Raw genomic sequence first — 144,179 nt, 5'->3', positions numbered from 1 at the left:
TCCAGTAGTTCTTCCAGTGTCTGCTTGGAATCCGGGTGTAAAGGAGAGTAGAAGGGAAAATCCCGCTGCTGCCAACCAGTTGTGACGGTATTACAATGATATCCCCGTCAACGTTCCCTTCTTCCCATAACGAAAATCACCCCAATATTCCACGAGGAGGGATATTCCTGGAATCGCCCAGAAAGCCACACATGAGACAAGCTTACTGCTGGAACAACACAGCTTTAATGGCAGCATTCAGCTAGATATATATACAGTTTACAAGCTAATCACCAATAAAAGAACAATGAAATCTCCACCCCCTTTTCACACACAGTGGGGGCTCTTCATACAGAGGACAGGCAGACATCTCGGTGCCGATTCTTGAAGACACATTTCTTTAGACAATGACATCAGTGACGCTAAATACTAGTTGTACTGAATACATTAACTAGACAGCTCGACCCCGCATATAGAGAGATAATTACCACAATGGAGCAATCAGAATAATTAACACAAGCCACTTAAACACAGATCTCCTTCACACAACACAATAGATCAATTAACCTTTAGAAATAGTGAGGGGACATTAGCACTTCAATAACCTGTTAGCCGAGGACTGAATCACACATAGCAAGCAGGGAGAATTAAACTGAGACATATAGGCAAATGCATCACAGGTGGAGAACCGCTTTAAGAGCTATTCTCATTATAACATGCAGAGCACCATGTAGTGCCTGAGGACACTGATATGTGAATTACAGTAATTCTAGAACAGTGTGTTAATAATACTTCGGAGACCAGAAGTTGGTTAAAGTGACACAATGGGGGTTATTTACAAAAGGCTAATCTACTTTGCACTACAAGTGCAAACCTACAAGTGCAAAGTGCACTTAAAAATTGCACTGAAAGTGCACTTGGAAGTGCAGTCGGTAGATCTGAAATGAGGAGAAGCTCTGATGATTTTTTTATCCAATCATGTGCAAGCTAAAGTGCTGTTTTTTATTTTCCTTGCATGTCCCCCTCGGATCTACAGCGACTGCACTTCCAAGTGCACCTTTAGTGCAATTTCAATCTCTGCACTTGTAGTTTGCACTTGTAGTGTAAAGTGGATTTGCCTTTAGTAAATAACTCCCAATATTCCTATTCTTCAAAAATAATTCATACAAATCCACTTCAATTTTTCTGCCTCCTTGTAACATCCTCCCGTGAGCTCCTGAAGCTTTACTTTTTCCCCTCACTTCCGTCTATTTCGATTAAGCAGTGCATGTTAGTTGTAGTCTTGTGCGCTGCTCTATGCACACTACACATTCCATAGTCCACAGTTCTTAGTTAGTGTTGCCACCTGTCCAGGATTCACCCAGACAGTTCAGGTTTTGAATCATTTGTCTTGGTTTCAGTCCACCTAAAACCCAGACACAATATTCAGACAGGAATGTGGCTCAGAACAGGGCCTGACAGGATTGTGAGTGGGCACTATGTGCGCCACATTACTATTCTCTTTGGAGTGCCCAAAGGTGTCCTAGGTCTGTTACAATAATATAGTGTATACTTAAAAATGAAAAGTTACTGGGTTTGGCTTGAAGAAAAAGTGGCAACTCTATTCTTAGTCCATCTCAGGACCAAGCGAGAGAGGGTTGCTATGGCCCTACATACAGTGAAACCATGAAGAACAAAAGTAGCCACCTAACAGGAAGTTAAATCACAGTGACAAAAAAAAAGATGAGATTTGAAGGAGGCTAAAAGCAGAAGAAGGTATTTTTTTGAGTTAAAGGGTCACTAAAGGAATCTTTTTTTTTAGCTAAATAGCTTCCTTTACCTTACTGCAGTACTGGTTTCATGTCCTCATTGTTCGTTTTTGCTTTGAAGTAGCTGTAATTCTGCTGTGATCTCCACACTTCCTGGTTGCCTGTTTCCTTATAACCACAGTACTGGGAGATTTTCACGGTGGTCTAAGCTGTCATTACTGTGTGTCTAAAACTCCTCAAAACCAATCAGATTCATTTTAAAAACAAAACACTGCCCTGGATTTGTTTGTTTTTGTTCTGTGAGTCTTCCCGACTCACCTCTCACCCGGAACTTCATGTATGTACCTTTAAAACTGAACGTGAAACTAGAGGCACATTATATGATAGATTAAATTCAATTTTGAATCATTTTTAAAAGGAATCGGTTAACTTTTATGTCACTATACCCAATAAACAGTCATTTCAGCAAAACATTTTTTTTCCTTTAGTGACACTTTAAGAGCATATATTTTTGTTTTTTAAACCAGAGATTAGTTTTACTTTAAAGGGTCACTAAAGGATTTTTTTTTTTAGCTAAATAGCTTCCTTTACCTTACTGCAGTCCTGGTTTCATGTCCTCATTGTTCGTTTTTGCTTTGATGTTGCTGTAATTCCTCTCTGTTCTGGACACTTTCTGGTTGTCTGTTTCCTGATCACCACAGTACTGGGAGATTTCTCACTGTGGTGACTAATGAAGGAGGTGTGTCTAAAACCCCTCAGCACCAATCCAGTTAGTTTTGTTTTGCATAACCTTCACTGCCATCTATTGGCTCTCTGGCTCTGTACATCAGAGAACCAGGAAACAACAGCAAAAACGAAACTAAACTGTAGGTACATTATATGATTGGTTTTTATCTATTTTTAATCATTTTTAAAAGGAATCAGTTAACTATTATGTCTCTATACCCTGTAAACAGTCATTTCAGCAAAAAAAAAAAAAAATTCTTTTAGTGACCCTTTAACTTGGAAATACGTCTATGACCAATTTGCATCTCTAAATAATTTTATTTCAAATTTTATTTGGAACACTGTTTTAAAACAGTTTTTTGCTGACAAATGTGCAATAAAGATAATTTTATTATTATTATTATGAATACATATTATCACTATTTTTAATAATAATAATAATAATAATATTAATAATAATAATAATATTGTTTCTGACCGCTACACCAATAAATAAATCTCATGCAGATCCCTCTGCTTGTTTTGGAAGCCTTCTCATGCATAGTGATCACAAGATCTGGAACACTCCAAGATACAAGATTAAAAGCCACCAGCCATGCAAATGGAAGAACATTTATTAATGTATCTGGAGAATAATACATCTTGCTGGGGAATGTTAGTATACAGTCTGTGAGCTGGAGGGACTTTAAACCTTAGCAATCAGGCAAGTAGAAGTAACTAGGTCCTCTGGCCCGGATTCAGAAAGGAGTTACGTCGGCGTATCTCCAGATACGCTGTCGTAACTCAGAATGCGGGCCGTCGCATCTCGGCGCCTGATTCATAGAATCAGATACGCCTTAGATACGCCTCAATGTTGCCTAGATACGAGCGGCGTAAGTCTCCTACGCCGTCGTATCTTAGGGTGCAATATTTACGTTGACCGCTAGGGGCGCTTCCCAAGACTTCCACGTAGAATATGTAAATTAGGTAGACACACCGATTCAGAAACGTACGTGCGCCCGGCGCATTTTTTTACAACGTTTACATAAGGCTTTTTCCGGCGTAAAGTTACCCCTGCTATATGAGGCGTACGCAATGTTAAGTATGGACGTCGGGCCAGCGTCAAATTTTCCGTCGATTACTTTGTTTGCATAAGTCGTTCGCGAATAGGGCTGTACGTAAGTTACGTTCACGTCGCAAGCATTGACTATTTGCGGCGTAATTTGGAGCATGCGCACTGGGATACGTTCACGGACGGCGCATGCCCTGTAAGTCAAAAACGTCATTTACGTGGGGTCAGCCTTGATTAGCATGCAACACGCCCACTGCCTGGATAATTTGTATTACGCGGGCTTACGCCGGACCACATACGCTACGTCGCCGTAACTTAGGGCGCAGGTTCTTTCTGAATACAGAACCTGCCTCACTAGGTTACGGCGGCGTAGCGTATCTGAGATAATTTTGAAAATTTTTTAAAAAAAAATTTGAAAAAAAAGCTATATTTTTTACATTTTGTTATAATAAATATCCCCCAAAAATATATTAAAAAAAAAAAAATTTCCTCAGTTTAGCGCAATATGTATTCTTCTACATATTTTTGGTAAAAAAAAACTGCAATAAACGTTTATTGATTGGTTTGCGCAAAGGTTTTAGCGTCTACAAAATAGGGGATAGATTTATGGCATTTTGTTATTATTTTTTGTATTAGTAATGGCGGCGATCTGCGACTTTTATCATGACTGCGACATTATGGCGGACACATTGGACACTTTTGACACTATTTTGGGAACATTGTAATTTATTCAGCGATCAGTGCTATAAAAATGCACTGATTACTGTGTAAATGACACTGGCAGGAAAGGGGTTAACCACTAGGGGGCGAGGAAGGGGTTAAGTGTGTCCTAGGGTGTGATTCTAACTGTTAGGGGGCTGGGCTACAAGTGACATGACAGTGATCACTGCTCCCGATGACAGGGAGCAGTAGATCACTGTCCTGTCACTAGGCAGAACAAGGAAATGCCTTGTTTACATAGGCATCTCCCCGTTCTGCTGCTCTGTGACACGATCGCAGACATTGAGTCCACGGGACCCATAGTCACACTTAGGGAGCTTGCGGCGGGCGCATGCATCCGCAGTGCTACGATTTTAACCCCCCTGGCGGTATTCCCGAGGCTGGCTCGGGGTGGAATTTCAGGACCAAAAGCGGTAACCCCGAGCCAGATTTGGGATCGCCTTGAAGAGTCCATAGGCATGGTTTACTTACCTTGTCCCTGTGATGCCGCCGTGCCCCTGCTGTGTGATCAAGCTGTGCCTCCTCGCTCGATTCACAGTGCCTGTGTGCCGTCGAGCTCCGTTCCCTGCGACGTTACGACGCACGGGGGCGGAGATCGGCGCCAAATTTAAAAAAGTAAATACACACAATACATACAGTATACTGTAATTTTATAGATTACAGTACTGTATGTACAAAATATACACCCCCCTTGTCCCTAGTGGTCTGCCCAGTGTCCAACATGCACTTTTATAAAATAAAAACTGTTCTTTCTGCCTGGAAACTGGAGATTGTCCATAGCAACCAAAAGTGTCCCTTTATGTCAAAAGTGATTTTAGAGCAGCTAGAAAACAGCGATAATAAATTGGAATCACTTGCACAATTGAGCGATAGCGATTTGTGGGGAAATTCATCATCAAAAAATTTAAAGTAATACATTTTATTATTATCATTATATTATTTGTTATAATTATTTATATTTATTTATTGTATTATAATTTATGATTTTGTGTTTCAAATTTTATTATACCCGGGATGTCTACTAGACTCTTGTTTGGACAGATTTAAGTGAGTAATTTCTAAGAATTACAGGCACGTCCCTTTGCGCAGCCATGCCATTCTGCCAATGTAAATAGTCGCGCAGCGATAGGCAAGCTGTTAAAGCAGTTCCTTTTTTCTAACTGGCAGGACTGAGTGATATTTAGAGAATTTGTTACTTGCACTTGTAGTTCGAAATGTTACTGCACATAATACTGCTGGCTTTTCAAAATATTTCACATGGGTTGAGCGGGCATCATCCCGATATAACCCCCGGAAGCCGAGGACGCATATATGCGTACGCTCAGCGGGAAAGGGGTAAAGGTAGGTACTGATTTATATTATAATTGTGCTAGGGAATATTTTTATGGTGCTGATTTTAGCAGGGTCATATCGCTGCATCACTTCTTTGAGCACACAGAGAAAGTGTAAATTAAATGTTGTTTTTTCCCTCCAGGAGGGAAGAATAACAATTCCTACGTGGCCAAATTACATTGCCATAGAATGGAGGATCCTTTCTGTAGGGCCACTTGATCTAGAAGGTGCTAATTACCAGTTTGTATTTACCTGCATCTACTCCTCAATTATCTAATAAAAAGAGAGGGGAATAAATTAGAAATAGATTAGAAATACAGATCATACCATGTAAACCAATGTCAGTACAGAAACCCAATTCTTAACATGACCACAAAAGATTATTTTCATTTATCATTTTATAAATTAGAATTTCAAACAACAATTTGCCGCAAGAGAAAGAAAGACATTGGTTCTTCAAGATATTTGATCTTACAGCTGACCTAGTAGTTTATGTGTTCTAAATAACACAAATTAACCACTTAACCCCCGGACCATATTGCTGGTCAAAGACCAGAGCACTTTTTGCGATTCGGCACTGCGTCGCTTTAACTGACAATTGCACGATCGTGCGACGTGGCTCCCAAACAAAATTGGCGTCTTTTTTTCCCCACAAATAGAGCTTTCTTTTGGGTGAAAAATATGCCTCCCCACAAAGGAGCAAATAGTGGATCGCCGAGACTAGAGGAGAGCCGGGTAGCTCTGCAAACACTGTGCAGATGGCTATGCAGATGGATATCCTCAAAGCTGATATGGAGGGGCAGAGAACACAATTGTGTGGGGGTCACAGGGGCAGAGAACACTACTGTTGGGGGTAGGGTGACCACATTTCCATACAGCCATTCAGGGACAACCCCCCCCCCCTAGCAAGCAGCGGTCGGTGACATCACAAGGAGGCAGTGCCGCCATATGACGTGGCCGAGAGGCCCTGCCCCTTACCTATTTAAGCATTTGTTTCATGTATGGAAGCCCAACATTGCAGCTGCAGGCAGCCACTTAGATTCACAGAGTGTAATTGTTCTTGCGATGTTGGGCTAACATACATGAAACAAATGCTGTTTATATCTAAGGCACTAAAGTTGTATATAAAACCCTGTACTTTATACCACAAAAGAAATACAAATGACACAAGGGATCTGGGGTAAAAACTGCACATACACTGACCTACCCGACTACTACACTGACCTACTGTACCTGATTCCTACACTGACCTACCCGACTACTACACTGACCTACTGTACCTGATTCCTACACTGACCTACCTGACCACTACACTGACCTTCCTGATCCCTACACTGACCCAATTGATTGCTGCATTGAAATACCTGACCTCTACACTAACCTGATTCCTACACTGACCTACCTGATCATTACACTGACCTACCCGATTCCTACCCCATCCATTGGGGGAGCATGTCAGATCCTCAGCTCTAAGGGACTAATGCTGGGACCTGTAGTCCTTCATTAGGAGGATGAGGCCAGTGGCAGACTGGCAGTGCTGGGGGCATGGGTTAAGTGGCAGTGCTTGGGAAGGGATGGGATCACTAACTCTCACTTGCTGTCACCTGTTAGTGTCCATTTGGGAGGGGAGAGGGGCTTGGTGAGGGTGGGAGAAGGGGTGAAAGAGAGAGAGAGAGAAGGGGTGGGAGAGAGAGAGAAGGGGTGGGAGAGAGAGAGAGAAGGGGTGGGAGAGAGAGAGAGAAGGGGTGGGAGAGAGAGAGAAGGGGTGGGAGAGAGAGAGAGAGAGAAGGGGTGGGAGAGAGAGAGAGAGAAGGGGTGGGAGAGAGAGAGAGAGAGAGAGAAGGGGTGGGAGAGAGAGAGAGAAAAGGGGTGTGAGAGAGAGAGAGAAGGGGTGGGAGAGAGAGAGAGAGAGAGAGAGAGAAGGGGTGAGGTAGAGAGAGAGAGAAGGGGTGGGAGAGAGAGAGAGAGAGAGAGAGAGAAGGGGTGGGGGAGAGATAGAGAAAAGGGGTGAGAGAGAGAAGGGGTGAGAGAGAGAGAGAGAGAGAGAAGGGGTGAGAGAGAGAGAGAGAAGGGGTGAGAGAGAGAGAGAGAGAGAAGGGGTGGGAGAGAGAGAAGGGGTGGGAGAGAGAGAGAGAGAGAGAGAGAGAGAGAGAGAAGGGGTGGGAGAGAGAGAGAAAAGTGGTGGGAGAGAGAGAGAAGGGGTGGGAGAGAGAGAGAGAGAAGGGGTGGGAGAGAGAGAGAAGGGGTGGGAGAGAGAGAGAGAAGGGGTGGGAGAGAGAAGGGGTGGGAGAGAGAGAGAAGGGGTGGGAGAGAGAGAAGGGGTGAGAGAGAAGGGGTGGGAGAGAGAGAGAAGGGGTGGGAGAGAGAGAAAGAGAGAAGGGGTGGGAGAGAGAGAGAAGGGGTGGGAGAGAGAGAGAAGGGGTGGGAGAGAGAGAGAGAGAGAAGGGGTGGGAGAGAGAGAGAGAGAGAGAAGGGGTGGGAGCGAGAGAGAGAGAAGGGGTGCGGGGGAGAGAGAGAGAAGGGGTGGGAGAGAGAGAGAGAGAAGGGGTGCGGGAGAGAGAGAAGGGGTGCGGGAGAGAGAGAGAGAAGGGGTGGGAGAGAGAGAGAATGGGTGCGAGAGAGAGAGAGAGAGAGAGAGAAGGGGTGGGAGAGAGAGAGAGAGAAGGGGTGAGGGAGAGAGAGAAGGGGTGGGAGAGAGAGAGAGAGAGAAGGGGTGAGGGAGAGAGAGAAAGAGAAGGGGTGGGAGAGAGAGAGAGAAGGGGAGAGAGAGAGAGAGAGAAGGGGTGAGGGAGAGAGAGAAGGGGTGGGAGAGGGAGAGAGAGAAGGGGTGGGAGAGAGAGAGAAGGGGTGAGGGAGAGAGAGAAGGTGAGAGAGAGAGAGAAGGGGTGAGGGAGAGAGAGAAGGGGTGCGGGAGAGAGAGAGAGAAGGGGTGCGGGAGAGAGAAGGGGTGCGGGAGAGAGAGAGAGAAGGGGTGCGCGAGAGAGAGAGAGAAGGGGTGAGGGAGAAAGAGAAGGGGTGGGAGAGAGAGAGAAGGGGTGAGGGAGAGAGAGAAGGGGAGAGAGAGAGAGAAGGGGTGGGAGAGAGAGAAGGGGAGAGAGAGAGAGAGAAGGGGTGAGGGAGAGAGAGAAGGGGTGAGGGAGAGAGAGAAGGGGTGGGGGAGAGAGAGAAGGGGTGCGGGAGAGAGAAGGGGTGCGGGAGAGAGAGAGAAGGGGTGGGAGAGAGAGAGAGAGAGAAGGGGTGGGAGAGAGAGAGAGAAGGGGTGGGAGAGAGAGAGAAGGGGTGCGGGAGAGAGAAGGGGTGGGAGAGAGAGAGAGAGAGAGAGAGAGAGAAGGGGTGAGAGAGAGAAGGGGTGGGAGAGAGAGGGGGGTAGATGAGAGAGAGAGGGGGATGGGAGAGAGAGGGGGGATGGAAGAGAGAGAGGGGGGGTGGTGAGTGAAATTGACCCCCTAAGCTGGCCTGCAGTCCTTCCTGTACCCCCTGTCCCAGTCCCTGTCTGTGGGTAGGTGTGTGTGATGTATGCACCTACCTCCAGACCATCCTTGTCCTCTCTGTCAGCCTTGATGATAGGCACATCTGGAGCCAACGTTGGGAGAAGGTGTGCAGGCTCTGGGACTGGGAGGATGTCACTGCTGCTCAGGTCTTCTGTGCTGTTCCTTCCAGTCAGCCTCCTGCTGCTCCCCGGGGCCCCCACTCTCTGTTGTTCTCAGAAGCTGCTGCTCTCCCTCTCACATCAGATACTGTGAGACTGTCCCTCTCTGGTATGTCAGGGGGCAGCCTCGGAGCTCAGCTGCTTTGGGTCCCAGGAGGCAGACAGAGCAGAAGCGCGGAGGAGGAAGTGAAATCCTCCCTCGCTTTCAGTTCTGAACAGAGGGGGTGCACTGCAGCCGTGATGTCACTGGTTGCTACTAGTGTTGAGCAGAATATGCCATATTCGATTTCGCGATATATCTCGAATATATATTCGAATATTCGAGATATATTCGCTAAATTCGAATATTCGTGATATTTTATCGAAATTAATTGATTGCGATTTTTCGCTATTGCGAATGCGAAAATAATTGCGATTTTTTTTATAACTACGGTAGGAGCGCTCTGATTGGCTCAGAATATTCGTGATATTTTATCGAAATATCGCAACATGCGAATGCGATATTTATTGCGCAATTTCGAGATATGCTGGAGGAGCGCTCTGATTGGCTCAGAATATTCGTGATATTTTATCGAAATATCGCAACATGCGAATGCGATATTTATTGCGCAATTTCGAGATATGCTGGAGGAGCGCTCTGATTGGCTCAGAATATTTGTGATATTTTATCGAAATATCGCAACATGCGAATGCGATATTTATTGCGTAATTTCGAGATATGCTGGAGGAGCGCTCTGATTGGCTCAGAATATTCGTGATATTTTATCGAAATATCGCAACATGCGAATGCGATATTTATTGCGCAATTTCGAGATATGCTGGAGGAGCGCTCTGATTGGCTCAGAATATTCCTGATATTTTATCGAAATATCGCAACATGCGAATGCGATATTTATTGCGCAATTTCGAGATATGCTGGAGGAGCGCTCTGATTGGCTCACTCTGAAATCGAATATTCGAGATATTTTAACGCAATTTCACAAAATGCGAATGCGAAATTGATTGCAGATATTTCGAAAACTGCTGTAGCAGCACTCTGAAATCGAATATTTATGATATTTTACCCAAAAAACATATTGCGATTGCGATTTTTCGATCGCGCATGCGCAATTGCGCGAAAAGCACGCGACCATTTCCTGGAGCCTTGCCAGTTTCCAACTTATGATCGCAGCGCAATCACACAGCAACATGGTTGGAAGCAATTTCACTAAGTCTGAGGAAAAGATGCTGATTTGTGTAAGTATTTTGACCACTGTTATTTCATCATCTTCAACTGCATTTTAGTCTAGTTTAAAAGTTAGTATATATGATCAGATATTAGTATTTCACAAAAAATGTGTCTCCTGCTTTTACAAAACTACAAGTCCCAGTATGCTGGCACTTCTAGTATTGTAAGTTCTGCAGGCCCCCATTTTTCAGGCCTTTATGCACGGGTCTCTAAACTGTGGCACCCTAGATGCAGCAAAAGTAAAATTCTTAGCATGCACTGACAGACCGTGGCTGATGGGAGTAGTAGTTTTGCAACAGCTGGAGGTGGACTGGTCTTGAAACCCAGAGTTAGGTAACAAACCCGTAGTGTTTTGCAACCATTCTGCCTCCAGCTGTTTTTTTTCTGTTGAAAAGCCTGTGGCGTGCAAAACACAACCCAAAAACTCCACCCGGTGGAACGAAAAATTTGCACACACCTAAAGAGTGACATCACAAAAAACTGCGACGGTTGCATACGTCAGTGGTCCTCCGAAAAGGTCCCGTCTCTGACCCCCCGGGGCGTTAGGCTCCTGACAGGGAAAAGAGTTACTGTGGTCCATACAGCCGAAGCCATATGGACCCATCTCGGTCCAAGCAGCGCAATCAACACGCGAACAACACGCGACCATTTCCTGGACCCTTGCCAGTTTCCAACTTTATGATCGCAACGCAATCGCAGAGCAAGATGGTTGGAAGTAATTTCACTGTATCTGAGGAAAATTTGCTGATTTTTGTAAGTATTTTGACCACTGTTATTTCATTATCTTCAACTGCATTTTAGTCTAGTTTAAAAGTTAGTATATATGATCAGATATTAGTATTTCACAAAAAATGTGTCTCCTGCTTTTACAAAACTACAAGTCCCAGCATGCCTGGACAGCTGCAGACACCCTGGTTGGCAAATGTGTATTTAGGCACTTTTCCTTGTTATTTAGCATAATGAATTTAACATTTTTTTGGACATAGGACGTATGCGAACGTCCTGACTTCAGTGTCCTCAAGGCCCAAGGACGTTCGAATACATATTGCCCTTTAGATGTTGCAGAACTACAACTTCCAGCATGCCTGGGAATGCTGGCACTTCTAGTATTGTAAGTTCTGCAGGCCCCCGTTTTTCAGGCCTTTATGCACGGGTCTCTAAACTGTGGCACCCTAGATGCAGCAAAAGTTAAATTCTTAACATGCACTGACAGACCGTGGCTGATGGGAGTAGTAGTTTTGCAACAGCTGGAGGTGGACTGGTCTTGAAACCCAGAGTTAGGTAACAAACCCGTAGTGTTTTGCAACCATTCTGCCTCCAGCTGTTTTTTTTCTGTTGAAAAGCCTGTAGCGTGCAAAACACAACCCAAAAACTCCACCCGGATGCAGTGAAAAATGTGCACACACCTAAAGAGTGACATCACAAAAAACTGCGACGGGTACATACGTCAGTGGTCCTCCGAAAAGGTCCCGTCTCTGACCCCCCGGGGCGTTAGGCTCCTGACAGGGAAAAGAGTTAGCAACGCATATCTCCCCTATACGTGTATCCTGTGTTGTTAATAATATATTCATAATTATGCAAATGATAATGGCTGCTATATTTATGCAAAAAAGGTGGCGACCGAAATGGCAGGATATAAAATCTGTCATGTTACCCCTGTCATTGATTAATAAGGCGAGAATGCTTCCAATTGTTGAATAGCATACATTTACGTCATATATCCATAAGGCTGTCAACAGAAGTATTACAATATACTTTGTTCTTCATCTTGCAGAAGTTCCTGGAAACAGGATACGATGAGCTGCGGAGGCAGCCAGAGAAAAGGGCTGTGGTCAGCGCCCTAATCGCTGACTTTGGCGGCCAACACGACCACAAGGCGATTGTGAAGAAGTGGTCTGACCTGAAGAGGCGCCAAATGGATCAGGTCAGACGTCTTCGGGCTAAATATCATCCTGGTAAGTTATTGTTGACAGTTATGTTTTTTTTTTCAAAAGTGTATTTTGTGCGTGAATTCGAAAGAGAGAGGAGCCGGCCTGCAGGAGTTGGGAGGCCTCCCCCAGAGGCAATCTGCCACCTTTCTCCATGCCCCGGTTGGCAATGGCGGGTGTGAGGGGGTCCTCCCAACCCAACCTCGCATAGCACACCCACCAGGGGCGGGGCTGAGACCACCAAACTCAATTCACATGTAGCCGAGAGCGGGATCCGAACCCCTAGCTGCAGAGGTGAATCACTTGTCAGCGCAGTGGCAATCGCGTGGAGCCACCACAGCTCCTTTGGTGACAGTTATGTAAGGTCATATGTAATTCATGTAAGGTCAGATGTTGTTAACCAAGATGCCATGTTGTGCTAACATATATCACCACCAGCCAAGGTATTCATAGTACTGTTGAAAAAAGACATGGGACAGCAGACAGGAACACAGAAGTTATGTGGGAACATACTTTTCCCATTGCTTTGCATGGGACTTTAACCAGTTCCCGACCACCGCATGTACATATACGTCCACAATATGGCACGTACAGGCACATGGGCGTATAGGTACGTCCCCGCCTTACCTCGGTTCGGGGGTCCGATCGGGACCCCCTCCGGTACATGCGACGGCCGGGAACGGTGTACGGGAGGTCCGGGAGGAGGGGGCGGCTATTGGTTTCCAGCCGTCCCCTCTCGATCTCCCTCGGCGAATGAGATTCCAGCAGAGCCCTCCCTGCCTGTGTAACTGTAAACACAGGCAGGGAGGAAGTGACGTTTTCTCCCCTCTGGCGGTCTTTTCGTCCGATTCCAGAGGAGAGAAGACGTCAGTACTGTGAGTTGCACCAACAGCACACTGACACAGCACACATAGGCACATAACCCCCCCCGATCACCCCCCCAGCACCCCCAGATCACCCCCTGTCACAGTGTCACTGATTGCAGTGATCATTTATTTTCTGATCACTGCTTTTAGTGTCAGTGTGACAGAAAAAAGTGTCAGGGCAGTTAGGTTTAGGCCCCTTTAGGTCCAGGGTAGCCCCCTACCCCCCCCCCAATAAAGGTTTAACCCCTGATTGCCCCTAAAGTTAACCCTTTCACCCCTATTGCCAGTGTCACTAAGCGATCGGTTTCTGATCGCTGTATTAGTGTCACTGTTGCCGCTAGGCAGTTAGTTTTTTTTGAGGTTCGCCGCCAGGTTTATATAGCGTTAGGTACCCCCATAAATAAAGGTTTTAACCCCTGATTGCCCCTAGAGTTAACCCTTTCACCCCTATTGCCAGTGTCACTAAGCGATCGGTTTCTGATCGCTGTATTAGTGTCACTGTTGCCGCTAGGCAGTTAGTTTTTTTTGAGGTTCGCCGCCAGGTTTATATAGCGTTAGGTACCCCCATAAATAAAGGTTTTAACCCCTGATTGCCCCTAGAGTTAACCCTTTCACCCCTATTGCCAGTGTCACTAAGCGATCGGTTTCTGATCGCTGTATTAGTGTCACTGTTGCCGCTAGGCAGTTAGTTTTTTTTGAGGTTCGCCGCCAGGTTTATATAGCGTTAGGTACCCCCATAAATAAAGGTTTTAACCCCTGATTGCCCCTAGAGTTAACCCTTTCACCACTGATCACTGTATAAGTGTCACTGGTGACGTGGTTAGCCAGTTAGTTATTTAGTTATTTTAGGTTCGCCACCAGGTTTTTAGAAAGCGTTAGGTACCCCCATATATTACCGAATAAAGGTTTTAACCCCCTGATTGCCCCCTAGTTAACCCTTTCACCAGTGATCACCGTATAAGTGTTACGGTTGACGCTGGTTGGTTAGTTTGCTGTTTATAGCATCAGAGCACCCGCCGTATATAACCCAATAGGTTTAACCCCCTGATCACCCGGCGGGTGATATAAATTTAATTTTAGCGCCAGTCAGGGTCTGCGTCGCCCCAGGCAGCGTTAGGTTAGAGCCAGTACCGCTTACACCCACTCGCTAAGCATACACCCCCCTTAGTGGTATAGGATCTGAACGGATCGATACCTGATCTGATCAGATCTATACTAGCGTACCCAGCAGTTTAGGGTACCCAAAAACGCATTGTTAGCGGAATCAGCCCAGATACCCGCTAGCACCTGCGTTTTCCCCCTCTGCCCAGCCCAACCCACCCAAGTGCAGTATCGATCGATCACTGTCACTTACAAAACACAAGACACATAACTGCAGCGTTCGCAGAGACAGGCCTGATCCCTGCGATCGCTTACAGTTTTTTTTTAAGCGTTTTCTACATTTGCTTTTCTATAGTCAGGTGCTTTTTTTACCTGTGAATCCTTACCATTGTACCACTAAATTTAGAGTCCAAAATGGCAAACCGAAGGTACAATGATAAGCAGGCCTTGGAGTTCATGTGCATGTCAGATAGTGAAGAGGAGGAGGTCACGCATCTGACAGATTCTGGCTCAGAATATGAACCCATTTACGACAGCGGCTCCATGTCAGATAGCTCGCACGACGAAGTTGAGGTCCCTGCTAAGGCCAGGCGTACCCGATCCCATTCTGATGTTGTTGAGCAGCAAGAACCGCAGGACCCTCGTATGGAGCAGAGATCCAGTACTAGCGCCGCTATTCCTTCTGGTGAATTGGCAAGCACCAGCGGCCTAGTACACCCTGGTCGTTTATCCAGCACTGCAGTAACACTTGGTGACGTGGCGAGTCCCATAAGTGCAGTTGAAGCTGGCGATGTGGCAAGCACAAGTAGTGTCCCGCTGCCACCAAGAAGAAGACAGAGACAGGCCCGTCGTGCCCATAGTGCCCTTCCTGTAGAATTTGCCTATCCTGATTGGGTCCCCACCACTTCTACAGCACCTGTACTTCCCCCATTCACTGGCCAACCCGGTATTCAGGTGGATACAGCGAACTTTATGTCACTTGATTTTTATTCGCTGTATTTCACGGAAGATCTCTATAGATCTATTGTGGACCAGACTAATTTATATGCTGGTACTTACATCGCCGCTAACCCCCAGTCTCGCCTTGCCAAAGAATGGAAACCTCTCGAGGTTTCCGAATTTAAGACCTTTCTGGGCCTTACCCTCAACATGGGCATACACAAATTTCCGTCATTGCGGATGTATTGGTCCACACATCCCATTGACCATATGTACATTTTCTCTGCTCACATGGCCAGGAGACGATACGAGGCGATCCTGCGGTTCCTGCATTTCAGTGACAATGCACTTTGTCGTCCACGTGGAGACCCTGAATTTGACCGGCTCTACAAAATTCGGCCCCTCGTAAACCATTTCAACGAACGTTTTGCAGCCTTGTTTAATCCCCAGCAGGTTGTATGCGTTGATGAGTCCCTGATTAAATTTGCTGGCCGCTTGTCTTTCAAACAGTTCCTTCCCAGCAAGCGTGCCAGATACGGGGTCAAGCTCTATAAGCTCTGTGACAGGGCCACAGGCTACACATGGAGCTTTAGGGTTTACGAGGGAAAAGATAGTCAGGTAGAGCCGGAAGGATGCCCAGATTACATGGGGAGCGCTGGCAAGATTGTTTGGGACTTGGTGTCACCCTTATTCGGAAAGGGGTACCATTTGTATGTGGACAATTTTTACAGCAGCGTGCCACTTTTTAGCCACTTATTTGATCAACAGATTGGAGCATGTGGCACCGTGCGACCTAATCGCCGGGGCTTCCCCCAGCGGCTTGTAGATGCCCGTGTTAGGCCGGGGGCGAGAGCCTGCTGCAGATGTAAAAATTTGCTCGCTGTGAAGTGGCGGGACAATAGGAATGTTTTCGTTCTTACCACCCTTCACGCAGACACGACAGTCCAAATTCGTACGGCGACTGGTGTTGTGGAGAAACCCCTCTGTGTCCACGAATATAACCTTAATATGGGAGGGGTGGACCTCAACGACCAGTTGATGGCGCCGTATCATATTGCCCGTAAGACGAGACGCTGGTACAAAAAAGTGTCTCTACATTTATTTCAATTGGCTCTACTGAATGCTCATGTCGTATACAGAGCTTCAGGACGGAATGAATCCTTCCTTCAATTCCAGAGGGATATCATCACAGAACTCCTGTATCCAGGCGGTATTGTACCTCACCATCTCCTACCAAATGCAGTAAGCCGACTGCATGAGAGGCATTTTTCTTATGTCCTCCCGAGTACCCCTACCCAACGAGCCCCCCAAAGAAAATGTCGTGTCTGTACCAAGCGCGGATTTAGGCGTGACACCCGTTATTTTTGTCCCAAATGTCCTGGCAATCCTGGTCTTTGTATTGGTGAATGTTTTGAACGCTTCCACACACACGTTAATTATTAGTGTAGGGTGAAACATTTCACAGGCTAGGCACACTCACACAGGGTCTCCCAAGATGCCATCGCATTTTGAGAGACCCAAACCTGGAACCGAAAAGTTGAAGTTACAGTTCACAGTTACAAAAAAAAGTGTTAAAAAAAAAAAAAAAAAAAGTAAAAAATAAAAACACACAAAAAAATATAAAATAAAAAAACCAAAAATAGTTGTCGTTTTATTGTTCTCTCCCTCTCTATTCTCTCTCTATTGTTCTGCTCTTTTTTACTGTATTCTATTCTGCAAAGTTTTATTGTTGTTATGTTTTTTCATGCTTGCTTTTCAGGTATGTAATTTATTTTACTGTTTTCAGGTACGCCATTCAGCTGTTGCGCGGACTTATTTATCTTGACAGCAACAGCGTTTGCTCCCACGATATATAAAGCCGCGACTCCAGTGCTGTAGGAGGTGATTTCACCACCACAGTTAAAAAAAAGAGCATATATGCCGAAGCATGCGGGCAGCAGGGGCGGAGGAGCGATTTTGCTCCTAATGCCGCGTACATACGGTTGACATTCCTACGGAGGCTTTCCCGTGGAAAAGTCTGACCATGTGTACACGGCATAGAAAAGTCCGACCGTGTGTACGCGGCATAGAAAAGTCCGACCGTACGCGGCATAACTTTTTTGCGGGAGGATGCCCCCATGCTTTGGCATATATATATATTTTAGGCACAGGTTGCGTTAAAAAATGTTTTATTTTTTACTATGTTTTTTTATAGGTATTTGCTTTGCAGGTATGGTATGATCTTACTGTTATACTGGAATGTTACTTTGTTTTAATGTTAACCATCATTTGCTTAGCAGGTACGCCATTCAGTTGCAGTGCGGATTTATTTAGCGTGACAGCAACAGCGTTTGCTCCCACGATATATAAAGCCGCGACTCCAATGCTGTAGGAGGTGATTTCACCACTACAGTTCAAAAAAGAGCATATATGCCGGAGCATGGGGGCATTAGGGGCGGAGGAGCGATTTTGCTCCTAATGCCGCGTACATACGGTTGACATTCCTACGGAGGCTTTCCTGTGGAAAAGTCTGACCATGTGTACACGGCATAGAAAAGTCCGACCGTGTGTACGCGGCATAGAAAAGTCCGACCGTACGCGGCATAACTTTTTTGCGGGAGGATGCCCCCATGCTTCGGCATATATAAATGGTGCATGTATGCCCATCATTAGAAGTGGGTGGATGAAGGGAGGTATTCTAATGGTGGGCATACCCACCGATCAATCTTTTTTTTGTTCAGCCAACAGACTGCATGAAAAAAAAAAAGATTACAATACATGTCCAACAAGAACCATCAACGTACTGGTATGTTGCAGGACTTTGAATGGTTATACCAGAATGATGCCTGCGGGTTTAGGCATCATCTTGGTATCATTCTTTTCAGCCAGCGGTCGGCTTTCATGTAAAAGCAGTCCTAGCGGCTAATTAGCCTCTAGACTGCTTTTACATTCAGTGGGAGGGAATGTCCCCCCCCCAGATATAAACGGCGCCATTGAGAATATGGGAAAGCATTTTATCACACCGATCTTGGTGTGGTCAGATGCTTTGAGGGCAGAGGAAAGATCTAGGGTCTAATAGACCCCATTTAAAAAAAAAAAAGAGTACCTGTCACTAACTATTGCTATCATAAGGGATATTTACATTCCCTGAGATAACAATAAAAATGGTAAAAAAATAAATAAATGGAAGGAACAGTTAACAAATAAAATAAAAAAAGCGAAATAAATATATAAAAAAATAAAAAAATAAAAAAAAGCATCCCTGTCCCCCCCTGCTCTTGCGCAAAGACGAACGCAAGCGTCGGTCTGGAGTCATATGTAAACAGCAATTGCACCATGCATGTGAGGTATCACCGCGAAGGGCAGATCGAGGGCAGTCATTTTAGCAGTAGACCTACTCTGTAAATCTAATGTGGTAACCTGTAAAGGCTTTTAAAGGCTTTTAAAAATGTATGTAGTTTGTCGCCACTGCGCGTTTGTGCGCAATTTTAAAGTATGTCGTGTTTGGTATCCATGTACTCGGCCTAAGATCATAATTTTTATTTCATCAATAATTTGGGCAATATAGTGTGTTTTAGTGCTTTAAAATAAAAAAAAGTGTATTTTTTCCCCAAAAAATGCGTTTGAAAAAACGCTGCGCAAATACTGTGTGGAAATTTTTTTTGCAACACCTACCATTTTAATCTGTAGGGCCTTTTCTTTAAAAAAATATATAATGTTTGGGGGTTCAACTTTACTTTCTTGCAAAAAAATAATATGTTTTTATGTAAACAAACAGTGTCAGAAAGGGCTTTTTCTTCAAGTGGTTAGAAGAGTGGGTGATGTGTGACATAAGCTTCTAATTGTTGTGCATAAAATGCCAGGACAATTGAAAACCCCCCAAAATGACCCCATTTTGGAAAGTAGACACCCCAAGCTATTTGCTGAGAGGCATCTTAAGTCCATGGAATATTTTAGATTTTGACCCAAGTTGCGGGAAATATAAATATATATATATATATATTTTTTTTTTTGCGCAAAGTTGTCACTAAATGATATATTGCTCAAACATGCCATGGGCATATGTGGAATTACACCCCAAAATGCATTCTGCTGCTTCTCCTGAGTACGGGGATACCACATGTGTGAGACTTTTTGGGAGCCTAGCCGCGTACGGGACCCCAAAAACCAATCACCGCCTTCAGGCTTTCTAAGGGTGTAAATTTTTGATTTCACTCCTCACTACCTATCACAGTTTCGAAGGCCATAAAATGCCAAAATAGCACAAAAAAAACCCAAATGACCCCATTTTGGAAAGAAGACACCCCAAGGAAACTGCTGAGAGGCATGTTGAGTCCATAGATTTTTTTTTTTTTTTGTCCAAAGTGATTGAATAATGAGAAAAAAAAAAAAAAAAAGAAAAATGTGTCACTAAATGATATATTGCTCACACATGCCATGGTTATATGTGGAGTTGCACCCTAAAATACATTCTGCTGCTTCTCCTGAGTACGGGGATACCACATGTTTGGGACTTTTTGGGAGCCTAGCCGCGTACGGGACCCCGAAAACCAAGCACCGCCTTCAGCATTTCTAAGGGCGCAAATTTTTGATTTCACTCCTTACTACCTATCACAGTTTCGAAGGCCATAAAATGCCAAAATAGCACAAAAAACCCCCAAATGACCCCATTTTGGAAAGTAGACACCCCAAGCTATTTGCTGAGAGGCATGTTGAGTCCATGGAATATTTAATTTTTTTGCCCCAAGTGATTGAATCATGACCAAAAAAAAATAAAATAAAAAAATGTACAAAACATTGTCACTAAATGATATATTTCTCACACATGCCATGGTTATATGTGGAATTGCACCCCAAAATACATTCTGCTACTTCTCCTAAGTACGGGGATACCACATGTGTGGGACTTTTTGGGAGCCTAGCCGCGTATGAGACCCCGAAAACCAAGCACCGCCTTCAAGATTTCTAAGGACATAAATTTTTGATTTCACTCACACAAATCTTGAAGGCAGTGCTTGGTTTTCGGGGCCCCGTACGCGGCTAGGCTCCCAAAAAGTCCCACACATGTGGTATCCCCGTACTCAGGAGAAGCAGCAGAATGTATTTTGGGGTGCAATTCCACATATAACCGTGGAATGTGTGAGAAATATATCATTTAGTGACAACGTTTTGTATTTTTTTTTTTTTGGTCATTATTCAGTGACTTGGGGCAAAAAAATTAAATATTCCATGGACTCAACATGCCTCTCAGCAAATAGCTTGGGGTGTCTACTTTCCAAAATGGGGTCATTTGGGGGGGTTTTGTGCTGTTTGGGCATTTTATTGCCTTCGAAACTGTGATAGGTAGTGAGGAGTGAAATCAAAAATTTATGCCCTTAGAAATCCTGAAGGCGGTGATTGGTTTTCGGGGTCCCGTACGCGGCTAGGCTCCCAAAAAGTCCCACACATGTGGTATCCCCGTACTCAGGAGAAGCAGCAGAATGTATTTTGGGGTGCAATTCCACATATAACCGTGGCATGTGTGAGAAATATATCATTTAGTGACAACGTTTTGTATTTTTTTTTTTTTGGTCATTATTCAGTGACTTGGGGCAAAAAAATTAAATATTCCATGGACTCAACATGCCTCTCAGCAAATAGCTTGGGGTGTCTACTTTCCAAAATGGGGTCATTTGGGGGGGTTTTGTGCTGTTTTGGCATTTTATTGCCTTCGAAACTGTGATAGGTAGTGAGGAGTGAAATCAAAAATTTATGCCCTTAGAAATCCTGAAGGCGGTGATTGGTTTTCGGGGTCCCGTACGCGGCTAGGCTCCCAAAAAGTCCCACACATGTGGTATCCCCGTACTCAGGAGAAGCAGCAGAATGTATTTTGGGGTGCAATTCCACATATGCCCATGGCATATGTGAGAAATATATCATTTAGTGACAACGTTTTGTAAAAAAATTTTTTTTTTTTTTTTTGGTCATTATTCAATCACTTGGGGCCATAAAATTAAATATTCCATGGACTCAACATGCCTCTCAGCAAATAGCTTGGGGTGTCTTCTTTCCAAAATGGGGTCATTTGGGGGGGTTGTGTGACATCTTGGCATTTTATGGCCTTCAAAACTGTGATAGGTAGTGATAGGTAGTGAGGAGTGAAATCAAAAATGTATGCCCTTAGAAATCTTGAAGGCGGTGCTTTGTTTTCGGGGCCCCGTATGCGGCTAGGCTCACAAAAAGTCCCACATATGTGGTATCCCCGTACTCGGGAGAAGCAGCAGAATGTATTTTGGGGTGCAATTCCACATATAACTATGGCATGTGTGAGCAATATATCATTTAGTGACAACTTTGTGCAAAAAAAAATCAGTTTGTCATATTCCCGCAACTTGTGTCAAAATATAAAATATTCCATGGACTCGACATGCCTCTCAGCAAATAGCTTAGGGTGTCTACTTTCCAAAATGGGGTCATTTGGTTTTTTTTTTTGCTATTTTGGCATTTTATGGCCTTCGAAACCTTGATAGGTAGTGAGGAGTGAAATCAAAAATTTGTGCCCTTAGAAATGCTGAAGGCGGTGCTTGGGTTTTGGGGCCCCGTATGCGGCTAGGCTCCCAAAAAGTCCCACACATGTGGTATCCCCGTACTCAGGAGAAGCAGCAGAATGTATTTTGGGGTGCAATTCCACATATAACCATGGCATGTGTGAGAAATATATCATTTAGTGACAACTTTTTGTAAACATTTTTTTTTTTTTTTTTTTGTCATTATTCAATCACTTGGGACAAAAAAATTAAATATTCAATGGACTCAACATGCCTCTCAGCAGTTTCCTTGGGGTGTCTACTTTCCAAAATGGGGTCATTTGGGGGGGTTTTGTACTGCCCTGCCATTTTAGCACCTCAAGAAATGAGATAGGCAGTCATAAAATAAAAGCTGTGTAAATTCCAGAAAATGTACCCTAGTTTGTAGACGCTATAACTTTTGCGAAAACCAATAAATATACGCTTATTTCGATTTTTTTTACTAAAGACATGTGGCTGAATACATTTTGGCCTAAATGTTTGACTAAAATTTAGTTTATTCGATTTTTTTTACTTTTTGTTATAAGAAAAATCATTTTTTTTCAAAATTTACGGTCTTTTTGCGTTTATATCGCAAAAAATAAAAATCGCAGAGGCGATCAAATACCATCAAAATAAAGCTCTATTTGTGGGAAGAAAAGGACGCAAGTTTCGTTTCGGTACAACATTGCATGACCGCGCAATTACCAGTTAAAGCAGCGCATTGCCAAATTGTAAAAACACCTCTGGTCTTTAGACAGCGTATTGGTCCGGGGCTTAAGTGGTTAAAGAAAAACCCCGACCATGGCAAATGGGGGTGGGTAAGGTTTAAACCACCTATCCTATGTTTGTGGCTGACATATAAGTAACCTGTGTGCCAAGTTTCATATAAATATCTTTAGCCGTTTGTACATGATGCTGGAACATACATACATACATACATACATTTATGCACACACACGTTGAGTTTTATATATATAGATTACCACTAAATTCCTGTGTTAGGAGTGGGGTTGTTATAGTAATCCCGTGTGCTCCATCAGGCCCTTTTTTTAACATGAGATCGTCTGAACAAAACAAAGGAGACAAAAACAGCTCATTTTAACATGGTGGCATCCCAGCTCACGCTCAGTCCCCTGTAGTGCCCACAAGACCCTTTAATATAACATTGTCCCATTGGTTAACTGTCTATATAAATCAATTTGTATTCATATACAATACAGCAGAGTACACAGAATTTGCATACGTCATTAGAAAACATTTTTATAATATATGAACATTGTGTTATTATAGGAGCTCCAATGCCAGTTGTGCGCACCAAGCGCAGAAGGCGCCAGGCCGATGAGGAGGAGGAGGAGGATGCGGCAGAGGAGGATGCGGCAGAGGAGGAGATGGATGAGGAGGAGCAGCCAGGGCCCTCCCACTCCCCAACCCCAGCTCCTGTTGAGGAGCAAGCTGAGGAGCTTCCCCCCCCCCACCACCCCAACTTCTCAAGCAGAAGAGCAGGAGGAAGAGAGCGGTCCTGTGAGCCTCGTTCAGGAAGGTAAATATGTGCACAATGATTAATAACATTTCAACAATAAAATGTAGATATAAAAATGGACAACATATAAAGCGCACCTGTCAGATTGTAGAACCATAATATGGTATTGATGCTAGAAGTATACAGGTAGTGCATAATTATTAGGCAAGTTGTATTTTTGAGGATTCATTTTATTATTGAACAACAACCATGTTCTCAATGAACCCCAAAAACTCATTAATATCAAAGCTGAATTTTTTTGGAAGTAGTTTTTAGTTTGTTTTTAGTGTTAGTTATTTTCGGGGGATATCTGTGTGTGCAGGTGACTACTATTACTGTGCAGAATTATTAGGCAACTTAACCAAAAAATAAATAGATACCCATTTCAATGATTTATTTTTAACAGTGAAACCAATATAACATCTCAACATTCACAAATACACATTTCTGACATTTAAAAACAAAACAAAAACAAATCAGTGACCAATATAGCCACCTTTCTTTGCAAGGACACTCAAAAGCCTGACATCCATGGATTCTGTCAGTGTTTTGATCTGTTCACCATCAACATTGCGTGCAGCAGCAACCACAGCCTCCCAGACACTGTTCAGAGAGGTGTACTGTTTTCCCTCCTTGTAAATCCCACATTTGATGATGGACCACAGGTTCTCAATGGGGTTCAGATCAGGTGAACAAGGAGGCCATGTCATTACTTTTTTTTATTTAATACCCTTTCTTGCCAGCCACGCTGTGGAGTACTTTGACACGTGTGATGGAGCATTGTCCTGCATGAAAATCATGTTTTTCTTGAAGGATGGTGACTTTTTCCTGTACCACTGCTTGAAGAAGGTCTCTTCCATAATCTGGCAGTAGGACTGGGAGTTGAGCTTGACTCCATCCTCAATCCGAAAAGGCCCCACAAGCTCATCTTTGATGATACCAGCCCAAACCAGTACTCCACCACCACCTTGCTGGCGTCTGAGTCGGACTGGAGCTCCCTGCCCTTTACCAATCCAGCCACGGGCTCTTCCATCTGGCCCATCAAGACTCACTCTCATTTCAGCAGTCCATAAAACCTTAGAAAAATCTTTCTTGAGATATTTATTGGCCCAGTCTTGACGTTGCAGCTTGTGTGTCTTGTTCAGTGGTCGTCGTCTTTCAGCCTTTCTTACCTTGGCCATGTCTCTGGGTATTGCACACCTTGTGCTTTTGGGCACCCCAGTGATGTTGCAGCTCTGAAATATGGCCAATCTGGTGGCAAGTGGCATCTTGGCAGCTGCACGCTTAACTTTTCTCAGTTCATGGGCAGTTATTTTGCACCTTTGTTTTTCCACACGCTTCTTTTGTTTGATGATCACGCTTCAGAAGCTTTGCAATTTTAAGAGTGCTGCATCCCTCTGCTAGATATCTCTCTATTTTGGACTTTTCAGAGTCTGTCAAATCCTTCTTTTGGCCCATTTTGCCAAAGAAAAGGAAATTGACTAATAATTATGCACACCTGATATAGAGTGTTGATGTCATTAGACCACACACCTTCTCATTACAGAGATGTACATTACCTAATATGCCTAATCTGTAGTAGGCTTTCGAGCCTATACAGCTTGGAGTAAGACAACATGCATAAAGAGGATGATGTGGTCCAAATACTCATTTGCCTAATAATTCTGCACTCCCGGGATGTGTTAGACACATAACAAGTGTATACACATGATAATGATTGATTAATAAGCAAAAAAATTTTTTTATTTATTTGGTAACGTTATTTGAAATCCAAATGTTTTTTTATTATATCCTAACAGTATCAAGAAAGATGATGAGGCAGAACGCGCTCATAAAGACAACCCACCAGAGGATCCTGGGAAATCAACGCCAGATCCGCTACCTGACTCAACAAAATGTGCTGCTAGAGCAGCAGCAATCAAAAAATATTGCGGAGATGGAACGGCTTCAGAAGCTCAATCAGAGTTATATCTGAATTTATTTTTTTATTAAAAAATCTTATTTTTTGGAAATGTTTCATTTCTTTTTGAGATAGATTTGTAGGTTTTTCAACACATCTAACTTCACATCAAACAAATCAACATCAACACATTTAACTTCATAATAAGCAAAAACATTTTATACTATTATTTTATTTAACAGTAACCTAGAACAAACTAAAGCACACGACACAGACACGACGAACACAAAATAAACTGTTGAAAAATGAACATAACAAAAGCAACAATATATATATATATACAAAGAGAGAGAGAGGGAGAGCAAGAAAGAGAGAGAGAATGCAGATGAGCTCTTGCAGACAGCCCAATGGTTGCAGTATAAATGCCGCAAAACAGGGTTTAACATAAGGTTCATTGTTATAGTTACACTTGTTTAGATCCGGTCTGGTAGCTTGTAGCGGAGGCTGTTGGTGGATCCGCTGTGCCAGAGAGGTCATGAAGCTTTACTCAGCATGGAGGCAGCAGCAGGAGTATTAAAATATAATATAACTAGACAATGCATTTCCTGAGGAAAATGCGAGTGGGAATGCTGAATAGCTTAATTGGTGAGCCCCTTGCCAAAGACATTCACCATAACCACTACACTATCTTTAGGACACACAGCTTCTTTCTCTGTCTGCAAAGTATAGAGTATGCTGACTTCCTGGTCGCCCCTCCCCCCTCAATAGGTTTCCCCTCCCCCCCAGGTCAGTGAGGAGGAATATTGCACTGAGGTCAGGAAAGTGATTTATGGAAAGAAATAACATTACAAACGCTTTTAATTCACAGATCTAATACATGATTTAAGCCTCCAAACAAAGCTTAATAAATCCTCAAACGTACATGCAATTGATACAACGACTACACCGTTTGAAATACACGGCCCTTGTAAACGCATCGATATGAAATTTATGTAGATAAACTTAAAAATGTGGCCATGTCTGCGATTTAGAAAAGAGCGTCTTTGTGAGTTCTGCAGCAACATTTTTTAGATAATTTCACATGAGAGTCTATGAGACATAATTTCTGGCTGTTGCTCCAATAACTAAAACTAAAATACGTATCGCAGAATTGATCACATTGCCATAAACCAGACAAGCATAGCTACGTTTTGATATAAAAATTGTGTATGAAAAGTAGATCTTGTGGGCGTGAGACCAATTTGTTTCCCCTTTTTGTAAAGATATTTTTAATTACAAAGATCTCCAATGTTAAGGTCACATGACAGACTCTAAATCCCCTCCATAGGATTACATTATAACCTATTGCATTTTTGTGAAAAATTCGCAAAACGTAAATTGCGTTTTCACCAAAAAATTGTAAACGATAACGATCTGAAAAGTCATAGCCGGATAGCTAAATATTTTGTGACCGCTTTAAAGTTTTTTCAGTGTCTGTAAGTGAAAGTATGAAGTAGCTGAAACTTTTGGCAGGGCATGTGAATTCAAAGGGGAAAAGGATGTTCTCATTGACTTCAATGTTAAAAAAAGGGTCTAAAAGCTTAAAATTTATAAAAGTGTAAAAAGTAGAAAAAAACTTGAAGAAGTCCCATCATTAGCTGAACGAGACGAACATTTTTACAGTTGAATGGTCTCAATAGCTGAAAGTATGCCGAAGTTACGCAGAACCAAAAAACGTAAGGAATAATAAGATTACTAAATTTACGTATATCAATACTGCAAATGTTTATTAAAGCATTCGCACTAATTAAGATTAATACATTTACGGGTATCCATACTGGGAATGCTTATTAAAGCATTCCCACTAAGTATCACACAGGCATGATTTACAAGCAGTAGTGGTAATAGTAATAGATAGCATAAAAACACTTGGGGAATACTTTACAGCATCAGTAGTGGTCATAGTAGTCAATAGTGTACCAAAAAATTGGGACTCAGGTGTCTTGACTAAGCTGTAATAGTAGTAGTAGACATTGACAATACAGTGTCAAATCACTCGGGCAAGAGGTGCCATGATGAACAGCAGCAGCAGCATCAGTAGTGGTAATAGTAGTATAGAGTGGCAAATAACTAGTGACATAGGTGTCTTGATTGAGCAGTAGTAGTAGTAGTAGACATTGACAATACAGAGTCATATCACTTGGGCAGGAGGTGCCATGATGAACAGCAGTGGTAATAGGAGTATATAGAGTGTGAATTAACTGCTGACATAGGTGTCTTGACTGGGCAGCAGAAACAGCAGTAGTAGTATTACCAGTAGTAGTTGATACAGAGTCATATCACATGGGCAGGAGGTGCCATGATGAACAGCAGTAGGAATAGGAGTATATAGAGTGTGAAATAACTGCTGACATAGGTGTATTGACTGGGCGGCAGCAGCAGAAGCAGCAGTAGTAGTATTAACAGTAGTAGTTGATACAGAGTCATATCACATGGGCAGGAGGTGCCATGATGAACAGCAGTAGGAATAGGAGTATATAGAGTGTCAAATAACTGCTGACGTAGGTGTATTGACTGGGCGGCAGCAGCAGCAGCAGAAGCAGCAGTAGTAGTATTAACAGTAGTAGTTGACACAGAGTCATATCACTTGGGCAGGAGGTGCCATGATGAACAGCAGTGTTAATAAGAGTATATAGGGTGTGAAATAACTGCTGACATAGGTGTCTTGACTGGGCAGCAGAAACAGCAGTAGTAGTATTACCAGTAGTAGTTGATACAGAGTCATATCACATGGGCAGGAGGTGCCATGATGAACAGCAGTAGGAATAGGAGTATATAGAGTGTGAAATAACTGCTGACATAGGTGTATTGACTGGGCTGCAGCAGCAGCAGAAGCAGCAGTAGTAGTATTAACAGTAGTAGTTGATACAGAGTCATATCACATGGGCAGGAGGTGCCATGATGAACAGCAGTAGGAATAGGAGTATATAGAGTGTGAAATAACTGCTGACATAGGTGTATTGACTGGGCGGCAGCAGCAGAAGCAGCAGTAGTAGTATTAGCAGTAGTAGTTGATACAGAGTCATATCACATGGGCAGGAGGTGCCATGATGAACAGCAGTAGGAATAGGAGTATATAGAGTGTGAAATAACTGCTGACATAGGTGTATTGACTGGGCAGCAGCAGCAGAAGCAGCAGTAGTAGTATTAGCAGTAGTAGTTGATACAGAGTCATATCACATGGGCAGGAGGTGCCATGATGAACAGCAGTAGGAATAGGAGTATATAGAGTGTGAAATAACTGCTGACATAGGTGTATTGACTGGGCAGCAGCAGCAGAAGCAGCAGTAGTAGTATTAGCAGTAGTAGTTGATACAGAGTCATATCACATGGGCAGGAGGTGCCATGATGAACAGCAGTAGGAATAGGAGTATATAGAGTGTGAAATAACTGCTGACATAGGTGTATTGACTGGGCAGCAGCAGCAGAAGCAGCAGTAGTAGTATTAACAGTAGTAGTTGATACAGAGTCATATCACATGGGCAGGAGGTGCCATGATGAACAGCAGTAGGAATAGGAGTATATAGAGTGTGAAATAACTGCTGACATAGGTGTATTGACTGGGCAGCAGCAGCAGAAGCAGCAGTAGTAGTATTAGCAGTAGTAGTTGATACAGAGTCATATCACATGGGCAGGAGGTGCCATGATGAACAGCAGTAGGAATAGGAGTATATAGAGTGTGAAATAACTGCTGACATAGGTGTATTGACTGGGCAGAAGCAGCAGAAGCAGCAGTAGTAGTATTAGCAGTAGTAGTTGATACAGAGTCATATCACATGGGCAGGAGGTGCCATGATGAACAGCAGTAGGAATAGGAGTATATAGAGTGTGAAATAACTGCTGACATAGGTGTATTGACTGGGCAGCAGCAGCAGAAGCAGCAGTAGTAGTATTAGCAGTAGTAGTTGATACAGAGTCATATCACATGGGCAGGAGGTGCCATGATGAACAGCAGTAGGAATAGGAGTATATAGAGTGTGAAATAACTGCTGACATAGGTGTATTGACTGGGCAGCAGCAGCAGAAGCAGCAGTAGTAGTAGTAGCAGTAGTAGTAGATACAGAGTCATATCACATGGGCAGGAGGTGCCATGATGAACAGCAGTAGGAATAGGAGTATATAGAGTGTGAAATAACTGCTGACATAGGTGTATTGACTGGGCAGCAGCAGCAGAAGCAGCAGTAGTAGTATTAGCAGTAGTAGTTGATACAGAGTCATATCACATGGGCAGGAGGTGCCATGATGAACAGCAGTAGGAATAGGAGTATATAGAGTGTGAAATAACTGCTGACATAGGTGTATTGACTGGGCAGCAGCAGCAGAAGCAGCAGTAGTAGTATTAGCAGTAGTAGTTGATACAGAGTCATATCACTTGGGCAGGAGGTGCCATGATGAACAGTAGTCTTAATAAGAGTATATAGGGTGTGAAATAACTGCTGACATAGGTGTCTTGACTGATCCAGAGGAGTCATGGGAGAAAATCATGTGGTCAGATGAGACCATAATATAACTTTTTGATCATAATTTCACTAACCGTGTTCGGAGGAAGAATAATGATGAGTACCATGCCAAGAACGCCATCCCTAATGTGAAGCATGGGGGTGGTAGCATCATGCTTTGGTGGTGTTTTTCTGCACATGGGACAGGGTGACTGCACTGTATTAAGGAGAGGATGACCGTGGCCATGTATTGCGAGATTTTGGGCAACAACCTCCTTCCCTGAGTTAGAGCTTTGAAGATGGGTCGAGGCTGGGTCTTCCAACATGACAATGACCCAAAGCACACAGCCAGGATAACCAAGGATTGGCTCTGTAAGGAGCATATGAAGGTTCTGGCGTGGCCTAGCCAGTCTCCAGACCTAAACCCAATAGAGAATCTTTGGAGGGAGCTCAAACTCCGTGTTTCTCAGCGAGAGCCCAGAAACATGACTGATGTAGAGAAGATCTGTGTGGAGGAGTGGGCCAAAATCCCTCCTCCAGTGTGTGCAAAGCTGGTGTAAAACTACAAGAAAGGTTTGACCGCTGTAATTGCAAAGAAAGCCTACTGTACCAAATATTAACATTGATTTTCTCTGATGTTAAAATAGTTATATTCAGCACTGTAAATACATCAGGTCCGGGGCTTCATCAGGGAATGCATGACAAGGGACCCTTCAGCGCCCTGAACCGACGACGGGTGCCAGAAAGTCACCGCCGATCCAGGACTCATTCATCTTTATGAATGTGAGTCTGTCCACGGAGTCTGTGGACAGACGGGTCCTCTTGTCCGTGACCACCCCACCTGCCGCGCTGAATGTCCGCTCAGATAGTACGCTGGAGGGGGGGCAAGACAATAACTCCAGCGCATACTGAGCGAGCTCGCGGCAGGTGTCCAATCTGGCAACCCAGTACTCCATGGGGTCGTCGGTGCTCATAGTGTCAGAAGCACCGACGGACGCCATGTAGTCTGCCACCATGTGGGCCAGCCGCTGGTGGTGACTGCTGCTGCTGCTGGTGCTGGTACTGGGTCGCTCGGTTTGGAAGAACATCCTCATCTCTTCCATTAGGTCCCCTGCTCGGCTGCTGCTGGGTGCAGCCACCTGCTGGGTGAGATGAGGGGGGACAACTGGAGGCCGGGGAGTTGCCTGCTCCAACCGTCTGACAATGCCTGCCTGCAGTTCCTCCATCCGGTGCTGCCTCCGGCTGGCTGGGATGAACTGCTCCAGTTTCCCCTTGCACCTGGGATCCAAAAGGGTGGCCATCCAGAAATCATCCCTCGCCTTGATGGTCTTAACCCGGGGGTCCCTCCTGAGGCATCTCAGCATGTGGGCAGCCATGGGGAAGAGCACAGCCCGCTGTGACTCCTCAATGCTGGCCAGGTGAATGAGGTGCGACTCTTCATCCCTGAGGCGCTGCTGGTCAAACTCAGAGATGCCCAACCCCCGGACTATCGGTGCCCCCAACACCGGCTCTCCCTTCTGACCAGGCCCTGACTCCGGGACGACACCAGCAACCACCTCCTCCTCATCATCATCCTCCTCCTCCTCCTCCTCGTCCTGGCCCTGGTCTCGGTCGAGCATTGCTGACTCCTCCTGCTCCACCAAGGCACTCTCCCCAGCTTCGAGCAGGCGATCTAGTGTCCTCTCCAGCATGAACACTATTGGCAGCACGCTATTGAGGCCGATGTGCTCACTGCTGACCATCTTGGTCGCCTGCTCGAAGGAGGACAACACTTGGCAGACCTGGTTTATCTGCCCCCACTCCGCACAGGCGATGAAAGGGAGTTGTGGTGAAGCCCTCTCAGTGCCTAGTTCCATCAGGTACTCCCTCACCGCCCTTTGCTGCTCCCACAACCTCTTCAGCATGTGGAGGGTGGAGTTCCACCGCGTCACACTGTCCACAATCAGCCTGTGAAGGGGCAGACTGTAATTCCGCTGCAACTTGGACAGGGACGCGGTAGCGGTTGGGGAGCGCCTGAAGTGGCTGGCAATCCTACGCGCCTTTGCCACAATGTCACTCAACCCTGGATAAGTGCGCAGGAACTTCTGCACCACCAGGTTGAGGACATGTGCCAGACAGGGCACGTGGGTCAGACTGCCAGCACTAAGGGCGGCGAGTAGGTTGCTGCCGTTATCGCAGACAACCATACCTGCCTGGAGCCTTCGGGGTGTCAGCCACTTCTGGACCTGAGCCTGAAGTGCTTTCAGCACTTCTTCTCCAGTGTGTCTCCGGTCCCCTAAACTAACAAGCTGGAGCACGGCCTGACAGCGCACGTGCCCCACACTTGAGTAGCTACGGGGGCGCTTGCTGGGAGGCTCAGCAGCTGCGGAGACAGTGGCTTGAGGGAGACCAGCAGTTCTCCCCTGGACACCCCGGGGCGGCACCACAAGATCGGTTGCCGCCGATCCCTCACCGACGCCTCGGAGGGAAACCCAATGGGCCGTGAAGCTGATGTAGCGTCCCTGCCCATGCCTGCTGGTCCAGCCATCCATTGTCAGATGAACCCTGTCGCTGACAGCGTGATCCAGCGACAGGGTTACATTCTGCACAATGTGCTGGTGTAGGGCAGGGACACCAGTCCTGGCAAAGAAATGGCGGCTGGGGACACGCCATTGGGGTTGGGCCTGCTCCAACATCTGCCTGAAGGGGTTGCTGTCAACTATGTTGAAGGGCAGCAGATGTTGGGCAATAACCCTTGCCAGGAGCCCATTGAGGGAACGCACACGTCGGTCTCCAGGGGGGAAGGGAGTGGTGCGGTCAAAGGCGTCTGAAATCGACGCCTGGCGCCGGACGGCAGTGCGGGACACAGACGTGGAGGGAGCTTCAGCTACTCGGCCCAGGGTCTCTAATGATACCAGCAATGCTTTTAGACGTCGATGGAGATATCTAGGATGTGATCTGTTTTAAAAAAAAAATTGTAAAAAATCGAATATTCGGAATTGCGAATATTCACCGCGAATTTCGAAATATAGCGCGATTTCTCGAATATGCTATATTCGAGTCGAATATTCGCAATGCGAATATTCGTGAGCAACACTAGTTGCTACACGCCAAGCGGCTGTAGCAACCAGTGAGCACAATGAAAGTCAGGTGGAGGTGGTTCTGCATGCCGCAGACAGCGCTACCGCGGCTCAGACTCTGCTGAATTCATCATGACTTTACCCAGTGCTTCATTCCGGGACATTGTATTGTCCCGGAATGAAGGCATCCGGGAACAGGGACACAGATGCCAATTAAGGGACAGTCCCGGGCAATCCGGGACACGTGGGCACCCTAGTTGGGGGGGCACAGGGTCAGAGAACACTACTGTGGGGGGGAGAGCAGAGTACCTTACTATGGGAGGAGTGACGTGAAGGGGGGCAGAAGACATACTATGACACACTATGCACCGATTTAAAAACATAGTTTCTGTTCTACTTTTTGTGATTTCGGCACAAACTGCACAGATGTCTCTGTAATTGCAGCCAAATTCAGAACTGACAAGCGGGAGTAAAATCGTGCGAGTTCAGCTGAACTCACACAGCTTCATTCCCGCAGACCAGTGTGAACCTGAGCTTAAAGTGGTTGTAAAGTCAGAAGTTTTTTTTATTTTAATACATTCTATGCCTTACAATAAAAATCCTTCTGTGTGCAGCAGCCCCCCTCAGCCCCCCTAATACTTACCTGAGCCCCAACTCTATCCAGCTATGTCCACGAGTGCCTCGTCAGTCAGGGACTCTCCCTCCGTATTGGCCAAGAAACAGCAGCAGCGCCATTGGTTCCCGCTGCTGTCAATCAAACTCAGTTAGATAATCAGGAGAGAGAGGTGGTGGGTCCAAACCACAACTCCGTGTCTGAATGGAAACACGGAGCGGCAGCTCGGCTTGAATGCCCCCATAGCAAGCCGCTTGCTGTGGGGGCACTCAACAGGAGGGATGGGCCAGGAGTGCCAAAGAGGGACCCAAGAAGAGGAGGATCTGGACTGCCCTGTGCAGAGCAGGTAAGTATGACATATTTGTTGTTTTAAAAGAAAAAAAACAAGAGTTTACAATCACTTTAAACTCTGCTGCTCCTATGGTAAATGCTATGTGTGCATGGACACTTGAGGCCCGGATTCACGTAGGGCGGCTTTACGTTGTGCGGGCGTAGCGTATCGTATTTACGCTACGCCGCCGCCAGTTAGAGAGGCAAGTGCTGTATTCACAAAGCACTTGCCTCCTAAGTTACGGCGGCGTAGCGTAAATGTGCCGGCGTAAGCGCGCGTAATTCAAATTGTAAAGAGGTGGGCGTGTTTTATGCTAATGAATCGTGACCCAACGTAATTGACGTTTTGAACGAACGGCGCATGCGCCATCGGTGGACGTATCCCAGTGCGCATGCGTCAGATAGAATGCCTACGACGTGAACGTAACTTATGCACAGCCCTATTCGCGTACGACTTAAGTAAACGACGTAAAAAGATACGCCTGTTCCGACATCCATACCTTGCATGGGCTGCGCCACCTAGAGACCAGCTTTATCTTTACGCCAGCATATGTCTTACGTAAACGGCGTAACTAATTGCGACGGGCGTACGTACGTTCGTGAATCGGCGTATCTTGCTCATTTACATATTCGACGCGGAAAACAACGGAAGCGCCACCTAGTGGCCAGCGTAAATATGCCCCCTAAGATACGACGGCGTAGGAGACTTACGCCGCTCGTATCTTAGCCTAATTTAAGCGTATCTGGTTTCCAGAATACGCTTAAAGATACGACGGTGCAGATTCTGATTTACGTGGGCGTATCTACTGATACGCCCATGTAAATCTTTGTGAATCTGGCCCATAGGCTTTTATTGAGTTGAGTTCAGGGGCTTTGGGGAAAAAAATGCCAAAAGCTCCTAAACATGAGATTAAGAGCAGCAGTGTACATGAGGCCTAAATCTGGCTAGCTATTATGTGCCAGCCCAGATTCAGTGTCTGAGGTGGACAAAGGTGCTGCTTCATATACAGGCTATTAGGATTGTTACTGCACCCCCACTGCACTCAACAGTTCCCAAGGGGCTGCTGAGCTTTAGGCAAAGCACACATCAGGACACATTGAACACTGTTACGTCTCAGCCCCAGTATTGTCCTTGTACTAGCACTATGTACAGAGCACTGGAAAGGAAGTGATGTCCTACTTTGTCATAAGTGTCCTTGCAGTCTAACAAATTTAGCAAGTTTGGTCCTATGAGTGAATAAGAAAATGGAAATCTTACTAGCTAGGAGGGAGGAGGAGCCAGACCCAGTGACATCACGCTGCCTGTGTGCCATGGGAGCCAGACGACGTTTGACTTGTAATATTGTGTGCTGTGAACTTGGGTTCTATGTAAGGGCAATACTGTGTGGCAATAAATCTTTTTAAAGCAGACTACACTATGTTGGTACCTTTATCTCTTATAGCCCACTAGTGGGAGCTTTATTAGAGAGGAGGAAGTAGAGGAGGTGGCCACCTGCTAGCAGACTGTGGAGGAATAAGAAACACATTTTGCCCCAAGGAATCCAGCAGTGGGGATTAGATGATAAATTCATGTCTCATATACCCTTGAGGTGAGCAGGTTTTTCACCAGGTGATTGATAAACACAGGAATCTGAAGTAATATAGAACGCACTGTGGTGTCTGAACACTGTGTGGATATCGGATACTACTTTGGACTCTATTAATTACATGGATAATTTTTGCTGTTTTGTTTTTTTCTTTACAAATCTAAAAATAATTAATGCAAAAGGTAATAACTTTGAGGGGTGAGCTGATGGAGAAAGTAAACAGGTAGTTTATTAATAAGTAGAGGTAGGATAGGCTTTCCTGCAGGAGATATTCAGGGATCATCTAACGGTAGACAGAATAGGAGATAACCAGGCAGATTAGGGTATGGAGTTCCACAGGATGTGAGAGGCTCTTTTGAGGATTTAATGCTGCCAATGTTCTGTAGCTCTTTTACAGTCCATGTCAATAAAGAAAGACTAATGTGATAACAGATTGCATGTGTTTTTTCACAGGTTATATTTCCTAATTGTTGCTGGTTGCAATTGTTTTTTTTACACAGGTTTTATTTCCTAATCAGACCTGGTCTGGCTTTCAGTACTTTCTGGTGTAACGGATGATCTCTCTGTGATGGCATACCTGGCCCGTGATACCCAGAGACTTTTGAAGGATGTGGGGTACTCCTGTGTCAGCTTCACCAATGACTCTTATGTCTAGGGTCATCCTATGTCCAATAGGGGCATAGGATGACTGAGAAATTATATCATGAATTACATGAGATGGGACAGTAATGATAATTCATGTATTGCAGGATATCTTGAAATATTACAGGTGGTTAATTCTGACCCCAACAGGTCAATAGCAGAGTGACTCATTCATGTGGGGACACAGACTGTTGAGGTGCTAATTAAATCTACCTGGCTGTAGTGATAAAAGCCTGATGTGTTTGCATTCTATTGTCTATTGTGCTAATTAAGTCTGCCTCTCAAGAACCTTTCATTGTGTAAAAGTTCTATTGATGATAGATATGTGTTGGCAGTCTGAAAGGTCAGATGTCTGACCTTTCAGGTGTAGTGGATTAGCATGTGAAGATGTCATTGTCCATATTTGACTTCTAACTGTATAAAAACCTGTGAGTTTACCATTAAAGTGGTCATTCGTTTTGGTACCAGAGACAGAGCTGTGTGTGTCTCGTTCCTGGGGGAAATCCAATGGATCGTGTCTGCTGGATTGTTGGAGTGTCGGATAAGCTGTCTTGGGTTGGTGGAATGGAATATCGTCAACGGTGTTAACCCCTGACCGTTACACTCTCCATGCCTCAACCTTGCCTCCTGGGATAGTTGGGCACTCTTGCAGGATTTTGATTACCCAGCTATACTAGGAGGCAGCAGTGAGGCAACGCAACGTCACAAAAAGTAAAAAAACAATAGATAGAAAGAAGATAAGAGTAAGGCCTCGTACACAAGACCGTTTTCCTCGACAAAATCCATCAAGAAACTTGGTGGCAGAGCTTTTTTGCAGAGGAAAACGGTCGTGTGTATGTTTTTCGTTGAGAAAACTGTCGTGGTTCTCGAAAGAGAAAAGAGAACAAGTTCTCTTTTTTCTCGTCGGAGTCTCAATTTCCTCATCGTGTTCCTCGTCGGGCTGGTTTACAACTAGAAACACGTTCGTGTGTATGCTTAGAAACCCGCGCATGCTCAGAATAAAGTATGAGACGGGAGCACACCTTCGGTAAAAGTAGTGTTCGTAATGGAGATAGCACATTTGTCACGCTGTAACAGTCTGAAAAGCGTGAATCGTCTCTTACCAAACTTTTACTTAACACGCAGTAACATGAGATTAGCAAAAGCAGCCCCAAGGGTTGTGCCAGTGGAATCAAACTTCCCCTTTATAGTGCCGTTGTACGTGTTGTACATCACCGTGTTTGAGAACGACAAGATTTTGTCTTGACAGTGTGTACGCAAAGAAAGCTTGACAAGATTCTTGACAAGCCTGACAAGGAACTCGCAGAGGAAAACGATGTTACAACGAGTTTCTCAGTCTTGTGTACGAGGCCTAAGACATTTATAAACAAATGTTTTTATATAGCTTGAAAAAGATATATATTTTTTTAGATTTCAATTAGGCATTAAGTACAATAATCTATTGCAACAAATTATTAGAGAGAATTTAAGCAGTAATTGCAGTGCTTCAATGATACGTTTTAATTTTATACCATGGTAGTACCCTCTAGTGTGCTAGACTAGATGTACATAGGTTTGTAAGAGCAAAAAAATTGGTCTGACTGAGAGCCATGCCTGGGTTGATTCTGGGTCAGGGCTGAGTGACTCAGGGAGGCTGGGTGACTCATCAAGCAGCATCTCTGGTAACTCCCCCTGCTTTCTGGAACCTTGGAGAAGCTTCCAAAGGTGGAGTCTAGGAGGAGCTGCTTGGAGTATTAATGAGGACCCCAGCTAATCCCCAGCATATGGGCTGATAGGGGGCAGGTCACCTCATAAATAAGTGCTGAAGAGGCTGTCGGGGGCCCTTGAGGGTGCCCCCTAGTCTAGGCAGGTGTGACCTCGGGCCTGGGGCTGAGGTGCTGGAGAGACTATCTACAACACACAGAGGAATCCTATCCTGGAGGCACAAGAGCAGGAAGAGGACAGCAGGAGTGAGGGAACACATCCAGGAGATCTCCTGAGAAGTCAGGCAGGTGGCTAGGTATGTGCTAGTGAAAGGGGCTGCTGCAGCCAGGCGGGTTGGCAGATCCTGAAGAGGTGGTGCTGGGATCAGTAGCTACATGGATGTAAGCTGGACACAGATTTTTGCTACACACGAAAGAGTCCTCGGGTTCCTGCCAAATGCTGTCACATTATCAGCAGCTCATAGGCATCCAGAATAAATCTGGACCTCGATTGCTGTCTCACCAGAGACAGTCATCACCACCACACATCTTCCCCAATGGGAGCAGTAGTGCTCTGTATGTATGCTCACAAACCAACACCAGACACTGCTGCTGCACACTATTAAATGGGAATGATTCCCATGCTGGTTTTATATTATACTAGCTGAATACCCGGCGTTGCCCGGTCTTCCTATCTTAACCTTTTGGGGAGGAAAATCATAGTAATATAAATATACCCATCTTTTATATAAGGGTGTAGGTAAGGGTTAATTTAACTGTCATATATTTTTATTTGGCATATAAGTAATATGTGTACCAGGTATTATTGAAATATCTCCAGGCGTACAGAAGTTATGTGGGAACATACATTTCCCATTGATTTGCATGGGACTTTAAACAAAAACCCTGACCCTCACAAATGGGGGTAGTTAAGGGATAAATTAACTATCCTATAGTTTAAGTGGACATATAATTAACATGTGACCAAGTGTTATCGAAATATGTACAGCCATTTGGAAGTTATGAAGTAACATGTATTTCCCATAGAGTTGAATGGGACATTAAAGAAAAACCCCGACCATGGCAAATGGGGGTGGGTAAGGGTTAAACCACCTATCCTATGTTTGTTGCTGACATATAAGTAACATGTGTACCAAGTTTCATGTTAATATCTTTAGCTGTTTGGACGTGATGCTGGAACATACATACACACACACACGTTGAGTTTTATATATATAGATTTGTGAAGTTTCAGAGGTAAAACTGACAAAGTGACAGCTGAGGTTGCAGGGGCAGAAAGAATAATCGACAGAAAGAAGATAAGAGTACGACATTTCTAAATCAATGTTTTTATGTAGCTTGAATGAATTAAATGTTTTTTGCTTGGACTTCAATTAGGTATTAACCACTTAATTAAGGACTGGCTCACATACATATATGTCGGCACTTTAAAGATGAATATCTCGGTAACGGCAGCAGCTGCTGCCACAACCGAGATATCCATCTTTTCAGTGGTCGGTCCTGTAAACGATAATGGTGGTCTCCGCCGCTTACCAGAGCCGTCGGTAGTGGCGGGGACGATCGGGTCCTTCACGCTGCTTGCCATGGATACGGGTGAGGGCAAGATGGCCCCCATCCGTCTCCATAGCAAAGCAGGGCGGAAGGGACGTCAAAACGTCACTTCAGCCCATGCGTCTTAAAGGCACATTTTTTTGTTGTCATTTTTTCAAATGACAATTTTTTTTTTATTGCATTTTAGTCTAAATATGAGATCTGAGGTCTTTTTGACCCCAGATTATTGCGAGAGCAATAATTCTAGCCCTAGACCTCCTCTGTAATTTAAAAGATGCAACCTATAAGATTTTTTAAGCGTCGCCTATGGAGATTTTTAAGGGTAAAAGTTTGACGCCATTCCACAAGCGGGCACAATTTTGAAGCATGACATGTTGGGTATCATTTTACTCTGTGTAACATTATCTTTCACAATATAAAAAATTGGGCTAACTTTACTGTTGTGTTATTTTTTAATTAAAAAAAGTGATTTTTGCAATAATTCGATTAGCAGACAGCTTGTCGTCTCACAGCAAAGCTCTTGACATTCCTGTCTTCTTTTGCCTATGTGGAGTGGGGGTGTGTGCCTTTCCTCCAATCAGCAGTCTTGGCTGTATGCCAATAATCCACTCCCAGTGCTGGACAGGAAGAGGGAAATCTGTAACAAAATCTGTACTTTCTAAAGGATATATACAGCTGAAGACAGCAGATACATGTAAAACTTATGTAGAGATATGTGTCCCTGGTTTCTAGTGACTGTCCCTGATTTGGAACAAAGTCCCTTTGTCCCTCTTTCCTTCTCATTTGTCCCTTATTTTGGTCTGATCTATATAGTTGTATATAAAATGCACTATTTACCTTTCAAAAGGTGTCTAAACCTTTGACCCAATTTCTAAATGGCTGCATTTGTTATTTTCAAAAGCCAGTATAAAGAAATAATAGTGGTTAAAAAAAAGCACTTATGGGTTTAACCAATCATTTTTTGTAAAATTCTCCTTTAACCTCCCTGGCGGTATAATTATTTCAGATTTTAGGTGCTGAAAGCGGTCCCATTATTTTGCATGGAAATTTGGCGTTTTAGATTGCAGGCCTGCAATTCTTAGGAATAACTCACCTAAATCTGTCCAAACCAGAGTCTGGTAGACTAAAGTTTGAAACACAAAATCATAAATTATAATATAATAAATAATAACAAATAATAATTTAATAATAACAATACTTTTTATTCAATAAATCTTAACAAATAATATATTCAGAAACTCAGATTTTTTGGGAGGTCAAACAAGGGTGCAAAATCATTATTCAGTAAACGTCTCGGGTATGAACATTTTTAATCAAGGTACAGCGCAAAGTCAAACGTCGCAGTCGGGACAATTGAAATGCGTTTCTTTACGGATTTTTCTTTCGTTGTCGTTGCATTTGGAGCAGCAAACCACACACATCCTTGTGGGTGCTGTTTTTTTTAAGTGGGTGGAATGTGGTCCAAAAAATAATGACCAGTCAGTCGTTCAGGGTTCACAACACCAGCAGCCCGACGTCCAGATCGGTTTACCGCCGTTGGCGTTTGGTGCTTCAGAAAGATTAGTTCTGCCACCTTCCACACAAAGTCCGCATGGACCATAGACCTGTCACTTTTTTTTTTTCATCAGGATGAAGGCCTTCCAGAGGCATTGTTTCAAAAGATGTCGGAAATTTTTTTTATAGTACTTTTTCTGCTGCTTCCTCTTTGCTGGGTAAAAGGTCATGGCCTGGTCAGCCCAGTCCACACCTCCCATCGTGTTGTTGTAGTCCAACACAACCTGTGGCTTCATAATATCCTTGCCACCTTTGGTATGCACCATGACGGTCGAGGTGTTATGGACTGTGCTCGTAAGGGAAACTACTTTTTTGTCCCGCCATTTCAGTGCCAACATTTTCCCTTTTTGCCATGCAGCTACTTCTCCTTTCCCAAGCTTTTTGTTGGAAAATGCTGACGGCATGTCACGCCGGTTAGGCCTCGCGGGCCCATAAGTGTCCGTCTTATTTTGGATAAGGAACTCGTACAGTTCTGGGGAGGTATAAAAATTGTCTGTGGTGACACAGTAGCCCTGGTTCAGCAAGGGCTCTATCAAGGAAAGAACCAAAGTGGTTGCCATCCCAAAACCGCTGAATCGCTGGCAGAATTTGGTCCCTTTTCCGGTGTACAGGACTGAGTTCCAGATATATCCAGAGCTGGATTCACACAGCATAAATGATTTTATGCCAAAGCGAGCGCGCTTTGATGCGATGAACTGTATCCAGCTGAGCCTACCTTTGTAGGCCATGAGACATTCATCGATGGTAATGTCTCGCTCAGGAATATAGGTCCGCTGGAAGTTCTGCAAAATAAGCTGGTAAACCTCCCAAAAAAATTTCAGCTTTGGTACTGGATGAGAACGCTCATCAAAGTCCTCATTATTTTTAAAGTGCAAATACTTCATGAATCTGTACTCCGACATGACGGTTCCAAAAAAAGATGTGGCCAATAATTTATTGGTTGTCCAATACCATTTTTGCAGGGGTTTCCCCACTACTCTCTGTAAAATTATGAGGCCCATAAACTTCCAGATGTCGTCGCTGGTTACAGGCTCCCATTTTCTGCACCTTGAAAATCGCTGATGGGTAGCAGCTTGTTGTTCCTGGTATCGATTCAACTCCAAAACTATTTTGGCGATCACTTCAGCGGTCAAAAAAAGTTGGAGGTATTCCAAGGGATTGTCATCCTCAACATCCACTTTTATCCCAGGTGCTCCTGTAAATGGAAATCTTGGGGGTGCTATGTGCTCCGCACCGCAATCAATTGCGCACCAAGTCCGCACATCGCTGGGCACAGTCGCAGTTGCTCATATCACTTTCTGCGTCTGACGAACTTTCCCACGCGTCGCTGTCACTCAGCTCCTCCGCAAGCGATTCCGTATCGCTGTCGCTGTTTTGCAGCAGGTCGCATAGCGATTTTGAGGTAGAGGCGCGCTTTGCCATGATCGCTGTGCAGTTTACAGACACAGGTACAGTAAATCTGCAGACAAGGGCACTGGAGAAAGCACTGGGGGGCAATCAAAGGTTACTGTATATTATTTTTAATTTTAATCCAATTGTATCAGTGTGTTTTTACTTTGTTTCTACTTATACAGTTTGAATTTCGCGCCGTTCCCCCCCCCCCCCCCCCCCCGTTCCACCCCCCTGCGTCGCAACGTTCACAGGGAAGGGAATCAGAGGAACACAGTGCATCGGGCGGACATCCGGCCGCCGTGCACTGGGGAAAGACATCGCTGGATCGCAGGGAAAAGGTAAGTCACCTCTTTCTGCATCCAGCGAGGCAAACTAGAGTGTGGCTCGGGGTTACCGATCGTAGCTTAAAAATCTCACCCCGAACCACACTCGGTAATATAACGACAGGAGGGTTAAGCGGGTGTGGTAGGGGGTGTGTCCTATGCCTACATACTTTTGCTAATAGGTGTCCCTCGTTCCAATCCAAAAGATTTGGGAGATATGCTGTAAAAAGCTGCATAATATCATGGCACTATATAGCAACTGGAAGTAAATACGTTGGTGACACACTTAAAGCGGAGGTTCACCCAAATTAATGACTTAATGCTATTCCCTTCCGAGCATTGCATAGATGCGCAAATGACAAAAAAAATTTTTTTAAGTGCTGTATTTACCTTCTAATTTGTCTTCATTGTGGGACTTCCTGTCTGTTACTCTCGCGGGAGTAGGCGTGTACATTCCTTTTCCCCGGCGGCGCACTGTCTCCTGGGTGTCAGCATTCCCAGGAGTCAGTGCGGATGGCCGCTGCGAAAATCTCGCAAGATCGTCTGCTCTCCGTCCCTGTACTGACCTGTGTATATTTTTGGTTGCCATCACAACTTCCGATGAAACCGGCAGTACCTTTTTTTTATAACTTTGTTTTTTATTGGGAACCTGACATCGGAGGAGATGAATCACCAGAACAGTGAGTGTAACATTGCGATGATTTTATTGTTTGCATGGTTTTAACTACTACAGACCCGGGCCATAGTAAAAAGACGGCCTCCAGGTGGCTCTATAAATCCGGGAGGCCGTCTTTTTACGGCCTCTGGTCCTCCGGCCACTGGGGGGCGATGTCCGCCAGGTACCCGCGATCAGCGGTTTTAGAGCAGGGATGTGGAGCTCTGTGTGTAAACACAGAGCTCCACGGTCCTGTCAGGGAGAGGAGACTGATGCTGTGTCCCTTGTACATAGGGACACAGCATCGGTCACCTCCCCCAGTCAGTCCCCTCCCCCCACAGTAAGAATCACTCCCAGGATCCACATTTAACCCCTTCCTCGCCCCCTAGTGTTAACCCATTCCTTGCCAGTCACATTTATACAGTAATCAGTGCGTTTTTATAGCGCTGTTCGCTGTATTAATGTGAATGGTCCCAAAAATGTGTCAAAAGTGTCCGATGTGTCCGCCATAATATCGCAGTCCTGACAAAATGCGCAGATCGCCGTATTACTAGTAAAAAAAATAATAAAAAAAGTCAGAATTCTATCCCCTATTTTGTAGCCACTATAACTTTTGCGCAAACCAATCACTATCCGCTTCTTGCGATTTTTTTTATTATTTTTTTTACCAAAAATATGTAGAATACATATTGGCCTAAACTGAGAAAAAAAATAGTTTCTTTTTTAAAAAATGGGATATTTATTATTGCAAAAAGTAAAAAATATTGTGTTTTTTTTTTTTTTTTCAAAATTGTCGCTCTTTTTTTGTTTATAGCGCAAAAAATAAACACCGCAGAGGTGATCAAATACCACCAAAAGAAAGCTCTATTTGTGGGAAAAAAAGGACGTCAATTTTGTTTGGGAGGCACGTCGCACGACCGTGCAATTTTAATTTAAAGCGACGCAGTGCTGAAAGCTGAAATTTCGCCTGGGCAGGAAGGGGGTATATGTGCCCAGTAAGCAAGTGGTTAAAAAAAAAAAGGAACGGCCGCTGAACCTCCGCTTTAAAAGAATCTTCTAAAGTACTAACAAAAAGTTTCCTTGATTTTTATTGTTTTTATTATTTATCAAATCTTCCTTAATATCTCTCATGAGACGCATTATTCCTAAATCTAATTTAAACCCCACTGTGCTCATGTGATAGAGTCTGTTATTATTTTCAGTGGAACATTAGCTTATTTTTAGAAGTTCTACCTGCATTTGGATTATAAACTTCAAGAAATAGGATCCTTTTTTTTAGCCAACGGCCTTACAAGAAACATTGTAAACAGACACAGAAGATTTAACAAAGGACAGTATTTCATACTGAAAATCTCTATTCTACCCTGCCAGTCACTGACTGCCAACACAATTTAAATGCATAGGGGTAGATTCACGTACATTTTGGCCGGCGTAGCGTATCTCAGATACACTACGCCGCCGTAAGTTTGAGCCGCAGGTCCTGTATTCACAAAGAACTTGCACTGAAACGTACGGCGGCGCAGTGTAACTGGGCCGGCGTAAGCCTGCCTAATTCAAAATAGGCTGGTTGAGGACGTGTTCTATGTAAAATACTAGTGACCCCACGTATTTTTTGTTTTTAACGAATGGCGCATGCGCCGTCCATGGACATATCCCAGTGCGCATGCTCCAAATGACGTCGGCAAATCGTCATGCTTTCGACGTGAACGTAAATTACGGTCAGCCCCATTCACGGGCGAGTTACGCAAACGACGTAAAATTTGAAAAATTTTACGCGGTTCCGACGTCCATACTTAAAGCGGATGTGCCACTAAAAAAATATATTAAAAGCCAGCAGCTACAAATACTGCAGCTGCTGACTTTTAATATAAGGACACTTACCTGTCCTGGAGTCCAGCGCCGATCGCAGCAGATGACGAGCCGATCGCTCGTCACCCTGCTGCTCCCCCCTCCATCCACGGTGAGGGAACCAGGAAGTGAAGCGCTCCGGCTTCACTGCCCGGTTCCCTACGGCGCATGCGCGAGTCGCGCTGCGCCCGCCGATTGGCTCCTGCTGTGTGCTGAGAGCCGAGTGTTCCCAGCATACAACGGGGGACGGACGGGAAGCAAGGGAAAAACCCGTCTTTTTCCCGCATCGTAGGGCCGGAAGTGGGTGCAGATACCTGTCTGTAGACAGGTATCTGCACCCCCCTCCCCCCTGAAAGGTGTCAAATGTGACACCGGAGGGGGGAGGGTGCCGATCAGCGGGACTCCACTTTAGAGTGGAGATCCGCTTTAACATTGGCTGCGCCATGTTTTTGGTGGTTTATCTTTACGTCGAAAAAAGCCTAACGTAAACGGCGTATCTGTACTGCGACGGCCGGGCATACGTTCGTGAATAGGCGTATCTAGCTGATTTACATATTCTAGGCGTAAATCAGCGTACACGCCCCTAGCGGCCAGCGTAAATAGGCAGTTAAGATACGACGGCGTAGGAGACTTACACCGGTCGTATCTTAGCAATATTTAAGCGTATCTCAGTTTGAGAATACACTTAAATATACGATGGCGGGGATTCAGACTTACGACGGCGTACCTACTGATACGCCCGTCGTAAGTCTTAGTGAATCTACCCCATAGTTTACATCTGGGGCAAAGCATATAAAACAGACGTATTATCACCAAGTATACATAAATATCACACCATACTTCTAAGTTTGTCATGCCAATTTGTTTAAAGTGGTTCTAAAGGCTCGATTTTTTTTTTTACCTTAATATATGAATGTAAATACATTCTCTGTTCAGCAGTCCCCCAAGCCTCCCTAATACTTATCTGAGCCCCATCTTGATCCAGCGATGTGTACAAGAGCCTAGGCTCTCCAGGGACTCTCACTCCTCATTGGCTGAGGCAGCAGAAGCGATTGGCTCCTGCTGCTGTCAGTCACAGCCAGTGACCCAATAAGGAAACAGAGGGTTGGCTCTGTTTGTGACTGAATGCGCAGAACAGCGGCTCTGGAGCGAGTCTGCTTGGGTGCCCCCAGAGCAAGCTTCTTGCTCTGGGGGCACTCGGCAGGAGGGAAGAGCCAGGAATGCCAGCAGGTGACCCGAGAAAAGGAGGATTCAGGCTGCTCTATGCAAAATTGCTGCACAGAGCAGGAAAGTATGACATGTTTATTATAAAAAAAAACAAAACAAAAAAACATTCCCTTAATATCACTTTAAAGGGGAGTTCCACCCACAATTTCACTTTTTAAATATAAATACCCCTATAATACACAAGCTTAATGTAGTCTAGTAAAGTTAGTCTGTAAACTAAGGTCCATTTTGTTAGGTTGTTAGAGCATTTAGTTAGTTTATAATCTAGAAATAGACCGTGGCCATCTTAAGTGTGGGCATCATGAAGCCAGACTGTATGACTTCCTGGATTTCAGCCTTGCAGATCTCGCACATGCTCAGTGCTGCACAAGCGATGTAATAGGTTTCAGTCAGGTTTCCATAGCAACGGGAGTGTCAGAGGAAGTTGCCGCCCCTTCTCTATGCAAATAGGCTATTTGCAAGGAATCCTGTGATACATGATGCCTATCCCAGAAACCCTTGCAAATAGCCTTGTGACTTAATAGCCTAGGCTAATAAGGAGGAGGAAGTAATGAAGGACTACAAAATAAAGGTATTTACAAGCAACAAAATAAATAAAAATTGTCCATTCTTAACACTATGAGATTAGGGCATGCAGCACAGACAAAAATAAAAAAATGGATGGAACTCCACTTTAAGGCCAGTTCAGTAAGAATGTATGTGGATAAAGGTTAGCATTTATAAGTGGGGAATTTCCCCAGAGCATATTATGTCTCAGATTGGATTTTTCAATAGGCCTCTTTACACTTATGTGATTGAAGAACACCAAAAAAATGCATGCTTTTTCACACTTTTAATATATAGTAATGAATGACATTCTGTGTGGTGCATTGCAGTGAAACTTATTTAGGATGGCACCCTAAAGCAACAGTATACTAGGTGCCAATGGACCAGCACTGCAGCTCACTTTTTACAAAAATGGTACAGGCCCAGTTTGTGTTGCTTTGTTGCTACCTACATAGACACACTGGGGTTGATTTACTAAAACTGCAGAGTGCAAGCTGGTGCAGCTGTGCACGGTAGCCAATCAGCTTCTAACCTCAGCTTGGCCAATTAAGCTTTGGCAATAAAACCTGGAAGCTGAATGGTTTCTGTGCAGAGCTGCACCAGATTTAGCATTATCCAGTTTTAGTAAATCCACTCCATTATATATTTTCACGAAATTTGGAGAACATTTAATCTATAACTGTTTTCAAGAAACAATAATGATTCCCATGCTGGTTGTATATATTTTGCCTCCATTAGGGCACAGATTCTGGTAGAATGATCTCATGAGCCATCTGACTTATTTCAGTTAAGCCCCTTTCTCACTGAGGAGTTTTTCAGGCGGTTTAGCGCCAAAAATAGCGCCTAAATACCAGCTGAAAAACTCCTGCCCAGCATTCTCAATGTGAAAGCCCGAGGGCTTTCACACTGAGGCGATGTGCTGGCGGAAGAGAAAAAATCTCCTGCAAGCAGCATCTTTGGAGCGGTGAGAGGAGCGGCGTGTATACCGCTCCTTCACCGCTCCTTCCCATTGAAAACAATGGGACACCGCAGTAATACCGCCCGTAATGCGCCTCTGCAATTCCGACGGTATAGTGCCGCTATTTTTAGCGGTGCTATACCGCCACCGCACCTCCCACCCCAGTGTGAAAGGGGCCTTGCTCTCCTCTTAGATAACTTCCTAAATCTTCTCAATGGTACAATTATGCTGAAACTCCTCGTGTTCTTCTTTGTGCCTTCTTTTTTGCATGTTCATTCAAAACTGGTCATGTCAGGTAGGGAGGGGTCCGCTTACGAGTAATTAGATTTATTTATGGTCACACAAACATCAGAATAATTTTTCTCAAAAACAGGGATTTTACAACTTGTAAACATATTTTAACAATTGCCCATATTTTGACCACTTGCTGTCATAATTGCTCATTGTGCACCCATGTATTGTCATGATTGGTTGCCACGAATTGCCATGGTTGTCATGGTTGCATGTTTGTGGCCTGTAATTTGTTTCCTATGAGCTTTCACAATTACATGTTTATTTCCCATACATTTTCATGATTGCCTGTTTATTGCCCATGTAATACCACAATTGCCAGTGTGATATACAAATATTTTGCCCACTTACCCCCACAAAGAGTGTATTTTGTCCACTTTTTTTTCTCAGGTGTTGTGATGGTGTTGTCATGGTTGTCAGTATGTTTTTCATATATTGCCATGACTGTCAGGTAGGGTGACCACATGTCCCAGGTTGACCCGCATTTTGCAGGTCTGTCCCGGGCACATTCATTCCAGGACAATACAGTGTACCGGAATGAAACTGACACAGCCACTCCTCGGGCCAATCTGATGCCCCCAAAAAAAGCCGCCACATCACTGCTTTACTCACTGACAGTACTTGTCCTGGCTGGGAATGTCTGGAGGAGCACAATCCTGCCCCCTGCTTGTGATTGGAGAAATCATAAATCCCGCCTCTTGTGTACAATTACTGTACGGTCTTCGGTCTGTGGTTGAGTGACAGGCCCAGGCTGGAGATCGCCAGGCACTCATGGGAGACCTGGGATGTCTCTCCTTCTTTCTCGTCTGCCATTATGTAACATGGCGGGGGGGGGCAGTCCTGGTCAGTATTCGCTCCATAAGACGCAGAGACATTGCCCCCCATTTTTGGGGGTGGAAAAAGTGTGTCTGATGGAGTGAAAAATACAGTAACTAATTGTTTACTGTCTTATGATACAGTAAATTGATCTCACAGGTCTTGTTCTTTCTTCGGTGACCAAAGACTTTCAAGTGGGGTGGATGTAGCAATGGTGGACTAGAATGGCAATATTGTGTGTTTTTCCTGTCATTCATCATCTATTCCCTTTAATACTGGGCGCCAGGGACATCATCAAAATTTGTAAGCCCAACCCAATGGATTGTGGGACTAATAGTCTTTCTGACCAGCGATTCCACTGCATAATCATACACCGGTCTACACATTCCTGGGATCCATGCTACCATACAGGGAACTTCTGGGAGAGACTATAGGAGCAAGGAGATCTGCCCCATGCTCTCTTCTTCCTGAGCCTTGCATAATGCATACCTCTCAGTGATGTGGAGAGAGAGGTTGAGGCCTACCACACAGTGTTCAAGTGATTCCAGCCCGGCCTTGGAGGGCCTAACTCTGCTTGCTGTTCGTCAGACATCTACACGGCATCAACTCAGCAGCTCGACACCAGGTTCGTCCATGCTCCGCGCCTATTGCCCACGTACACACGTGCGGGATTTCCGACGGGAAAAGTTCCCGTCGGAAATCCCGAGGGGAAAGCCGAGAACCTGCTTGGTCAGTCTTTCCCCCTACACACGAGAGGTTTTCCCAACAGGAAAACTGCGATGGAGCTTTGGTCTGGAATCCCGGCCGTGTGTATGCTCCCATAGGAAAACTGCCAAAAAACGCTGGGCAAAAATTCGCTGGTTTTCCTGGCGGGAAAAAAGAGAGCTGGTTCTCTCTTTTTGTCCCATTTAAAAAACTCTGGAAACCTGGAATTCCCAGCCAAAAGCTCTCCTCGCAGTTTTCCCGTCGGGAAAACCGGCCGTGTGTACGAGGCTTTTGAGTCATCTCTGGCGGCTTCAGTGACGGATGTCTCTTCCCGGGTCGCTGTCTGCAAGGCATCTAGTATGGTCCAGTCATTGGTGAGAGGGCAATAGCCCATCTTCTGCAATCTTTCCCTGGTTACTTTATTGGAACACTGTGTACAGACACCTTTACCTTGGGAACACTTTACTGCACTTCCATTTAAACACTGTACACAGACACCTCTACCTATAACAATTTCAAGGAGCATCATTAGCCTTTTTAAGCCAGTCAGTCTGTTAATTCAACATTGTTCCTTATTGGATATAATCTAATGAGCTCCAACTGCCGGTGAAGACTATCAGGCCTGCACATTGGACATTGCTGTTGTTACTATTTAAAGGGCCCTACACTATCCTTATACTCACAGTTTTAAAGTTTCCAGGTTAGCTGACAGGTACACATTATTTTCACACTGAAGCACAATTGTTATTGTTTGATTGCAAATGTTTATCTGCATATTGACATTTGCAAATTACAAGGATGTTACTTTTTATGTGAATAATTTCCCAAAAATAATTTTATTAATTTCAGACTGTATAAAGGAAAGCTGTGTTTAGTTCTGGAAGTGAATTGATCATAGATGTCCTAAGGATTTTACGTGGTAAAAGCAGTCTGTTATTCACAGTTACCTCTGGGCCAAAGCTGGCAGCAAAGGAGAACTTGTCACTGCTAAGGAAACAAAGCTACATTTATGTCTCTCTCTCTCTCTATGTAAGTGAAGTTAGCTCACTCCCCCCATCCCAGTACTACTCTCTAGCACTGTACCTCACTCTGTACAGTACTCATCTACCCAGAGGTCTAAAGGCCAGACAGGAATTTTACAGAAGAATCAGGTAATTTCTCCATTCTTAAATTATAGAAATCATTTTAAGTTGATACATTTGGCATTTACACCCCTTTATGCGGCACAATGTTGCATATTAAATGCAGACACTGTAGATTGTAATATGTACTGTACAATAGAAACTATTATAGCTATTAGAAGGAATACAATGCGTATATGAAAATGACAATGCACATTTTTCTCTCTATTTTTTTATAAATTAGTAAATACAGTATATTGTTTGTGTGAAAACAATATATTAAAAATTTTGCATGATCTTAAAGAGTTCTCATTTTTTATATTTTTTTCGGGTCAGCATATTTCATCCCACTAAAGAATATGTAAACTTTTTTGTAGTAATGAACTTTTTTATGTGCTCCCTTTCTTCTTTTAAATATATCATCAAAAGCGTTTTGCTATATCTGTTAAAAAAATAAAAGAAAAGTTGATCTTGCCAGAAATCTTGGCAGCTGATAAGTTCTCGTGCTTTCTGATTGTACTTTACTGTGACCAGTTATATTTTTCTGAGGACTACAGGACCCCACCCATCTGTGCTATGGACAGTAGAACAGGGGGAGGTCTCAGTAGTCCTGTCCCATTTCTGCTGTTCTGATACAGTAAGGTGAGTGAGCGTTGTCACAGCACAGGAACTATGTTTCTGGCAGAATCATCTGCCTGGAACTATGTTCCTGGCAGAATCATCAGCATAGCTGGCAGCACTGACCATTCTGGAAAAACCCAACAGGCTTGTTTTACACAAGTCGATCCACCGATTCCCAGCTGAACTGGCCAAATTTTGATCCATGTATGGCAGGCTTAATTTACCCACCATATCTATGGACATCTAAGATGCACTTTAGCAAGAATTTGTTCTTGGGTTTAGATACTCCTTTAACCACTTACCCCCCGGACCATATTGCTGCCCAAAGAGTACTTTTTGCGATTAGGGACTGCGTCGCTTTAACAGACAATTGCGCAGTCGTGCGACGTGGCTCCCAAACAAAATTGGCGTCCTTTTTTCCCTACAAATAGAGCTTTCTTTTGGTGGTATTTGATCACCTCTGCGTTTTTTATTTTTTGCGCTATAAACAAAAATAGAGCGACAATTTTGAAAAAAATAAATATTTTTTACTTTTTGCTGTAATAAATATCCCCCAAAAATATATAAAAAAACATTTTTTTTCCTCAGTTTAGGCCGATACGTATTCTTCTACATATTTTTCGTAAAAAAAAATCGCAATAAGCGTTTATTGATTGGTTTGCGCAAAAGTTATAGCGTTTACAAAATAGGGGGTATTTTTATGTCATTTTTATTAATATATATTTTTTACTAGTAATGGCGGCGATCAGCGATTTTTTTTCGGTATTGCGACATTATGGTGGACACTTCGGACACTTTTGACACATTTTTGGGACCATTGGCATTTTTATAGCGATCAGTGCTATAAAAATGCATTGGATTACTATAAAAATGCCACTGGCAGTGAAGGGGTTAACACTAGGGGGCGGGGAAGGGGTTAAGTATGCCTGGGTGTGTTCTTACTGTGGGGGGGGTGGCCTCACTAGGGGAAACACTGATTACACACACAGCTCCCGGTCCCCGCTCTGTACCGAGCGATCGCGTGTGCCCGGCGGCGATCGCGCCCGCCGGGCACACGCACGGGAGTCGGGGGCGAGCGGGGGGCGCGCGCGCGCCCCTAGTGGCGGCTGAGAGAGAGGACGTTATACTACGTGCTCTCACCCAGCCAAGCCGACCTGCCGACGTAGAACGGCGGTGCGCGGTCGGCTAGTGGTTAAATAAAGACAAATTGCTTTATATATGATTAAATCTACTGTAGCGCCCCCTTGCTTTCAGCATGGGCACTACGCCTAAAGTTAGTGGGAGTTGGAGAGTTACCTTGCTCCCATTCAGTGTTTACTTAAATTTGGGGACTTCTGTCGTTTCCAGAAAGTCCACTGGGTCAGTCTGCGGAAAGGGGGGCAATGCCACCTCTGGCCAGCAGTTGGCGCCAGAGGGGTTCTGGCGGAGCAATTCTTCCCCAGCAGCCAATTGGAGGAGTTTATGCAAGGCATGCTGGGGGAGGATATATCTGGGACAGGGGTCATGTGTTTGGGAGTCTTCGCGTGGTCCCTGTTCCAGGTGCGGTACCCACCTTCAGGGTACGCACATCCATGGACCCCGCCGGCGCGGCCCACCTGGCCAGAGCTGACCTCCGCATCGAACCTCATCCTGATGAGAGAAGGGACCTCAGCGTTTCACTGGGTTCCAAAGCCTGTTGACAGAATCCCAGTCTGGGATCGGGTGTCCGGACCACTGACAGGTATGCTTGCTGTCATCCGGGAACTCTTTATAGAAAAGTCTACTGGGAGGATTCTCTTTTCCTTATTCACCCAAGTCTTCTGTTGAAATTGGCCCGTGGCAGGGGCCCCAGAGTCGGGTCTGTGAGAGAGACCTGTTTCTCCCAGTAGTATCCAGAAGTGGCGCTCTGGCTGCCAGGCCTATCATAGGGGTCTGTCCGGGGGCACTTTACCCACTCCAAGCAGAGTGGCGACGTGTAGCAAAGTTGGTTCTATACAGAGCAGTGTTGATTGCTCCGTTCTATATCCAGGTCTGATACAGCATGGTTCTTTTTCTTCCTTCATCAACCTTGACCTTCCCAATGTGTGTTGATGTTGGCCGTGTTTGGCCTGGGCAATAAAGCATTGAAAACTCTTTATTGAATGTCTGGACCTCCACTCACTGCTGCTATTCTCACAGTTACACCCCTAGACACTGCCAGGTTAATTTAGTAGGCCGGTCCCAAATCAAACAGCGGCTCCTTCGGGGGTAGCGCTACACTACAATTTGGTGTCCTTTTATGAAAGTGAGATCAGCGGCGATCCCGATTCTCACCGCTGATCTCAGGTCATACACAGTTTATGAAGCTGAGGTAATCAGCTGAGAACATGTTCTCCACTGATCATCTCAGCACAGTGAGAATCTGTAACTGACTGTCACAGTTTATGAAGGTGTGATCTCAGCACCTCACTGGCGATCTGTGACAGAATTCTCACTTTCTGATTCACCATCTCTGAGGTGGAGAATCAGAGAGAGAAGCACGAAGCTGGTTGAGTATTGTGGAGGAAGAAGGAAGTCTTTTGAATTCCATGCTTCACACACAAGCAGCCATACAGTCAGAAAATATCTTCCCCACTATTACACACCCCAAAATGAGCAGGTTAGGAATTTATAGTGTGTGTGTGTGTATATATATTTATATATATATATATATATATACACAGTGGGGATCGAAAGTTTGGGAACCCCAGGTAAAAATTTGTATTAATGTGCATAACAAAGCCAAGGAAAGATGGAAAAATCTCCAAAAGGCATCAAATTACAGATTAGACATTTTTATAATATGTCAAAAAAAGTTAGATTTTATTTCCATCATTTACACTTGACCATACCGTAAATAAATAAGCCTTACCCTGAAAATAAGCCCTAGTGTGTTTTTTGTGACTAAAATTAATATAAGACAGGTCTTATTTTCGGGGAAACACGGTAGTTACTTGAAGGCCAACACGCCACGTGCAGGATACTTGTCATCCGGCAGTGACTGAGCAGCAGGGGAATTGGCGTGTGAGTTTCTAATAGGCCTTAACTACCCAGACATCTTTTACCAATTTTATCTGTTCCTTTTTGGATTACAAATGACTTATTGTGCACCACCGTATGCTAGCAAAAATACCTGCCTGATAGGAAGAGTGAGTTGTCAATATATACACTCTTTTATTTAAGGTATTTGGTTATACTAAGTTGCACAGTGTTGCTGTCGGTGAGAGCTGGGTGAGGCCTGGTGAAGAGGTGCTTCAGTATTGGATATACCCTACTGAGGGAACCCCTTTGCTGTGTACTTACGCAGGTCTGTGTTAAATACAATAATCAAACCTGTATTTATTTATTATCATTATTGACTCTTACAGGGCCCTGTAAGTAGTCCACTACCTGTTTTTTACTTCTGTTCTTTTACTTTAATTCTTTTACCAAGTAAAGTTTCCTTGGTTAAGTGCAAACCTGTGTGCAGTCTATCTATTATCCTGTGGCACCAGTACAACACAAGGTAACAATTGGTTAAGTGCAAACCTGGGTGCAGTCTATCTATTATCCTCTGGGACCAGTACAACACAAGGTAACAATTTATTTGCAAATTTACTGTGGTGTGATAAAATTGTGTTCCCCAGCAGCCAGTGGGGTCCACAATCCTTACCAATACCAGTTGTGCCAAGGGAGGGTTCGAGCCAGTTTCAGGGGTTGATAGCCAGAGTACATACCCAAACAATACTCAGCAGCTCCTCCGGGGGTAGTGCTACATGAGCATAATCCGTTCCAGGAGAATTCTCGTAATCCAAAGCACTTGCATATCAAAGAGAGTTTCCCCATATTAGTCATTGTAAACGAAAATAATTTGTTCCGCATTGACTTCAATGGCATGCAATACCACATGTGGCCAGAGGTGGGGGGCACAGGAGAGCATCTGAAATGATTGGAGACGGGAGCTGCGGTGGCTCAACGCGATTGGCACTGCGCTGACAAGCCATTCACCTCTGCAGCTAGGGGTTCGGATCCCGGTCTCGGCTACATGTGAATTGAGTTTGGTGGTCTCAGCCCGGCTCCCGGTGGGTGTGCTATGCGAGGTAAGCCTGCGCTTAGTACGCCCACCCCCCTCCCACAAAAACCACCACACTTACACGCACTCGAAATTGGGTTAACATCACGCACTTTGACCACGCGGTCTCTAAAAAGAGAGGCGAAGGACTAACGGGGCTGGTTGAGCGGGCTAATCCTCTCACTCCCTTATAGGGAGTCCCTCTGCCCCGTTGGGCTTCAAAGCGGAGCAGGTAGGGCGGGCTGTGTTTTTGGAGGACCCCCTCACACACCTGCCATTGCCACCCGGGGCATGGAGAAAGGTGGCAGATTGCCTCTGGGGGAGGCTTGCCTACTCCCAACTCCTGCAGTCCGGCTCCTCTCTCGAGTACACGCACAAAATACACTTTAGAAAAAAAAAAAAAAGAAATGATTGGAGACAGCTCAGCTGACCTCAGAAAGGCTCAGAAAAACTTAAGAACTGAGTATTTTCGAGTATTTCCGAACGGCTCCGCTCGGCTCTACTCAGCTCCGACGCCCCCGCACCTCAGGCCAAATGCCATACTGCACACCCCATTAGCTTGGATTCTGTTTATTTTGAGAGACATCACACACAAACCGAGTCAGAATTTTTTTTTAAAGGTTGCTCGTCTTTCAAAATGTTAGTTAACCGCGTTACTCGTAAACCAAGGTTCCACTGTAGTATGAGTATGGGGTAGTGGCCATTGGATTTACCAGTTAGTAAACTGTTAGTGTAATTTTCGTAGAACTGTTTCTGTGGAGTGATGCAAGCAAAAGCCAGACTGTAAGCAGTCAAGGAGGTTTTGTCAGTGAGACAGGACTCAGATGGTTGTAGACTATGAGCTAGATTCAGGTAGCTCAGCGCATCTTTTGGCCGGCGTAGCGCATCTCATATGCGCTACGCCAACGTAAATCAGGGAGCCCAGGACAGTATTCTGAAAGATCTTGCGCCGTACGTTGCGCCGGCGTAGTGTAAATGTGCCGGCGTAAGCCCGCCTAATTCAAATGTGGAAGGTAGTGGGCGTGTTGTATACAAATTAGCCGTGACCCCATGTAAATGACTTTCCCGAACGAACGGCGCATGCAAGCGCATGCTCAGAATCACGTCGCAAATACTCCCGAAGAAACGTTGGCTCAATGCTCTCGACGTGAACGTAACCTACGCACAGCCCCATTCACGTACCACTTACGTAAACTACGTAAAATTCGACAGCTGTTCCGACGTCCATACCTTAACATTGGCTGCGCCTCATATAGCAGGGGTAACGTTACGCCGGACGTAAGCCTTAGGTAAACGGCGTAGCTGGCACAAGTACGTTCGTGAATCGGCGTATCTAGCTCATTTACATATTCTATGCATAAATCTACGGAAGGCGCCCCTAGCGGCCAGCGTAAATATGCACCCTAGATACGACGGCGTACTAAGACTTACGTCGGTCGGATGAAGCAGGAATTCAGGCGTATCTAGTTCCCTGAATAGCACGCATAGATACGTCGGCGCATCTTTCAACTTACGCGGCGTATCAATAGATACGCCAACGTAAAGTCTACGTGAATCTAGCTCTAGGTGTTCTAAAAGTTTAGAGGTAAATGGAAGCAAGGAGATTGGTCTTAAGTTATTCAGGCTGGTGGGGTCCAATGAGGGCATTTTAAAGTGGAGTTCCACCCAAAAGTGGAAGCTCTGCTTATCTGCCTCCTCCCCCCCCCCCCCACATTTAGCACCTTTCGGGGGAGGGAGCGGGTACCTGTTTTTGACAGGTACCCATCACCACTTCTAAGGCCCACCACACACGGTCGGGCAAAACTGATGAGAATTGTCCGACGGATCGTTTTCATCGGTTCACCTCTGAAGTGGCCGTACGGCCTGATATGTGTACACACCGTCAGTCCAAAATCCGATCGGGTCAGAACGCGGTGACGTCAAACACACGACGTGCTGAATAAAACAAAGTTCAATGCTTCCAAGCATGCGTCGACTTGATTCTGAGCATGCGCGTGTTTTGAACCGATGCTTTTCTGTACTAACCATCGGTTTGGTCCGATGGGGCAGCGGTCCATCGGTTCGGTTTTGAAGCATGTTTTACAATTTTAGACCGAAGGAAAACAGACCGATAGCCTATACACACGGTCGGTTTGGTCCGATGAAAATGAACTTCGGTTCATTCTCATAGGACCAAACCGACCGTGTGTACGGGGCCTAAGAGATCTCGCCGCGGCCAGGGCCGGACTTACCATTGGCCTTGACTGGGCTCAAGCCCAGGGGCCCCACCCAATAGGGGGCCCCCTTTAAAAAAAAAAAAAAAATTTTTTTTTTTTTTTTTTTTTTTAGGGGTCCGGAGGTCCCCAGGGGCCCGGAGGCCCCCAGGGCCCCGGACGGCAACCCCCCTTTTTTTTATTTATTTTTTGTAAAAAAATGTTTTTTTTTATATATTTTTTATTTTTATATATATAATATATATATATGTATATATATATATATATATATATATATATATATATATATATATATTATTATTATTATTAAAGGGCCCAGAGGTCCCCAGGGCCCCCGAATGGCAACCCACCTTTTTTATTTTTTTATAAAAAAAATTACATTTTTTTATATATATATATATATATATATATATATATATATATATATATATGTTTTTATTAAAGGGCTCAGAGGTCCCCAGGGCCCCATGTGGCAACCCCCCCTTTTTTATTTTTTTAATAAATGTTTATTTTTTTATTTTTGTTTATTTTTTTATTTTTTATTAAAAGGCCCAGAGGTTCCCAGGGGCCCAGAGGTCCCCAGGGCCCCCGGGTTTGGCAACCTCCCTTTTTTTATGTATTTTTTATAAATGTTTTTTTTTATTATTATTAAAGGGCCCAGAGGTTTATTTTTTCTTTTTATTAAAAGGCCCAGAGGTCCCCAGGGCCCCGGATGGCTACATATATTTATATATATTTGTTTTCTTCTTTATTTCTTCTTTTTTTTGTAAAGGCCCCCCCGCTTCTCAATTTGCGGCAGCCCCCACGCTTCTCAATTTCAGGCGGCAGCACCCCCACCCCCCCTAGGTTCTCTGCTTCAGGGGGCCCATGCCTTAAGCTGTGCAAGGGGCCCCAAAATTCCTGATGGCGGCCCTGCGCATACCTCCCAACACGCACGGATTCTGTGGGACTTTCCCGCACAGACAGCTTCTTCCCGCAGTCCCGCAAAAGGGTTAATTTTCCCGCACTGCAAGAGGAGGCAGCACGGAAGCAGGAGGAACCGGAGTGGTGTGTGGAGGACTGTGGCTGCTGAAGGGAAGAAAGCCGACAGCCGGGCTAATGACAGTCTGTGGCCCCGGCTGTTGGCACAGGTGAGAGGCACTCCCCCCCTCAACAACTGCAAAATCCCCCCCCCGCTCAACAACTTTAATGCGCTCCCCCCCGCTCAACAACTTCAATTCGCCCCCCCCCCCCGCTCAACAACTTCGATCCCCCCCAATTCTCGGCTCCTATGGGGCCCCTTCAACACTCAAGCCCAGGGGCCCCCACCACCCTAAGTCCTGCCCTGGCCGCGGCAAATGAAAACACATTAACACATGGTTTTATATTACAAAGGCTGGTTTACACTTTTTTTAACTGATGAAAAGGTTTGCTATAAGTATGTGTGTATAATGAATGATATGACTGCTAATAATGTATATGACTGACTATATGCTGAGCTGTTAAATGAGCACCAATATAAATGCTGAGACATATAACATTAGTTTTAACTGGCATAAAAATAATACAGTGTTTTCTTACCCCGCGTAAGATGTTATGTCTATATGAGAGGAACATGTAATGTGTTTTATGCAAATATTTGAAACAGGAAAAACATCATATTTATGAGGTGACTCTTGGAATTAAATTGTAGTACTGACATTCTACTAATACGTAATTCACTTGCCTTGCCACAGCAGCACACTGCCCATATATCACAGTGTTGTACTGAGAACAAACTCCATCTGATACAACGTACATTGAATAACATTTGGGTTAGGATTGTGCCACGTCTATACTCAGAAATTTGATGTGCTGTTATTATTATTTTATCTTATTGTATTTTCCACTGAGATTGCAGTAGCTAGCGCAAGGTGAATACATCCTTATAAAGAAATCAGCAAAAATCAAGTGAGAAATGTTCTGGCCATAATAGTAGTAGAAAGGATAATCACATTATATCTGTGAAAGCTTCATCTATAAATTACATTACACACTTTTGGTGCATACTGATCCCTCCCCTATCACATTTTACAAGAAAACTCTGAGGCCTCGTACACACGACCGAACATGTCCACTGAAACTTGTCCGTCGGACCAGTTTCAGCAGACATGTTCGGTCGTGTGAGGCCTTGTACTCACGACCGGATCTGTGCGCTGGAAACTGTCTGCCCGACAGTTTCCGGCGTACAAGGCTGATTTTTGTTTGGTTCCGCTGGCTTGTACACACCAGCGGACCAAATTACCGTCGTACCGGAACGCGTGCACGTAAACTACGTACGACGTCACTATAAAGGGGAAGACCAAACTTAATGGCGCCGCCCTCTGTTCCTCTTTTGCTAGTTACGGGTTTGCTCGTGTTAGTGAAGGTTTGGTTAGAGCTGATTCGCGCTTCTCGGTCTCCAGGCTTTGACAGCGTGTATTCACGGGTTCAGTGCGTGTGCTTGCGGTAACGTAGTTGTCATTCGGCTATAGGCTAGCAGGTTGTTTCTGCTTTAGCAGTTGCATCCTGTGCGCTCGTATCTGTTTGTCACGCGTTTGTCGCAGGTAGTGCTGGATTTGCGAGTGCTTTCTGTTTGAGTGTGTTCTTGACTGACCAGCCGGCCGGTTTGAAGCCATGATGGAGCAGCAGCGTCAATTTTCGCGAGTTGGTGCTGTTTATGGGATGGCTGCTGGATATGTTAATTTTTCCAGTACTTTGGCCAGAAACAGGGGGCGGAGGCGTTTCTGGACCAAGAATTGGTTGCGCCAGCGTGACCAGTTCTCACATATGCCTCTGCTTAGGGAACTCCAGGAGAATAATCCTAATGACTTTAGGAATTTTCTCCGCATGACGGACCCCGTATTCAACAGTCTGCTGGAACTTCTGTCCCCCTATATCACGAGGCAGGACACTGTGATGCGCCAAGCCATCACGGCCGAGCAGAGGCTTATTGCCACGTTGCGGTACCTGGCGACTGGGAGGAGCCTGCAGGACCTCAAGTTCTCGACAGGCATCTCTCCGCAGGCGCTTGGGGTCATCATACCGGACACGTGTGCTGCCATCATCAAAGTTATGCATGAGGAGTATATTAAGGTAAGTTTCCTGGCTGTAATAATGTTGCTAACTAACTTTATTTTTAATTTCCCAGATATGCTGTGTGTTTAACTAACGTTCCCTTTTCTCCCTATGCATGTTGATATCAGCTTTACATGTTTTTTTCTTGGCCTACCTGCATATTTGTCCCTTACCCAATATTAACCTGTCCAGCATGCTATCCTAGGGACAAACCCACCTTGCCATTTTTTAAAACAGGACTTTTTGGTTTTTGTGTCCCCCCCCCCCTTCAAACTTTAATTGTCCCCATCAGAGGGCTGTGGAGTCTCTTAATGAAGTGGCCCTATATATTTCATTTCCCAAATTCTCCATGCACATTTTTCGAATGCAATTTTAATACTTTGAAGTGTCACAAGGATGCTTGTAGGATGTTTTTATTCCAAAGTACTAAATCTCTTTTTTTGTTTGTCCCCACAGCTACCCTCCACACCACAGGAATGGCAGTCTGTGGCTTCCCAATTTGCCCAGCGGTGGGATTTTCCAAACTGCGGTGGAGCAATAGATGGGAAACACGTCCGCATTGTGCCCCCACCCCACTCGGGGTCCTACTATTATAATTACAAGGGTTATCATAGTATTGTGTTGATGGCGGTGGTGTCGGCACAGTATGAGTTTCTATATGTGGACGTGGGGAAGAACGGCCGGATGTCTGATGGGGGAGTGTTCGCACGGACTGATTTCTATGATCGTCTCCAAGCTGGTGGTCTGGCATTGCCACCAGATGAAGATAATGTGGAAGGACTTCCGTTTGTGTTCCTAGCGGACGAGGCTTTCGGGCTTGGTCCTCACCTCATGCGGCCTTTTCCCCAGAGGACCCTCACCTCAGAGAGGAGTGTGTTTAATTTTCGGTTGGCCAGGGCTCGGAGGGTAGTCGAGAATGCCTTTGGGATACTCACCAACCGGTTCCGCCTGTTCAGGACATCGATACATCTGGCGGAATATAAATTGGACACCGTTGTATTTGCCTGCTGCATTTTGCACAACTTTTTACGCAGGCACTCCCAGACGTACCTACCCGACATCGGTTCTGAGGCAAGACTACCCTCAGATCCCCTTCCCGGGCTGGACACTGGTCGCGCTGGCTTGGCCCCCCAATCAGCTCGTGAGGTACGCGACAAATATGTTGAGTACTTCATGGGTCGGGGGGCCATTGCTATGCCAGATCATATTTCTTTCTAATTCGGCCCCCAAAGAAAGGAATAATCTCTCAAATAATAAATAATTAGACCATTGGACTTTATACAGTTGTTTGTCATTAATGCTTTTTCTCTTTTTATCTGTCTTCCTGGTTCTCTAACTAACTTCTTCAATTTTAATGCATAATTGATTTCTCCACTTTTAGTAAATAACCACATTTTGCACAGTATTCACTCATCTACAAACAGGGTATTGAGTCTAGAAATAAGAAGCAACTCCATTTGTAAATTTTGAGGTCAAGTTTTTTAATTTTTGCTTGTTCATGACCCCAAAAATTATTTTATATTTTTTTCATTACTCCCTGCTTTTGTACTTAGGAGTCTACAAAAATGTTTTATTTTTTTTTATTTTTTTCAGGTAATTCAACCAAAAATATTATGCAGATTATACATTTTTTAACAAGTTCACATTTTTGTTTCTCAAATATAGTTAGATTTATTGTTTACATATATATATATATATAGAATATTTTTGGTGGGGTGTTTACCGCCTTAGTATTTTTTATTTTCGGCATATTTTTTATGCACAAAAACCAATATTTTTTTAACAATTTTTTTTTTTTTTGGTGTGTTTTTCAATAATAAAATTTGTTGTTGAGATTTAGGAGTCAAATCTCGACTTCACTAAATTCAGTGATTAGAGAGATTTATAATTCTATATATATATCTTTTTAATTTTTTGGCGTTGTTTATTCTTTATGGTCTAAACTTTATAGTATCCAAAAATGTTCAACATGGTCAAAAAGTAACAAAATACAATTAAAAAAATATAAAAACTCACAACAGCAGTCAGTCATGGTGTGCTTTCACACTGGAACACGCCAAAATTTGAAGATACACACATTCAGTGCAAACTCGCCAAATGTCATTGGTTCAACAGACAAATGGCCACATGTGCTATCTGACATCATGGGTGATCAATGTCTGTGTTCTGTGGGAGCAAACCCTTCCTCTCAACTACTTGAGGATGGAGGAGGGGGTTGGACCCACAAAGCACAGACACTAGATATTCTGTTATGGCAGATAGCACATGTTGGCACACTGTGTGTGTATCTTCAAATTTTGGCGTATTCATTATTAAAACAGTAAAAATGTTTGTGGGGGCGGGGGATGGGCGGGGGGTGTTTCAGTCTTTGACACGGCCCATCATGTCAATAATATTTTTAAAATTAGATTCGATGACCATCATTCTTTGCCGCATATTGTCCATTTCCGTGCAGCATTCCAAAAGGACATTTGTTAAATTCTCTTCCATGACAACCATCCTTTCACGCATATTGTGCATTTCAGTGCTGCACTCCATTACCTGTTGAATAATTATAGCAGCACTTGCACGTGAAAATATTGGCACACCATCCTCCTCCCCTAAAAAAAAAAAAAAAATGGTCATTTACAACATTATTTTTCGATGAGGCCTATCTACATATGTTTTTTTTAATCAAGCTAGGGTGACACTGACCTGATGGGCTTCTCCTTTCCACCTCTTCGACATCTTCTATCACTCCTCCTTCTTCCACCACCTCCCCATCATCTTCTATCACTCCTCCTTCTTCCACCACTTCCCCATCATCTTGGACTCCTCCTTCATCCATCAATCCACCTTCTTTCAATTCGCCAAATTGTTCTTCCGCCACTTGCCCTTCATCTGCTATAAATTCTAAGTCCAAAATTACTTCTTCCTCCTCTCTTCCTTCCTCCTTTCTTCCTTCCTCCTCTCCTTCCACATCCTCTTCTCCTTCCACATCCTCTTCTCCTTCCACATCCTCTTCTCCTTCCACATCCTCTTCTCCTTCCACATCCTCTTCTCCTTCCACATCCTCCTCCTCCTCCACATGTTGAGATGGCAGATTTTGGCCTTGTCTGGCCCTCTCTGCCTCCTCCAAATGCTGGCGACTTCTTTCCCCTGAAATAAACAAAAAAAAATGTAGACTCATCAGCACACAGATATTGGAGAGCATAAATCGCACACATTGCTTAGAAGATGCTTTCATTTAGTTACTTTTATCTTTCACCAAACCTACATTTTGCAATTACTTCTATATGGCAAGCTCTGATCCTGCCCCTTTTTAGCAAAGTGACACACATGGATGTCCCCCCTAAACAGTATTTCTGGGAGACCCTACCAAAACCCTTTTTTTGTTTGGGGAGACACAGGTGCTCTGCATTGCAGATGTGAAAACATCTGCTTTATTACCACTGTTTTTAGAATGAATCCTGTCTGTTTGCCTTTCCCATTCTCATAATTTTATTTTCTAGAACTAGCTTTTACACAATGTTTACAAACAAAGTTTTTGGCCAGTGAGCCATGTCCAGGTGTGTTGTTCCTGGAATAACCGAGCCTTTCTGAGAAACTATGTGATGTTACGTGGTTTACTAAGAACACTATTTGTAAATATGTAGGTATTTATGTCATAAAAAATAAATGACAACATGTCTTTAAAATTACAAGCAGGCCAAGGAGGCAGATGGTGAAATATACATGGCAACACATTATTGCAGACAATCACCCACCCCCCCCCCCCCAACCCCAATATATATTTACTTACTTTTACGCAGAATTTTAAGTATTTTCTTCATCTGATGTGGCTCCCTCAATTTTAAGTCTGACCATCGTTTCCTCAGCTGTTCCTTGGACCTGGTGATCCCAAACATCCTCTGCATTCTCCTCGCCACCTTGTCCATAATATGTGCCTTTCGGCGGTTAGGGGTCTTGTATGGCCCTAATTCACCATCATAGTCCTTCTTTCGCATGATGTAAACTAACTCCACCATTTCCTGGAACCGCATATTAGTGGCTTTGTATCTTCTTGGCCTTGATCGGGACGTCCCTGCCTCTGTCCCTTCACTTGTGGCATGAGAGCATCGTGCCCGCTCGTGTGACATCGCCATCTTTCCTTTCCCACAGAGATTATGGGCGTGGAAAAGATGAATTCTTACGCCATGGGCGGAGAAGAGGGCGGCGTTTAATACATACGCGGAGTGTAGAGAATGCAAACAACGTGTTTACGTCGGTTACGCGGAGAATCTTCGAGCGCATACAGAACATACACAGTTAACGCCATATTTCCTAAACTCATTGATTAGGGGCCTCGCAAAGGTGACGAGGGCGGGGTTTAATAAATACGCGGAGTGTTTAAAAGGTGCACGCCGTGATTACGCATCTTACGCGGTAATTAGGCGAGCGTGAGAAACGAGGAGCGAGAGACAGGAAGGTAAGGAAATTAAAAATGTGATCAGCAGAGGCCTTGAAAATGTAGACACATGGGATGGGGGTTTGGGCTGTTGGTTGCACCCTTTTTAAGCTATTCTGTCTATGGGGTACCACAATGTTATTTTGGTATCCAAATGCTTTTGGACACCTCACAAAATAGAGATGTGAACAATGCTGTACCTCATTGACAAGTTTTTGAATGGTGTATTCAGATCAGGCAAAGTATTGTTCAAGTGTTGGTTGTACAGAGGTCATTAGGAAGTGTCTTTTATGTCATCCATTGTCAGGGGCATGAGATTTACACATGAAAGAGTGCCTAGATGAATACTGTCATTTGTAAGCATTGTTTATTTTTCTATATTAAAAATATTTACTGCAATGTTAACAATGGCTCTGCATCTAGCAAATCAATGTTTGGTACAACCAATGCGGCCGAGCTGCCAATCATTGTTTAAACAAGAGAGACTGTGTTTGTAATTAGATATAGGTAATAAATTTGAAGACACATATTATATCAAGGTCAACGCTGATCCTTTTGAATATTTATTTTTCTTTGGTTTATGTTTTTTGAATCTAGACTCAAAAAAAAAAATCATATTTCAAAAAGTAAAATGGACCAACTACAAACCAAGGAAGCTATAGAGGCCTTACTTCTAAAATATCAGGACACGCCCATCCTGTGGAATTCAAAACACGCATTATATTGCAATAAAGATGTACGAGCGGCAGCACTAGAAGAGCTAGCAAACTATATGCAAACATGGGTGCCAGGATGCACTGCCAACATGGTGAAGGATAAACTTGCCAACCTCAGAAGCACATACAGGAGAGCATACAAAGCTAATAAAAGCAAAAAATCGGGAGCAGCAGCAAGACAAGCAAAGGAACCCAAACTGTGGTATTATAAACAGATGGCTTTTTTGCGGGACGAAATGGAAGGCAGGAAAACGATGTCGAGTCTTTCTTCCAACCTTTCCTCCATGCTACCTTCCAGCGGACCTTCCCCAGATGACCACAGCCCTGCAGAGTCGGAGGAAGAGGGCCTGGCTGACAGAGATGCAGATCTGCCACCCTTCGATGAGGAGGTATAGTAGTTTCCTCTATATTTCTGGCGTAAATAATTCTTGGTGGATTAATGATTTGATATTGTAAAAGAAAAGCCAAGCTGGGAAAAAGCAAAAAAAAAGGTGTACAGACAAATAGGTGTCAGAGATGACAACTGCAGGGGTCAGAAGTAGAGTGTATTCAAGTAATAATGAACAGAAAATACTAAACGAAAAACATGAAAATGAGTGTGGTTTTATTTAGCGAAATTGTAAAAAATGTCCTTTTTTTTCCACACAGGAAGAAGAGATCAGCCAGGAGGTGGCAGATCCTCAGGTGTCTGTCAGCCAGGAGGAGGCCGGGGTCAGTGGCAGCCAGGAGGAGGCCGGGGTCAGTGGCAGCCAGGAGGAGGCTGGGCCCAGTGGCCTGCAGCAGGTCCCCCCGGCCAGGAGAACCACCACCAGCCAGTCTTCTCCCCCCCAGGTGAGGCCATCAGGCCGAAGGAGGCAGTTGAGGCCTGTGGAGGAGGCAAGCCTCCGCATGATACAGGAGGCAAGCGCCATCATGAGGGCCCCCCTCAACCCCACAGAGGCCTTCAGTGCCTCATTGGCCCACGATTTGAATGAAGGGGAGGAGGACCAGAGAAGACTGGCAAAGGCCCTGATGAACCAGGTCCTTTGGTGGATGCAGAGGGGCCTGCTGACCCCAGAGACTGGGCTATGTGACCCGGCCCGGCTTGCGGAACACCATCCTCCTGCTGCCACATCGACCCCACCTGCAAGACCCCGTGTTAGATCCGCTGGAAGGCTGCCTGGAGGGAAGGCTGGAAAGAGGAGGAAACGTTGATTCTCTGCCTTCCATTTCCTTCCACATAAAGGACATCTTGTTTGGACTACCACAGTTTGGGTTCCTTTGTTTCTGTGCTGCTGCTTCATATTTTTTGGTTTGGCTCCTGAGGCTTGGAAGTTTATCCTTCACCATGTTGGAAATGCAAGTTTGCATATAGTTTGCTATCTATTCTAGTGCTGCCGTTCTGTTTATTTTTTGTGATGACATTTGCCTGAATAAAAGGCTTTTTGCTTTCATTTGAAAACATGTCTATTGTTTGTTATACTGTGGGGATTATTAGGCAGCAAACCTTTAATAAATATACAATGGGTCATTTACAAAGGACACACTCCTTGGGGGGGGGGGGGACATTTGGTGTGCCAACATGGTTTAATATTCTCAAATGAAACACAAAAAAAAAAAAAAAAAAAAAACAAAGAAAAAAACATGTTAAAAAAAAATATATAAATGGTGACATAACTAGAAACAACAAAAAACAAAAAAAGATGCACATTCCTTTACAAAAATGACTACTATAAATTATGGAGGACCACCAACCAAAACACACGTCTGGCATAGAAAACATTATTAAAGGATTACATCACAAGCAAGAAATGTGACATTTCAGTATGGGACAACTCTATTGAAATTGCATCAGCAAGAGAACGGGGTTATTCTAGCAAGTGAAGAATTAATAAAACGAGGCAAGAAAATGTGGTTTAGTGCGCCTTTTTAAGACATTGTTCTCTTGCTAGAATAAAAGGTTTCTAATGACGAATGTGCCATATCCCAAACAAACGCGAGTTTTACCTGAACGAGCGCTCCCGTCTCCTCATTTGGACTGAGCATGCGCGGGGTTTTTGTACGCTGCTTTTGTGTACAGACGACCGAACATGTCTGACGGACACGATTCCAGCAGACTGTTTTAAAGCAAGACCAGGAAACAGTTGTTCGTTGGAAAACGGTCTGGCCGACGATTGTTTGCTGGAATCCTGTCCGTTACTGCCTACACACGAACGAACATGTCCGCTGAAACTGGTCCGCGGACCAGTTTCAGCAGACATGTTTGGTCGTGAGTACGGGGCCTAAAGGGCCGACCGGACAGGTTTCCAGCGGACAAATGTTTCTTAGCATGCTAAGAAACATGTCCGCTGGAAGCCTGTCCGCCGGAGATGTCTGATGGTCAGTACGACTCATCGGAAATGTCCGCTGGCCCGAGAACCCGCGCATGACGTCGAAGTGATTCGATGCATGCGTGGAAGCATTGAACTTCCGGGTTCGCGCACGTCGCCGTGTCATCGTCGCCGTCACATCACCACGTATTCTGTCCGCGGGGATTTTGGTTTGATGGTGTGTACAACCATCAGACCAAAATTTGCTAGCAGACATGTCCGATGAAAACGCTCCGCGGACCGTTTTCATCGGACAGGTCCGCTCGTCTGTACGAGGCCTCACACTTCAAAAATGTCACATTACAAAACTTATGACCTCATATAAGCCAAAAAATGAATGGAAGATGAAAGCAGATTTTTAGGTGGACCTAGATTCAGATACTTTGCAAGTATGCCAAGCAATGCGTAAGTGTAATGCCCTGTACACACGATCGGTTCATCCAATGAAAACGGACCGATGGATTTTTTTCATCAGATATCAGATGAAGCTGACTTTCATCAGTCTTGCCTACACACCATCAGTTAAAAAAACGTTTGTGTCAGAATGCTGTGACGTAAAACCCTACGATGTGCTGAGAAAAATGAAGTTTAATACTTCCGAGCATGCGTCGACTTGATTCTGAGAATGCGTAGATTTTTAACCGATGGACTTGCCCACAGACGATCGTTTTTTTTCTTTATTAACCATCAGATCATTTTAAAACAGGTTCTAGGTTTTTTCACCGATGGGGAAAAAAACGATGGGGTCCACACACGATCGGTTCGTCTGATGAAAACGGTTCGAACCGATTGTGTGTAAGCGGCATGGAAATGAGGGACACCTACTAACAAACGTACAGTATGTAGGCATAGGACATGCCCCCTGCCACACCCCCTTAAAGGAGAATTAACAAAACAAAGATTAATCAAATCCACAAGGGCTATTTTTTACCACTACTATTCCTTTATATTGGCTTTAAAAATGTACAATGCAGCAATTTAGAATTTGGAAGAAAGGTTTAGCACTGGGAAACACCTTTTAAAAGATAAGAAGTGCATTTTATATACAACTACATGGATCAGACCAAAATGAGGGACAAATGAGGAGGAATGAGGCACAGAGGGACATTGTTCCAAATCAGGGACAGTCCCTCAAAATCAGGGACAGTTGGGAGCTATGTCTTTAGGGTAGGCCTGGTGGAGGGCCCATAAGAGCACCCATCTAAGGGAACCCACAGTTGAGTGAACTGGAAGTGCTGATCAACATTCTCGTGTTAAAATTGAGTTCAGACTGTACAGTAATGCTGATGTCAGGCAGAAGAGTTGTACTTGTGTATAGGGAAAAAAACTGCACTCTGTTTATGTTACAGTAAAGTATTAAAAAGGGTGATCATGAGGACAGTCATGCATTCTGGAGGAGGGCCTTTGGCCAGGAGCATTTCAGTAACTTAGATGGCGTAATCACCCTCATTACACAGGTGTATGGTGCCCCATCTTGTCTCTGTAGCAGTAGAAAGATTAGATGCTGGCAGCATATCAGGGGACTACTAACAAGTTACTGTTTCTCAGTAAAGCAGAGTGCTCCCCCAATTATGTTTTCAGCTACTCTTCTCCCCACAAGGCCAGTGCCATCTTTGTTCTTACTTTATCTAAAGGCTGTATGGCCACATCTTGTCTCTCATTTTGTTACTTGCTAAAACTTTACAATTGGTGTTATCATGGGAGGAGGGTCAGGGGCGGATCCATAGTCTAGTCTCGGGAGTGGCACTGCCAGAAAATACTTTTTTGGGGCAATTTATCAGGGAAATGGCTGGTGTTGGCGCTTCAATCATCCCGGCACCAAGGGTGTTATGGTGTCAGGATGATTGAAGCGCATTATTTGTCACTGTATGTCACTGTTTTGACCACTCCTAAAGGATGGGGAACTTCAAATTGGGTTTCTCTTGCAAAGTTTTTCTGACTTTGTTGGACAACAGTCCATCCACAAATTGTTCCTTCAGCCATCCATCTGCATCGCCCCAGTCGGACACTCCTACTCGACCACTTTCCCTTTGGCATATCTCTGTTTCCATGTCATGCAGTTACAGTGCATATTGTGGAATGGATTCTACTGCTCTCTACTTTCTGCTAACGAATTGGGCCCTGGGGTACCCTAATGTAACCACATGGCTGTACACTGCGTCTACATGGTTAACTATCTTGTCAATGGAATACTGGTTTTAACTGGGAGGTGCAGAATTAACCTCCTTGCTTTCCCATTTGGGCCATAAATGGCCAGTCCTGTTGAATAAGTGCACGAGATCCCATATGATCAGATCAAGCTCTATCTCTGTAACTCAGGGTATCATGTGGCTACATAGTAGAGTCTCTATAAGACTCTATAACTACAGTTTGTCAACTGAGAATCACTACATCAGTAAAACAGTACAGAACACAAACAGCTACTTGAAATTATCCTCATAAACAGTGTCACTATGATGTCCAAGGTTGCTCTGATTACACAAGTGAACAACTGGAGGGACCCACGAATAAAGGGCCACCCCACTGGAACTGGAGTTTATGTTAGCAATCTGGGAGTGGCTCCCCACAGTAGCTAAGTCTTCTGGAGAAACTGCATGCTACTAGGCTCCTGCCCGGCTGTCAGCACACCAGTTCTGACAGTGGAGGGCCTCTCATTGCAGACCATTTGCCTAACTACCTTTGCCTCACCAGATGTGGCCTCTCTAAACTCCTGAAGGAAGGAAACTGAAGAATTTTTACTCTCTGGGTATTGAAGGGGCATGTGCCTACATTTGAGAATGGTGAAGAAATTGACACCCTGCTACACAATCAGCAGAGACAGAAAGCACACTTGGTTATCAGCTTACACCATGTCTGTAAGGATCAACTGGTAATAACAAACCTATTTTAATGGGATATTTAACAAACCAAAAAGGATCAAACAAGATGTACATTTTAGGGTTTATATATACATACACCACCCTGTTCCGCATCACCATATTTCACACCCTGGAGACTGTGCATATACACCCCCAATGTCTTCCAGTTATCTACGACCTGGCAGAGGCCGGCAGTGCATACGTGCACGGAGGTGGAAAAAAGTTGATGCAGTGAGTTTAGTTCCACTTTAAGAGGACTATACTTTAAGGCACAGGGTCACACATCAGAAAAACACATTCAAATATTTCTGAAATTAAATTGATGTACATGAATACATTGGGGAATTTTAACAACTTAGAAATCCTATTACATATGTCTTAGTCAGGCAGTCCATCATCTCTTATGCTTTGTGTTATTGTTAAGACTTACAACTGCTTTTCCTTTCTTCTGCTTATATTGGCCAATAATCCTGTTTTATTCTGCTCTGATCACTCTGTGGTTAAACGTATCCAAAAAAAGCTTGTGGCGCCGAGTAGCCTATCCTCTATCAAGCTAGTGGTTCTCCCCGAGCTCATGAGAAAAAAGAGTCCTGTGTTACAGTATGAAGGCTTGTAACTAAGAGCATGCTTTAATGTTATTTTTAGAGGTTTAAGCAAATGTGAAATTTAAGGGATCATTCTCAGTAAGATCTTGAAGTGTCTGCATATTCAGAAGATGAATGTAGAACTTTTTCCGAAGCCAAGCATGTACAGGGAAAAGTCTGCAGATAGATATCTGTACTACACACCAGCCAGTATAAAGTAGTAAAATATAGAGTAAAATGATTGTGTGATACAATAATACCAAGCTGATTTTCTGTGACCATATTAAAACCACCTTAGAATTTGAGGAACGATGCAGATATATACTGGTACTCATTTCATATCATTACATTTCCTTAAGGTTCCAAAAAATCATTTACTATATCTGCCTAGGTTTGAATAATTTATTGTATTCCATATTTCTCTTTCTTTTGAGGGTTTTCTACCTTTTGTAGGCATGCATGTTTGCATTGAGTGAATTTGCATGCATGTCTCATGCTGGGTAACAGTTTATCTCTGAGGAAGACAATTGCTATCAGACAGAAAAGATCAGACCTGGATGCTTGAACAGGGGATGTCTGTCAAGTTTAAAAGAACATAAAGGCAATATCATTACATAATCTGACTGTGGCTAACATAATATCAGTACCTAGCCTAAACGTGGCTAACCAGCTTGGGTAAGCCTTCTATTAATGGAGAAGTGTGGGCAAAGCTTGTTTGGCATACTTCTCCTGTGGGCCACACAGTGGGCCAGATTCACAAATGAGATACGACGGCGTTTCTCCTGATACGCCGTTGTATGTCTGTTTCTATCTATGCGACTGATTCATAGAATCAGTTACGCATAGATATCCCTAAGATCCGACAGGTGTAATTGTTTTACACTGTCGGATCTTAGGATGCAGTACCGTGGCCGCCGCTGGGGGGAGTTCGCGTCGTAAACCAGCGTCAGGTATGCAAATTAGGAGTTACGGCCGATCCACAACGGTTTTTCGCGTTCGCTACGTCGTCCGTAGTCAAGTTTCCTGTCGCAAAGTTAGTCGTTTTTTTTGGTGCCCTAACTTTAGTCAGCAAGTGTATTGCTGTCTAAAGTATGGCCGTCGTTCCCGCGTCGAAATTCAAATTTTAACGTCGTTTGCGTAAGCCGTCCGGGAATACGGAAGTACGCTACGCGCATCGCCGTTCAAAAAAATTACGTCACGGCGCGCAAAGCACGGTGGGAGTTAGGAAACGGAGCATGCGCAGTAGGTCCGGCGCGGGAGCGCGCCTAATTTAAATGGCACACGCCCATTTGAATTGGCTTGCCTTGCGCCGGAGGCCGCGGGCGTAGTTTTCATCGCAAGTGCTTGGTGAATCAGGCACTTGAGATGAAAAATTGCGGCGGTGTAACTTATCTAGGATACGTTACGCCGCCACGATTCTACGTGAATCTGGCCCTGTGTACTTAGTTCTGCAGTCCTGTGATCCAGATTTAACTGACAACAGGCTAAAGTTCCCTGTCAGCTGACATAACAGAGCCAGTCTAGGCTTTGCAGGGGTCCTGACAATAATGTTGGTATATGTCCATATGCCTGACTGATAGCTGACTCAGCCTCTTAGCGCACTACTGAGAGCCTAAGCCAGCCACTCCAGATCCCTCCACAGCCCGATGCTCAGAGTAACTTACAGTCACCGCTCTGTGCTCAGAGCAGACCCAAGAACTGAGCCATTAGCGGTCTTTGATTGTTCAGTTCTTGGGCTTAGAGGTGGCAGGGGACAGTTGCAGCTTGGATCAGTGCTGCAGTCATCTAGCTGAGTGTGTAGGTTTGATTTTTTCAATCCCACAGTTCTCTTTTAGGCTGGCCATACACCAGTAGAATTTTTGAAATGGAGAAGCTCTCGCGCTATCGGTGCTATAAACCTAGGGGGCACTGCTGGGAATTTTGTTAGACATTTTTCTTTCTTAGTGGGGTCAAATTGGCATTCAATTTCTACTGTAGTTATGAGAACATTCAAAAAAGTAGGAGAGAAAATCTTTCTCTAACAAAATTTTAACTGTAAATGTGTTTTCTGGGCAGGGAAGATGGTATATATTGCAATGAAACCTATTTATTACATTTTAGATTTCATTGAAATAGTAGGTCTGGACAAAATTCTAAAGGCTTTCAAACAAAATTAGTTGGCTAGTGATGACGAGAAAGAACATTCGGCTGGATTGATTTTTCATAATCTCCCTACCAGTGTTTGAACAAAAATCGAACCATGTATAGTCAACTGTAAATTAGATCTTAACCTCATGACTGCATTATATGATTACCAGGTATTATAATAATAAAGGTCGCATATTTAAAAAGATCTAAAACAACATTAAATTAGCATAATGAAGCTTTTATGTCACTTCTTGTCTAAAGGTGGTCATACACATAAAGATTTACATTCATAGAGTCCCCCATCCTTGCTGCTGCTGGCTATTTAATCTGATAGCCAGCACCCATTTGTAGGCAGGTGTTCCCCTTTAATGAATAACCAGTCCGCTTGGGCCCCTTGGGGGGTGTCCTCTGTACTAGCCCAGCCCTGTCCCCTTAAATAGTGGGAGTGTAGGCAGGTGTAGATTGACCTACCTGCTTCCTGTAATGATGTGGCAACAATGCTGCACTGGTCCTTATTTCAGAGCAAAGTTGCCAGGCTATTCCAGCTTTCACTACAGTTGGATGTAAAGATGTTAACGAGAGCTTGACTATCAGCTTTGTCACTGCTGTAGCTCATCAATCCTATAGCTTATCAATCCGCAAATGGCCATATCTCATCCTGAACACTGCTTTCTGAGCTGCAGTGTCTAGGAGGAGAGTGTATGAAACATAAATTAAAGTTCCAGCCTTTTAATGTTTATTAAAAGTCAGCATCTACAAAAAGTGTAGCTGCTGACCTTTTAATAAACAGACACTTACCTGCTCCACGGTCCAGTGATGCGGCCGACCGGAGCTCCGCTCCTCTCCCTCCCCCCCCCTCTCCGGCTGGCGCCTCCATTCATAGTGTGGGCACCTGCCCATGACAGCTTTCGGCTTTACGGCCAGGCATTTACTGCGCATGCGCGCGTCGCGCTGCGCTCTATGAATGGACAGGCTATCTCCTGGGGCCTCAAGTGTCCCTGGAGATCGCCTAAAGGGAGGGGCCACCTAAGGCGAGAAGAGAAGTCGCCAAGGTGGTCCCTGGGCAGAAGGAGGAAGTGGGACAGGAAGTCCCACTCCTACCAAAGCCCCCACTCCCCCCCATAAAAATGATATGCCAAATGTGGCATGTAAGGGGGTGAGGAGTGCTTAAAGCGGAAGTTCCACTTTTGGGTGGAACTTCGCTTTAAGGAGGGTTAGGCTCAGTCAAGAAAGGTAAAGGAAGTTTTCTACCTAATTTTTGAGGCTGTAGTATTTGGATTTGGTACTTGTCTACACTGTTTTACAGGAGCTTTTAGTTGTATGTCAAGACAAGAGTAACTTTAGTTGGACCTTACTTAAGACTTTGGACACTCTATCAATCCCCTAGAGACAGAACTGTGCAAATCATTAGGTACCAGTAGTGTCAAATTAGAGTAAGCTATAGATAGACAAATTAGGCATAAGACTGCATACTGCATACACAAACTCACAAACACAGCCCATTTAATGTGTGATAGATTTTACTGTTTGCCTCTGGGCAATGAATGTTTAGCTTTATTATGATAGGGATGTACTTTATTTCCTTCATCTCCCTCTGATGTACACTAATATTCAGCCTTCCTATACTGATTCTAATTAAATGTTGAATGTAATCTTTGCTATGCAACAGACTGCAGCTCAGGGTCCCATTAGAGAAAAGGCATTATACATTGAAAATCATAATTATTATAACTGAGAGGCCCATTCAAGAGCTTAAACTGGGACCCCGGAGAAGAAGAGATCATTCATAAGCCAGGTGTCTCACCAATAATAATTCTATTCTGTTCAAGCTTTCTTTTCTAACACATTCTCTTTCTCATTACCTTTTGTCTATCAGTTCACTGCCATTGTACAGGAAAGTAGAACTGAATGCAATTACATTCAATTGATGTGGATTCAGTGCAGATACTGACATGAATTGTGAATGTACTGTAGATACAGGTGCAAATGCTAAGAGTAGAGCTTTATTTTAATCCTCCATCTTAAATGGATATTAAAAAGCATGGACGTGGCAATATTAAATAGTATGTTTAAGAGCAAAAAAAATAGGTGTAAGTGACAGAAAATGTATTTATCAAATAGTCTGAAAGGTATGTTTTTGTATAGTTGTGTGAACTTAAAGGCCTTGTACTCACGGCAGGACATGTCCGATGAAAACGGTCTGCAGACCGTTTCCATCGGACATGTCTGGCCGGGGACTGCCCGGGGACTTCTGTTCGATGGCTATACACACCATCGAACAGAAGTCCGCGCGTCAACAATACGCGGGGCGTGTCCGCGGTGTCGCCGCGTCGATGACGCGGTGTCGCCGCGACAATGACGCGGTGACGTGGGCGGCCCGCCTTTAAAATGCTTCCACGCATGCGTCGAAGTCATTCGACGCATGCGAGGGATGGCGGGCGGCAGGACATGTACGGTAGGTCTGTACAGACGACCGTACATGTCCGGGCGGACAGGTTTCCAGCGGACTGTTTTAAAGCAATGCCAGGAAACAGTTGTCCGCTGGAAACCTGTCCGATCCGCCCGAAAATGGTCCGCTCGGGCCAACACACGTCCAAACATGTCTGCTGAAACTGGTTTCAGCAGACATGTTTGGTCGTGAGTACGGGGCCAAAGTGTTACTAGTCCCATAACAGTAAAATCAGTCTGTATATGCAGAATAACATGCTTGTTATACTCACTGTGGAACTTAAGGGGTTAATCCTCTGCATTATGTAAAAAGGCTCTTTGACAATATGGGCTAGATTCAGGTAGATCAGCGGATCTTTAAATCCGTGTGATCTATCTGATTTAAGATACGCTGCCGCAAGTTTGAGAGGCAAGTGGGTAATTCACAAACCACTTACCTCCAAACTTGCGGCGACGGATCGTAAAACCCCCGGCGGAATTAAAATTCCGTGGCTAGGGGGAGTATACCATTTAAATCAGGCGCGTTCCCGCGCCGATTTAAATGAGCATGCGCCGTCCGGGAAATTTCCCGGCATGCATTGCTCCCACTGACGTCACTAGGACGTCAGTGGTTTCGACGTGAGCGTAACTTGCGACGCGCGGGTTTCTGAATCGGCGTACGCAAACGACGTAAAAAAAATCAAAATCGACGCGGGAACGACGGCTATACTTAACATTGGCTGCGCCTCATAGAAGCAGGGGTAAGTATACGCCGGGAAAACCACTACGGAAACGTCGTAACAACACTGCGTCGGGTCCGCGTACGTTCGAGAATTCGCGTATCTCGCTGATTTACATATTATTCAGCGTAAATCAGCGCCATTTTCAAATTGAAAATAAGATCCGACGGTGTAACACAGTTACACCTGTCGGATCTTAGCCATATCTATGCGTAACCTGATTCTATGAATCAGGCGCATAGATACGACCAGTGTAAGTCAGAGATACGACGGCGTATCAGGAGATACACCGTCGTATCTCTCTGTGAATCTGGCCCAGTATGTACAGATTCTTCCCTCCTGCACTGCCTATCTTGGCAATGCCATATAATACATTGGCCCAGATTCAAGTAGAATCGCGCAATATTTGCGTGGGCAAAGAGCAAATTTTTTTCTCTGCGCCCACGCAAATATTGCGCTTTGCCCACGATTCACGGAGCAGTTGCTCCGTAAATTGCGTGGGCAATATGCTAAGCAGCCGGGCGCAAGGCTGCCTAATGTAAATGATCCCGCCGGGGGCGGGAATCATTTAAATTAGGCGCGCTCCCACGCCGAGCGAACAGCGCATGCTCCGTCGGGAAACTTTCCCGACGTGCATTGCGGCAAATGACGTCGCAAGGATGTCATTTGCTTGTAAGTGAACGTGAATGGCGTCCAGCGCCATTCACGGTTCACTTACGTAAACGACGTGAAATTTGAACGTCGCGAGCGGGAGGCGCAGCTATACTTTAGCATTGGCTGCACCTGCTATTAGCAGGAGCAACCTTATGCTAAAGGCGCCGTACGGAAACTCCGTACCTTGCGTACGCAGGGCCCGCGCAACTTTTGTGAATCGGTGGTAGTATGCAATTTGCATACTACACGCCGATCACAAAGGCCGCGCCCCCTAGCGGCCAACGCAAGAATGCAGCCTGGGATGTGAAGGCATAAGGAGGCTTATGTTTGTCACATCCTAGGCTGCATTCGGTGTAACGAGGTTCCTGAATCAGGAGCACTCGTTACACCGGAGCAAGTAAGCACTTGCGCCGCGCAACTATGGTTGCGCGGGCGCAAGTGCTTCTTGAATCTGGGCCATTGAGGGTAGCCGTCCTGCACATGCTCAGTTTAGTCTCTATTGCTAGAGAGAACATTTCCTGTTTCAGTTGAACTGTTCAGGTCACATGATATTGACATCACACATGTGGGCGTGTATACAGGCTGTAGTGGAAATCTCCTCCTACCTGAAAACTAAGCACTGGAAAAACTGTGCCGTTTATCATGTGACCGTGGTATACAGATCAGCAAAAAAGGTATATAGTGGTAGTATGTTAATGTATAAAGAAGATGTATACACTGTGGGGGGCAGAGGAACTATTTTCATAGTACTGGTTTTAGTAACACTTTAAATGTAGAAAAATAGACAAATATAAATTATTCAATTTTTAAGCTAACTATACATAGACATAGATGGTGGTTGGATGTCATAGCTTAATCTGACCATCCGTTTTGCCAACCTACCAGATTGAAATTTACTGGCACAACCACAACCCCCAATATTTACTGGCACCGTCCAAGTTTTTTGTGTTTAAGGAGGGTAGGAAATTAGAATGGGCGACACACGCTCATAAAATTGACTCTCACAGTGACACTGACAGCAGTGTGCAGCAGCACAAATCACTGACATGTCCCATCCTGAGTCACCATGAAAGTCTCTCTCCATGCCAGGTAGTCCTCTCAGTCCCCTCCAGTCCAAACAGCACTGACAGTCCCACTCCTGGCTTGTCTTGCTACTGTCCCACAGACCCGCACACGAGGCTCTGGCCCCTCCACTCGACTCCCTTGCACCATGACCTCACACGACATGCTCAGGAACTGTCTCAGCCAGACCTGCCCCCCGCCGGTACCACACGAACACACTGTAGCAGGTACTTGGATGGTCCTGGCCAGCTCTGGACTCGAGCTGCGCATGCCCAGTTCCGAGCCAAGTGTCAAAGCCATATTTTTTACTGGCAACCTTTTCCTCTTACTGGCATTTACTGTCAGGAGAAAAGTGCCAATTTTTTTATGGCTGGCAGTAAAAATACTGATGGTTGGAAACACTGCTGACCATCCTCAGGGAAGCAAAGTACTGCAGCGTGCTTCGTAAACCTGCAAAGTTGGTTCCACTAGCCTGATTAGTTCACGTCAAAGCAGAGTGGCAGATGGACAGGGAGGACAGATGCTGCCAGAGCTGTTTTTCTTAGGGTAGAATTATAGCAAATAAATGTCCACTATAGCAAAAAAATATTGTTTTATGGTAACTGTATGGGGTTATTACCTGTAATGTAATTTAAGTATTTAGGCTCCATGCAAACTGGGCTTAAAAAAACCCCGCTAATATCGATCAATTTTGTACACAATTTAGGAGAGTTGAGTGTTTTTCCGCCAGAAAAGTCCAACCAAAAATGCAAACCAGAAGGTTTTTCTTTCCCTGCCTCCGAAAGCTGAGCTCAAAACATGTCTCTAATGGTCCTAATGTGCATTGACACCTAGAATAAGGTGACCAGACATCCCCGTATTCTGGGGACAGTCCCCGGATTGAGGACACTGTCCCCGGACCAAGGCTGTCCCTGGTTTTGCCCCCGGATTGGATTTGAACAGGGGCTGGGGCAATTTCAAAGAAAGTCAGTACAGATTTTTTTTTTTTGAATTACACCCCCCCACTTATACTAGCTTAGGGGTTGTATATTTTTCCATTATCTGTGCCCCTTTATGATGATCATGTGCTGGTCGAAGCGGAGGAAATATTTGTTCAGTTTTGGGAGCATGCCCATTCAGCTCCGCTCGCATGTTCTCCTGCCTTGGCTCAAGTCAAAAATATCACAAAGAAATCTTCAAAGCCAAAAAATAAGCATTTTTCCAATGCCCTAAACCGCCCTCGTGAACTTTTCAAGCTGGTCACCCAGACCATGAATCCAGTCTTGAAGCCCCCATATCTGATACCCAAGAATTTTGCAATGAGTTATCGGATTACTTCGTTAACAAAATTTAAGAAATCCGTGAAATCATTCAGCAAAACAGTACCCCCTTCAACCCTGCCCTCAATCATTCGCCCAATACCCACATAAATTCACTGCAATCAACAAAGTTCACTCTTAAACCCATCCCCATCGAGGCCACTAAAAATATCATCGGCACTCTGCGAAACAGCACAGCGCCTAATGATATAATCCCCACTAAACTGCTGAAGGAATGTGCCGATATCTTGGTACCACCTATCACACAGCTTATAAACCAGTCCTTCAAGGAAGGCATAGTGCCCTCCCAATTGAAGCAGGGCATAATCAAACCCATCTTAAAGAAACCCACCCTCGACCCCAAAGACCCAAAACACTGGCGTCCCATAACAGGCCTAAATGTCCTCTCCAAGGTAATGGAGAAAGTTGTGGTACAACAGCTGCAACAGCATCTAGATACCCATAATTTGCTCGATCCTTTTCAATCTGGTTTCCGTCCCGGTCACGGGACAGAAACAGCACTGCTCAAAATATGGGATGATGTTCTCGAGGCCGCAGACGAAGGAGAATCTTGTCTTCTGGTACTGTTGGACCTAAGTTTTACCGCTTTTGACACGGTAGACCACAAACTACTACTGACTCGGCTAGCTGAAGTAGCCAGAGTCTCAGAATCTGGGCAGCACAGTGGTGCAGTGAGTAGCACTTTCGCCTAGCAGCAAAAGGGTCACTGTTTCGAATCCCGACCACGACACCATCTGCCTGGAGTTTGCATGTTCTCCCTGTGCATGCGTGGGTTTCCTCCGGGTACTCCGGTTTCCTCCCACACTCCAAAGACATGCTGGTAGGTAAATTGGATCTTGTCCAAATTGGCCCAGTATATATATGTATATCTGTGTGTATGACTGTGTGTCCCAAGCGTGTCACGATCCTACGGGGTAAAATGACCGCACCAGCCAAGCAGACTCCGGCTGAAAAAAGTGCCCAGAGGCGAGTCAGTTTGCATGAGTTGCGCTATACAAGTCATTAATTCATTCATTCGTACCATGGTTCTCTTCCTTTTTGGAAAACCGATCACAAATAGTGAAATTGGGACCTTTCACTTCTGAAAAACGCACAGTGTCATGCGGAGTCCCTCAAGGATCCCCCCTATCGCCGCTGCTGTTCAATATCTATCTCCGCACTCTCTTTGAAATCATCAGTAGCCAAAAGCTACTTTACCACTCTTATGCAGATGACACACAACTGTACTTTCGCATCTGCAACAAAAAGGATCATCATCTCGGTTTAGAGAAATCCCTCTCTTTGATAGAAAACTGGATGACAAAGAGTTATCTTAAACTCAACGGATCGAAAACAGAACTTCTCCTGTTTCACGCCAATCAAAAGAATCAACTTGCAACAACTTGGACACCCCCGCCCATTCTGGGCCAAATCATCACCCCTAGCACCAAAGTCAAAAGTCTTGGAGTCATCTTCGACACCCACATGACAATGGATGCACAAATAGGGTCAGTAGTCAGCGGATCTCACCATCTGCTGCGCCTACTATGCAGACTTATTCCATTTATTCCCAAAGAGGACATAGCAGTCGTGGTGGGAACAATTGTCAACTCCTGACTGGACTATGCAAATGCCCTCTATCTTGGACTCCCAAAGTACCAAATCACTCGTCTGCAAGTCGTTCAAAATACGGCTGCTAGACTGGTGACTGGGAAAAAAACATGGGAATCAATCTCACCTTCACTGAGATCCCTTCATTGGTTACCAGTAAAAGACAGAATTACTTTTAAAGCACTCTGTCTGACGCATAAGTGCATTCGGGGAAATGCCCCCCAATATCTATGTGAAAAACTAAAAGCTCACAACTCCAATCGCGTTCTGCGATCCACCAATCAAAATCTACTCCAAATACCCAAAGCCAGATACAAGTCCAGGGGGGAACGAATATTTGCGCTCCAGGGCCCCAGACTATGGAACACTTTACCAACCAGCATTCGGTTGGAGGAGAATCACTTGACCTTTAGGAGAAAGATCAAAACCCATCTCTTTTGAGTTCACAGGAGAAATGGACAAACGAGCGCCCAGAGGCGATTTAGTTCGCAAGTGCAGCGCTATATAAGTTTTTCACTCACTCACTCAAGTCTCGGCCAGCCGCCTGCCTGCTTATCTCCTTACCTTCCCTGGCAGAGTGACCTTCCTCTGCACCCCACCCAGTAGTAGCCGGGGCCCAGAGAGTAATGCCGCGTACACACAACCGTTTTTCGGGTTGTAAAAAATGACGTTTTTTTTATGTCATTAAAAACAATCGTGTGTGGGCTCCAGAGCATTTTTCACAATGTAAAAATGGGCATTAAAAATTTAGAACATGCTCTAATTTTTCACAACGTTTTTAACGTTGTCGTTTTTAACGTCATAAAAAATGGTCGCGTGTGGGCTTTAACGACGTAGAAAAAAGGTGCATGCTCAGTAGCAAGTTATGCGACAGGAGCGCTCGTTCTGGTAAAACTAGCGTTTGTAATGGAGTAAGCACATTCATCACGCTGTAACAGACTGAAAAGCGTGAATCGTCTTTTACTAACACGAAATCAGCAAAAGCAGCCCCAAGGGTGGCGCCATCCGAATGGAACTTCCCCTTTATAGTGCCGTTGTACGTGTTGTACGTCACCGCGCTTTGCTAGAGCATTTTTCTTTTCACGATCGTGTGTAGGCAAGGCCGTTTTAACGATCGGGTTGAAAAAAACGTTGTTTTTTTCTAGACCATTAAAAACTAAATTTTTTACAGCCCAAAAAACAGTCGTGTGTACGCTGCATAAGACTGGACAGACTGTGAGGCGGGCAGAGAGTTGCTGATTACCGCCAATATTAGTAAAAAATAAATAAAATGTCCCCGGATTTTATTTAAAAAATCTGGTCACCTTAACCTAGTGTAGCGCTACCCCCTCAGGAGCTGTTGGTTGTTTTGGGATCGGCGTATTAAGTTACCTCTAATCGTTGTCTAGGGTGATTGTAGTGAGCAGTAAACGAATGTCCAATCAGCGAGTAAGATTTTCTGAATGCTTTATTTCTCGGCATAACATGACCAACATCAACATGAGGTAGAGAGAAAAGGTTGATGAAGCAAGAGAACTTTGCAGTATCAGGCCTGGATATGAGAAGAGCAATCCTGCTCTCAGTAGTAGTAGATACAGTTCGTCGCCACTCCAGCCAGAGTGGGTGAAGTGCCTCCGGACAGACTCCTGCCACGAGCCTGGCAGCCAAAGTGTCCCTTTAAAGTTGCTGGGAAGAACAAGTCACTGCCACAGGCTCAATGCTGACAATGGTGAACAGCAGAGCAATTCCTCCCCAGTCTTTCTCTTTGGGGTCACCGACTGACAGTACTAAGGTTATCTGTCAGTCTTTGGTCACCCAGATCCCTGATGGTTCATTCAAGCTTCTCAGACAAACTTCCTCCGGGTTCTCCTTGAGCCGATTCCCCACCGCACAACACGTAGCTTAGGATCTCTTCAGTAGAGCGGGGGACCCAGTAAGTCACTGGGGCCCCTGGTAGCATCAGTCGCTCCAGGCCATGAGGGCCCAGAGTCAGGAACATGCATGCGACCCCAGGCCAGGTAGGCCATAGTGGTGGGGCCCGCGATGTGCGCACACCCTAAAGGTGGGTGCCGCACTGGGAACCAGGAACCAGCGAAGAACCAAGAACAATGGCTTCCGCCACAGAAATACTTCTCCCCAGCATGCCCCGCGAGGGAAAACTCCTCTAATTGGCTGCTAGGAAAAAGCGGCTCCGCCTGGACCTCTCTGGTGGCACCTGCCGCCCAGGGATGGTACCTCATCCCTAGAACGCAGTCTAGCACACAGAACAATCCAGATTTGGCGACAGCCAAATTTGACATAATTTGGAATGTTAGCAAATTATCTCTCTCATTCCCCCGCTAACTTTAGCGTAGTGCCTTTATTGAAAGTAAGGGGGCGCTACACTAGGATAACATTGAGCTGCTTCTACAGGTAAAACACAAAATTCCTGTATAAGCAACGATTTTTAGGCCAGCGTGCATGGACCCTAATTTCTGTTTTATTTCAGATGACCGTATTTATTTGTATTTTTCTTTGCATTCACATGCAGGCCAAGCTGTCCAGCAAAAGTGACAGTTACATGAATTGGGACAAATTAGTATACAGACGGGGTGCTTATTACAGCCTGCTTTTATATGCTTTATATTTTCCAACAGATTTTTCCAACTGGGGTTGAATGGAATCATGTGTGTTTTGGCAGGTTTAAACTTACAGTATGTATTTACATTGTGTATTAAGCCCTTTAGTTACAACTTTAATGTACACCAAAGTATGACCTCATTACACATGTCCATCAGGAAGCTTTCATTGTTGTTCTTGTCCATGGTCAGAATTACAGTTCCTTGGTTTAGACCTGAACATTTGAGAGTCGTTTTTCATAGCTCTTGCTTTCCTTGCTGAATGGATTTGAATGATGGATTCTTGGCCATTGGAGTTCAAAGAATAATAGCGTCACTGAAAGTGGCACCTGGTAACTGAGTACATTCTATACCCTGCTGAGTAACGTGAAGCATGCTGCCTCCTATCTAGGCTTCTTGCCAGCACAAACAGTTCAGATGCCACATGACTAACTTTTTTTTTAACTGAATTCAAAGATCTATTGTTTATTTTTTCTAAAACTACAATGTTTCATTTCATTTTGATCTTGCTGCAACCAGCATTTAATGCTTCACACTCCTTCCTGGAAGAACACATATGCGAAAACAATGGTATATCAATGACTCAGTTTATCATACAAAATAATGACTCATTTTTAAAGGAGTGTAGCTTTAGCTAGGACCATTTACATGGAACACTAATTGTACTTACAGCAGTAGTACTGCAATTACTAAAGTGATTGTAAACCCAATTTTTTTTTTAAATAACAAACATGTTATACTTACCGTATTTATCGGCATATACCGCGCACTATTTTGCCCTGAAAATCAGGGCAAAATCGTGGGTGCGCGATATACGCCGATACCCGCTTTCCCGCCACGAGTTTGAATACTGCGCCGGCATATACCGAGCGCAGTACACTCGTGAATCTTCGGGCAGACTCGGCGCCTCTCGCACTGACGTCCTGTACGTACAGGACGTCAGCGCGACAGTTGCCGAGCCTGCCCGAAGATTCACGAGTGTACTGCGCTCGGTATATGCCGGCGCAGTATTCAAACTCGTGGCGGGAAGGACGCGAGGACGCCGCAGAAGGACGCCGGACCCGCCGAAGAGGACATTGGACCCACCGAAGAGGACACCGGACCCGGCGCAGACCCGCCGAAGAGGACACCGGACCCGCCGAAGAGAACACCCGAAGCCGCAGAAGGACGCCAGACCCGACGAGGCCGCCGATGGACGCCGCGCAAGACACCAAAACTGTAAGTACAAAAAAACAAAAAAACGTTTTTTCCACAGGATTGGGGGCCACTTTAGGGGTGCGCGGTATACGCGGGAGCGCATTATACCGCGATAAATACGGTACCTGATCTGTGCAATTATTTAGCACAGAACTGCCCAAATCGTTCTTTAGCCGGGTCCCCCATTGCGCTCCTGGCTCTCTCCCCCTCCCCCCGCCAAGTCTCCACCACAGCAAGCAACTTGCTATGGGGCACACGTTTTTAGATACGCTCCCGAGCCACACTCTGTGTGTACATTGACACACAGAGCGTGGCTCGGCCCTTCCTCTGCTCTCTTCACTGGCTGTGATTGACAGAAGCAGGAGCCATTGGCATTGCAGATATACAGCATGGCATACTGATTGAGAAAACGTAGGGCATGGCTTACAGAATGAGGCTTTGCCACACAGGTAACATACAGCATAGCATATGGAATGAGAAGGTGCAAAATAGTAAGTGTACAGCATAGCATGGGGAATGCGGCTTGGTCGCACAAGGAATGAACAGCATTGCATACACAATAAGGGTGTGTGGAAAAAGAAAGACATAGCATTGCATTAGGAATGAGGGGGCTCAAAAAAGGTAATGAACAACATTCACATCAGCATGTAGGCTATTTTTAAGGTGTAATCACTATCCCACTCTCCTATACTGCTCCATTTGCATGCTGTGCATTCCCAATGCCACAATACCGTATTGGGTATGCCATACTGTACATTCCCTATGCCACAACACCTTGAACCATGTGCCATGCTGTATATTCCCAATTCCGCAATGCATCATGCCCTATAACATGCTGTACATTCCCTATTCTGCATTACCTTATTCTGTATAACATGCCATACTTTCCTTATTCTGCATTACCTTATTCTGTATAACATGCCGTACTTTCCTTATTCTGCATTACCTTATTCTGTATAACATGCCGTACTTTCCTTATTCTGCATTACCTTATTCTGTATAACATGCCGTACTTTCCTTATTCTGCATTACCTTATTCTGTATAACATGCCATACTTTCCTTATTCTGCATTACCTTATTCTGTATAACATGCCATACTTTCCTTATTCTGCATTACCTTATTCTGTATAACATGCCGTACTTTCCTTATTCTGCATTACCTTATTCTGTATAACATGCCATACTTTCCTTATTCTGCATTACCTTATTCTGTATAACATGCCATACTTTCCTTATTCTGCATTACCTTATTCTGTATAACATGCCGTACTTTCCTTATTCTGCACCATCTCATCCCGTATGCCATGCTGTATGTTCCCTATCCAGCAAAACCTCATTCTGTATACCATGCTGTACATTCCAAATTCCCACTGCTGTATTCTGTTTACCATGCTGTATGTTTTCTTTTCCCGTTGCCTCATTCCAAATACAATGCTATATTTTCCCTATTCCACAATGCCCCATATCATGTACTATGCTGCACAATGCCTATTCCACAGCACCTCATTCTGTATGCCAGACTGCACATTCCTTTTTCTACATCTTCTCATACCATAAGCCGTGATGTATGCTTCCTTTTATGCTTGCTATGGGGGCACTTATACATGCTTACTCCTGAGCCAGCTCTCTGTGGCCATAAGACACAGAGACTGCTGCTCAGCCCTGCCTCGCACTTCCGCCTTACTGGCTGTTATTGACAGCAGCTGGAGCCAATGGCTGATGCCTTTGCATTTCAGCCAATGAGGAGGGAAAGACCTGGGAGAGCCTTGGCTCTCGTGCACATCGCTGGATTGAGATCGGGCTTAGGTAATTATTAGGGGGGACTGAGAGGGGAGCTGCACACCAAAGGTTTTTTACTTTAATGCATAGAATGCATGAAGGGAAAAAAAACTTCAGCCTTTACAAAAACATTAACTCAGTATCGTCACCATGTCCTTTTGAGTCCTTCATCTTCTCCCATGGCACATAGGATCTTTACAATAGTGTTTTTTTTTCTGTTGGGACCTATGGGAGGGGAGGGGCGCTTTGGCAGCGGCGATACACAGTCGCATTTAACCCTTTCTTCAAAAGCTAGCGGGGATTAAACGTGCCCCACTAGCGGCCGAATAGCGCATCTAAAACGATGGTAAAGCGTCACTTTTTAGCGGCACTTTACCAATAACACGGCCAGCTGGCAGTGTGAAATAGCTCTTAAGATAATTCATCTTTACTCCATGCTCATATAAATATAGCCTAGAGAATGTACAGACCCCCCTTCAGCACAGATGGACCTCCCCTTCAGCACAGACCCCCCCTTCAGTACAGACCCCCCCTTCAGCACAGATGGACCCCCCATTCAGCATAAACCCCCCTTCGGCACAGACGGACCCCCCTCCCCCCATCCCATTCAGTACCTCAGATCAGCCATCACCGCGGCACAGGCACAGCAGGTTCCCTTCCCCTGAGTACACATAAACACTGGAGGGGGGGTGGCTTCACTCTGCTCGCTGTGCCTGTGTGACATCAAGCCCAGGACCGCTCAGACAGCCCGCAGCCACAAAACTCTTCAACACCTTCTCGATTTTCCAGGGGGGGTCAATTGCCCCCCCCCTTGCCCTATGGAGCGGACACCCATGGCCATGTGATTTCTAGATATACCCCTGCTAACAATATCTGTTACATAAATGTTAATGTAGCGCTACCCACCTCAGGAGCCGCTGGTTGTTTTGTGATCTACTATCTCTTTTGCTTGGCTCACCCCTATTTAACTGGCTCGAACCCTCCCTTGACACATCAGAAGTCTGGTGGGAATATTGGGGTCACAATAGCAGGCACGTAATATTCAATGATAATGTAACAGTAATATTACCTGCTTTACGGATGGTCCCTCCAGACGAAAAAATACACTTCACACAGTAGTATATTTAAACCAAAAGAATGAGTTTACTTTATATGAACTCAAAGAAGACAAGCATAAGTTTAAATCATAAATGAGCAACTGTCACACATTGACACAATATGATTTCGCAAGGGCCCTTGCAGGAATCTGTAATAACAGTAATGAAAAGATCTAAGCTAGGAATGGTACCATTCAACTAAACTAAACAGGCAGTCTATGCTCGCGAGCTCCTTCTAGCGAGCGATCCTGCAGAACAGCCAAAGACCACGTTGCGGCCGGTTGGAGCACGTTAGTTTTGTAATCCGTAAATGGTGAAAAGAAAGAAGGTAGTTAAACAAAGTATCCTGAACAGCAACGTTGGTGAACTGATCGCTCGTCAGCGTCAGTCACTTCTGTATAATGACTATAAAGTTAGAGGGCCTCTAAGTATTAGCTGGAGGCCAAACACGTGTCTCCGGCCTGTGGGGTGGCACTAGGTTAACTGTCTAAAGGGAGAGTTTCAAGCTGAGCATGTGCTCTCTCACCCGACAGGCCGATCTGCCTGAGTTCTCCTCAGAAGTAGGTAGATTCAGGTACATTGGCCTAAACTTGCGGCGGCGTAGCTTAGCGTGTTTAGGCTTTGCCGCCGTAAGTTAGCTAGGCAAGTACATGATTCACAATGTACTTGCCTGCTAAGTTACGGCGGCGTAGCCTAAAGCGGGCGGGCGTAAGGGTGCCTAATTCAAATGTGTGTAAGGGGGCGTGTTTTATGTTAATGGGGCTTGACCTTACGTTTTTGATGTTTTACTTCAACTGCGCATGCGCCGGGCGCCTACATTTCCCAGTGTGCATTGCGGCTAAGTACGCCGCACGGGCCTATTGATTTCGACGTGGACGTAAATCGCTTTTCGCGGACGACTTACGCAAACAACGTAAAAATTTTGAATCTCGAAGCAGGAACGGTGGCCATACTTTAACATTACTATTCCATCTAATAGATGGAATAACTTTAGGCCTGATAATGCCTTACGGAAACAGCGTAAATGTACTGCGGCGGCCGGGCGTACGTTCGTGAATCTGCGTATCTACTAATTTACATATTCTACGCCGACCGCAATGGAAGCGCCACCTAGCGGCCAGCCTCAATATTGCAACCTAAGATAGGATGGCGCAAGCCGTCGTATCTTAGATATGTTTAAGCGTATCTCTGTTTGAGAATACACTTAAACATAAGTCGGCATAGATTCTGAGTTAGGTCGGCTTATCTAGTGATAAGCCGGCCTAACTCTTTGTGAATCTACCTAAAGGTGCGTTGATAAATCACTGCTCCACAGCGCAAGGATCCTGGACGAGGGTTCTCCGCTGTTTCAGTTGTCAGCTGGGTTGCCTCTCCGATCTCCGGGAACACAGGCTGGATACTGGAGTCTTGCTTCCTTCCGGATGGCTGGTCTCTCGGTGAATTGAGGCCCAGGCTTTAGGCCTAGCAGCACGGCTGTGCTGTCATCGGCAGCTCCGCAGAGGAGAAAATGCTGGTCCCGAGAGAGAGAGAGCAGCCACTCCCTTTCCTTAAGTAACCTCCCGTATAAGTCTGTGCGGAGGTGTCACATGTTCAAATGATGCAGGGCATTGTGGGAAGTGTAGTCTGTTTCTCCTAAGAGTCAATGGAGTCCATATCTCCGGCTACTTGAAGTCCCACAATGCATAACTTTCTTAAAGGTATCATACATATTTACAGGCGTGAGCAAAGTTCCCGCGGGGATGGCCTGTCATTAGACTCTGACAGGATGACCCCGCTACATTCAAAATTTAATAAACATACATTATTACAACGAAAATGTTTCAGTCTCCTGTTTCTACTGTTGGCATCCCCATTATTACCTGGTTATGACCAAAGGATGTTGAAAGTCCAGAAATGTGATGTGTCATATGATCTCTTAGCAGATGCTTATTAGAATCATAAAACACACCTATAAATAATTTCATTCAACTTGTTAGTAGCGCATCCTTTATTCCCTCCCATATGCCCCATGCTTGTGAACTAGTAATGATTTGTTTTGTTTTTTTAGGGAGGTTTTTTGCTATCTGCAGGAAGATTTCTCCTCGCATCCTGTCCCAGAAAATTAAAACAGGAAGTGAGGCTCAGTCTACTCTAGGGGATGTCTTTTTGTAGATTTCGTGCAGTAACTGAACAGGAAAGAGGGACGAGAGTTCAGGATAGTCCAAAAATGCCAGCAGGTACTGGAGGACATACTCAGGCAAAACTCCTTCAGCCACCTTATGTAATGCTGGAGGTAGAGAGGGAACAGCCATCCATCTGAGACGTTGTAAGAGCAGTCACAATCCTCTCTGGCATCTATCCTCAAAGCATAAGAAAACCTTCAGCTCCAGGCAAAAGTTCCTACTCACAATGCTCAGAGAAAGCTCCCCAACCAGCTTCCCTGCATTGCTCTTCATTGAAAGGGGTTCTTATCCAGCCCAGCTTCCTAAGATAGTATATTCTAGCAGCTTTCTTTCAGGCCTGCAGCCAAGCACATACTGAGGCCTATCAGCAATAGATCATCAGTACAGGGGCGTACCTAGAGCATTTGGCACCCGGGGCGGATCCAATATCTGGCACCCCCCCCCCACTCTTTAAAATGTAAAAACACCCCACTGTGCCCCCTGCATACCTCTGCATCCTTCAATATCTTTTTGTTACTACTGTGTACCCCTCTCCACAACTGCACCTCTGGACCCCTTTACATTGCACAGCACCCTGCATCAATGGACCCCTTTACATTACACAGCCCCCTGCATCACTGGACCCCTTTACATTACACAGCCCCCTGCATCACTGGACCCATTTACATTACACAGCCCCCTGCATCACTGGATCCCTTTAAAATTACACAATACCCTGCATCACTGGACCCCTTTAAAATTACACAGCACCCTGTATCACTGGACCCCTTTACATCTCACAGCCCCCTTCACCTCTGGACCCTTTTACATTACACAGCCCCCTGCACCACTGGACCCCTTTACATTACACAGCCACCTGCACCTCTGCACCCCTTTACATCACATAGCCCCCTGCACCTCTGGACCCTTTTACACTACACAGCCCTCTGCACCCCTTTACATTACACAGCACCCTGCACCTCTGGTCCATTTTACATTACACAGCACCCTGCATCACTGCACCCCTTTTACATTACACAGCCGCCTGCACCTCTGCACCCCTTTACATCACATAGCCCCCTGCACCTCTGGACCCTTTTACACTGCACAGCCCTCTGCACCCCTTTACATTACACAGCACCCTGCACCTCTGGACCCTTTTACATTACAAAGCCACCTGCACCTCTGGACCCTTTACATTACACAGCACCCTGCATCACTGCACCCCTTTTACATTACACAGCCCCCTGCACCTCTGCACCCCTTTACATCACATAGCCCCCTGCACCTCTGGACCCTTTTACACTACACAGCCCTCTGCACCCCTTTACATTACACAGCACCCTGCACCTCTGGACCCTTTTACATTACACAGCCACCTGCACCTCTGGACCCCTTTACATTACACAGCACCCTGCATCACTGCACCCCTTTTACATTACACAGCACCCTGCATCACTGGACCCCTTTACATTACACAGCACCCTGCATCACTGCACCCCTTTACATCACATAGCCCCCTGCACCTCTGGACCCTTTTACACTACACAGCCCTCTGCACCCCTTTACATTACACAGCACCCTGCACCTCTGGACCCCTTTACATTACACAGCACCCTGCATCACTGGACCCTTTACATTACACAGCACCCTGCATCACTGGCCCCCTTTACATCTCATAGCCCCCTGCACCTCTGGACCCTTTTACATTACACAACACCCTGCATCACTGCACCCCTTTTACATTACACAGCACCCTGCATCACTGGACCCCTTTACATTACACAGCACCCTGCATCACTGCACCCCTTTTACATTACACAGCCGCCTGCACCTCTGCACCCCTTTACATCACATAGCCCCCTGCACCTCTGGACCCTTTTACACTACACAGCCCTCTGCACCCCTTTACATTACACAGCACCCTGCACCTCTGGACCCTTTTACATTACACAGCCACCTGCACCTCTGGACCCCTTTACATTACACAGCACCCTGCATCACTGCACCCCTTTTACATTACACAGCACCCTGCATCACTGGACCCCTTTACATTACACAGCACCCTGCATCACTGCACCCCTTTTACATTACACAGCCGCCTGCACCTCTGCACCCCTTTACATCACATAGCCCCCTGCACCTCTGGACCCTTTTACACTACACAGCCCTCTGCACCCCTTTACATTACACAGCACCCTGCACCTCTGGACCCCTTTACATTACACAGCCACCTGCACCTCTGGACCCCTTTACATTACACAGCACCCTGCATCACTGCACCCCTTTTACATTACACAGCACCCTGCATCACTGGACCCCTTTACATTACACAGCACCCTGCATCACTGGCCCCCTTTACATCTCATAGCCCCCTGCACCTCTGGACCCTTTTAAATTACACAACACCCTGCATCACTGCACCCCTTTTACATTACACAGCCACCTGCACCCCCTGCACCCCCCTAGCAACGCCACTGCATCAGTAGCACAACAGCTGCCTCCCAGGGGCAGAGACCCAGGACAGAGAGAGAGATTTAACAAGCCTCCCAAGCATTTATCTTCTCACCAGCTGCCTTCTGGGCATCCTCTCCAAGGGATTGGCTGAGGTTAGATAAATATTCATAGCCCAGTGGCTGACCCTGATTGTCTATTTCTGCAAGATTCTTCAAGACAGCAGAAGGGAGCAATCAACCACCAGGCTTAGTGGTAGACCTGACCAGACTTAAAAAATAAATTGCTGCTCAAGTGAGTACAGCAGAGCCTTAAATTAAATATATCCAGCCTAGGGCAGAGCCGTACATCCATCTCATAGGCCAGGAAAATTGTCCACTAACTTCCTGTTCAATTAAAAAAAAAAAAATCAGCAGCAATTGTCATCATAAGTATCATAATCAAATATAATTATGTGGACATCAGCTAATCCAAGTATGGGATTACAGCATTCCCCTGAAAAAAAATTGAAAATTCAGATTCGGATCTGTACATGTATGTTGTTGCAACAAGGGATAATATAAAATGCTTAATGCAATAATTAATCACATATAGATACACTTTTGTTAAGCAGATACAAAGAAATTCATGTATGTGCTTTGCTCTAATATGTTAATATGGTGAAGCATTATATATATATATATATATATACAGGGCTCAAAATTTCAAGTCCTGAGCTACTAGCCAGGCCTCAAGGCGTATTCGCCACCAGTTGCCCCGCCCAACCCTACCATGTCCCGCCCCCTAATCCTGACCATAGACACGCCCTCATAAATCTCGTGAAATGACACTTAAATGTTTTATGCAGAATTAAGTTATAAAAATAAATATTAACAACAACTTTATCCGTGCCCAAAAATGCAGCCTGCCCATGTCTACCAATGCAGCGTGTGTCCCCAGTGCAGCAAAATGTCCCCAATGCAGCAAAATGTTCCCACTTTGCAGCCAGAGTCCCACACTTTGCAGCCAGAGTCCCCATTTTGCAGCCAGAGTTCATAACATAACAGCTTTCAATTCAATAGCTGTGTTCCCCGCCGCACACGTCATATACAGCCCCTCCCCCTTGTCCGGGAAACTTTGATAGACAGATCACCCATCCAATCCTGGGATGGGTGATCTGTCTATCAAAGTGCCTGGACAAGGGGGAGGAGCTGTATATGACGTGCGCGGCGGGGAACACAGCTATTGAATTAAAAGCTGTAATGTTCCCTGCGCTCTGAAGAACCAGGCGGCAGCGGCGGCGACAGCAGCGGCGACTCTCCTCTCCTCTCCTTGCTCTCCCCCCCTGCTCCCAGGCAGCCCACACTCACTAGCCCTCAAAATGTACTCGCAAAATGCGAGCAGGCGAGTGTAAATTTTGAGGGCTATATATATTCATCAAACATAGATTATTAACCAATATAAGTCCTTTATTGTGCTTCATAAACCACCCAGCATGGTTGAACAAATGTGCGACCTCCACCAGTTGTGCTCTCATCTGGTTTTATGAACCTTACATATTACTGTATGTAGGGTCAAAGCAAGCTTTTGTCCCTCTGTATGGACTGTTAGGTATGTTTCCTGCTTTTAATCCAGATATTCTCCTTGATAGCACCTTTAAGAGAACTTCAAAGAGCATCCTCTTCGAATTCACGTAGCTGTGCCTAACTTTAGGCGGGCGTAGCGCATCTCATATACGCTACACTGCCGTAAGTTAGAGAGGCAAGTACAGTATTCACAAAGATCTTGCGTCCTAAGTTACGGCGGCGTAGTGTAAATGGGCCGGCGTAAGCGCGTAATTCAAAGTAGGCTGTAGTGGGCGTGTTGTATGGTAAAGAATTGTGACCTCACGTAAATGACGCGCGAACGAACGGCGCATGCGCCGTCTGTGAACGTATCCCAGTGCGCATGCTCAAAATCACGTCGCAAATAGTCAATGCTTTCGACGTGAACGTAACTTACGCCCAGCCCCATTCATGGACGAGTTACGCAAACAACGTAAAACGTGAAAAATTCAACGCTGTTCCGACGTCCATACTTAACTTTGGATGCGCCATCCTTTTGGTGGTTTATCTTTACGCCTGAAAACGCCTTACGTAAACAGCGTATCTTTACTGCGACGGGCGTGCGTACGTTCATGAATAGGCGTATCTTGCTGATTTACATATTCTAGGCATAAATCAGCATACACGCCCCTAGTGGCCAGCGTAAATATACAGCTAAGATACGACAGCGTAGGAGACTTACGCCGGTCGTAACTTAGCAACATTTAAGCGTATCTCAGTTTGAGCATACGCTTAAATATACGACAGGGCGGATTCAGAGTTACGACGGCGTATCTACTGATACGCCGTCGTAACTGTACCTGAATCCAGCTATATGTGTTTTTAAAAGCACTCTTCAATCTTCACCTCCCAGTATGATTCCTTCTGTGCCATCTACATGACTTGGTAGATAGCACACTGATAGGTCAGCTTGCAAGATCTCATCCGCCTTTGCCCTCGCCAGAGCAGCAGCCAGGAAGATGGCCAATTTTTGTGAACTCGTAGCCCCTGGTTCCTAGTGCATATATACAGAAAGTGCCTATATTGTTATCTCTTTATTACAGTGAAATTCATCTGCTATTAAAGTGCAAAGTTAAAGCGGAGTTCCACCCAAAAGTGGAACTTCCACTTTAAGTACTCCTTGCCCCCTTACATGCCACATGCGGCATGTAATTTTTTGGGGGGGAACGGTTCTTTGTTTTGAAGGGGACTTCCTGTCCCACTTCCTCCTTCCGCCTAGAGGGCTGCATTGGAGACTCCTCCTCTCCCCCTAGGAGGCCCCTCCCTAGTCTAGTCGATCTCCTGGGACACATGACAGGTCCCAGAAGATCGCATATCCACTCCAAAAGCGCAGCGCGACTCACGCATGTGCCGTGCGCACCCGACCCTGAAGCCACAAGCTGTCCCGGTCGGGTGCCAACAGTTCCAATGGAGGCGCCAAGGAAAGGAGGGGAGAGGAGCGGGCCTCCGTGCGGCCGCATCGCTGGACCGTGGGACAGCTAAGTGTATGTTTATAAAGAGTCAGCAGCTAAACTTTTTGTAGCTGCTGACTTAATAAACTAAAAATAGCCTGGAACTCCGCTTTAATGACAATAAAGTTAATTAAATTGTTACTTATATGATAAAGCAGGGTGAAAAAGCATGGGTACAGTTTTAGCAACACTTTTTTACCTTTTTAAATAGGACAATGCAGATGAATTTCAGTGTATCCAGCTACACTTCTATCTTTCATGTATCTTTATGTTGCAATATCCAATTTGACCAGGAGGTGGTGTTGAACTCACTTCACACTAGCAATGGTGTTGTGTAAAGCATGGGTTTATCTATAATCCTTGTTTTCAACTTCCTCCATTACAGAGAACACATATGAATTGTATTACCATTTCTTCTCAGAATTATTTTAAATTACATTTTTCTTATAATGAATAACAATTATATCTCGAAAAAAGAAAACCAAGGTACCAACATACTACAATAAAAGCAGTGCTGTTTATTACAAATTAACCCATACAAATATTACCCATAAAATACTGTAATTTAAGAGAAAAACTTAGAATGGAACAATCGTCTACATTATTGAAAAGACTTCCATTTACATTGCTCAATATCTTTTCATTTCTTAAAGTAAGGCAAGCAAGAGGCTTCTAATCCAATCTACACTCACCGGCCACATTATTAGGTACACCTGTTCAATTGCTTGGTAACACAAATTGCTAATCAGCCCATCACATGGCCGCAACTCAATGCATTTAGGCATCTAGAAGTGGTGAAGATGACTTGCTGAAGTTCAAACTGAGCATTAGAATGGGAGAGAAAGGTGATTTAAGTGACTTTGAACGTGGCATGGTTGTTGGTGCCAGACGGGCAGGTCTGAGTATTTAAAAAACTGCTGATCTACTGGCATTTACGTGCACAACCATCTCTAGGGTTTACAAAGATAAAATATCCAGTGAGTGGCAGTTGTGTGGATGAAAATGCCTTTTTGATGTCAGAGGTCAGAGGAGAATTGGTAGATTACTCATTACAACCAAGGTATGCAGAATACCATCTCTGAAAGCATAACACATCAAACCTTGAAGCAGATGGGTTACAGCAGCAGGAGACCACACCGAGTGACACCCCTGTCAGCTAAGAACAGGAAACTGAGGCTACAATTCGCACAGGCTCACTAAAATTGGACAATAGAAGATTTGAAACATTTTGCCTGGTCTGATAAGTCTCGATTTCAGCTGCGACAGTTAGATAGTAGGATCAGAATTTGGCTTAAACAACATGAAAACATGGATACGTCCTGGCTTGTATGAAAGGTTCAGGCTGGTGGTGGTGGTGGTGTAATGGTATGTGGGATATTTTCTTGGCACACTTTGGGCCCCTTAGTACCAATTGAGCATCGTTTAAATGCTATGGCCTACCTGAGTATTGTTGCTGACCATGACAATCCCTTTATGACTGGGGAACAGAAGATTCACATTATGGATGTGCAGCTGACGAATCTGCAGGAACTGTGTGATGCCATCATGTCAATTTGGGCCAAAATCTCTGAGGAATGTTTCTAACACCTTGTTGAATCTATGCCATGAAGAATTAATGTAGTTCTGAAGGCAAAAGGGGGTCCTACCTGGTACTGGCAAGGTGTACCTAATCAAGTGGTGGTTAATGTGTATACTACTATAAATGCTATATTTCCGTTCCAAATACACAGGTGGGATGCAGACTACTCATTGCATTTTTTAAACAGCTAGGCTGCTTTGTCAGGAGGGCAATGGAGGTATTTATCAAACAGATCTCCAACAGAATAATATCCTGGACTGCTAAAAGCTTCCCTCAGGTAAGCTGAAAACAAGGCAGATGAACGTAGAAATAGCATATATAGCACCTGTGTACTTTTCGTACAGGTGCTATATTTAAATTTAGTGGGGGAATAAGAGAGTTATGTTGCTCTCATTCTTTGATTTGTTAAATTTGTCTGTCGCCAAATCTGGATTGTTCTGTGGGTCAGTCTGTACCCCAGAGATGCAGTCTCATCTCTGGGCGGCAGGTGGTGCCAGAGGGGTCCAGGCGGAGCCGCTTCTTCTCAGCAGCCAATTAGATGAGTTTTCCCTCGCGGGGCATGCTGGGGAGGGGTATTTCTGTGGCGGAGACCGTTGTTCTGGGCCCTTTTCCACGGGTTCCTGGTTCCAGGTGCGGCACCCACCTTTAGGGTGTACGCACATTACGGGCCCCACCACTATGGTTTACCAGGCCGGGGTCGCGTGCTACGCGGAGTTCCTGACTCTGGAGTCTCATAGCCCGGAGCAACTGATGCTGCCAGGGGACCCCAGTGACTTACTGGGTTCCCATACCTATTGAGAGGATCCCAAGCTGGGTGCTGTTCGGTGAGGGATCGGTCTGAGGAGAACCCGGAGGCAGGTGATCCAACAGGGCTTGAACGAACCACTGGGGATCTGGGTGACCGGACACTGACAGGTTACATTCAAAATGTCGGTCGGTGACCCCAACAGACATACTGGGAGGATTTGCTCTATCGTTCAAACTTCAAGCACTAGGCCTGTGGCAGAGGTCTTTTAATCAGAGCCAAGTCGGTGGCAGAGACTTGTTCCTCCCAGAAGCTCTAAGTGGCGCTCTGGCTGCCAGGCCTGTGAGAGAGGTCTGTCCAGGGGCACTTCACCCACTCCGGCTGGAGTGGCGACGAGACGAATACAATTACAGAAGGCAGGACTGCCTTTACTATCCATAGCCTCATCCTGTGAAGTTACTCTTCCTTCATCAACCTATCCTGTCTACCTCAAGTTGAATGTTGGTCATGTTTGACCAGAGAATAAAGCATTGAAAACGTCAACCAACGGTCCTGGACATTCTATTATTGCTCTCAGCACTACCATCACCCCTAGACACAGTATAGAGGTAACTTAAATACGCCGATCCCAAATCTAACCAGCGGCTCCTCCGGGGGTAGCGCTACATATACTTCTATATTGCACTAGTGCACCTGGACATCTCCCTTAGATTGCGATAAGGTTTATGTGATGTATTTTCACATTCCCTCAATAAATAGATTTAGAAACCCCTGACGTGAGAAAGATTTCACCTTCATGCAGGTAGTTAGGATCTACCACATGTTCTGTTTAGCCATACTGTCCGACATCGAGTGAATTAAACTATCAAGAACTCAATTTCCACCACAACACACAATACATCAAAAGTAGTCCTAAGGATAAGTCAGCCAAGCATTTTCTCTCTCTGAATTTATTCTATGGTTAAATGGTTTCATGTATAACTTTAATAAAAAATTATTTTATAGTACTTTTGTGTATGTTGGTCTCTTGGGATATCGGCAAATACATGAATGCCGCACCATATCAGCCCACTATACCAACTAGCATACTAAATATTTTATATTCAACAATTTGTACCTAAAATATTTGAGCCAAAAACATAGATTTTTTATTTAGAATTGCAGCAAATTTTTAAAATGCAGAACAAGCAGATTGTTGAAACGAAAACCTTGTGTTAAGATACATGGAGGTTATTTACGAAGGGCAAATCCACTTTGCACTACAAGTGAAAACTACAAGTGCAAAGTGCACTTGAAATTGCACTGAAAGTGCCCTTGGAAGTGCAGTCGGTGTAAATCTGAGGGGTAGATCTGAAATGAGGGGAAGCTCTGCTGATTTTATCATCCAATCATGTGCAAGCTAAAATGCTGTTTTTTATTTTCCTTGCATGTCCCCCTCGGATCTACAGTGACTGCACTTCCAAGTGCACTTTGCACTTGTAGTGCAAAGTGGATTTGCTTTTCATAAATAACCCCCATTGTGTCATCATCCTCCTTGTCCTTTTGATGTGGTCCCACGCCCCCGTCACCACTCCATCCTCAGATTTATCATCACCCAAACCACCACCAAAAAACAAAAAGGATCCTGCAACAGAGGTGTACAGTACTAAACAAAGCTCTTTTTGTCCACCATCTTTTTTTCTCAACTAAATAAGATAAATCTAGTAGTGTCCAACTGAAGATATGTGTAGTATGATTAGTGATGCATTTGGCAAAAGTCAGAACCATGCCCAATTTATGATTTAATTCGATCAAAAAGGAAATTTCTCCAGTCTAGTTTACGTCAATCAGAGGTTGAAGACACTCGCCATTGGATTTGACAAGCAATAACAATAATTAGGGCTAGGGTACATGTTCCTAACTACAAGTCTTTGGCTGTTTGGTTAGAATCTGGAATTGTCTTCTGTGCTTCATTGTAACCACTGTTTTTATTTTATTTTTAACCCCTTTTTTTTTCAATGCAGTCAAGTATCTGTGTAGTTGGTGTTCTGCTGTCACCTAGCATTGTTATCTTTATTCCTGTCTTGTGGCTTATGGATATTTGGTCACTGACACAAATAGCCATTGCAGGATAGGCAGATTTAGGGTCTGTTTGAGGACCAGAGCAGGGTTAGGAGTGAACTGGTGGGAACAGAGATAGAGGCCCATATTCTCTCTAAATGTCCGCGGGCGGCGCGTAAGGCATTTACACTCCGCCGCCCCAAACTACAGGAGCAAGTGCTGTATTCCCCAAACACTTGCTCCGTAGTTTGGGGCGGCGGAGAGTAAATGGCCCGGCGTAGCCACGCGTATCTTCAAGGGGGCGGCTTCTATTCAAATTAAGCGCGCCCCCGATCCTAAGTAACTGCGCATGTGCCGGGCTTAAAAAAGCCCAGTGCGCATGCTCCAGTTCTCGGCAGAAAACGTCAATGACGCCGACGTGTGCGTCATTGATGTAAAGTCGTATTCAAGAACGACTTAGGGAAACGACGTAGCCGACGGAAAAACACGACACGGACCCGACGCTATCCGTAACATGGCCTACATGGGACATGCGGAAACTTACTCCTCATATAGCAGGAGTAAGTTTCCGCTTACGCAAACGACGTTCGCAAAATCGTTCGGGAATCGGCGTAGCAGGCTCATTTGCATAAACAAATGAGACCTTCGCGTAAATGCCATCTAGCGGCGGGCGGCGTAATTACATTTAAGATCCGACAGTGTAAGTGACTTGCACATGGCGGATCTTAAGTGTATCTATGCGAAAATGATTCTAAGAATCAGTCGCATAGATACACGGGCCAAAAAAGAGAGATACGATGGAGTATCCTGAGATACTCCATCGTAACTTCTCTCAGAATATGGCCCAGTATTCCGTTTTCTATGTAGGTGCTTCAAAAACCCTGAACTCTGAACATCATTGACTTTTTAATTATACAATGTTTGGTCTCAAGGCCCTTATTTGCATTTAATTTTGCTGCTCTCACAGACAAAAATTGGTTATCATTAGCAGGGCTAACTGGTCAAATCAGAATCAGAATCTGAATCTGAACGTTATCCAGGAATTGTTTAAATATCTTCTTGTTTTCATGATGCACAAAACAAAACGGAAAATTTAGCTGCCTAAAGGTCCGGGTCTTAAGTGGTTAATCCACCTTTTTCTCATATTTCTTACAGCAAATCACTGCCAAACACTGCTTTTTCTGGAAGGGAGCCTGGGGTAAGAAATCCACACAGCAGTGAATGGCCATGAAAGTTTCCCCCACCATCTACAATTGCATTTTCCATAACAAGGGAATAATCTCACAACTGTATTGTTTTTGGAGATACAGTAAAACCTTGGTTTGAGAGTAACTTGGTTTGAGAGCGTTTTGCAAGACAAGCAAAATGTTCTAATAAATTTTGCCTTGATATACAAGCGATGTCTTGATATAAGAGTAGCGTCATGTCACAACTGAGTACAAAAAAGAAGAGAGGAGACTCTAATGCCGCGTACACACGATCAGTTCATCCGATGAGAACGGTCTGATGGACCGTTTTCATCGGTTAACCAATGAAGCTGACTGATGGTCAGTCGCGCCTACACACCATAGGTTAAAAAAACGATCGTGTCAGAACGCGGTGACGTAAACCACAACGACATGCTGAAAAAAACAAAGTTCAATGCTTCCAAGCATGCGTCGACTTGATTCTGAGCATGCGTGGATTTTTAACCGATGGTTGTGCCTACTAACGATCGTTTTTTTTTTTTATATCGGTTAGGAATCCATCGGTTAAATTTAAAACAAGATTGCTTTTTTTTTAACCTATGGATAAATAACCGATGGCACCCACACACGATCGGTTTGGACTGATGAAAACGGTCCATCAAACCATTCTCATCGGTTTGACCGATCGTGTGTACACGGCATTAGTGTAGCAATATGGTTACATTTAATGGAGGTACAACATTTGGAAACTTATTGCTACACTAAGGCCCCGTACACACGATAGAATCTATCCGCAGATAAATCCCAGCAAATGGGTTTCTGCGGATAGATCCTATGGTGTGTACACGCCAGCGGATCTGTTTCCGCGGAGAAATCTCCTCTGGGATGGATTCCAGCAGATCGAATATTTGTTGTGCTGCACAACATATCCATCTGCTGGAATCCATTCCAACGGATGGATCCGCTCGTCTGTACAGACTTACCGGATCCATTCGTCCAAAGGGATTCCCCGCACGCGTCGTAATGATTTGACGCATGCGTGGAATTCCTTATATGACAGCGTCGCGCCCGTCGCCGTGTCATAATCGCGGCGACGGCGCGACACGTCATCGGCAGAGGATTTCCGCGCGGATTTCAATGGGATGGTGTGTACACTCCATCCCATCGAAATCAGCGGATATCTTTGAGAGGATTTATCCGTGGAAACGGTCCGCTGGACCGTATCTGCGGATAAATCCTCTCGTGTGTATGGGGCCTTAGAGGTGCTTCTCTTCTCTTGTATACCCTGTAAAAAAAAATGCTTTGATATACAAGGCTTTGGATTACAAGCATGTTTCTGGAACAAATTATGTTCGCAAACCAAGGTATTCAATTAGCCCCCTGCATGTCTCATGCAACAAATTTAGCTACCCAAAGACTGCCCCAGCTAAATTATCCAGGCCTAAAAATGTCTTGGACATGGCCAAGGGAGTTTTGGCATAATTTGACCAGTTAGCCCTGCTACAATTCTCAACTAGCCTTGCAAATATTTTTTTTCTCCACAGGATAATCAGCCGTGTTCTATATTCCGCCTTGCAGATGCTAAACTATCTCTGCAAGCAAAGCTTTGAGCCCAGACAGTGGCAAATGATCAGTGATATATGTCAACTTACTAGATCTTTGAAAAAAGGTGATCAGATTCATCAGTATGGAGAACTGCAGAATGAAAATGCCATCCCTTTCATATTTATATCACTGTATGTGCTGATAGTGTGGCAGAGTGCCTATTTACTGACCATGCTCAGATGCAGACACAAAATATTTTATATGGGCAGCCAGGTAGGAGCTTCTATGGAATACCCAGCTACTGTGGGGAGCACTTCCCCAATAGCTACCAGAATACGCTAGCTTTTTGTTGTTTTTTTTTGCTGTTTGTTTCATGTTAGGGTGATTTTTCTTCACTTTCTGTCCTGTAGCTACAACAGGAGGTCATAGGAAATCTCTCTGAAGTTTACTTTTAGTCCTGGTGACAATGGTCACCAGAACAAATGTAGGGGGTGTGTAGGGACACAGACAGCTAAAAAAAACTGCCATGGGGTAAAATATGCAGTAAACAATCAGAAACCATCTGGTTGATAGTTATCGTTGTTTGCCATTTAGCTTTATTTTTTGCACTGCATTACTAGAAAAGTCTTGATTTACAATTGTTTTTTTTTGGTCCATAGGATTCTGTTATAAGAATGGGAAACATGACTTATTTCTGGACTTTCTAAATGTGAAAAGGGAATGTTCTGGTCTTCCAATAAGATGGTAGACCACACATAAATTCGTGCTCAGATTGGTAGATTTTGTACCTTAAATTGCAGTGTAAATGAATAAATCAATGACATTGCATTAAAATCTTGTAGATATTGTGGATCGTGTAGTTCAGCCATTTATGTTTTTATACTGGATGTACATCCTTAATTTTAATTGTATGTTACTAGTTTTAAAATAAATTAGAATAAATCATTACACCCAGGGCTTTTTTCTTAAAAAAATAGGTGCAGGAACTCCCTTCTTTTAAGTCACCTCTTGTGTCCACCCCTACCCACCTCAGAGCACCATTCCTTGGTTTCACCCCCTACTCACCTCTGAGCACCATTCCTTGGTTCCACCCATTACCCACCTCGGAGCACCATTCCTTGGTTTCACCCCTACCCTCCTTCAAGCAACATTCCTTGGTTCCAACCCTTACCCACCTCTGAGCACTGTCCCTTGGTTCCACCCATTACCCACCTCTGAGCACCATTCCTTGGTTTCACCCCCTACCCTCCTTCAAGCACCATTCCTTGGTTCCACCCCCTACCCACCTCCGAGCACAAATTCCTTGGTTTCAACCATTACCCACCTCTGAGCACCATTCCTTGGTTCCACCCATTACCCACCTCTGAGCACCATTCCTTGGTTTCACCCCCTACCCTCCTTCAAGCACCATTCCTTGGTTCCACCCATTACCCACCTCTGAGCACCATTCATTGGTTTCACCCCCTACCCTCCTCCAAGTACCATTTCTTGGTTCCACCCCCTACTCACCTCTGAGCACCATTCCTTGGTTCCACCCATTACCCACCTCTGAGCACCATTCCTTGGTTTCACCCCCTACCCTCCTTCAAGCAACATTCCTTGGTTCCAACCCTTACCCACCTCTGAGCACCGTTCCTTGGTTCCACCCATTACCCACCTCTGAGCACCATTCCTTGGTTTCACCCCCTACCCTCCTTCAAGCAACATTCCTTGGTTCCAACCCTTACTCACCTCTGAGCACGGTTCCTTGGTTCAACCCCCTATCCTCCTCCAAGCACCATTCCTTGGTTCCACCCCCTACACACCAATCAGCAATGGATACAGAACCAAGTATGTGGTGCAGTGAGTGCAGTGGTGCAGTGAGTAGCACTTTCGCCTAGCAGCAAAAGGTTCGCTGGTTCGAATCCCAACCACGACACCATCTGCCTGGAGTTTGCATGTTCTCCCTGTGTCTGCGTGGGTGTCCTTCGGGTACTCTGGTTTCCTCCCACACTCCAAAGACATGCTGGTAGGTAAAATTGGATCTTGTCCAAATTGGCCAAGTATATATGTATATCTGTATGTATGACTGTGTGTCCCTAGCGTGTCATGATCCTACGGGGTAAAAATGACCGCACCAGCCAAGCAGATACTGGCTGGAAAAAGCGCCCAGAGGCGATTCAGTTCGCATGCGTTGCGCTATACAAGTCATTCATTCATTCAAGTATCAATTCATGGTGCTAAGTAATTTGTTAATGATAGGAAGTAAAACAGATCCCCTGTAGCAAGCAAAAATGGAGCACCCCCAGCAACAATAGACTCTGAACAGCTAGAAACAATAGACCCCTCCTAGTAGCATAAAAGCCCCCAGCAACAATAGAACCCCCCCTGTAAAAATAGATCCCCCAGCAGCCAGCATCAATAGACCCTCCAATACACCCCAGCACTCCTTGCCATTACATATATTCAGAGCTGGAGGTGCCGGAACTGCGTCCCCCCACTTTCCTGCTGAAAAAACACCCCGATTACAACATAAACCTTTTCTCACCTTTTTCATAGGCTCCGTGTGATGAGAACCCTTCTGATCAGGTTTCAGTATGAGAGGCCATTTTACTTGTGAAAGAGTCACTGGATGATTGCTGGGAACTCTCAAAGGATACTTTGATGTTATGCCATATACCAATGGCATTCTGGTGACTGCATTTTGGTGAAGGAAATAGCACTGGAGTCACTTTATGCAGAGAAGCACTTTTGCCACTGTTTATGTGGAGACATACCTTAAAGTGGAGCTCCACCCTAAAGTGGAACTTCCGCTCCATGGATTATTCCCCCCCTCCGGTGCTACAATTGGCACCTTTCGGGGGGAGGGGGGACAGGACACCTGTCTTAGACAGGTATCCTTTCCCACTTCAGGGACGCGGCAGTGACGTCACCACGGGGCTCCCTCCTCCCCCTCCCCTGGCCGCCGGGCTAATAGGAGAGAGGATCGGGGCCTCGCGCATGTGCAGTAGGCTACACTGCCAGGTTCCCTTACCCGCAATGACGGTGGCAGTGTAGCCTTTCGGCTTCACCTCGGGAACCCTACTGCCAACATCGCTGGATTTATTAAAAGCCAGCAGCTGCAGTATGTATAGCTGCTGGCTTTTAATTATTATTTTTTTCCCGAACCTTCTCTTTAATTGCATGATCTCTACACATTTTTGTCACATTTTGCACTTTATGGACATTTTAAGATTTTTATTACATGTTAGGATTTTGTGTGATAAACACATTTATAATGTTTTTACAGATGGCATTTTATGTTTGATATGCTATAGCACTGCATTCTTTATTTATTATGGAGGTCTATCATAGGGTTGATAACCTTTGTGCTAGCGGTTTCACGCTCACTGTACTTTACTGAGAAAATATTACAAGCACGATTTTAGAAAGATTTTGTTTGAAGTAGTGTTGTGACATCCATATTGATATATCAGTTAGTAAGTTAGTAATGTGAGAGGAGACTGAAAGAGTGAGGTGAGGAATAGAGAGATAGATTTGGGTGTCATTAGTATGGTATTTTTTATTTTATTTTTTTATTTTGCAAAGAGAAATTACAGATACACCTTATTAATTCAAAGCAATCCAGGGAGATGTATATAACTCAAAAAGAGAGTGTTTATATTTATAGAACTATATGTGTGACTAAAAGTACAGCGAAAATACAGTAAGGCCGTGTACAGACGACCAAACATGTACGCTGAAAGCGGTCCGCCGGACCGTTTTCACCGTACATGTCTGGCCGGGGATTTCTGTACGATGGCTGTACTAACCATCGTACAGAAATCCGCGCGTAAACAATACGCGTGGCGTGTCCACGGTGTCGCCGCGACGATGACGCGGCGACGTGGGCGGGCCTGCCTGTTAAATGCTTCCACGCATGCGTCGAAGTCATTCGACGCATGCGAGGGATGGCGGGCGCTCGGACATGTACGGTAGGTCTGTACAGACGACCGAACATGTCCGAGCGGGCAGGATTTCAGCGGACTGTTTTAAAACAAGTCCAGGAATATTTGTCCGCTGGGAAAAGGCCCGGCGGGCAAATGTTTGCTGGAATCCTGCACGCTCGGGCCTACACACGACCGAACATGTCTGCTGAAACTGGCCCGCGGACCAGTTTCAGCAGACATGTTTGGTCGTGTGTACGGGGCCTTAGACTGTGTGCAGTATGCTAGAGACACTACATTGATCTCTCAGGGGAAAAGAATGCGAGCACGGAAACATCTGAACAGTACGGGAACACAAATGAACATCCTCTCAGACACAATCCCCCCCCCCCACCGCTCGGTTCGCACCAGAACCTTTGAACGGACCGAACGTTCGCGCGAACATTTAGAACCCCATTGACGTCTATGGGACTCGAACGTTCGAATTCAAAAGTGCTAATTTTAAAGCCTAATATGCAAGTTATTGTTGTAAAACGTCTTTGAGAACCCGGGTCTTGCCCCAGGGAACATATATCAATGGAAAAAAAGTTTTAAAAACAGTCGTTTTTTTCTGGAGCAGTGATTTTAATGATGCTTAAACTAAAAAAAAAAAAAATGAAAAATTCCTTTAAATATTGTACCTGCTGGGTGTCTATAGTATGCCTGTGAAAACGTCTATGAGAACCCGGATCTTGCCCCAGGGAACATGTATCAATGGAAAAAAAAATTTAAAAGCACACGGCCAGTACACACCGGCCCAGATTCAGATAGGAGATACGACGGCGTATCTCCTGATACGCCGTCGTATCTCTAAGGCCGGCCGGTCGTATCTATGCGACTGATTCATAGAATCAGTTACGCATAGATATGCCTAAGATCCGACAGGTGTAAGTGACTTACACCGTCGGATCTTAGGCTGCAATTCCAGGCCGGCTGCTAGGTGGCGCTTCTGTGTTTTTTACGCGTCGAATATGCTAATGAGCATTTACGCCGATTCAGAAACGAACGCCCGCCTGTCGCTTTTTTTTTACGTCGCTTGCGTTCGGCTTTTTCCGGCGTATAGTTACCCCTGCTATGTGAGGCGTATCCTATGTTAAGTATGGCCGTCGTTCCCACGGCGAGTTTTGAATTTTAACGTTGTTTGCGTAAGTCGGTCGCGAATACGGATGGACGTAATTTATGTTCACGACGAAACCAATGACGTCCTAGCGACGTCATTGGGAGCAATGCACGCTGGGAAATTCAGCCGGCGGCGCATGCGCATTTAAATCGGCGCGGGGACGCCCCTGATTTAAATACTACACTCCCCCTAGCCGCGGAATTTGAATTACGCCAGGGAATTTACGATCTGCCGGCGCAAGTTTCGAGGTAAGTGCTTTCTGAATACTGCACTAGCCTCTCAAATTTGCGCCGGCGGATCGTAAATCAGATAGATTACGCGGATCTAAAGATCCGCTAATCTATCTGAATCTAGCCCACCAAGTAGCTTTAGGTGCAAACTACAGAGCACACGGCCAGTACACACCAAGAGGACACAGGCAATAAACCACGTAAAAATACTGCAGCTAGCCCAATCACCTGCCTGACAGTAAATTAGGAAGAACTGATCTAGCTAAACTATACAGTGTATAAATATATGTACAACACCTGGGATGTATATATATCCTCTACACACTGTAACATTAACTGACTAGCCTACCTGCCTGCTCTATCTACCTGCAAAAAATGACACTCTCTCTGTCCTCTCTTAACCACCGCAACACACTACACAAGGCCGACCTGCAGGCGGCCTTTTATAGTGTGGGGCGTGCACTAAACCCCCTGAGGGGGGTTTTGGCCAAATTTGGCTCTCCGTTTTTTGCAAGCTGTCATTGGCCAAGCATGCGGGTCATAGTGCAAGCTTGGCCAATCATCAGCCAGCGATGCCGCAGTGAATTATGGTCTGTGAAACGTAACTCGAATTTGGCGCGAACGATCTGTTTTGTTCCTATTTCGACGACCGATCGAACATACGAAGTTCGAGTCGAACATGAGTTTGATTTGAATACGAAGCTCATCCCTACTGAGGTAGTATATAAAAAATGCCCCATTATTAAAACTTAAAACCCGGCATCCAACACAGAATTCCACCATTAGCTAACACTGAGGTTGGAACAAAAAGAATGCAGGATAAACTTTAGAATGTAGGCTGAGAAGCCAGATGGGCACATATGGCCACGTATTCTCCATAAAAGCAATCTCTTGGAATGAAAATAAAATTCAATCGGAGAAAAGAGAAAAATATCTGAGTGGAAATAGACCACCAACATTCCCCAGGGCCCCCCCCTGGCCGCCCCAAAGAATCTGCCCACTGACCATCCCACCAAGTGCCTCAGTGTGCCCACTTTTAGATTAATACTCTTTGACCCCTTTCACACTGGGGCATTTTTCAGGCGCTTTTGGGCTAAAATAGCACCTGTAAAGCACCTGAAAACTCCTCCCCTGCAGTCTCAGTATAAAACCCAGAGGGCTTTCACAGAGGTGATGTGCTGGCAGGACGTTAAAAAAACTCCTGCAAGAAGCATCTTTAAGGCTGCATTCACACCTAGGCGTAGGGCGTACAGGCGTTTTTACAGGCGATTTTTACCGACGTTTTTGTCGCGCGTATATGCGCGTTTGCGCGCGTTTTCGCACAGTGGCGTTCGACGTTTTTGTACTTTGTCTTTTTCCATATTAGCCAATAAGAAAAATGATCATCCCTGACATCACTTGTTGCTCTCCTAGGAATTTTTTATCCTATTATCTCACTATGGTAAGTTTGCTGTTTGCAGACTTTACCTTTTTTATCCTTCTCCTTTATTCTATCCCAGTTCGGGTACAACTGAGTGCCAATCTCGTCCCATGCCCTCCTCCGAACAGTTCGCAGCTTGTAGGCAGGATGACTAATGTCATAAAGGACAGGGTGCTGCTTTACCATGCTGATGAATTTTTCAGCATCCACGCCAGAAAGGATTTCATCCAATTGAGCCTCCATGCTGCAATGCTGCTGGACTCCAATGTATTTTTACAAATAAAAATGGTGATTTGTGGACTTCCTGTATGATATTATGTACTTTTTTTTCCATTTCCTGTATTGGATTTCAGCAACACAGGCGTCAAAACGCTTGTACAAGCGCGTGTTTACGCGCAATACGCGCGTATCAGGCGTTTTACATTGACTTCAATGTAAAAAAAAAACGCTCAACTACGCGCATATCGCGCGCTAGGAGCGACAAAAAAGGGTCCGGAACTTTTTTGAGCTACAGGCTACAGGCTACAGGCGTTTAGGCGTTCAGATGTGAACCATCCCCATTGCCTTTCATTACTTTTCGTCCCTCTGGCGTTTGTGCGCGTCACGCTACAGGCGTAAAAACGCCTAGGTGTGAATGGAGCCTTAAGCGGTGGAGGAGCGGTGTGTACACCACTCCTCCACCGTTCCTGCCCACTGAAATCAATGGGCAGCACGACCGAAACGCTGCCTTTTTTGGCCACTAGCGGGGGTTAAAAGCGCCCCACTAACGGCCGAAAACCGCTGCAAAAACAGCAGTAAAGCGCCACTAAAAATAGTGCCGCTTTACCGCCGCCGCCACCCTTACCCATGTAAAAGGAGCCTTGCAACTATGCAACTATTGCAAAATATGAAAAGTGTAATCCAGATCAATATAGAAATGTGCACTGCCAAAAAAATCGTTTTTTTCGTTTGTTATTTTCGTTTTTTTTATTTTTTCGTAAATTCGGGAAATTCGAAAAAAAAAAATTTCCGTTTTTTGTTTCATTCTTTTTTTTTTAGCTTTTTTCGTAAATTCGTAAATTTCGAAAAAAATAATTTTTTTTCGTAAATTCTGGAAATTTTCGGATTTCCGAAAAAGCAAAAAACGAAAAAAAACTAATGAAACGAAAAAAACGAATGAAACTAATTTTTTTTAATTTTTTTTCGAAATTTCGAATTTCGAATTTTTCAATTTTCGAAATTTCGAATTTTTCAATTTTCGAATTTTCGTATTTTCGAAATTTCGTATTTCGAATTTTTCAGTTTTCGATTTTTTTAATTTTTTAATTTCGAATTTTTCAATTTTCGAATTTTTCAATTTTCGAAATTTCGATTTTCGAATTTTTTAATTTTCGAAATACGAAAATATTCGGAAATACGAAAATTCGGAAATACGAAATTTCAAAATTTCGAAAATGGAAAAATTCGAAATTTCGAAAATTGAAAAATTCGAATTTTTCAATTTTCGAAATTTCAATTTTCGAATTTTTCAATTTTCGAAATTTCGATTTTCGAATTTTTCAATTTTCGAAATTTCGAAATATCGAAAATGGAAAAATTCGAAATTCGAAATTTCGAAAATTGAAAAATTCAAAAATTGAAAAAATCGAAGTTCGAAATTTCGAAAATTGAAAAATTCGAAAATCGAAAAATTCGAATTTTAGAATTTTTCAAATTTCGAATTTTTCAGAAATTACGAAATCTGGAATTTCGAATTTTTCAATTTTCGAATTTTTCAATTTTAGAAATTTCGTATTTCCGAATTTCGAAGATTGAAAAATTCAAAATTCGATAATTGAAAAAAATCGAAAATGTAAAAAAATGTTTCAAATTTCGAATTTTTCAATTTCCGAATTTTCTAATTTTTCAATTTCGAATTTTCGAAATTCGAAAATTGAAAAAGACATTGGGAAAGAGGAAATCTACCCAGTGCCCTCCAGACCTCCGCCACGGGTTGCATGGCCCATGCAGCTTTGTGTGCCGGGTGACTATGTGCCCAGGTGTGCCCTCTCATTAAGACAGCCTTGACTGCTGCAGAGGGTCCCATTCTCCCCTGGATAGATTTCAATGTCCAAGAAAGGGAATGCGATTCCCATAATAGGACATGGTGAAACCCAAGTTGAAATCATTTTTATTTATTCTGATGAGGAATTGTTCAAGTGTTTCAATAGGTCCATTCCACACAACAAAAATATTGTTGATGTACTGGTACAACATCTGGATGTGGTCCGTGTAGTGTACCTACCTACCTCTATATGAGACCCCACCAATAGCTACTGACCTCTATATAATACCCCCGGACACACTGACCTCTATATAAGACCTTTTGACACCTACCAATCACTATATAGGACTCCAGACACATACTGACCTCTATATAGGAATTTGAAATACCTACCAACCTCTATATAAGACCCTCTGACATTACCAACTTCAATATAAGACCACCTGACACTTACCTTTCTCTATATTATACAATCTGACAACTACCTACCTACCTCTGTATAAGACAGCCTGACATCTAACTACCTCTATATAAGACTTAAGACACCTACCTACCTCTATGTTAGACCCACTGAGACCTACCTACCTCTACATAAGACCCCAGACACATACCTACCTCTATATAGCACTCCAGACACTTACCTACCTCTATATCAGACCCTCTGAAAGCTACCTACCTCTATATAAGACTTCCTTACACCTGAATGGTCAGTCCGCCCCTACATAGCACAAATATCCGTACACTGAGTGCCACTCAGTGTACAGATATCAGTGTTATATATAGAGAATAGCACTCGGTGTACAGATATCATTAGGAAAAACTGTGCTAATTACACATAAGGATAGAATTAAACATAAAAGGCAGCAGCTTGCGTGCGATACACAGAGCCAGGAATACAGAGAAAATAAAGCTGCACCAAAATTGAAAATAAAAAATAATAAAATCAAAACTTCAATAACAAGTATTAGGCAAGTCCATAAAATATATGTGGGTGTATAGTCCCAAAGTGCACTAAAGGTGCATACATATACACGATCCTGAGGACAAACACCACCGTGATGTAACAAGTATTTCCACACTGAAGTGACAACCCTCCACCGAGATATGAAGCCTGCTTTCTAGAGGGCAAGCTTAATTTGCAGTCGGCTATAGCCCAGCCGCGGCCTTTACTTAGATGGACTCACAGGAATGCAGGGGGAGACAGGTTCCCGGGGAAGAACTTCCGGCACAATCTCAGGCTCATCCAGATATATGGGTAGAGAAAGGATGCACCATAGTGTAATTCCGTAAAACTTGCTTTTATTTCAAAAACGTATATTGTACTTACAAGAGCAGATAAAGACAGATAAAAAAGAGCAGATAAAAACATGCAGCGTAGAAAACAAAGTGCCGGCCGGCAACTAGCGGAGCCCTTCCTCCTTAGCGTCGTGACGTCACTGCACGTCCTCCCATTTGGGAGGACATGCAATGACATCACCACGCTAAGGAGGAAGGGGTCCGCTAGTTGCCGGCCGGCACTTTGTTTTCTACGCTACATGTTTTTATCTGCTTTTGTAAGTACAATATACGTTTTTTAAATAAAAGCAAAGCCCGCTTTCCAGGCTCACCAGCCCTCTGCCTATTCAATATAATGCATGTGCTTCTACTATGGAGGCTCTCAAAAAATTATAGTTAGGACTGCAGATAATGATGGGGTGCCTTATCGCAGCCTCTGCAGCTTACGCATGTATTTGCAAATGTGTGTTAACTAAATCCCTGTTTTTAACGCAAACTGTTATGCCGCGTACACACCATCACTTTATGTGATGAAAAAAAACGACACTTTCTGTGAAGTAAAAAATGACGTTTTTGAAACTTCAATTTTCAAAGACAAAGTTGCCTACACACCATCGTTTTTTCACAATGATCTTGCAAAGTGAGGTTACGTTCCACCACGTTTTACCATTGAAGCTTGCTTCATAAGTAGCTTCTGGGCATGCGTGGATGAAAAAACGTCTTAGAAAACGAATTTTTTTGCTACACACGGTCAATTTCTGTGAAGTAAAAAGTGCACTTTTGAAAAACGACACATAAAATTGAAGCATGCTTCAATTTTTTTTGGTCGTTTTTTACAAGACATAAAACAACGTTTTCCCCCACACACAGTCAATTAAAGTGACGTTTTTAAAAACGTCATTTTTTTTCATCACATAAAGTGATGGTGTGTATGCGGCATTAGACAGGTTAATTTGGTTGGTAGCAGGCTGGCTGGCAAGTTGAGCTGGGAATTTTCTTTGGTTTTGTTTTACATGAGTCCACTCACCCTCTCTCATCCTGGCCAGCATGTGAGTCCTCTCCCAGCGCTGCGGCAACCACCGACAGGGATGCCATGGTTCACTTCCTCCTCTGAGCATAACCCTCCTCTTATCTGTGTCGTAATCTGTGGGCACCTCCAGGGGCAGACTGAGCCTCTCACGGGGCTCCCTACTGACCCGATTTAAATGGTCAGTCTGCCCCTAGTTGGGGCCTGGCCCCTTGGGACTCATGGGTCCCCTACATGTGTATGGCTGTCCCCCCTGATGACGGCCCTGTTTACAGTATGTATGTGACATCTGAATTTTAATGTTAGAGCTTAAAATGATATATACTGTCTGCTAATACCCTTTGGTGGTGAAATTATGAAAACTGAAAAAAGCCAAGGTACTCATAGCATTATTACAAAAGGGAGTTTTAAGTAAATAAGGGTTGCCTATTCATTCTTTAAATGAAATCCAGCTCTGCCTGTACAGACATCCAAACACACACTTACATTTTAAATGATGTGCCGTTTTTTTTTTTTCTTTCAGGGTAATCTTATTTTTGTCTGGTGAAAAATGAAATTGGCTAGAGTTGTTGTACTATTATTGACTATTGTCTGGGGAATCACTGCTACTCCAGTCGGGCGTCTCTCTTGTTATAAAAAGATTCTCAAAGATCGGAACTGTCATAACATTCCAGAGGGAATGCAGGATCTTTGGCCAATGAATAAAAATCTGCAGGACCACATTTGGGAAGGCACAGGATGTGATATGGTGTGCTACTGCAATTTTAATGAGCTGCTCTGCTGTCCAAGGTAAGATGTGTTGTACTTTATCTTCAGTATTTTATTATTATTAAATGTATTTTCTGTATTTTTACCTTTTGATGTGTGCATGCACAGACTGTTCACTATTAGACATATTACACATAGTACTTAGTCCTATGTTGCAAGGAGCTTCCTAAGGAGCTGTATGGCCTGACCTTCCCCCTCTCCTCTACTGCTGCAATCAATCCGACAACAGCTAGGAAGGAGACGGCTGCTTTAAAGGCAGCTTGTCCTGGCTCTGAGCAGTTTCCTAAGACAAGCAACAGGAAGAGGAATGCAGAGGCTGGTATGTCCCACTTCCCTCTGCATTCTTTCTCTGGCTGCTGAAATGTTTCCGTACTCACCTGTTCTCCTCCAGTTTTTAAATGGACAATAAATCAGGAGCAAGTTCCAGTAATGTACTTACAGTACTATGTCTAACATTCACAAACATTAGTGTCCTTTAGAATGTAAGCTTTATGAGCAGGGCCCGTCCTGTCCCTTCTGTATTGAACTGTATCGTAATTGTGCTGTCCCCCCTCTACATTGTAAAGCAGGGCCGTCTTAATAGCATCATGGGCCCCTGGGCAAAGTAATGCTCTGGGGCCCCTACAATGGAGACAGCGCAGGTAAACAGACATCAAGTAGGTAGGAGGCAGACAAGCGGAGCTTTCCCTTTTGGGTGGAGCTCCACATTAACTACATGAACAATCATTCTGTACAGCAAAGAAACAGTGGGGGAAAATACTACATACATACAAGTAACAAAGCTGTCCTGTGCATATAATATATCTGCTAGATTGATGCCTCTCCAGCACTATGGCCTCTTTACACCCCAGATATCCCCCCAGCACTCTGACCCCTCTACATCCCAGATATCCCCCCAGCACTCTGACCCCTCTACACCCCAGATATCCCCCCAGCACTCTGACCCCTCTACATCCAAGATATCCCCCCAACACTCTGACCCCTCTACACCCCAGATATTCCCCCAGCACTCTGAACCCTCTATATCTCAGATATCCCCCCAGCACTCTGACCCCTCTACACCCCAGATATCCCCACAGCACTCTGACCCCTCTACATCCCAGATATCCCCCCAGCACTCTGACCCCTCTACACCCCAGATATCCCCCCAGCACTCTGACCCCTCTACATCCCAGATTTCCCCCAGCACTCTGACCCCTCTACACACCAGATATCCCCCCAGCACTCTGACCCCTCTACACCCCAGATATCCCCCCAGCACTCTGACCCCTCTACACCCCAGATATCCCCCCAGCACTCTGACCCCTCTACATCCAAGATATCCCCCCAACACTCTGACCCCTCTACACCCCAGATATCCCCCCAGCACTCTGACCCCTCTACACCCCAGATATCCCCCCAACACTCTGACCCCTCGACATCCCAGATATTCCCCCAGCACTCTAAACCCTGTACACCCCTGATGTCCCCCCAGCACTCTGTCCCCTCTACACCCCAGATATCCCCCCAGCACTCTGACCCCTCTACACCCCAGATATCCCCCCAGCACTCTGACCCCTCTACACCCTAGATATTCCCCCAGCACTTTGACCCCTCTACATCCCAGATATCCCCCCAGCACTCTGACCCCTCTACATCCCAGATATCCCCCCAGCACTCTGACCCCTCTACACCCCAGATATCCCCCCAGCACTCTGACCCCTCTACATCCAAGATATCCCCCCAACACTCTGACCCCTCTACACCCCAGATATCCCCCCAGCACTCTGACCCCTCTACACCCCAGATATCCCCCCAACACTCTGACCCCACGACATCCCAGATATTCCCCCAGCACTCTAAACCCTGTACACCCCTGATGTCCCCCCAGCACTCTGACACCTCTACACCCCAGATATCCCCCCAGCACTCTGACCCCTCTACACCCCAGATATCCCCCCAGCACTTTGACCCCTCTACATCCCAGATATCCCCCCAGCACTCTGACCCCTCTACACCCCAGATATCCCCCCAGCACTCTGACCCCTCTACACCCCAGATATCCCCCCAGCACTTTGACCCCTCTACATCCCAGATATCCCCCCAGCACTCTGACCCCTCTACACCCCAGATATCCCCCCAGCACTCTGACCCCTCTACACCCCAGATATCCCCCCCAGCACTCTGACCCCTCTACACCCCAGATATCCCCCCAGCACTCTGACCCCTCTACATCTCAGATATCCCCCCAGGACTCTGACCCCTCGACATCCCAGATATCCCCCCAGCACTCTGAACCCTGTACACCCCTGATGTCCCTCCAGCACTCTGACCCCTCTACACCCCAGATATCCCCCCAGCACTCTGACCCCTCTACGCCCCAGATATCCACCCAGCACTCTGACCCCTCTACACCCCATATATCACCCCAGCACTCTGACCCCTCTACACCCCATATATCACCCCAGCACTCTGACCCCTCTACACCCTAGATATTCCTTCCAGCACTGTAACCATATACCATAAGATACCCCTTGTATTGTGACCCAACTACATCCCTGATACCTCCTACACTGTGGCCCCTATACATCCATTCCTTGGAGTACCAAGCACCAAGCATTCAGCTGCATGGGGCGGGGTCAGAGCATCACTGGCGCTCCGGCCCTGTACCTCCCTGCTGGCTGTGAAATATTATGTATAATTCTGCACAGCATGGCGCACCACTGCCTGCCTGCCTCCCTTGTGTATCCATCACTTTCTGTGCCATCATGGGACCCCTAATTTTGGGGCAGCGTGGGGTCAAGGACCAGTGGTTTTCGGGAAAGTGCAGGGGCCCCCCATGCAGTTGGGGCCCCTGGGCAGTTGTAAAGTGCTGCGTAAACTGTTGGTGCTATAAAAATCATGTATAATAATAATAATAATTATGTACTGTATATTAGCTACATTCAGTGTTTGTATACAAGTGGCCCAGGAACAACAACTTTTTATACTATCCCTGTATCATTTCTACTGTATATGTCAGAAAATGTAGCTTTATTCACATGTGGCCTTGGCCTGAAATAAAATATTTAGGTTATTTCAACTTGAATAATTGGTCACACAAAGCCTGGAGGAGCAAAATATTTCTCACCACAATTCAACAGTAATGACCTTGGTTATTATATACAACGATGCAATGTAACATTTTATATAGTGTTCAAATAGGTTCCATATTGCAGTTTAAAACATTCCCATTCTGTCAAAATAGCAGTTTAAATATTGTCTTTCTACTGCTTGTATAAAGCAATACACTGAAATACCTGTTGAAGAAATTATCATTTCTGTTTGTGGGTGTGAAAACATAAAAAATAAAGCCAGCTGAAAATGTTAAAGATATTGATCATTATACTGCAACCGGCATATGCAAGGTCCATAGCCTGATAAAAGTGATTTCAGAAGCAGCTGACAACAGGCATATAATATTAATCATATCTTTACATTCCTACATTTGTTAACCTAATTTCCATTTTATACCCAACATTGCATAAAATTGCATAGATATTCTAAACTGTGCTATTGCATATGAAAGAAAAAGAGCTGGGCAAGACACTTAAAGCGGGAGTTTACCCCCAAATCAACTTTCTGACATTAGTTCCAGCATACTGCTAACATCTACAGTATGCTGTTTTTTTGTTTTTTTTTCGCTACTTATCGTTTTATGAGCCCTTGTTATCCGGCTCCGAGCGGGGATCGCTTCCGGGTATAGGCGTTCCTAAGCGAAGAGGAGTTGATTGATGGTCGGCTAAAGCACGTCACGGCTTCCGAAAATACCCGAGAGTGACACTCGGGTGTTTACGACACCTGCGCAGTCAGCTCTACACGGCAGGCGCCGTTTAGCGCCGTAAACACCCGAGTGTCATTTCGGGTGTTTTCGGAAGCCGTGACGCGCTTTAGTAGCCCATCAATTAAATCCTCTTCGCTTAGGAACGCCTACTCCCCGCAGGATTCCCCGCTCGGAGCCGGATAACAAGGGCTCATAAAACGATAAGTAGCGTAAAAAAAAAAAAACAGCATACCGCAGATGTTAGCAGTGTGCTGGAACTAATGTCAAAAAGTTGATTTGGGGGTGAACTCCCGCTTTAAGACACGTTGGGGCTGATTTATTAAAGGCAAATAGACTGTGTACTTTGCAAGTGCAGTTGCACTAATTTTCCCCAGAGTTTAGTGAGGTGATTCTTAATTTTACAAAGAATACCCAATCAGGTGCAAGGAAGAAAAAAAAACAGCACTTTTGCTTGCACGTGATTGGATGATGGAAATCAGCTGAGATAGATAGATAGATAGATAGATAGATAGATAGATAGATAGATAGATAGATAGATAGATACATAGATACATAGATAGATAGACAATTGTGCTCATACCCTGGTAGATTTTATTATTTCTTGGCCATTTTTCAGAGAATATGAATGATAACACAAAAACTTTTCTTTCACTCGTGGTTAGTGTTTGGCCAAAGCCATTTATTATCAATCAACTGTGTTTACTCTTGGTAAATCATAATGACAACAGAAACGACCCAAATATAAATAATAAGTGCGGCGCTTATAAGTGTATCTCAACACAGTGATGGTGATAACATACAAATTATAACAGATAATGATGATAAAATGATGAAGTCCATATATCACTATATGTCATACAGGAAAAATAACACACTAAATGTGAAAATAGTCCATGAACAAACAAATATATGACTCTCCAATCGCTGGTGTGGACTGACGAATAACTAATTGTCTGCAGGGATCATGAAAGCATCTAACATGTGAGGTAGGGTACTCTTTCCATGTATGGTGGACTCCAGCTGCTTTACAGCAGTGAGTCTAAAGCGCTTGATGGCCTCTTAGGACCTTGGTCGCTGCAACCAGGATTCCCCGAATGTTGGTGCTTTTCTCAATCCTTAGGACAGAACCAGGACCGGTAGGAATGACAGGAACCAAACAAATCGGCCTTCAAATGCAGGGACGGAGGGAACAAATAGTTCCAACAGACTCAGAAATGGAAAAAAAAGAAGAAGAGTGCTCCAATGGTGCAGGTCAAAACAAACCATAGCAGGTTTTATTTAAAAAGTCATAAAAAAATGACAAAACATCGAAAAGTAAAATGAAAGTGATCACATAAATAAAAGCAATATGGGGTGCTATAATGCAAACCTGACGCATTTTGGCTCAAACAGCCATCAACAGGGGCATATCATTGCACCCCCATAATGCTGGCTTTTATACAAGAAATACCAATCCTACACTCCCCCAAAGGGGCGGGGTCGGAACAGGATGTAGTATAAAGTACTTCCTTAAAACACATATAATAAAATATATATATATATTGTTCAAATTAATTAACAACCAAAATGACCTCCCGTTCTTAATACCGTGTATTGCTCCCTTTAACATCAATGACAGCTTGAAGTCTTTTGTGGTCTTAGTGGATGAGGCTCTTTATCTTCTCAGATGGTAAAGCTGCCTGTTCCTCTTGGCAAAAAGTCTCCAGTTCCTGTAAATTCTTGGGTTGTCTTCCATGAACTGCACATTTGAGATCTCCCCAGAGTGGCTTAATGATATTGAGGTCAGGAGACTGAGAGGGCCACTCCAGAACCTTCACTTTATTCTGCTGTAGCCAATGACAAGTCGACTTGTGTTTTGGATCATTGTCATGTTGGAATGTCCAAGTACGTCCCATGAGCAGCTTCATGGCTGATGAATGCAAATGTTACTACAGTATTTTTTTGATAACAATCTGCAATAATTTTGCCATAAATTTTGACCAAATTTCCTGTGCCTTTGTAGTTCACACATCCCCAAAACATCAGCAATCCACCTCTGTGTTTCACAGTACGAATAGCGTAAATTTCATCATAGGCCTTGTTGACTTCTTTCCAAATGTGGTGTTTATGGTTGTGGCCAAAAAGCTTGATTTTGGTCTCATCACTCCAAATGACTTTGTGCCGGAAGGTTTGAGTCTTGTCTCTGTGCTGTTTGGTGTATTGTAAGCGGGATACTTTGTGGCATTTGCGTAGTAACGACTTTCTTCTGGCTACTACCATGCAGCCCATCTTTCTTCCTGTGCCTCCTAAGGTTCCATGCACACTGGAATAAAAAACGTTGCTTCTACAGGAGTTTTGTGTTCTGCCTGTAGAAGCAACTCAATCTTATCCTTTGTGTCCATATACATTAGGACGTTTACAGGCATATTTTTGAGAACAACGTTTAGAGGCAGGAAAAAAAAACCTTCTCATTCGCGTTTCTGATTGGAGCTCACTGGCAGAAAAAACGTAAAACTCTCCTAAACTCGTCTAAACTTTGTACAAAAAATGCTCTATATGGACGTTTTTTACTCCAAAAAGAACAGACGTTTTTTTAAGCCCAGTGTGCATGGAACCTTATTGTGCATCTTGAAACAGCCACACCACATGTTTTCAGAGTCCTGTATTTCACCTGAAGTTATTTGTGGGTTTTTCTTTGTCTCCCAGACAGTTTTCCTGGCAGTTGTGGCTGAAATTTTAGTTGGTCTACACGACCGTGGTTTGGTTTCAACAGAACCCCTAATTTTCCACTTCTTGTTGGCATTCTCAATTCCTCGGATATCTTTTTATATCCCTTTTCTGTTTTATACCGTACAACTACCTTTTTCTGCAGATCCTTTGACAATTCTTTTGCTTTCCCCATGACTCAGAATGCAAAAAAAATGTCAGTGCAGCCACAATGAGTCCAGAAACTCATTGACCTTTTATACACACACACACCAATTACAAGAAAACAAGATCACGGGTGAGGGTGGTTACCTTTAATAGCCATTCAAACCCCTTTGTGTCAACTTGTGTGCACGTTATCAGGCCATAATCACCAGAGTATGTAAACTTTTGATCAGGGTGATTTGGGTAGTTTCTGTTGTGATTATGATTTAAAAAGAGTAAACAGAGTTAATTCCCCTGTGCGAATCTCTATAGCGGTATGGTGTGCACCCTAAAGGGTATAGGGGGCGCGAGCCTGCCGCGTGACATAGGAGCTGATGCATGTGTCCAGTGGCGTGGCCAAAATGTCTGCCGAGCATCCGCACTGTGTATATCCATCCGCGCTGTTCTGAGATCTGTACACTTTACTATCGTATATGTAGATGGACATGTGCAGGGGGGGGGGCGCTATCTATGGGAGGGGAGAGGGGTGTCTATCCTGATGAAAGGTCTGCACTTAGGATAGGGGGGAGTGTCTATACTGATGGGGATCTGCACTAAGAGGGGGGATTCTATACTGATGGGGGGTCTGCACTAAAAGGGGGAATTATATACTGAGGGGGTCTGCACTAACGAGGGATTCTATACTGATGGGGGTTCTGCACTGAGGGGGGGTGTCTATACTGATGGGGTATCTGTACTGAGGGAGGGGAGTCTTAACTTAGTGGGGGGGTCTACACTGAGGAAGGGGGGTCTGTACTCAGTGAGGAGGCTCTATACTGAGAGAGGGGGGTCTGTACTGAGGGGGTCTACAGGGAGTGCAGAATTATTAGGCAAATGAGTATTTTGACCACATCATCCTCTTTATGCATGTTGTCTTACTCCAAGCTGTATAGGCTCGAAAGCCTACTACCAATTAAGCATATTAGGTGATGTGCATCTCTGTAATGAGAAGGTGTGTGGTCTAATGACATCAACACCCTATATCAGGTGTGCATAATTATTAGTCAACTTCCTTTCCTTTGGCAAAATGGGTCAAAAGAAGGACTTGACAGGCTCAGAAAAGTCAAAAATAGTGAGATATCTTGCAGTAGGATGCAGCACTCTTAAAATTGCAAAGCTTCTGAAGTGTGATCATCGAACAATCAAGCGTTTCATTCAAAATAGTCAACAGGGTCGCAAGAAGCGTGTGGAAAAACCAAGGCGCAAAATAACTGTCCATGAACTGAGAAAAGTCAAGCGTGCAGCTGCCAAGATGCCACTTGCCACCAGTTTGGCCATATTTCAGAGCTGCAACATCACTGGAGTGCCCAAAAGCACAAGGTGTGCAATACTCAGAGACATGGCCAAGGTAAGAAAGGCTGAAAGACGACGACCACTGAACAAGACACACAAGCTGAAACGTCAAGACTGGGCCAAGAAATATCTCAAGACTGATTTTTCTAAGGTTTTATGGACTGATGAAATGAGAGTGAGTCTTGATGGGCCAGATGGATGGGCCCGTGGCTGGATTGGTAAAGGGCAGAGAGCTCCAGTCCGACACAGACGCCAGCAAGGTGGAGGTGGAGTACTGGTTTGGGCTGGTATCATCAAAGTTGAGCTTGTGGGGCCTTTTCGGGTTGAGGATGGAGTCAAGCTCAACTCCCAGTCCTACTGCCAGTTTCTGGAAGACACCTTCTTCAAGCAGTGGTACAGGAAGAAGTCTGCATCCATCAAGAAAAACATGATTTTCATGCAGGACAATGCTCCATCACACGCGTCCAAGTACTCCACAGCGTGGCTGGCAAGAAAGGGTATAAAAGAAGAAAAACTAATGACATGGCCTCCTTGTTCACCTGATCTGAACCCCATTGAGAACCTGTGGTCCATCATCAAATGTGAGATTTACAAGGAGGGAAAACAGTACACCTCTCTGAACAGTGTCTGTGAGGCTGCGGTTGCTGCTGCACGCAATGTTGATGGTGAACAGATCAAAACACTGACAGAATCCATGGATGGCAGGCTTTTGAGTGTCCTTGCAAAGAAAGGTGGCTATATTGGTCACTGATTTGTTTTTGTTTTGTTTTTGAATGTCAGAAATGTATATTTGTGAATGTTGAGATGTTATATTGGTTTCACTGGTAAAAATAAATAATTGAAATGGGTATATATATTTTTTTTGTTAAGTTGCCTAATAATTATGCACAGTAATAGTCACCTGCACACACAGATATCCCCCTAAAATAGCTAAAACTAAAAACAAACTAAAAACTACTTCCAAAAATATTCAGCTTTGATATTAATGAGTTTTTTGGGTTCATTGAGAACATGGTTGTTGTTCAATAATAAAATTAATCCTCAAAAATACAACTTGCCTAATAATTCTGCACTCCCTGTATAGTTGGTGAAAGGTTGGGGGGTGACACCATTTCTTTTGGCACCGGGTGACAAAAAACCCTAGTGACGCCACTGGATATATGTAATGGTAATTTGTGGACACAGCAGAGGGATTGATAACAAAGCCATGTGGAAGTGTGTACAGATCCATTTTTATGCTTCATAAATGTGCTTATGGCATTTTCACTATAAGGAGCACCATTTGAAATCTTAGGGCCAGATCCACATAGAATTGGATAGGCGCAGCGTATCAGAGATACGCTACGCCTCCGTATCTTACCTGGCTTTAAGTCGAATCCTGGAAGATTTTGCGCTGTAAGTTACGGCGGCGTAGTGTATTTCTGGCGGCGGAATTCAAATCGGCGGGTAGGGGGCGTGATTCATTTAAATAAAGCGCGTCCCCGCGCCGATTGAACTGTGCATGCTCCATTTTGAAATTTCCCGCCGTGCTTTGCGCGAAATGACGTCGCAACAACGTCATTTTTTGAACTTAGACGTGACTTACATCCATCCCTATTCACGGACGAATTACGCGAAAAAAAAAAAATTCAAATTTCGACGAGGGAACGGCGGCCATACTTTAACATGGCAAGTCTATCTATACGCCGCAAAATAGCAGCTTTAACTATACGCCGGAAAAAGGCTGCGCGTACGTTCGTGGATCGTCGGAAAAAGCTAATTTGCATACCCGACGCGGAAAACGATGCAAACTCCACCCAGTGGACGCCAAAGTATTGCATCTACGATCCGAAGGCGTACAAAGCCGTACACCTGTCGGATCGAACCCAGATGCCGTCGTATCTTGGTTTGAGGATTCAAACTAAAGATACGAAGCGGGTAATTTGAAAGTACGCCGGCGTATCAGTAGATACGCCGGCGTACTCGCTATGAGGATCTGGCCCTTACTTACTTTTGGGTCAAATTAGCGATAAAGTTCAAAATGAATATAGTTTAATGTGTCTAAAGCCCCGTACACACGGTCGGATTTTCGGCCAACCAACTTCAAAATCCGGCACTTTTCTAATTTCTCCGACCGTGTGTACGTTCCATCGGACCAACTTTTTTGGCTTCAATCGGACAAAAAGTTGGGTCTGTGAACGGACCAACTTTCTGTTCTGAAAAGTCCGATTGTGCAAAGTGCGACCGTGTGTACAGAAAACCATCGGATTTTTCAAAAAAAGCTAAATGCGCATGCCCCGAAATAAAGAGCACCCGGAAGCCAGCTGTCTAGTAAAACTAGCGTTCGTATTTGAAAATGCTCATTCGTCACGCGGCAAGTTTCGAAATCTCAAATAGCAGCGCATATTCTATTTTTCTTTAGAATGTCCTAATATGTACATCTGCTCAACTGGTGATACGGACGGATTAAAAACAAATGTATTTACTTTGGATTTTAGTGTATTTTCTGGATATGAATCCAGCCTTTTTTTTCTTATTTATTTGAAATGCAAAACCAATAAATATCCCCAATTCTTTATGCTGGGCAAAGTAATAACTACCCTATTTATGTCCCTTCAATTTTAGCAAAGGGCCTGCCTACTCACAAACTTACATTTGACTTTCCACACATAATGCACAAGTTTTTAGCATCATCATTTTATTTAGCAAAAAATGGGAAAAATAATAACAGATCCAAATACAAAACAACAGGAAGGCAGCAATTGAATAACTGGTTGACTTGGCAAAGCCTCTGTACCCCAGGGCATACATAAATTCGGTTATAATCTCTAAACTTGGGGACCTGAGCATTAACTAAAATATAAGGAGCCCAAGAAGATTGTGGTCTCCAAAAGATGGGGAGCAGCAGCAGCAGACATATTTGTGCCCAGGCTGTGGTACTTCAACAGGCTGATATTTCAGCATACCAAACTGGCCAACACTCTCCACACTTCACACCTCATCAGCTGAAGCGTTATAATTTTTAACACTCACACCACAATACAAAAAACAATAATATCTAAAAAATAAAGATTTTATGCCATAATTCGAGCATTTTTTCTTAAGCCAAACCAAACAAAACATACTCAACTACAAATAATAGCAAAAATATGTTCAAAATCATAGATATTTAAATATAAATTAGTATCCCCTAAAATCGGGGCTCTGAGTTGGCCACTGACCCCCATGCTGCTGTGGTGGGTTGGCTTGCTGGGGTGGGTTGGCTTGCTGGGGTGGGTGGGCTTGCTGGGGTGGGTAGGTTGGCTGGGGTGGGTAGGTTGGCTGGTGTGGCTCGGCTTGCTGGGGTGGGTGGGCTTGCTGGGGTGGGTAGGTTGGCTGGGGTGGGTAGTTTGGCTGGTGTGGCTCGGCTTGCTGGGGTGGGTGGGATTGCTGGGGTGGGTAGGTTGGCTGGGGTGGGTAGGTTGGCTGGTGTGGCTCGGCTTGCTGGGGTGGGTGGGATTGCTGGGGTGGGTAGGTTGGCTGGTGTGGCTCGGCTTGCTGGGGTGGGTAGGTTGGCTGGTGTGGGTAGGTTGGCTGGGGTGGGTAGGTTGGCTGGTGTGGGTAGGCTGGCTGGTGTGGGTAGGTTGGCTGGTGTGGGTAGGCTGGGTGTGCTTGGAAGCTTGTCTGTTGTTGGTAGGCCTGTTGTACATTGGCTGGAGGTGTGTGATCTATATCACAGACATGTGAAATAGGGGTTAGCTCCCGTTTCCTGGCCTTGCTAAGGAGCTGGACCATGATCCCCTCACATAGCTCCCTTTGATCGGCATCAATTTCCCGTAGTTTGTTTGCTATAAAACAGCCAAACCCTTCTGCACTATCGGGTGCTGTGGTGATGACCGATGTGGCCCTACTTAGAAATTCAGCCGTGGCATCATCCAGATGTTGCCTCTTCTTGGCCCTTTTCCTAGGAGGGTTCAGTGTAGGGATTCTACATTGTGTGGACTGTCTGCTGGGCCCAGCCTCTTCTTGGCTGGCAACGTCCTGTGTCTGAAAAAGGAGCATCATTTTATTTTCTTGCCATCATAACAACACATTAACATCATAGTCAGGGGCGTACCTAGAGCATTTGGCACCCGGGGCAGATCCAATATCTGGCCCCCCCCCCCCCACACGTTAAAATGTACAAACACCCCACTGTGCCCCCTGCATACCTCTGCATCCTTCAATATCATTTTTTTACTACTGCGTACCCCTCTCCACAACTGCACGTCTGGACCCCTTTACATTACCCAGCACCCTACACCTCTGGTCATGTCACCCCCCTAGCAACGCCACTGATCATAGTATATCTGAATGCACATATTTTCAGGAATACTATACCTGTGTCAAGCTGAGCTCCTCCTCCTCCTCCTCCTCCTCCTCCTCATCCTGAGTTGGTTCAGCCTCAGTATCTGTGGCCTCTGCTGATGCGGATGCAAGTGTGGACAGATGTTTTCTTGGCTCTGTTTGGTCCTTTAAAAACATCAGGCTGCTGAAGTACCATAGCTTGGGCACATAAACATCATCTGCTGCCGCTCCCGATCTTTTTGAACACTCAATCTTCTTGAGCTCCCTCTTAAAAGTGCTCCTCAGGCCCCCAATTTTTGCTTTTATTTGGGTCTCGTTGGCCCTGGGGTACACAGTCTTTGCTTCTGCCACCAGTTCATCAATTGCTGCCTGCCTTTTATTTTTATTGGAGTAGTCTTTATTGGTGACCTGCCACAGACATGTGTGTGATCTATAGAGATCAATAAAAGCAGTGATGAATGCTTTGGAATTAAGCTTTCCACCCTTTGCTTTTCGGCATTATTTGGATGAGATATCTGCAATAAAGGATACAATACGACCAATAAGTGCTTGCTGTAACTTCCTAACCTGCTTATACAATCTCTGTTTGCTCTAAGCTAAATCATGCAGTAACCACTAGTGTCCCAATGTATTCACCTACCTTCGTTCCGCGTAGACCTTCGGCTGCACGTAGAGTCGTTCCGTTAGGTTCGTGCATGCGTCCGTGACATCGAGCGCTCGTTCTTGATTTATATAGCCTACGCATGCGTGAAGCAACGCTCTACGTGCGTCATGACGCTGGGGCGGGACCACAATCCTTTTTCTTCATGCGACATTCTGGGATGTGTGAGGGAGAATGTGATGGCGGAACCCACGAAAACGAATAGGCCCCGCAGTGGAGGCGTTTATAGAAAACACAAGGCCACCCCCATGAGCAAGGGGGAGATGGTGGAGATGGTTCGCATCTTTGAAAAGTACGATTACGATTATAAACTTGAAAATTATGATAGGCCCAACAGCCATAAAGACTGGGTTCTGGAGAAGGTCCTCGCGGTATTGGAAGGAGATTATGGTATCCAACGAACGAAAGACCAAATCCGCAAACGATGGTCAGATTTGAAGCACAGAGAGCAAGAAAATTTAGAAGCCATTCACTGCACCATTATCAAAAGAAGTAAGTACATGTAATTTGAGAATTATTTGTCTGTACATTATAGATGGATGAAATTTAATGATTTAGTTTTCTGGTGGGGCCTACAGAAGAAGTTAATGGAAGTTTAAAAGCAGTTCATTACAATTGTAAAGTTTTTATTATGTCTTGGCTACTTTTGGCAAATCCTTAATATACTGTATTCTAATTTTTTCAACAGGACAAAGGCACAGAGAAAGACACCACAGGGGACAAAGGGAGGCTTCCCTTGGCCGGGCTCCAACAGGGGAGAGAACAGGGGAGACAACAGGCCCCAAATCTGCCCCAAAACGTAAGTTAAGAAAAATGCTTATGTGCTTTTGCCAGTGACAGGGGTGTTTAGAGATAAAACAAACGCCATGGTGTCAGGACTGAACTTAAGGGGTACATTACACTTTATGTTAGATGCGTGGCTCATCACTGACCATTAATGACGCATTTACAGGGTAGAGATGGGTAGAGGAGAGTCCCTGGGGATCAGAGTCACACAGAGTCACGCCTGCTAGATTTCACATCATATAAACCATATTGCCATAGCAAACAAGAGTGATGGGTGCCATCTGCCTGAGTTGTTTAATGTGGCCTAGATATAGACATGTCTTCATAGATTTTATATGACATCATACTCCTGTTCCCTAGCATAGCGTTTATTGTAATAATGCATAGTGTAGTACACTAGTGTGGCGCAAACTGGTTCACCAGGGCAAGGTTGGTGGACTTTAAAAGCAGCACATGTGATTATGTTAATATAATGTAATTTTGGCAACGATTCATAGATGATTTATTCTTTCATTTTAGAGGATTGTGAGTGTGCTCAACACCAACCTTTGCAGGATTTGGAGGATAGTGCCGGACCCAGCAAAGAGCCACCAGTCGACAGCACATCCCCAGACACCAGATATGCTGAGGGTGAAGGAGTGCAAGAAATGCAAGATGAGCCTTCGGAGGTTGTTGTTTGCCACAGTAAGTTTTTGGAACATGTGCCTTGCAAAATCAACACCTGTTTTTTTTTTCTAGGTCCACACCACACACGCCTACACCACAATAGCAAATTATTTAGTGTATTCCAAATTTGAGCATGTAGAAGGGAGAGGTGGCAGTGGTGTTTAGGTAGATGCATTTGAAGACACATGGATATGCACCTGGCCCAAGATTTACAGAGTATTATCTGTACATTCACTAGTAGTGTAGGTGTATTATGAAGATGAAAAAGGTTGTTAGGACTAATTGAGTGTCTAGGTTTAGGTAAGTATTTCAAGAAAATAGACCCCATTGTAACATTTTGGTTTATTTTGTGATTGCCTCAGTCACTTCACCATCAAACACATACTAAATTTTTGTCTTTTTCCAAGGCCACCAACTACCAGGATGCACTATTGGTCGGATCAGTGCTGATATGCTGCAGGCAATGACAGAGCTGGAAAATCTCAAGGAGGCTGCCACTGGTGTTCAGAGACGAATCCGGGATTATTACGACCTGTTAGCAAAATTTTAGTTTTTTTCTATCGTTGTTTTATAATTACAAATGTTCCCTCGTGTTCAAGGTTTTATCATGGAAATATTTGTAATTAGCCTTGTTTGCACATGCTCAGTTTGTGAAAATTCAAAGAATTTGCACTAATTCTATTTGCACTACGCACATTTTGTAAAATCTGAGTTTTTTCGCCAAAAAAAAGTGTTAATGGTAGGTCATTACCACAAAATGACTATCTTTATGTGTGATTTCAGGGTCTCAGCTGAGTGTTTATCCACTCTTCTTCTCCTGGTGCCTACAAATGTCATTTTGTTATATTTTAAGGGCTTGACCTTAAAATCATACAAAAATGCACATATAGAAATGCCCAATGTATCGAGGCCAAAAGTGGAACAACTTGTCATTCTGACCCTGGGATTGCACCAGGAGAAGGAGAGTTGGTAAAGACTGTGCTAAGGGTCAGTTCACATCAGACGCAGTTCCATTCATTTTGGTGTGCATTTTTGTATGCGACAAAGATGCAGGCACAGGGTTTGACATGCACTCCATTATGGTTCCGGTCGGCTCTAGCTCACAACATGGTAGTCCGTTTCCGGTGATAAGGCTAACTACATGTTGTGAGCTACAGCCAACCACAACCCACGGGGCGCATGGAGACCACTGTGCATGCATTTTTACCACACCCAAAAATGGAACACAGAATGAACAAAAGTGCATCTGGACAGACATTTACATTGCTAATTTTTTATTTGTTGCGTGAAGAAAGCTGAAAAAGGAAAAATTTTGATGTAAAAAAGTTTGCTATGTCTAGGGCTGAGTTTGAAAAGATGCATGTTTAGCATTTTACCCAAAAAATACACAATTGTGTTATTCCTGAACTAACAATGTTTTTTGATTTTGTAAACTGCCAAAAAGTGACATTGGATTGTGCAGGATTGAACAAATATATTTTTTGAAACATTTTGTGGATTATTATTTATCTGATCACTACTACCAGTATATTTGCATATGGAAAAGGTGTGTATCAGAAACAAAAAGGCATAATAATAATACACATAGCTGTTTGTAACTTTAGAAAGGCTAATTAAACATTTGGTTGTTCTAAAATATTTAATGGTAATCACAGCAACATTTCATTAATCAGTAAAATAATAGTAATAAACAAACATAACAGCATCTTGGAAACAAATTTAAGGTTTTCAAAAGGAACATCATAAAGGTTCACAAAAAACTAAAGGACATCTTGCTGCCAAGGCACTGCCCCTCTACCCACAAAATACTCCATATATTGCTCCCGCACCAGACGGGCATTCTGGGAGGAGACAGCAGGTCGAGTTTGTTGCAGGGCTGGCATCACTGCATCTTCAGCTGGACGTCCACCTGAGGGGTCATCAGTATGCCCGGAACCTATGTAGTTAGCAGCATTCCTCCGTAGAAAATTATGGAGGATGCAGCAGCACAAAACAACATGATTTAGTTTGTATTCCGCCAAGTGAATGGCAGTCAGAAAAAGCCTAAAACGACATGACAAAATGCCAAAGGCGTTTTCAACCACCCTTCTGGCACGAGATAGTCTGTAGTTATATATCCGTTGCTCACGAGTGAGGTTCCTCATTGGAAAGGGCTTCAAAAGATGTTCCCCAAGAGCAAACGCCTCATCTGCCACAAATACAAAGTTGAGGCCCTCCACGTTGTCCTGCGCAGGTGGCAAATGTAAGGTGCCAGACGTAAGACGCTGATAGAATTCGGTATGAGCCATGACACCTCCATCAGAATGACGACCATTCATACCGACATCAACATATAAAAACTCATAATTTGCTGAAACAATAGCAAGCAGAACTATGCTGTTAAAGCCCTTATAATTATAAAAAAAAGAGCCTGAGGCCGGTGGAGGAACAATTCGGACATGTTTGCCATCAATGGCACCCCCACAGTTGGGAAAATTCCACTGATTGGCAAACTGGGCTGCAACATCCTGCCATTCCTCACGGTTTGAAGGAAACTGTGGAGTGAAGCAAAGAAAAATTAGTTAAGACTTGAGCACAAAATATTATCAGCATTTTGAAAACATACATTATAGGGGCAAGAGAACACTAAAATATATCAAAACATTTGTGGAATAACAATTAAGAAGCAGAGCAAATAATATGCTTCATGACTCCCTCTGGTGGCAGATTAAATACATTTTGTGTAGATAATGTTAAATGCTTAAAGCTTGGCAAGTGGTAAGAACTCTTTCCTTTGCCATGGGACCAATATGGTGAACCAAGGAAGGATCAGGTTGCAACCGACTTGGGTTTTTGTGACTGTCACACCAGAGGGTAGACAATAACATAATATATACAAATAAGACAAAGTACTAATAAAATATTTTGGAGAAATCATGAAGTGTATCAAATGTGAAAACAAAGCAAAAAACTTACCCGAATATAGTCCTTCTGCAGGACTTGAATAATGGCACAGCAAGTGTCCGGAATTATGTGTCCCAGAGCCTGGGGAGAGATCCCAGTAGTAAACTTTATGTCCTGTAGATTTCTCCCTGTCGCCAAATATCGCAAAGTGGCTATGAGCCGTTGCTCTGCAGGAATAGCAGGCCTCATACAGGTGTCCTTCTTGCTAATATATGGGGACAGCAAGTTTAGAAGACGCTGGAAGCAGGCATCGGACATCCGAAGATAGTTCCGAAAATCATTCGGATTATTTTCCTGCAGCTCCCTCAGCAATGCCATATGTGAAAATTGGTCCCGATGAAGCAACCAATTTTTGGTCCAAACAGTCCTCCTCTTCCTGGTCCTGGTCCGGGCTTGAGCAATAGCCAGAACTCCAAGACCATAAATAGCCCGTTCTCTCGCTGGATTCCGCAACATCTCGTTATCGAGCGAACGCACGCAAAGTAACGAGCAAAAAGGCACGAAAATGGAAATCGGGAAAGCACTCACACGAAACGTAAACTAACTATATAGTAGCTGATGGAACGCAACGCGGGACGTACGAAACTTGAACTTCCTCTTTGAATCGCGTGGCCGTACGTTAAAACGTCACTACGTTCGTGTTGGTTGAGGAAAAAGTCCGAGTGTGTGTATGCTATGGGTGTGATCGGACAAATCAATTAAGTCAAAAATCCAAGGGAAATTTTGTTGGATGTCCGACCGTGTGTACGAGCCTTAAGACAATGGTATATTGGTGATGATCCAAGAACAGCCTAGCAGTAAAATGTCCCTTGGAAATTTTGAATGTTAGCAACTATGAACATACACAGGGTATATACAGAGGAGGAAAAAAAACAATGTGGAATTATACTGTAGGGGATGCTGCACAGTCTGCAGACACAGAGCTGGCAAAAAGACTTAGTAGGGGCTCTGTTTTTCCCATGTATTGGCAGTTACAGCCAGGCTATTTGGATGTGAGAGCACAACTGAAGTGCTATTATACTCTCACAATGATGCTTCTGTTCCTTCCCCCTAAAGCATCAGCTTGTGAACATGTTCAGAGAGAAGCCAGCTTGTATTAACATGTCGTCTACTGTGTCTTCAAGGTGCCAGATTGCTGTTCTCAAAAACTCCAACAACTTCCAATCCCATTAATAAATGGCATCAGAGCAATACTATTTAGTGTCCCAGAAACCTTTGCAGAACGTGAACGTAAATTCTGTTTCTTGTTTTACAGAGAGATTTTCTTTGGGCCGAAGATTTCCTTTGTGATTCCTTGTACCACCCACTGATAAACAAAGCAAACATTGTGCAGGAGGAAGAGAATGCCTGGTACAGAAAATGTGACGTTTTCCAATAAAATACTCTCACCTCTTTGTTACTTTGTGTTGCCCCCAGCGGAATGATCTGTTTGTCTCCTTTATTCATTTTTTTTACCACACTATGATTATGAGGACAGGCCACAAAAAGTTATTCTGTTTACCAATACGATGATTAATACTAATTCTATGTGCACTTTCACATTTGTGAAACAGAGCTGCTAAAATTAAAAAGATTTGAATTCCCAATGGTGTTTATGTTATTTGTAGTTGCATTATAATGTAATGCATACAGAAACCCACAGAGATATATATTTCATTCTTATATATATTCTTCTTTCCGGACCCATTCTGACACAAATTCTTAGGTTAAAGGGCTTGAAAAAAAAAATCCCCCAAGCTAAAGTGTATCCCAATGCAGCTTTGAAGGCATGCATAATTATACTCCAAGCATGGCAATAAATTAATTATGTGGCCTACTGAAAAGTTCTAAAAGATAATCAAAGCTAAGAGGAAAAAGACGTACTAAAAGAAATACAGAGCCTCAAAATGATGACTTAAAAAAAAAAAAATGATAGTAGCCTAGCTGTCTCTTAGAGCCCATTCACACCTAGGCGTTTTGTCGCCTGTAGTGTGACGCCCGCTGCCGCCCCGACACGCCAGAGGGATGATGTAACATTGCCCTCTATGGAGATGGTTCACATCTCCATGCCTGCCGCCTGCCGCCTGAAAAAAAGTCCCGGACCTTTTTTTCAGGCGTCTTTCGGCGTTCGGCATAGGAGATGTGAACCATCTCCATAGAGGGGGTGAAGGCTGCATTCACAATCGCGGTACAAAACGCCGCTATTTGTCGCTGCAATTCGCGGGACAAAACACGCGATTTAGTACGCCGAGGTGTGAATGCAGCCTGACATCAGGCAAAAGTACTGATTTATTCCAGGTCAGTGGCTCAGATGAGCTTAAAGCGGAGTTCCAGCCACAATTTCACTTTTTATATATAAATGCCCCTGTAATACACAAGCTTAATGTATTCTAGTAAAGTTAGTCTGTAAACTAAGGTCCGATTTGTTAGGTTGTTACAGCATTTAGACACTTTATAAAATAGAAATTGACTGGGGCCATCTTAAGTGTGGGCATCATGAAGCCAGACTGTATGACTTCCTGGATTTCAGCCTTGCAGATCTCGCACATGCTCAGTGCTGCACAAGCAGTGTCAGATCAGGTTTCAGCACATGTGCTGTCCAAGTCACATGATTCTTTGAGACTGGGGAGTGCACAGACTCCTGGAAAGTTACACCCACTACATTCCCAGGAGTCTGTACGGTGTAGGTTAGGAAGCATTAAAGCGGGGGTTCACCCTTAGAGGGCACTTTTCCCCCTTAGATTCCTGCTCGTTATTACTAGGGGAATCGGCTATTTATTTTAAAATATGTGCAGTACTTACCCGTTTACGAGATGCATCCTCTCCGTCGCTTCCGGGTATGGGCTTCGGGAATGGGCGTTCCTTCTTGATTGACAGGTTTCCGAGAGGCTTCCGACGGTCGCATCCATCGCGTCACGATTTTCCGAAAGAAGCCGAACGTCGGTGCGCAGGCGCAGTATAGAGCCGCACCGACGTTCGGCTTCTTTCGGCTACGAGTGACGCGATGGATGCGACCGTCGGAAGCCTCTCGGAAGACTGTCAATCAAGAAGGAACGCCCGCTCCCGAAGACCCATACCCGGAAGCGACGGAAGAAGATGCAGCTCGAAAACGGGTAAGTACTGCACATATTTTAATATAAATAGCCGATTCCCCTAGACCGAACGAGCAGGAAGCTAAGGGGAGATTTTTTTTTTTTTTTTAAATGGGTGAACTCCCGCTTTAAGCACCTAGGTGCAGGAAGTGGGAAGATTAACTATTCTGCCTAGCAACAACACTTTGAAGGCATCTAAAAAAAAAAAAAAAATTCGTAAAGGACTAATGACATTTTTTTAAAACTACTGATGTAATGTTATATTTATGGGTGGAACTCCACTTTAAATGTATTTTATTGGGATTTTATGTGATAGACCTACACAAAGTGGCACATAATTGTGAAGTTGGAGGAAAATGATAAATGGTTTTCAATTTTTTTTTTACAAATAAATATGTAAAAAGTGTGGCATGCATTTGTATTCAGCACCCTTTACTCTGATACCCCTAACTAAAATCTAGTGGAGCCAATTGTCTTCAGAAGTCACCTAATTAGTAAATACGAGTCCATCTGTGTGTAATTTAATCTCAGTATAACAATGTTCTGTGAAGCCCTCAGAGGTTTGTTAGAGAACCTTAGTGAAAAAACAGCATCATGAAGGCCGAGGAACACACCAGACAGGTTAGGGATAATGTTGTGGAGAAGTTTAACCACTTAAGGACCGCCTAACGCCGATAAACGTTGGCAGAATGGCACAGGCACGTACAGGTACGTTGCCCTTTAAGTGTCCAGTCATGGGCGGCACGCTCGGGACCCGGTCTGAAGCTCCGTCACTGCGCCTGCGGTGTCCTGCGATCAGGTCACATGAGCTAAAGAACAGGGAGAGGTGAGTGTAAACAAGCCTTCCCCATTCTCTGTGGAAGTGTCACTGATCATCTGTTCCCTGTTATAGGGAACGACAAATCAGTGATGTCACACCTACAGCCACGCCCCCCTACAGTAAGAATCACTCCCTTAGGGCACACTTAACCCCTTAGCACCCCCTAGTGGTTAACCCCTTCACTGCTATTGTCATTTTAACAGTAATCAGAGCATTTTTATAGCACTTTTCGCTGTGAAAATGACAATGGTCCCAAAAATGTGTCAAAAGTGTCCGATGTGTCTGCCATAATGTCGCAGTCACGAAAAAAAAAATCGCTGATCGCCGCCATTACTAGTAAAAAAAAAAAAATTTTAACCAAAAAAAATGTAGAAGAATACGTATCGGCCTAAACTGAGGAAAAAAAATTGTTTTTTTAATACATTTATTTGGGGATATTTATTATAGCAAAAAGTAAAAAATATAATTTTTGTTTATAGCGCAAAAAATAAAAACCGCAGAAGTGATCAAATACCACAAAAAAAGCTCTATTTGTGGGAAAAAAAGGACGCCAATTTTTTTTGGGAGCCACGTTGCACAATTGTCAGTTAAAACGACACAGTGCCGAATCGCAAAAAGGGGCAAGGTTCTTAACCTGCATAATGGTCCTAAGTGGTTAAGGCAGGGTTAGATTATAAAAAATAAATAAATAATTGAATGCTTTTTCAAGACACTGTAGTTTAACGTTCATAGTCTTGGCACTTTAGCCCTTTTGCTGCTGCCAATGTAGCTATGTAACTCCATTTACAAGGCCGATATGTAAATATGCTCCTGGCTGTTATAGCAGCTGGGAATTTATATACATGTTCACTTCTGGTTGCTAACAATGTAGTAGGAATGATTTGGTCAGCTTTACTTATAAGTTCTGGGCACCTATAATCATCATGGTGGGTATGAGGGGAGAGTTTAGCAAACGTCCATTTACCAATCATTAGAGGATTGTTCACTGTCCCCCTCTAAGAAGTATGGACCCGGGAGCGCCTAGTTCTGAGCACTTCTGGGTTCAGAACTGTCAACCACTGGCAGAGTGCAGAGGTGAAATTAGGGGTGATGTATTCTTAAAGAGGACCTGTTATCTGCACATTGTCATCATATAGGGGACTTATTACCTTCTCCCTACCCCCTTGTGATAACAATAAAATACATTTGTTTATCAAAAAAAAATTAAAATGTTGAAACTTGACATTTTTGGGTATTTACTTGACACAGCCTCATCTTTTATAGTTTACCAAAAATAATGTACTATATTCTGTTTGTGTAAATCACATACATTTGAATTTTACTGAGAAATAAGATTTCTATGTTAGCGTAAAAATAATGCGCAACCTAAAAAATCGCATTAACAATCGAAAATATAATTGTGTGTGTGTATGAAACAGTGCCGTGCCGTGGAGACAGGATGTACCGGTCCGAAACCAATATGGACCACTACAGGGTTATGGGAATAAAGAGGAACGAGACCTTTTTAATACAGCACCCAGAACCTCAGAACAACCCCAGGTCCGGGGTTGGCATGGCCCGCCTGGAGCAGCACTTTTGAGAAATAAGACGGACAATTTTTTAGGAAAAGGTCAAGGAAAGAAAGGAAGACTAAGAGAGGATGCAGAGGAGGCAAGCGGAACAACTCCCAAGAAACTCAAAAGGAAGTAACATGTGAAGGAGTTTTTAACTGGAAGTGGAGTGGAGTTAACCAGGGCTGAGAAGCTGACCTTAAGTCAAGGACTCAAATATGTCCCTAGAAAACGATTAAACAAATTTCAAATGTTCTTGGATGTTCAAAAATATGCTAGAAAACTAAGTATCAAACGACATTTTCTATTAAATCCATATATAGGGAACATTACCCCAACGAGTGGTGAGAGGAAAGAAGGGACCGGCCTTAAAAAGGCCTCTCTGTTCAATCCTCCTGGAAAACAAGGACACCAAGCATCACAGTGTTTAACCACTTAACAACCGCCCCATAGCCAAAGTACAGCTACAGGGCCGTTGCTTAACTGTGGGAGGCCGTTAATTAACCTGGGGCGCGCACACAGGTGTGTCCATGACTGCTGGGTCCAGAGGACCCGGCGCATCATGGATCACGGTAAATCGCGGCAGATAGCAGCGGTTTACCACGTGATCGCTCCGTCCAATGACGGAGCGATCACTTGTAAACAAACCGGTGTCATGTGATGACGCCGGTTCCTCCCTCCCCTTTCTGTACCGATCGGTAGAGTGTGAGAGGAGAGGGGGAGAGAGCGGAGGCAGCAGCAGTGCTGTGGGCTGGATCTGTGACAATTGCGGTCACAGATCCAGCTATCCATCCATCCCTGCTCAGCCATCCCTGCCCAATACTCTGCCCATACAGTGCAATACACAATACTCTGCCCCATACTGTGCAATCCCTGCAATACCCCACAATACTCTGCAATACCCCGCAATACTCCGTAACACTCTGCAATATGCCCCCCCCCCCTCCTGCTTCTACAGACTCAACGCTACGATCGAAGCCAGGATTGTTTTTTTTATTTTTTTTTTATTTCAGGCTTCCCAGCCTAGAGGTGAGATTTGGGGTCTTATTGACCCCCACATCTCACTGTAAAGAGGACCTGTCATGCCATATTCCTATTACAAGGGAAGTTTACATTCCTCGTAATTTGAATAAAAGTGATCAAAATTTTAATTTTTTTGGCGGAAAAACGTGTCAAACTAAAATAACTAAAATTAAAATGAACAATAAATTATATCTTTTTTTTAAAGCACCCCTGTCCCCGTGTGCTCGCATGCAGAAACGAACGCATACGCAAGTCCCGACCACATATGAAAACGGTGTTCAAACCACACATTTGAGGTATCTCTGCGAACGTTAGAGCGAGAGCAATAATTTTGTCCCTAGACCTTCTCTGTAACTAAAAACATATAACCAGTAAAAATATTTAAAACGTCGCCTATGAGGATTTTTAAGTAGCGAAGTTTGGCGCCATTGCATGAGTGTGTGCAATTTTGAAGGGTGACATGTTAGGTATCTATTTACTAGGCATAGCTTCATCTTTCACATTATGCAAAAACATTGGGCTAACTTTACTGATTTGTTTTTTTTTTAACCGCAAATACAGTGCGAGATAAAAAGTTGCAAGGACCACCATTGTAATCTCTAAGGTCTTTGCTAAAAAACATATATAATGTTTTGGGGTTCTATGTAATTTTCTAGCAAATAAATTATGATTTTTACATGTAGGAGAGAAATGTCAGAATTGGTCTGGGTGCTCCAGAACGCCTGATGGTGCTCACTGCATGTTGGGCCTCTGTATGTGGCCACACTATGTAAAAGTCTCACACATGTGGTATCGCCATACTCGGGAGGAATAGCAGAATGTGTTTTGGGGTGTAATTTGTGGTATGCATATGCTGTGTGTGAGAAATAACCTGCTAATATTAAAAATTTTGTGAAAAAAAATAAATAAAAGAAAAAAAAAATATCTTGATTTTGCAAAGAATTGTGGGAAAAAATTACAACTTCAAAAAACTCACAATGCCTCTTTCTAAACACCTTGGAATGTCTTCTTTCCAAAAAGGGGCCATTTGGGGGGTATTTAAACTTTTCTGGCATGTTAGGGTCTCAAGAAATGAGATAGGTCATCAGTACTTCAGGTGTGATCAATTTTCAGATATTGGCACCATAGCTTGTGGACTCTATAACTTTCACAAAGACCAAAAAATATGCACCAATTTGTACTTATTTTTACCAAAGATATGTAGCAGTATAAATTTTGGCCAAAATGTATGAAGAAAAAAATACTAATTTGCTAAATTTTATAACAGAAATTAATTATAACAACATTTTTAGTCTTTTTTCTCTTATAGCAAAAAAAATAAAAAACCCAACGGTGATTAAATACCACCAAAAGAAAGCTCTATTTGTGTGAAAAAAAGGACGAAAATTTCATTTGGGTACAGTGTTGTATGACTGAGTAATTGTCATTCAAAATGTTAGAGCACCGAAAGCTGAAAATTGGTCTGGTTATTAAGGGCCCAATTGTCAAGTGGTTAAAGAATTGGTGCTCCAGGAATTATCTCAGGTGAAATTCAATACCGTGTTGCTCTGTTTCATAGGGTAGGGGTAGCGCGGAATAACCATACCATACAAATTAGATTTCTAACCTACCTGTAAAATCCCTTTCTTGGAGTACATCACGGGACACAAGAGAGTTAAAGGAGTTGTAAAGGAAAAACTTTTTTTTGCTGAAATGACTGTTTACAGGGTATAGAGACATAATAGTTAACCGATTCCTTTTAAAAATGATTAAAAATAGATAAAAATCAATCATATAAATGTACCTGCAGTTTCTAGTTTCGTTTTTGCATGTTGTTTCCTGCCTCTGCTGTACAGAGCCACAGAGCCAATACAGGGCAGTGATGGTTTGGAAAACGAAACTGATTGGTGCTGAGGGGTTTTAGACACACAGTAATTACACCTCCTTGATTAGTGACCACAGAGAGAAAGCTCCCAGTACTGTTGTTATCAGGAAACAGACAACCAGGAAGTGTGGAGATCAGAGAAGAATTACAGCAACTTGAGAGCAAAAACGAACAATGAGGACATAAAAAAAATTCCTTTACAAACCCTTTAATTCTTGTTATGCTCCACCTCTAGGTGATTGCACATGAGCAAATAGCAAACCTCAACTGAGCCTTGTGTAGCCTCTCCCACTCCCAGCCGTGCTTCAGTTTGGTTAACAAGCAATATCGGAGGGAAACCAAAGGGTAGGGACCTGTGTCCTGTAGTGCTGAAACTACTAATTGACATAATCAATTATATTAGATTATATTAGGAATATAGTTGACAACTATTTTCCTAATCAATTAGATGGCCTGCATACAGAATGTATTATTTGTGTACATATCAGGAAATACAGCACAGCACACTTACAGCTCAGTACACCACTCATACAGGTCAGCAAGTGCCTGAGAGCTTGTTAATGTGTGAGGAGCAATGCCTCATGGGACACAAAGTCCTGGGCAGGAGAAGGAAGTGATTTAAAGCGGATGTGCCACTAAAAAAATATATTAAAAGCCAGCAGCTACAAATACTGCAGCTGCTGACTTTTAATATAAGGACACTTACCTGTCCTGGAGTCCAGCGCCGTCCGCAGCAGATGACGAGCGATCGCTCGTCACCCTGCTGCTCCCCCCTCCATTCACGGTGAGGGAACCAGGAAGTGAAGCGCTCCGGCTTCACTGCCCGGTTCCCTATGGCGCATGCACGAGTCGCGCTGCGCCCGCCGATTGGCTCCCGCTGGGTGCTGGGAGCCGAGTGTTCCCAGCATACCACGGGGGACGGACGGGATGCCAGGAAAAAACCCGTCCTTTGCCCGTATCGTGTGGCCAGAAGTGGGTGCAAATACCTGTCTGTAGACAGGTATCTGCACCCCCCTCCCCCTGAAAGGTGTCAAATGTGACACCGGAGGGGGGGGGGGGTGCCGATCAGCGCGACTTCACTTTAAGGTGGAGATCCGCTTTAAAGTGATTCTGAAGGCAGAAGTTTTTTTGTCGACTTTCCAGTGCTCTTTTTACCTGGACCAGGATCGTCACCAGCAAGTCTAGTAACTGCTGCCGATAATCGAACAACACTAGAGGATAAAAAGCTGCAAGGTCCGCAAATGCAGACATGCCCATGAGGAGTGGCCAAACAGAAGTGCCTGGAACTGCCAATGCATTATGCTCTCTGTTGCCCTTAACGCCAACCTGAGGTGCTGTTTGAGAAAATGGAGTTCTTCCTGAACTTTTTGTATCGTATGGAACCATTTAATGGCTTCAGGTTTAAAATCATCCTGAACTTCCCTGAGGGCTTCTTGACCACATAAGTATGGGAATAAAACCCCTTGTATCTCTTCTGGGGAAACTAGAACCAAAACAGGCCTTGGACTTCTCTGCACACCTTAGAAGATTAGTGACAAAAAGTCACAAGATGAATGGACTGAAGGTCACGGCTTCTCACTGTGGAAAGACTCCAATGGCTCCCCCTACTGCAGGGCTTTCTGGGATTGGTCAGAGGGACAAATCATTGCTCCTTCTTTGCCCTTCTGGCCACCCCAGGGTTTCTTTTGACTACTGTCCCTACTGATCTAAAATTGCCATTGTCGACAAAAACGATTTTTTCCCCTGTACATTCTTCGTACACCTCAGACACCCTGGCAAATCAACGGTATGAAAGAGAGAGAGAGATGAGTTGTCCCGCTAAATAAGGCTCTGCTCCCCAACGCCACTGCATCCCAGAAGCCTTGCACCAAGCTCATGCCTGATCTGCTCTCTCTGCAGCTCGAAGCCAGAAACTGGAAGCCGGTGCACCTGGAGAAAGTTCAATCACACCCCAGAAGTAACATCACCTGCCCTCCGAGACCAAACTCGGAACTGCTTGCACAGCATTGGTTGCTAATGAGGCCAATGTCACTCTCACCCCCAGGGAAGCACCCCCCCTTCAGTACAGACCCTCCCTGGGCACCAAAAAGAGCAGACCCCTGCAACGTCCCCCACATGTCAGAAGGAAAGCTGGGGTGGCGACATACAGGTAATTCTAATCCTTCTTGGGGTACAAGCAAATAAGTTATACCAAGCACAGCTAGGCTAGGTCTACTCTGAAGCTCCACTTGCCCTTGACCACCTTAGCCATTGGTAACACATGCCAGACTGCAATTAAGAGCAGCCACACAACAAGTTTCCTTACAGTTTCTCCCTACGAGGAAACACAAACTGAAGGCCTGGGAGAGACATTGGGGTAGATTCAGGAACGATTTACGCTGGCGTATTCATAGATACGCTGCGTAAATTCAAAGCTACGCCGGCGTATCTATTTTCTGTATTCAGAAAGCTAGATACGCCGACATTAGCCTAAGATACGACTGGCATAAGTCTTACGCCGTCGTGTCTTAGGGTGCATTCTCACGCTGGCCGCTAGGTGGCGCTTCCGTAGTTGTCAGCGTAGAGTATGCAAATTACATACTTACGCCGATTCACAAACGTACGTGCACCCAGCGGTAGTTTTTTACGTCGTTTGCGTAACTCGTTTTCGGCGTAAGGCTGCTCCTGCTATTAGGAGGCGCAGCCAATGTTAAGTATGGACGTCGCGATTTGAAAATTTTACGTCGTTTGCGTAAGTCGTCCGTGAATGGAGCTGGACGCCATTTACGTTCACGTCGAAACCAATGACGTCCTTGCGACGTCATTTACCGCAATGCACATCGGGAAATTTTAGGGAAGGCACATGCGCAGTACGTTCGGCGCAGGAACGCGCCCAATTTAAATGATCCACGCCCCCTACCGGATCATTTGAATTACGCGCGCTTACGCCGGCCCCTTTTACGCTACGCCGCCGCAAATTACGGAGCAAGTGCTTCGTGAATACAGCGCTTGCTCCTGTAATTTACGGCGGCGTAGCGTAAAGACGATACGCTGCGCCGCCGTATCAGCGCGCGCCCCTATCTGAATCTACCCCATTGCTTTTAAAGTTTGATGTGGCCATGTTTCCTGTAAAAGGAAGGGGGGGGGGGGGGGGGTTTCTCAGAGGAGCTGTCCAGAAAGATGTTTTAGGGAAATGTACCTTCAGATTTTTTTCTGTCGCAGGTGTATCACAATGCACAACAGTGTGTAACTGTGTGTTGTGGTGCACTGCAACATAGGTACTTTGTGGAGGTGCATTAGGGTGCCATTCAAGATAAACCGCACAGCAACATGCATTATGCAGTGGTGTAAAAAAAAAAAAAAAATCCCTATCTTTAGGTATAACTTTTTAAAAATAATTTAGAACCACAAAACAAAGATCAATAACATTTTTTTTTTTTTTTTAATTAAAGCCATCATAATATTATACATTCAGGTTGATCCAGGGACTTAAATCACCAACATTAACCAACACATGCCAACAATATTTAAGAGACAAAGATCCCCAGAAAAGGAAAGTGCAAATTCTAAAGGCTATCATATGATATGAGGGGCTGTGCAACCTATAGCATTAATACATGCTATACACCAAATTAAGTCCTAACTTAAAGAAAGCTTGATTTGTTCAAAATAGTCATGGAATAACATTAATAAATAGGATAAACACAAAGAATATCCTTTAATGGTATATTTAGTCAGCATTTGAAACACATAGTGCAGAGTGTGTGTTGTCGTACATTTTTGCCAACTTATATGTTTATACATGTATACAGAAATCATATCCAAACATGTTGATTTGAAGATGTCTTGCCAGTTTAGATGCAGCAGTTTAATAAGGCAGTGCAAAAAGCAGCAATTGTGTGCCA

At 44.4% G+C, this 144,179-nt stretch overlaps 1 protein-coding gene across 1 annotated transcript; it reads left to right on the top strand.

The window, feature by feature from the left end:
• Nucleotides 1-50,542: 50,542 nt before the first annotated feature.
• Nucleotides 50,543-133,553, top strand: SCRG1 (stimulator of chondrogenesis 1). The gene is made up of 3 exons (XM_040333401.1): nt 50,543-50,641; nt 114,378-114,643; nt 133,223-133,553. The coding sequence occupies exons 2-3, from the start codon at nt 114,405-114,407 to the stop codon at nt 133,275-133,277; spliced, it is 294 nt and encodes a 97-aa protein (XP_040189335.1). The 5' UTR covers nt 50,543-50,641; nt 114,378-114,404; the 3' UTR covers nt 133,278-133,553.
• Nucleotides 133,554-144,179: the final 10,626 nt, after the last annotated feature.

This window comes from Rana temporaria, chromosome 1 (assembly GCF_905171775.1).
Source record: "Rana temporaria chromosome 1, aRanTem1.1, whole genome shotgun sequence".
NCBI lineage: Eukaryota > Metazoa > Chordata > Amphibia > Anura > Ranidae > Rana > Rana temporaria.
Note: the sequence above shows the minus strand (reverse complement) of the source record. Positions and strands in the feature narration are given on the sequence as shown.

Coding starts and splice junctions, on each gene's coding strand:
- SCRG1 (XM_040333401.1), top strand. CDS start 114,405: ATGAAATTGGCTAGAGTTGTTGTACTATTATTGACTATTGTCTGGGGA. Junction 114,644..133,222: donor GAGCTGCTCTGCTGTCCAAG/GTAAGATGTGTT, acceptor CTTGTTTTACAG/AGAGATTTTCTTTGGGCCGA.